This window comes from Barbus barbus, assembly GCF_936440315.1.
Source record: "Barbus barbus genome assembly, chromosome: 45".
In the NCBI taxonomy this organism is placed as follows: Eukaryota; Metazoa; Chordata; class Actinopteri; order Cypriniformes; family Cyprinidae; genus Barbus; species Barbus barbus.
Genome location: NC_136723.1, coordinates 5,882,464 through 6,004,359, shown reverse-complemented (window position 1 = coordinate 6,004,359; position 121,896 = coordinate 5,882,464). Strand labels below are relative to the sequence as shown.

The window sequence follows — 121,896 nt, the reverse complement described above, 5'->3', positions numbered from 1 at the left end:
AATAATACTGAATATAAAATGTAAGCAACTATTCACAAAAAATGCAAAACTCTCTTCTATAGGTACAGGTTAAACAATGTGACATTCAAAGACACAAGTTCACAGCGATCAGTACCAGTTTCATTGAGTGTCTTATTGAGAGTCCGTGTCCCAAAGCCAGTAAACTTGTACTTCAAGCCTTAGGATTCTACAGGATGCTCAGAATGTTGGGCCTACAGTTCCGCTGTTCAATGTTCACTGTTGAATAATCCCAGTATAAACATTTCATAATACATAATCGATTAATATTGTGTTTGTGGCTACAAAAGAGTAGCAGCAGCAAAAGTAGAATGGTTGTATGATTAAAACATTAAAATGTCCCATAACTCCTCAATTTCATGAATCTATTGTGTTCCGTAACAAAGGTGAGATCTAAAATGAATGCTCTATCATTTGATGTTCCCTTGGCTAAGAGAGAGCAGGGTTAAGTCACTCAGACATGGATGATGGAAAAATGCAACATGGAGTTGATGGAAAGTTTACAAACATAAACCAATGTGAAGTAAAAGGACAGAAAGAAAGACAGACAATAGCTTTGTTCCAAAACCTTGCAAGCTGCTTTTCTTTGTGTGGCTTAGTCAGCTGATTTCCATGTCAAGAATTAGTATGCTAACATGCGGTCCTGTTGAACATACTTAGCATGTGCTCTCGATTAGTTCTAGCAGTAACAGTATAGCACCACTTGTGACGACGTGGTCCAACACGTTTCATAACCCAACATGTAAACTTGAACTTAGCTAGAATTTGCATTTGTATGGTTGTAGAGTATATTTCAGGCCTAAAGCAGTATCGTAACGGGAATAGGACCTGTTGACTGACTGACTTGCAACACTATGTAGGCAACAACCTAGTCTCAGCCTCAGACATCACGCCCACGGAACGTTGGCTAAACGTCTAATGCATATGGCACACTTATCTGGAAACACTTCGGGAGTTTCGAAGTCGTCATCGGATTGGTTAGATTATACAGGATTTCCGGGAGATGTGTGTGTTGCGTTCTTTAACGTTCCGCCTGGAAACAAAAATGCCTTAAAAAGATGGTCTAGGTAGGGAGCTCCCTAGGATTTGGAACAGAGCTTAAGTATTCTTGGTTTTCTGTCAGACCGCATACCCAGAATGCATCAAGGTCTTATAGCACCATGGGGCCAGAAGAGCCGCCCACTCAAAAGATGAGCGGAAGAAGGGCAGTGGAACAAACAGATCTCCACTGAGGAAAGAAAAGCACCATTGAGTGTGGAGGGTTTAAGAGTGTGGGCTGGAAGCACTGTGATCTCAGGGAAGGAGGAAGAGGGGGTGTTTTGGAGGTAGTCTATGGCAGACCGGATCTGCGGGGTCTGGCAGGTTACCTAGGCACTGGCCCTTCACTTAACTTTACTAATGCATCAGCATCACAGACCTGGAGATCTCAAAGCAAATAAACCCTGTGCTGATGAATTGTCTGTGTATTCTGCTAATAATGTGGCGGAGTGTGGCTGCAGCACGCATTTTATGTGAAAATTATTGCGTCTGGAACACGCCGGTCCCCGGAATAGACGCATAGATGTCAGAACCCTAGAATTTAAAGCTGAATATGGATCCATAAAGCAGAATAACGTCAGAATCGCAATTAATGTCTCTCTGGTGTCCACAATAATTCTAGAGACACAATAGTAGAAACGTCCCTTTGGAACTGATCTGATTTTCAGGCCTTGTTCGAGTGTCAGACAATGGTGGAATTCTTTGGCCTGTGGTCATGTGATTCAGCTCAATAAAACAGGTGGCTAACTAAACTGAACATCTGGACTCTGAAGCTCTAATTGAGATTTCTTCTGCACAAATTCAGTACCAAAGTACCCAATCACACTACCTTACTTTCGAAAGTTATTGTCAAAACAACTTTAGTTTAGAAGTTAAGAAGTTCCTCAATTGGTAGAGCCTGACTCTAGCCATGCCAAGGTCAAGGGTTGTAAACTATGAATGCAATGGAAGTTGCTCTGGAAAAAAGCATTAGCCAAGTGAATAAATGTACATAGAAGTTCCAAGTTACAGATTTCAATTAGTACGATCTCCATCAGAACAACATTGACTAACCATCTAGGGGTGTCCAATCCTGCTACGGGAGGGCCACTGTCCTACACTGGCTGTGTGTTGTTTTTATGCCCTTCCCTTGCTAACCTCCATCAGTCTCACTGATTCGGATGTACGTCATTGATTATGTTGCACGAGTGCCCACTACTGGCAGAATCCTCGCAATGGGCTAAAATGGAACGTCCTAAAGCTTTGATCAATTGGAATCGTTGATTTGAGTTGATTTATTTACATTTTTCCCCCCTTACAAATTAGTTTCATGCAGCATATGTGTATAGGAATGCTTAGACTGTTTTTAATATTTAGAAAATAATTATTATATTAAAGTTGTGGGGGTAAATTAAACACGATCTGAGGTGACGTCCCAATCGTGTTGCATTCTGGTACATGGAGCTGCCTGAAGTGTACACCAAGCACCCTTAGTAAAAATCGAGGGGTTGAGGCTCTCTATAAACATCCCTTGTTGACTTAACGTAGAACGCACTTTAAAATGGCAGCGGGGATTCGCCTGAGGGGAAGTGCTTCGGGAAGTTTGACAAAGTGTTTGACTAAAAGTGAAGTGGGATGCAGCCCGAGTTCAGCTCCTATGCCAATTAAACCCGCCTGAACCAGCTAATCAGGATCTTCAGGATGACTAGAAACTTCCAGACGTGTGTTGGGGCAGGTAGGCACTAACCCTGTAGGATATTGACCCTTCCAGGAGAAGGATTGGACACGCCAGCGCTGTGTTTCCCAAAAGCATCGTAAGCCTAAGTACATTGTAGACCCATTGCCACCAATGGAGCTACGATCAATTTAGGCTTACGATGCTTTTGGGAAATGCAGCCCTGGTCTGTACTTTTAATCAAAAACTAAAAGTCAATTCAATCTATACCAACCCTGCTCATGGAGGGCTACCATCCTGCAGAGTTTAGTTAAAACAACAGGCAGGTGTGTTGGAGCAGGTTGGAACTGAAGTCTGCAGTTCTCCAGGAGCAGGATTGGTTACCCCTGATCTATGCTGCTTTGATTTTAGGAGTGAAAAATATAATTTGGGTGGAAAATTTGGATTGTTATTTTTACCTTAAACCTAATGCATGTTGCAGTCACCAAGTTTCAGTACTATCCATGCTTGGAAATGTTCCTATCAGACTGCTGTATCGGATGCCGGATCACATTGAATGACAGTGTCTGCACTCCGGTTGTTGGTTACGGTACCTTGTCACACCATCAACAGTCCCCAATTCAAATCCCCAACTATTATTGAAAACAAATTACTTCCAATCGATCCGATGCTGCCAGTGTGAGCAATCATTGTCAGTTTGAATGCTCCTGAATGCAGTGTTGCCAACAGAACCATGTTAGGAGTGTGTATGCAGGGTTATACCAATGTCCTGAACTCCCTTATGTGGGCGCCTTGAAGTAAACCTCTGCCGTGCTACTTCTGTGAGTGTTGTGTCCAGCACTTTGGATTATAACAACAGAAAGACATTGATAATAATAATAACCAATAGCAATTATTATTATTATTATAAAAATAACAACAATAATGATCATTTTATACATTCCCACTTCACAGAAGTGAAAATAAAACAGGTGTCAGCGCAGTGCTGAGCAGTGGTTTGGGTTCCACAGGGCTAAAAGCAGTTGTGTGTGTGTTGATTAGCGAGAGAGAGGCTTCCTTCTTCTGTGCCCAGCATTGACTTTTCTCTCTGCCAGTTTTCGCTCTCTTTCCTCGTTGCAGCATCTGTCTCTGCTTCTCTCCACGGGGTCAGTGTCCTTGGCACGTCTTGCAGCACATCTGTCTGAAGTACGCACGGCTGCAGAACTTGAACTTCAGCACCAATGGGCAATATGCCACCTTATTTACGTCTTTGCACTCTAGGGGAAGAGAAAAAAAGGTGGAATGAGAAAAGGATACGTGAAGGAGTGAATAAGTGGTTGATACTGGGGAACCACAAAGGGGAAACTTGAATGCTTGTTAAAGAGATAGTTCACCCTGAAATGAAAAGTCTGCCATCAGTTATTCACCCTCATATGACTTTTTTTGCTCTGGTGGAACAAAAGATTAATTTGTGTTGGGACCGTCAAGCTTCGAAATCAGAATAAAAGTATCATTAAACAAAAATGAGTTTAGAATGACACGAAGGCAAGTAAATCATGACAGACTTTTAATTTTGGTTGAACTATCCAATTATATGATAGGCAAGTCTGTGTGGAACAGTGACTCAGGACTTTGATCAGAACCCAGAGACTGCTGGATCTACAACTGGGCCCAGCTCTCTCTCTTAAATCTCTCATGAGCTCTTCATTGGAATAAACACCCATCTACTTTGAAACCAAACAAGCTTAAAGTAATTAAACTAGCCTTTTGAAACTAGTCTTTATAGATTTTCTATATTGACTACATTGAAGAAAGTTTTACTCATATCCCTCATCACTATTAATTAAAGCATGTTTGGAGGACCATCTTTTGGGATCTTAGAATGCGAGTCATATTTCAGATGTCTGTGTGAATCTAGGTGGTAGTCAGTGCAGGGGTGAGCGGCTCAAGTTTTCATATGCTAGTGAAAGGGAGCGGCAATGGAAAGACTTAAAATATGTCATCATCACGTGGATTATAATTAGCGGCCCATATAAATCTCACTGTCCTGTCATGCTTGTTTTACAACCTGGCCTGTGCTAATGTTTATTTCCTGTCTGTGCCAACCTCGTTACATGTTGTCCAAATCAGATGCAACACGACAAATTTCCACTAATAATTTTTGTTGTGTAAGATTCTATCCCTATTACAGTATCATCTTCTTGTTAATCCAGTTATTAGCCTTTCCAGTAATCCTTTTATAGCAGCGGTAGCTACAAATAAGCCACGTACACACTGCAAGTTTCAGGAGTGACAACCACATTTAAATGTGGGAATGAGTCCCGTAAATTATCGTTCCATGTGTGTACAGAACAGCACTCCTGCATTTGTAACCATAGCAAAATTCTGTCATCTTGTAGGAGTGAGTAAAAGTTTAGCCGTTTGTTATGTGCCATTTTTTGATTAAAGACTCTTTTTGTCCGTCGATTTTAACTAAACTACCACTGATAGACGTGCAGCGTTGTGTTTATGCTCAGGAGGCTGCTTTAGAGAGCGCTGTCTTGCAGTGTTGCCATGTTCTCATATTTGCAAGCGCTTTCAGGCATGTTGTTTGGTCTTAGCTCATAAAGATAGGCACTTTATGGAGTTAATAAAGTGATCTGTCGCGGATTTTTTTTCTATGAAGATTTGGCAACACTGACACATTACCGCAGGGCTCATGAGCGCAGTTAGCCCCGTGCTAACTGCTAAGTTAAGACTTCTTTCACTGTTATTTTCTTGCATCTCACATACAGACGAATACACTGATGCACGTTCAAATACGTCATTAACAACTACCTGTATTTGTCAGGAGTTAATGCGGTTGTCACTCCCGTATTTTAGTGAATTATGTGTGTACAGAAAGCGATTAAGGAGTAAAAGGTGAACTGACAACTGAATTTAGCTGCAGTGTGTATGTGGCAATAGTAAAATCGCACAAATAAGTAGTAATAGTGTAGTAAATTGCAGACAGGCTAAGCTAGAATGATAATTAGAATGATAAATAAAATAATAAAAACGGAAGTTAACCATGGTTTTACTACAAATAAAACTAAAAAAACATGGTTAATATAGTTAGATCATGATAACCACAAATTAGCCATGGTTTTGCTACACTAACAATAGTTTAACCATGATATTTATAGAAAAACAAACAAATTTTGTGAGGGAAGATCACAGGCTAGCTGGAGAGCTATTGGAGAGTCCCCCAGAACGTAATCAACGTAATCAGTGCACGCTGTCTACTAAACGTAAACAATGCTGAATACGCTGATTATGTTTTGGGGTACTCCCCAACGCGGCGGAAGACAGTAACTTGGGGAGAAGAATTGCTGATTAATTTATGTTATTATTGTTTTCTCGGAGCACAAAAAGTATTCTCGTAGCTTCGTAAAATTACGATTGAACCCCTGATGTCACATGGACTGTTTTACCGATCTCCTTGCTACATTTCTGTGCCTTGACCGTGGTAATATCCTTGCTGTCTATGGAGGGTCAGAGAGCTCTCAGATTCCATCAAAAATATCTTAATTTGTGTTACGAAGATGAACGAACGTTTTACGGGTTTGGAATGACATTAGAGGGTGAGTAATTAATGACAGAATTTTCATTTTTGGGTGAACTAGCCCTTTAAGTTTCTGTTTACTCAAAAGAAATGGCAAAATGCTCATGAAGTGACTGAGCAGTTTTAGAGATTATGTTCACGTGTTCATGTATTCATAAATTGAGGTGGCAGACACAGCGAGGGTCACGTTCGCTTCAGTATTTGTGTAGTAAATGAATGAATTCATTCACACAGACACAAGATGATTCTGTGGGATTTCTAAACAGGCACTGAATAGAGTACCAATTAAAAGTCATTTTCGGGTCCAAGGGGGATTCTGTAGGACAGGGACAGAATCTTGCATGACCCTGCAGCACTGGAAAGCTAATAGACTTCCATTGTGTCCAAGCCAAAACTCTGAGATCTCCTTCAAAAGAGGCCATGACTCAGGGCCTGGACACAAGCCTCTTATGATAATTACAGCATCTAAGCCTAAAAAGAGAGCGACCTGATTCACAGCGAGGGCAGACGGCCATCTGCATTAGTGTGGCAGTGTGCTGATCCTGCTAACTGGCCCTAACTCAATTAATATGTCTTCCTTATTAAACTGCCATGGCTGACGACAATGAAAGTAGACATTCTGTCACTGCTGTTGAATAGGATACAACTAATCCTATTAGGGTCCATTAGGAGAGATAATCTAAGGCTGCTTCGCCAGTGAAGGAATCTGAATAGGGATCCATCTCGCAAGGGTCATGGAAGTTTTATTGAATCCAGGATCGCCTAAATAGTGTCCCGTCTCGATTCCAAACTGAGGTAGTTAATAACAGGCAAGAACAGAACAATATAATCCTTTGTTAATTCAAAATTGAACGCAGAGGCCACAAACTTTGTAAATGTCAACACTGTGATCAAAGCCAGATGCAGCTCATACGAAACGCTCATAAGCCACGGGATTAGCGGAAGGGTGATTGACTTACCGTCGCCACCAGAGATGGGTGTAGCGTCACATTTGCTTTCACACTGCTGCATGGTGTTTGGCCGTAGTGACTCTGGACATTCGGTGGAGGGCTGTCCCGTATATGACAGACACTGAACCGTCCGCATCTGCTGCCCTAGTCCACAATGAGCAGAGCACTGCAAAAACACACGGCGAGCCTTTAGTACAGCCTCTAATCTAATACAGTACATATACGTCATAACCGGGGATGCAGAGAAATTACAACAGATGCTGATATTAACATTTTATTTTATTTTCTCTTTCTATTAATACAATAATACAATCAGTTGTTTTAAATTTGTACAACTGAATTTTAAGTACATTATAATGTACAATATGAAATTATATTATGTAAGGAAATCTAAATTATTAGTGTTTTTAAAGATGAAATTTATGTGGGTGTTAGAGGACTACAATGTAAAAAACTGATATCTGCTGACAACCGATATGACTATTCATAACTTTACTAGCAGTTTCTTCATCCTCTGGGAACTGCTGTTGATTTTAAATCAGGTTTTAACTTTCTTAAACTTTTCACTAAGCCTTCGACATTTATTTTACTACTTTGCAAATTACTTTTAACTACAGATTTGATTCTTTTACCCAGCCCCAGACGTTCAATTATAAACCTATCAATCTATTAGAAGAATATGAATTATTACATAGTTAAAACCATGACAATACTAAGACTAAAATAAAACATTTTAAGAATTATTTTATGAAAATAATATTTTTCAAAAATGATCAAACCACAGTTGTCATGTCACTTCCACCTCAACAAACACCTTTCCCCACAACGTGTATGAATAAAAAGCAAAACCAGGTTAATATCTTTTAAGCCGCTTTGCCACAATGAGTCAATTAAGTTAGACTTCAGTAACTGGCCCAAAATTATATAAATACAGTATATTCAACTCATTTGTCTACAAGCATGAAGTCTTGACCACTTTGCAACCTATTCTAGCCAGGAACCATTGACTTAAACAGGAAGAGGTTCATGTAAATGCATATAAGATGACCAACAATGGTTAGTTTGATTTACATAGGCAAGCAAATCTGAAATAAAAGGCAATTCTGAAACAAAGTGGAATATTAAGTTGTGCTCAAGGATATCTCTTTTACTTTCTACCAAGTATTGCAAACAAAACTCTCTCTTGAACTCTCAATGCCAGAACCACAGGGACATTTAAGCAACTGGTTATTTCTTATAATCATAAAAAACATGTTGCCTTCTATAAATGCACTCTATAGATGATTGCTTCCGCATTTAGTGGCACTCAGTGGTCACCGCAACTTCCGGTGCAGTGCAGTGTATGAAATTATGAGGACAAATATGCACAAAATTAAATCTTGTGGGAGGTACAAGACATATTGATGATCCACCTTCCTACTGAACATATTTAAAGCTTTTAGAACTCATTACTAAAATGTTATGCATTCTATAGTTGCTAATATATAGATCTAATATTAAACAAATATAATAAACTAAATAATATAATCAGTTATGATCAACAGTTATTAGAAATATGACAGAAAGTTTGCTACTACCACAGTTTGCTATGGGAGAATATTGTATTGGAAACACGTTCGGCCCTGAGACTGTAGTGTGCATAGAGTCCATTGTGTAGAAGCCAAGTCAATCAGACTGGTATAAGTGATTTTAGTCTGCTCTTGGCAAGTTTGTGTGCAGCGTGCATCAGGCGGTCTATGGCACGCTTGTGAATTCTGGTCCAAACTCAGTGCTTCAAAACTAAGGAGTGAGAGCTACTCGCGGAATGCCATTGTAATAGTTTAATTGAATCTCTGACTACTGTCAGCTGTTCTACATTAGAGGTCTCGACGTTGCTGGAGGGAGTAAATTGCGACTGTCTGAAGTGAAACTGAGATGTATTCCAGTAGTCTCCTATCATGATGTAGCTCAGTGATTCAATGGAAAAAGCAAAGAGTTGCCTAGCAACTCAATACAATACACAAATTTCGCTCATTAGTCACTCTGCTGTAGCGCCTAGCCTCAGAAACGCTGACGTCGCAAGACAAGGATCTGATGTGGATTTAGTCATAAACACGTGTAAGACCCACAGTGAAGGACCCCTCACTGGACTGGGAGTGCAGACATCTCAGATGAGTTTCCAGCAGCCTTCCCATTTCATCCCCTTTAAATTAAACAGACTTTATTAGAGCGCGAGCCCCTGACAGACGGGATATGTCAGTGAGGGCCTTAAGTGGGATTTGAACCAGTGACCTTTTGGCCCACGGCTCCCTTCAACAGCCTCTCCATTATGAGAGTCCCAGTTCACTGCAGGAATCATGGGATGGCAAAACTACAGGAGTTGTAGCTTCATTCAGGTAGATGGAAAAATCTGGACCTTTGTTAGTTTGATATATTTTTCAGATCATAAAATTGTTGATTTTGTAACCTTCATTATCACTTATAAGTGGTGTAGAATTTTACATGAAGCCAATATTGATGGTTTATATTATATTATATTATATACAACAGTTATTTCCGGTCCTCGAACCTGATTGGCTGAGAGGAGTGTGATATTCTAGTGATAACAGTACTCCAACCGTTTCACTGTTTGTATCACTCCGCTTGCAGTTTCTCACAGCGAGTGCCATGCCGAATACTCAAATACAGTATAATTTCATAAACAATACTGTTTTTGTGTCACAGAATGTAGTTAAGAGTTTTTTTTAGGTGAGAATGTATTTGTTTAGACTTCAAATACGCAGTTTGTTAAGCTCCAGGGCATCAGCCGCTATTCAGCGCTCATGAACCCACTGAGAGCAGATCTTCTGGAATTTGCTGCTCACTCTGATGCCTCTATGGTTTAACATGAGGTTTAATATGTGTGTTTTTGTGTGTTAGTGATTTTAGTAACATGTTATGCAATTTGATCTATATCAGCTCTATATCAGCATGGCTGTAATTGCCTGCGGCCTCATGCCTACGGCAGAATCTCAGTCATGCTGACATAGAGCGATATCACATGGATATATATATATATATATGACCCTGGACCACAAAAGCAGTCATAAGGGTCAATTTTTCTAAATTGAGATTTATACATCATCTGAAAGCTGAATAAATAAGCTTTCCAATGATATATGGTTTGTTATTGGTCAATATTTGGCTGAGATACAGCTATTTGAAAATCTGGAATCTGAGGGTGCAAAAAAAAAATCAAAATACTGATAAAATCACCTTTAAAGTTGTCCAAATGAAGTTCTTAGCAATGCATGTTACTAATCAAAAATTAAGTTTTGATACATTTACAGTAGAAAATTTACAAAATATCTTTATGGAACATGATCTTTATGTCCTAATGATTTTTGCCATAAATTTTGACCCATACAATGTATTTTTGGCTATTGCTACAAATATACCCTTGCTACTTATGACTGGTTTTGTGGTCCAGGGTCTCTCACACACACACACGCATATATATACTAAAATGTGTCATAAACATTTGTTTGGGCACAGATCTTATTTTCTGCACTGAATCAAAAAGCCAACAAAAAAAATCATTGTTTTTTGTATTTTTTGTTTTTGGCGAGGGAACCAAAGAAAAATGCAAAAATACATTCCTGAAGGATAAGCCCATATGCCCTACATTTTTTTCATTTTTGAATACTACCTGTCCATCTTTTGTTTGTGGCATTCTTAAAAAGATTTACTATTAGCCACCACAGTTATTCTGTTCGTAACATCATTTTAAAAAGATAAGCCACAGGATCTGTCTGCAAGTGATGTGTTTTGTCTTTTTTAAAACATATTCTTGGCATTGACAGAAAACCTTGTCTACTGCAGAGATAAACTTCAAACAATCTGGATGATATTACTACCACTTACACACTCTTGGGCTATTATACTCGCTGTCACTCACGGAAACACACGTCACTGGCTTTCCAGAGACACTAGTTTATCATGTGAGAGTAAATTCTGTTGACGTCAACTAAACGCATGGTCTTTTTCATGCTGTATTAAAATGATCTTTACTCAGCCTTTGCATTTTTGGACCAGGAAATGCTGTAAAGATAAAACTGTTTTCTTTATTTGTTCTAAATCATAATGACACCTGAAATATTTATATTCAAGCCTGAATTTGATTGCATTTTACAGTCAATTTGAAACTGAATTCACAACCAATTTTAAATGAAGCAATATTCAATCAGAGAAAAAAGTAGGATGGGACTTGCTTCTAAAGAGCGCAGCAGTTGGGTTCTGGAGGCTCGAACCCCCTCTGCCCCTTTAAGTGCTGATGCTAAAGTGCCCCTGGACCACGATTTCAACTGAGGGAGATTTTATATGTCCATGAGTAAATGAATGACTCGTCAATGTTTTTGGTCCAGTTTCCCAGAAAGCAAGACTGTATATAGATAAGACTCCTAGCATACAAGTGAACAGAAACAGACTAAAAGCAACCTGGAAACTTTTAGGCCATCTGCAAATTCTGATTCTATTAAACTATCCTCATCAGGATGAATAAAACTGTGGATGAGTAAACTTGTATTACCTGTCCCCATTCTCCAGGGATCCAGCGTGGCGGCGGACAGCGACCAAGGCTGCAGCGAATACGGACTGGAGGTTTGTTGAGGTCAGAACAGAGGGCTGGTGGGAAGGTTTTGGTCAGGTCGCTACTTTTACATAGAACTATGCGGTGCTTGAAGCCAGGGCCACACTTTGGGGTACACTATAAACAAAAACACAACAATATTAAAACAAGAAGATTACCAGGCATTCTAGAGGAAATACAGAAACATGAAGAACACAGTCACCTCAGACCAGTCCAGCGTCACCCATTGGGGCGGACAGGACTGATTGTTGCAGGACTCTTGTTCTATTGGCCGATGGGTCAGACAGTGGCTGTCCTCCAGGGTCTCCTCCTCGGCGGGTCCGATTTTACGGATACACAAAACAGTGCGTGTTCGGACGCCTCCGTCACAGGTCTTCCCACATTCTGACCAGTCACCGATAAACCACCTGAAACACAAATAAATGGGGTCCAAAATGTATTTTTGATGCAAAAATAATTATATATATAATTCCTAAATACCACAGAACTGTGTTCTGCATTATAAAATATATTTTGGTGAAATATGCATAGCATATAAAAAAAGTCAATAAGATTTTAGTTAAAGTAAAGTGTTCTTTTGATATTTTTCATCAAAGAATCCTGAAAAAAGTCATGGTTTCCACAAAAATATTAAAAATACTACCTATATTAGAATGATTTCTGAAGGATCATGTGACACTGAAGACTGGAGTAATGATGCTGAAAATACAGCTTTGATCACAGAAATAAACATTTTAAAATATATTACAATAGAAAACAGTTATTTTAAAATGTAATACTATTTCACAATATCACAATTTTACTGTATTTTTTTAATCAAATGAAGCATTGATGAGCGTGAGAGACAAAAACATTAAAACATCTTTCATACTAGAAGGAAATTCTCCATCCACAAATATTAATTACCAACCACAGAACTGTATATGTACTATTTCATCAAAATATATTGTGTTGCCCTAGTTACAAATAGTAATAAATAAATAGATTCTCCCTAGCAGTGACTGATGTGTCACTTCCAGCATCATATACAAACCTTGAATAAAACCATCAAGATCTTGATTTAGATTTTGATATATTATTTTTAGGGGATTAATGCAAATAATGTCTTGCCACATGGCAGTCTGGAATTACCGGGAAAACAAACTTCTAGCATAAATGGCCTGAAACGCCATTTTATTTACTCGCCAAAACCATATTTCGTTTTTGGACCCTGCAAATACACATTGTTAATGTTCAACGGCTTGTGAACTCCACACAATGGCAACAACAATTCCAAATTTGCGTTCAATTTGTCTTCAATTTGGCTAAATGAGTTCTACACTTTTAGCTGGGCCGTGGAATACAGGCATTTTTATATAAATGTCTGACTTTTTATCATTTGTTACGGTTGAATTAAGTTTTGTGCGGTTTGTTTGCATTCTCTTGGCGATGCTCTGATAAAGCAACGGACGATGTGTCTTATGAAACACTACAAGTAAAATAATATTAAAGTTGGACATAAATTATTAATGAAATAAAATCTGTCATTATCTGCAAGATCATTAGAAAGAAATTACCTCCCCAAAAACAACAGGGTGTTCTCGAATGACCATCATGACCCTTTCTGGGCCAGAGACTGCATTCCTCTGACATCATTCCCTGGGGTTCAGGTTCGATAAACCCTCCACTGGCAAGATGCAGGAGCGCAGAGGCCAAAACCATTTAATTCCTCCTTCCAATTTAAAATTTGCAGACACAAGTGAACTTTGCTCAGCTGCTCGCCCCATTGAAAATGAGCGCTAAGTGCGTCTGGCCACCGCACACACGCATACTCCACACGTTTATGGATATTGTCCCTTGAGGGTTCATGTACTCTGCTAGCCAGTACAATTAAACGCAGGTGATCACTCATACTTTTTTTGGGCGCCTTTAGGATTTTGGCACCAAAGTCCAAATGAAAATAGGCAACATATGAAGAAATAAATCATGTTGCTTAGTTTTTAAGTTGTCTTCAAAGAGGCTCTTTAAACATTACGGGTTGTGGCCCTTTGCGCTTTTTATTGCTGGGCAGCTATGTGCTATTTTGATAAGGCTCATCAAAACAAAATAAAATTTCTGTATTTTTTCATCCTAAGCTGGCAAAGAGAGCAAAACCTTGAGTATAAGCCACATGTTTAGGAAATAGATATATTTCACCTCAGTATTCAAGTAATTCAAAATTATTTGATTTGTTTTTATAACCATTAAGGTTTTTTTCTACACTGTGACAACTTCTTTAAATCCTATTTCTCAGTAGCATACTGTAACACAGTCTTGTGATATGATGCAATAAATCTTTTTCATTAAAATCTAAGTCTCGCAACGAGCTGTGACCATGACAAGTGACAAGAGACAGGACATTTTGATCGTTATTTGATTCCTTTTACTTTGGCGTCACGCTGGGTAGCCCTGCTTCTTGTGAAATATCATTTGTTCGTAATTACACTGCTCCTAACTGTACATCAAATATCTTCTGGTTGGTTGAAATTGTGTCATGTTGCGCAGTATTTTTCACTTTCAGTGTGGACAGAATTGCAAGGCACCACGCATGCGTGATCTACATCAGCAGCAGCATGCGCATACGTTGTGGTACTCCCAATAATGGTGGAGGACAGTGACGCGGAAGAGAAGAATTGTTGAATAAAGTCATTATTTGTGTTTTCTTTGCACACAAAAAGTATTCTTGTAGCTTCGAACCACTGATGTCATATGGACTATTTTAAAGATGTCCTTACTATGATTCTGGGAACATTTCAGTTGCATTGCTGTCTGTGGAGGGTCAGAAAGCTCTTGGATTTCATCAAAAATATCTTCATTTGTGTTCCAAAGGTGAACAATGGTCTTACTGGTTTGGAATGACATGAGGGTTAGTAATTAATGACATAATTATCATTTTTGGGTGAACTAAGTCTTTAAAGTATAATTTTAAGAAAGTATGATGATATTTTTAACTAAACTGAATTTAACTGATACTAGTATAATAATAAAAATGATCATCGTCCAGATTATTAATGAGAATGACTGAATGAGAATGAAAATTTAGATTTTTTTTTTTTCAAATTACAGTAATTTTTTAGTAGAAAATGTAAAAACTGTCATAAAAAAATGTCCCATTGCAAAAAATAAATTTTCTAATTTTAATCATATTTTTGTTTTGTTTTTCAGTAGTGGTAATGGTTATAAATAGGCTGCACTTTAATTCATTTAATATATAATTTTTGCCTTTTTCTTGATATGAATCACACATTTTCAGATTAAGATTCAAATTACACCTCAAATTTGCTGTACTCACTCCGGAGGACACGGCTCGGTGTTGCAAGGTCGCTGGTTCCCTGGCGGTTTGCCGTCCGGGTCGCAGTAGCTGTTTTGGACCACCGAACCGTCGTCCAGTCTTTTACACACCACCTCCTGCTTCTGCGAGCCTGCAAAAAGACAATAAAGCATCACTTCATTCGTTCCTCATGCTCTCAGATGGGAGATCATTTTCGACACTTCAGCAGCTCGCACGCAAGGCGATGTGTGGTCGGCATCGATCCCTGAGGTAAAACTACTACTCTGTCTCTTCTCTAGGGGTCCACTTGCTGACAGAGCACTCTGTGTGGATGGAGGCGATATTATTTTTCCCTCAGTATTATATCAAGGTGTGTAAATGCCTCGGTTGAAGTGAGTGTCTTAGTGAATGACTTTTACAGAGAAGCCAATCTTTTCTTTGGCTCTTGGTTGTGAAAAGTGAGCATTACCACAGTAATGGCAGAATGGTTATACGCTATATACTCAGCGCTAGGAGCCATTGGTGCAGGGGCTCTTTGGGGCCCATAAGGAAAGACATTAGCCTCCAGTTAAGCCGGTTTATGCCAAGCTTGGCTAATGTGCAAGGCCACCTTGTGTGGTGGATCTAATAGCTGCCAATACGGCATTCTTGACTGGGTAACCGAAATAATGAAATACTCCAGTGGGAGTGCGATGACCCCTTTTGAGAAAAGAGATTTGATTCGCTGAAAGCAAACTAGGGGGTACCTGTAAAATCTCATGATATCCATTTATGATGCAAGACCGTTATCAGTGTTGTTGCACATAACAATCAAAATAATAAGACGGCAACATTGAAATTTAATGGGAGTTTGTAGAAAAGCAGGAATCAAGTCCAAGCATCTGTAGCGGTGTGAATCACGAATCATTTTTAAAAGAATATTGCAGAATTTTTATGGCAGTTCACTTGGTGTTTAAACGTTCCATGTGTGGTTTGCCAACAGAACAGCCGTGAGTTATATTAATAACACAAAATTTCACAAATGACATAAGTGTTGCTCTGGGGTATTTCCATATAAACTAAAATGTGTTCAAATGAATTGAGCGACAAATGAGGTCGAGTTCATTGAGCCTGGAGAAAACCCTCTGTGGACCAGCCTGCGATGTTTGCATATTTTGGTGAAATATAACAAGTATTTTGAATGTTTTCAATGCCCACACTTTAAAAAAGCAGAGAGGAAAACTATTTATTGTTGTAAGAAATCCATTTATTTTGGGGCAGCCTGAACAGTCTGGTCATATTTGAGGTGAGGGCTCACATTTACATGTGGTTACAACATTCAGATGTTGAAATAAGAGGCAGGATTTCTGTTCACTGCATAACTTGTACATTAGAAGTACAAATTGATGGACCATATAGTCATATGTCAGAAAAAATACACATTTTATCATTCTGTTGGATTTTATTACTAATAAAAAAAGATGACGCGGCTGAAAACTCCAAAATGAAGTTCCAGTCCAATACGGTTCACAAAAAAAGAGACAAAACAAAATGGAGCTTTCTTGTTTCAAAAAGACAATAAAAGTACCATGAAAGTATTAAAGTAGCCCAAAACAAAATTTCAGTTGGTATTCGCTGAGCACTTCATAAAGAATAATCAATTCAAAATGGTTTTGTGAAGTGAATGAACTGATTCATTTAAAATATAATTTATTCAAGAATCAGACTTTGCTGCTTCTCTCATGAACTCTCCTTTTTCAAGCTCAAAAGCTCGGTTCAGAACCCCAGGATGCACATAAATTTAAAAAAAATGTGCATAAAACACTTGTGTTCAATTGAGTCTGATCATTGTTTATGATGCGAGTAAACTACAATGGGAACACATTTACTGAATAAAATCCTTGATGTGCATCAGAAAAGTCATGTGACTTTGCCTCAACAGATGATGTGATTTGATAACTGGATAACTAATCAAACACCATCTCAAATGTTATGCCATTAATCATTTTTAAACGCCTGAGCCAAGGTCTGTCATCAAAATGATTTGGTATAATCAACTCCCATAATAAGTCTCACAAGACTGCATTCCCAAACATCAGGCATCCTGATTTATTATGTAGTGAAAAAGAGCCACAGGATGCAGCAACCTTCAGTTTTATCATCAATACTTTGCACTTCTTTCCAAGGAAGTGACAATTTTGTTTTCTTGAACACATGGGATGGAAACTTTGCACACAAGTTAATTTCGCAACTTTGGATGGAAACATAGCTAATGATCAATAGGTACAACAAATTTTCTTAGTAAGGATGTGAATTATTGATTGGTTTACCTCCTGCGCATGTTGCTGAGCACTCAGACCAGGGCAGATGGTGCCAGGAGAAGCCCACTTCATTGTCCCCACTTCCTGTGCGCTGGATCGGCACATTGAACTTGTAGTGGATGCCCAAGTTCTGTTCCTGTAGTAACACCTGAAACATTAAAAATTGATTGTGGTTACTTTTCTGTTGCTAGTATACTGTCTTAATGAAGAATTCATGGTCTTCCTGGTTAGTTTTGTTCCCAAATTGTAGCAATTAGCACACTGAAGGTGTGAAAAAAGTTCAGTATTTTACAGAAGATGGAATTTTAGAGTTGCTCATATCAGGACGTTGCACATTCTTTGGTGGCATCAGCTAATCAGCAGTTATTTCCCTGCCTGACTGGCTCAAAGAAAAAAAATGTAATGTGTCAAATGTGAGCGGTATTGTGAGCAAAGATGGATGCAGGTTGAGTACGTCCGAGGCTGGATGCGCCAACTAAGTGTCACGGTGCACACACGAGGGAGGACACAGGAACACGCAGACGAGGATATAACTTCAAATAATAGTCTTTATTGATGACATCAAGGCAGGGCAAGACAAGGCAAGGCTGACACAGACAGGAACACCGGGGAGTAACGAGTAGACCAGACGAAATCTAACTTAACAGACAGGACTATAAATACACAGGTAAATCATAGATAACGAGATTAACACGGCTGGACAAGAATTAACTAATGATCACATTTAACAAGGACAGGAAACAAACCAAATATGGACACATGAGGCAGGAACAAATGGCACACACGACAGAGGACTGACATAACTCCCCCCTCCCGAAAGGCTCGTCCCGAGCCTTAACAGTTCCATCGGGGAGGGGGGGTGGGCGCTCTGGAGGCCCCTCAGGACAGACATGGACCGGAACACAGGACGGGGACCTCCAGAGTGAAACAGACAGACGGAGGCCAAGGCAGATGGTCTTCGGGGCCTTGGCCTCGGACCCCTCGGCCCGCCCCCTACAACCGGATCCCTTTTACCCCCCCCAAAAAAAATTTCCCTGGGGAAGTTAGGGGGTATCAGGAGCCCTCCGGGGCTAGACACACTGAACAGTACAAGACAGGACAGGAACAGGACTGGGACAGGACAACCCACAGGAATCCCTCCTGGGCTAGCTCAGAAGCTGAGGCTTCTCCTGGGCATGACAAGGAGTCAGGGGCCCTCACAGGGTCCCTCAGCAACCGCCTCCACTTCCGCGACAAGGGGGCAGCCGGCTGGAAATGGCCTCCACGGCCACTACAAGAAGCGCTGCCTGCCCCACACGAGTCTCCGTGGACAAGACCGACCGACATGACATGATTAAAACTGCTCCTGTGGAAACAACACAAACCGGCACTCCTGGCCAGAACTAGGAAACGGCGGCGGCCGGCGGGCATGAGTCAGCGGCGATCCGGAGGGCATGAGTCAGCGGCGATCCGGCGGGCTTGAGTCCCGCGAACGGCAGTGTCATCTCCCGCGAACGGCGGGCTGGAGGGCTCGCGGCCAGCGGGACGGACAGACACAGGAACAAAAAAAAAAAAAACGAGGTGAAGGGGCGCCGCTTACTGTATGGGTCTGGTCTTCTGTCACGGTGCACACACGAGGGAGGACACAGGAACACGCAGACGAGGATATAACTTCAAATAATAGTCTTTACTGATGACATCAAGGCAGGGCAAGACAAGGCAAGGCTGACACAGACAGGAACACCGGGGAGTAACGAGTAGACCAGACAAAATCTAACTCAACAGACAGGACTATAAATACACCGGTAAATCATAGATAACGAGATGAACACGGCTGGACAAGAATTAACTAATGATCACATTTAAGTTGTGGGAAGTTGTAGCCTAATGGTTAGAGAGTCGGACTCGTAATCCAAAGGTTGGGGGTTCGAGTCTCGTGCCGGCAGGGATTGTAGGTGGGGGGAGTGAATGTCCAGCGCTCTCTCCACCCTCAATACCACGACTGAGGTGCCCTTGAGCAAGGCACCGAACCCCCAACTGCTCCCCGGGTGCCGCAGCATAAATGGCTGCCCACTGCTCCGGGTGTGTGTTCACGGTGTGTGTGTGTTCACTGCTGTGTGTGTGCACGTTGGATGGGTTAAATGCAGAGCACGAATTCCGAGTATGGGTCACCATAATTGGCAGTATGTCACTTCACTCACTTCACTTTTTTTAACAAGGACAGGAAACAAACCAAATATGGACACATGACACACACGACAGAGGACTGACACTAAGCAACTGTCATTGAGATGAATGGGAATTTCTCCAGGCATTATAGACCTCCATGGTCTTTTGCCCCAAGGATTTTGGCAAAGGAAGTTGGTCTTGGATCGGTGACAGAAAGACAAATACTGAGGTCTTAAAAATGCATGAAACAGAGCAATCAAATCATTAACAATGGGAGATTTTTTGGATGAGCCCAACCTCAGTTCAGCTTGAACGAGCACATATTTAGCATATCACATTAGCTTTACTCCTGAATTACTTAGTCAGAGAGCTCTAATTGTGTGTGTGTTATAAATTGGAAAGCCATGTTAACCAGTGTGGGCCACAATGGAATGGCTTGTGGTGCACTGGCCACTTGTATGCTTTCCAGCGGCACTGCGACCAGGCCTGATATTTCCAGCACTTTTGTCCAGGCGAAAGCCACTGTGGTTGCCGAGACGGGGCTTTTCAGAATGAACACACACACGCGTGCTATAACATGCACATGAGCACTCTCATTTGGCCAGACAGAGGATTGTAGTGCAAACATATATAACGGTTAACTCTGAAACCGCTACCCAGAGTTCATGTGAGGTTGGTACACAGATGTGCACTTTATTTAGAATGAGCCAAGCAATTTCAAACTGCACATTCAGAACACAAGCCTCTACAGTATCACTACTATGATCTTAATATACTGTAAGACAACTTGACTATATGAGATTTTATAGTCGGACAATAATTCAAATGTAAGGCCTGAATTGTTGTGTAAAAGCCTACTCCAATTTGAAATTGTCTTTAACTATAGACTTCATTTAAAAGAAATATATACTTCTATGTTGCAGCTAGAATGTAAATTGTGTCCAATTATGTAAAACTTTTAATTAAATAAAAAAAAATTGGAATATAATTAAAAAACTGTCACACATATCATTGCATTCTGTACTTGTAAATGATGTTGTGTTTTAAAAATTTCCATAGCATGACAAATGCTTTATATAAAACTTTACAGAGACACAATCTAGATAATTTAACATACAAATGTTGTCATGTTACATGTTTGAAAATTGCATATGAAGCAACTCATAAAATGTGTTTTATGTAAACACTAACCATTACGTAAAAATACATTTTACAAAAAACTTTAGATAACTAATAAATAATAACTACAGTAATTAAACAGTGTCACACATACAAATGTATTATGTACTTTCTAACAACTTTGCATGTTTTAACAACAAATAACTGATTAATCAAACATGCTGGATATTTACATTATGTACTTTCAAATAACTTTGTGTTGTAAGACCAGCCGTAATGTAAAAAATACAATTTTACTAAAACATTAAAACTATAGATAACTAATAAGTACTAAAAGATTGTCAAATAACTGTATATACTTTCAAAAACGTTACATTTTAACATGTAAAAACTGATTAAACAAACAATTTTGCATAATTATGAACTTTCAAACAACTTTACATGTTTTATAACACTAGCCATTATATATGTTTTATAAAATGAAACATATATAATTTCGTGAGCCTTTCAAACTAGCTTTTTAACAAACAAGCAAAATTGTCATACAAATTCAGTAACTGTGCAATGAATGTAATGTTTGTAAAACACTAGCCATGACATAAAATGTATTTTACATGAAAATTTTATGAGGTCACTAATTACTTTTGTTACTTTTACTGAAACGAAAATGGAGAACTGACAGGAAAACAACAGGTAGAAGAGAGAAAGTGGACATAGTCAGATGCAAACTCAGGTTTCCTACATAGTGTTGAGCATGTGAACGTCTTGCCAGGCCACATATCCAACATATACTTCTAAAACACTAGCACTAAAACACTACTGTATCCTTCATAGTAAATTAAGTTTGACTCACCATAACCACCAAATTTTCAGTGGTGGCCCCTAAAGCTTCAAGCGACTCGGGTTCATCAGTCGGCCTCTTGTAGTGGAAGGCTGTTCCTGCAATGTCAAATTTGCGGGGCCAGTCGATGGTCCAGGCTCCATTGATGTAATAGTCATCCCCCTCTGATTTCAAAGCTGTGACAAGCGAGAGCTCCAGTTAATAACCCGACACGAGCGAGATGCTGCCAAGCATAGAGAGTGATGTCATCGCTGTCATTCATCAACATGATGAGGATCATCTTACAGAGGCGCTCAGGCTTCCTGATGCCACGGGCAATTTTCACTCTTGCTTTCAGACGCTGTGCAGCTTGTAGATCTAGCTTACCAAGTTCAGGTGAAAGTCTGCTTTCCTTACAAATACCGTAACTGCTCAGTTGTCAAAACAAAGATCTCATCTCAAAGCATAACACACCTCAAAATATTCACTCTTGTCTTGATTCAGATGGGGCCAAATTGTAGAAGAACAATCCAGATGTTTTTTACTCAGTCCAGCTCAAAAAGACACCATTTATTTTTCTTAAAGTTACACCACGTATCTTTCAAAATGGTACTTTTAATAAATCTTTCAAATGGAAATACTTACATTGAAGATAAGGATGCTTTATTACACATTGGGCAGCTCCAAATAGCCAAATATTATCTATGTACTAATATTTGGCTAAACTATAGCTAAAATAGCCAAATTGTAGCACACTATCATTTGTGAATTACATAAAATGAAAATGACGAGTATGAATTGCTTTTTCCCATGGAACAATAAAGAAGAAATTTGGCAGAATGTTTAAAGGGGTCATCAGATGCCCATTTTCCACAAGTTGATATGATTCTTTAGGGTCTTAATGAAACGTCTATAACATACTTTGGTTAAAATTTCTCAATGGTAGTGTAAAAACACCTTTTTTCCCTGTCAAAATCAAGCCATTCTAGTCCATGTTGCTTTAAATGCTAATGAGCTCTACTCGCCCCGCCCCTCTCTTACGTGGAGTGACGAGCAGACTGTAAACTTCAGCCCCAAAACTGGCTAACTAGCACATATTAGGAAAGGCGATTTGCAAAGATTAATAAAAAACCCTTATACTCACTTCTTCTGTAGATGAAGCTGGATCACGAATGATTCGTGCGAACATAGACGCATTTAGGCAAATCGGCGCATTCACTTCAAAACGAAAGTAACGTTAATCCTCTGCATCTTCAGCGGCTCAGATGTCAGGACTAAATGACGACTGCTATGTTCATTATTACATCCAACAACAAAACACCTCAATCGCTTAATTGGAGACATTTTGTCTTCCTCTCAGTTCACTCAGGGCGGGTCTAAGGTAAGACGGCCTTGTCAATCAACTCTCATGGGAGCGGCCTGGACAGAATTATGTCATTCTAACTGGAATTTCAGAACAGCTTGATTTGAGAAAGGGGATTTTAAAACAGGGATTTAAAAAAAAAACACTGGGTGGATTTTTATCATTATAGGATGGATGTGTACACACACTTCCGACACACATTTTTGTTCAAACTACATGTAAAGTGAATTTTGCATCCGATGACTCCTTTAACCTGATCTTTTCCATTCATGAAAGTAATGACTAGCTCTAAAAAGGACAAAAAAGCAACATAGTATGATTTGTACACGAGTGACTGAAAAGACAAATATAAGTCATTAATACCTAAAAAAGATTAACATTTTTAAACATAGCGTGTCAAGATGTGTCATAACAGGGTAAGATATAGATGATACCAAATGCCAATTGGTACTTGCAAGCCTTATAACTAAAAGTGACATGGCATGTTTTGATATGAATGCATAAGCATTCACCATACCTCAAAGAGTTCTTCAAAACCTCTTCTTTGAACTGAAATAACTGAAAATAATAGAATTGTATGCCCTCAAACTATCAGTTATATGACACGTTTGGCAAAACCAACCAAAGATAAGAAGACAGTTGTTTCAGGTAGAAATTAAAAGAACTGACTGATGTTAAACATCAAATGAACCAATTCTGCAAGCTTGCTTTCATTATTAGCCAAATATTTGTTTGACATTAAGGATCTCAAGGCCATTTCAAAAGATTCTCACTTTAAACAGGGCCATGTGTTTATATTTGACAAATGTGGCGTGCATGTGAACGTCTGAAGGAGACTAAATGTGTTTTACAATTTATACGTTGCTCGCAAGCTCTTTGGCGCTAACGTTGGCCACCGCTGTGCTAGAACATCAGACAACTTATCTTCCTTTCAAACGGCGAGAAAAAGCGCTACATCAACATGATAGACAACAAAACCCAACAAGCTGTCATACACACTAGCTTTATTTATGTTTGCACTCAAAACAACTTAATTGGACCCGCTTGTTTGATTGTTTTAATTAGTTACATGGCTGAGAACCATTATGGTTTTACTCAGCTTGCGGTTGGGATAAGACAAAAGGCAAAATCAAGACAATGAAGAAATATAAGACATGAGAGTGAGGATGGCTGTCAGACTGATCCAGATTTACACCCTCAACAAAGCCTAAAACAAACCATTTCACCACTTTAGTACCCAGTATGGCTTCATGAACAAAGCTTCAAGAAGATAAATACAAACACTCACCGATGTAGTTTTTTGACACGGCCACTTCCCTGATTTCAATATGAACCGATCCTTTTGGTATCTGGACAACCTCCATATAACCTACAAAACGCACAATTTGGTTTAGAAAATTAAGCGAAAGTTGAATTTCGCTCATATAACAGCACATTGTAGTTGTCTGTAAATGTACGTCTTGTTTTAGCAGCATGTTTTTAGCATCATGAGTGCCACAAACCACAATGCCATTATATTTGGGTCATGATGGTCACCTAATCAACTAGTCCGCCCAAGATATGTATTTAGTTGTTATATTTTTAGTGTCACTTAAATTAGCACGCTGTGCTCCAATTAGCATTAGCATTGTGTGAGAGTAAAGCACCAATAGTACAGCATGCACATTCAGACGGACTTCTTTGGCTGTTGTCACATTTTACACAGTTTTTTAAGTATCTATATTTGAAAAAAAAAAATATTTACGTTGTATAGTTTCCTAATCATAACTCTATAATTCCAAAACGAAAATCAAGAGTTTTGTTTGAAACATTTTCATGCATTTTTTAATTCTGAGAAAATGTATAACCTGTCTTTAAACCTTAATGGCTAATTCTTATTAGTTGCTTTCAGTGATTCTTGTGAACTATTCAGACAAAGAGAATTTGAACAGAATCCCAGCATGTTCAAAGAAAATCTAACTAACTTAGCAAATTCATTACAAGAGAAGAATCTACACCGTACCCTTAACTCCCCCTTAACGTTTCAGATGATTTACCAGCTATACCTTAAAAGGAGAAAACAGTCCCTTACAACAGAGAATATTCTGTATGCGGCCCGACAACGTGTGCAATATTACAAGTTTTATTGATTCTCTCACTGGATGATGCAATTAATACTTGTATTGTGTTACCACTTCTATTTTGACAACTTGTTTCTTGACCCAAAAACAAAAGCTTTATCATTGGTTGTCTGATGAAAAAAAAAAACCCACTGCATTTCCATGAAAAATGTCGAACTTGGCCAAAGCACCCGTTGGCCCCCTGACAGGAGCCACTGCCAAAAAGACAATGCGTTCCCCCGCTCGCTTGTGCTGTGCTTTCTTCAAGTGGGATTTCTCTAGTGGAAAGCAATTAAAAACTTGTCGCGTTTGGCAAGCGTGTGGCACGCTCTCTGGAATGGGATTCGGTCGTGGTGCTCCTTTTCTTTCATACAGGTCAGCAGTGGCTTGTGGATTTCGTCACATTATATTTTATGTTTTTGAGCAGCTTCAGAAATGACAAATTTCAACGTAATATGGACACTGACTGTATTGCCCTAGGCCTAGATATACGCTTGAAGCCCAGTGGTGACAGGACATCTTAAGATGTAATATGTTAATAATAGGCATGCTAATAACCAACTAGTAAATAGTGAGAATTGGTCCCTATACTAAAGTGTTACCGGGAAAGTTACTTTTAAAGGTAATGCATAACAATATACAAAACTCCATAAAAGTAACTAAATGCATTAGTTACTCTTTATAGAAAGTAATGCATTACGTTACTTTTTGTCAACTGGGCTGGGCTCGCTTATTTGTTTTTAAATAACCCAAAAGTTATATTTTTGGCAACTGTAAAGGCCATTTCACACCAAAAGTGAAATTAATTAGCTTCAGGCCAATGGAAGTGGCTCTACACCTAACTCACAATTTCTCTCTACAAAAAATGGGAAACTTAGTAACTTGCACTACTTATTTGAAAAAGTAACTCAGATATCCAGTTGTAAATTTAAAAGTAAAATGTTACTTTACTAGTTACTTGAATAAAGTAATCTGAATACGTAACTTGCGTTACTTATGCAAGTCTGTTCTGTGCAATTTGTGCTCAATCACAAAATAAACACACAACAAAAAAAACACAGCGCTGAGAAACAGCAGTTAAGAAAGCATCTGATCATTGTGATGAGGATGTTTGCACCAAGTCACATCACATTTATTTATATAGCACATTATATAATACATTGCTTTTAAGCGGCATGACCATATGTCGTTTTTTTCCCCAGACATGCCCTGGCCAGGATTTATAAATTACCTGAAATGTCCAGGGTTTTCAAATGTTTTCATACATGCAGAAAAGCAGTATGACTGATAGCGTGCAGACATTGTATTTAATCGACCAATTGTGGCATGCAAGAATGTGGGATCTACAGAGAATTGTCATACCAATGCAAATACATGTACACATAACGTTTGAGGACAGTAGATGAACAATGTCGAAAAAAAAGCACTGGCATTTCACGTCAAGGTGGATCACACCTATTGCGTAATTGCTACGGATCAATGGTAGTTCAAATGTGTTTACCAGCCGGAGTGAACTTTTTTGGAAAGTTTGCTTCGGCAAGCTGTTTCCAAGTACAAACTCCAAACGAACTTCATTTTGGCCTGATTTTGCTCAAATGACATCACACCAATTCATTCTTCGATTTCGCCTGAGGTATATGGGGGCCTTTAGTAACTCTCCAGTTCATGGTTCAATGTGGCCTGTGATCAAACCTTCCGATATTTGTGTTACACTACAGTACTTACCAACTCGATAGACCTAGTAAGTTGTCTAACACATTCTCATGGCAATGCGTATTAGCTCATACGTAATGGTGAAATGGTAAGATATTGAATATGCGTGTTATTGATGATAAGTGTACAGTTAGTGACCTCCTGACCTCCTCTGGGCAGCGAATCATTGAACAGTCCTTCGGTGACCTCACACGTACTGCCGTCCCCTCCGCACACACGGCATCTGTCCTCGTTGGCATCCGAGCCCAGGATGTTATCACAGCCAACATGCTGGAAAGACACACAGGCAGGGTATTTCAGTGCAGGGGAACAGTCGAGGCGTCTTAGACCATGACTATCTGATTCAAAGAAAAACATATTCACACAGCTGTATTGAGTCAGAATATGACATGAAAAGACGAATGGTTCTGGTTTTGCTTCAGGACCGTGATTTTACACTGGACATCAACACGGTAACAAAATTATTTACAGCACTGTACAAAATTAAATAAAAATGTCATTTCAATCAAACATTGAAATTTGTTGATATGACAGGCTGATTATGAAAATTGACATTTTTGTAAGTGCATAAACAATAGCAGAAGCATGAGTAACAGTATTTATATTTCTAGTGTTTTGTTTCTAAATGTCAATTGAATTTTGTTGGTTTTATGCTCTCGGCAGCCAATAATTCACCACACAAAACACATTGCGGTCGGCACAAACCATGTTTATTCATGTTACGTCAAATTTTCTTTCATCTTGCATGGTTTTGCTCATGAGGCCATGTCACGCAACCTGTCCATGTTGGCATTTGTCTAACTTGATTGGCTTCTACAAAATTACAGGTGAATTTGTGCCAAAATACCATTGAGGCTGACTGGACACACAACCTTTGATGTACAAAAATGGCAATATGCACTAAATTAGTAACATACTGGTTTGCCGCCGATATTGTGGATATCTATATGTATTTTAATTATTAGTACCAGCTGATATGGGATAATTAATTGTTCATGCTTGATTTTGGTTACTTTAATCCAATGCTTATTAAAAGAAATAAATAAATAAATACTGGTAATTTAATACTGTTAAATGCCATCTTTAGCAAATATCAATATGACATATCTTGAAATGCAAGATATTTAAAGTGAACCTGAAATATACTTGCAATAGTTCTACTTTAGCACAATCAAATATACTTCAGTATATCTTTAGTTGGACTTCAGCACTACTTCCACACAATTAAAGTGCATTAAGCAAAACATTTATTTTAGTATAGTTTTAGTATAGTTTAATATACTAAATGTACAAATGCAGGGTATTTTTAATAAGTACATATAACCCGAATTCCAGAAATGTCGGGATGTTTTTTAAATTTAAATAAAATGAAAACTAAAAAACTTTCAAATCACATGAGACAATATTTTATTTACAATAGAACATAGATAACATAACAAATGTGTAAACTGAGAAATTTTAAAAATGTATGCACAAAATGAGCTCATTTCAAATTTGATGCTTTTTTCACAGATTGGAGACCCTCTGCCCAGCTTTATTTCTGAGAGACTCTGCCTCTCTAAGACATCCCTTTTATAGCTAATCATGTTACAGACCTGATGTCAGTTAACTTAATTAGTTGCTAGATGTTCTCCCAGCTGAATCTTTTCAAAATGTCTTGCTTTTTCAGCCCTTTGTTGCCCCCGTGCCAACTTTTTTGAGACCTGTAGCAGGCATCAACTTTGAAATGAGCTCATTTAGTGGATAAAAGTGTTGTAAAATGTGGGTTGTAAATATGTGAATATATTTGTAGTATAATTAGCATGAAATAAATAAAATAAAATACATTTTACTATATTTATTTTCCACTAGGGTGGTTAGTTGCATTTTATTAACTGAATTTGACATTGTTTTCTCCCTGCTCAGAAAAGACAGGTGACCCATTTTGGGGTTTTGACTGACCAGCTGTGAATCACTGGACTAGACATACGATTGATTACTGTTTTGGATATTCCCTCTGCAACCCCTATGCATCCCTTTACTTGCATTATTATTAAACCGTAAGAGTCTCATCCAAAATGCAATGAGAGGTTGTTGGGTGCAGCATAGATCGATTCCTTTGAGCTTAAAAGAACATTGTGTGCATTTCAGATCAAATCAAAGAGGAAACCTTTGGGATCAATTAAAATAGTATCTTAAACCACATAAATCAACAATGTGTGAGACTAACAAATACTGAACTGTAGACAAAATCGTTTCTACACAGAGTTCAACATCCATTTTAACCCTAAAATAAACAAAGCGTAGCACTGTTACGTCAATTTGGTTTGTTATACAAATTATATCGTGAGTGCATTAAATATCACTCTCCAGCGGCTCATCCGCCTTTCTAACTAACTTGGGAAATCATAATTCGATTCCAAACTGTACTGTCCTGATAAGAGGTTCAGCCCCTTCAACACCAGCCTTTATTTAGGCTTCATTGTTCTGTGTTAGTGATTGGCTACGTTCTGTAGACTGTCCGTCTGAGACCGCTAGTGTCTGATAAACAAAGATAATGCAACATTGTAGACCACAAGGGCCACATAAAAACATAAATCTATTAAATATAGTAGAAACAAGCCACTCTGCACATGAATTTTACAGATGCTTTTATACCAAACAACTTACTGGGAATCAAACCCATGACACTGGCATTGGTAATGCCATGCTCTACTGTTTGAGTCACAAGAATGCTTATTTTTAGCTTCTAACAACCAACTATTTGATCGAACTGTCAAAAGTACTTTTTTCTTGCCACTTAAGCAAGTATTGACACAAAAATGTCATGTGACAACAATGTAGAGTACTACTTGAAATATTTATCTTGGCTATTTATCTTGGCAACACGTGTACTATTTCACATTCTATTTTAAGCACTATAGGTGAACATGGTGAATTGTTTTTTTAACTAAGAGATATTATCATACTTTTCCCAGTTTATTAATCACAGTACATAAAGACAACTGTTTTTGTATTAAAAAGTTTAAATATTCAAATCAGACATTAACTAATATCTAAAGATGCACTAATTTACATACATTTCCAGAATGAAAATCTCAATATTGGATTTGGATTCCTCTTTTTATCACACAGAAAATACAGTAAACAGCCAGAAAAGAAAGTACATTTTCACCATATTTTTTAGACATAAAATGTTATAAATCAGGCAAAAGAAAAATGAATTAAATCCCCTGAATAACCCTTCAGAATATAGATAAGTTTGGTGCTTGTAAGTGCTGCTGAAGAGAACATTTCTGGCTCAGTGCACAAGAAAATACTCATTTTAAGAAAATCACACACATAATTTTATTATGCAAATACATTGTAATAAAATCAATGCTTAAAAGCATATTTTAGATGATTTCTTTCCACATGTTATGGAAGCAAAAAACCCAAAATCTCAAAATAGACCTGTGCATGATAAAACAATGTTTTTGCCTGTAGTGTCCTGCCTTAAATAGTAGCATTCAGTGTATAATGCACAGTACGCAGTACACTAGTACTCCATTCTGAACTCAACCATAGTGTGTTGAAAATAGTATGCAAAAGGTGGCCTGATAATATAATACTTGTGGCAGGTCTTGCATGCTTTACCCACCATCCCTTGCATGACAATATAGTCTCCATTCTCCTTTGATTTTTTCAGTTGTTAAAAAAATGCTGAGGTGCAAAAGGCCACACCTACCACAAATTTCATTTTCAGGTTTTTAGGTAATGATATGGAAGAACTTTAGCTAGACGCTAATGCTAACATGCCAAACAGTATATAACAAGGGTGTTTAGGCAGGCTGGGCTCCAGAAATTAAATCACTGAAGGTGCTTATGAAATTAGTGAGGGTGCTAATTTAAATGTAATTAATTATATGCAGTCTATTGCTATGCTACGAAGAGCACTCCCTTCATAAACACTAAAAAGCTGTCACTCATCTTAGTTCATCTCACAAAGTTACGTTACAATCAATGAAATTGTATAAGCTGCACAACGAACCTCTTGCATCACATCTAACTTTACTATAATGAAATGTGACCCTGGACCACAAACCAGTCTTAAGTCGCTGGGGTATATTTGTAGCAATAGCCAACAATACACTGCATGGGTCAAAATTATCCATTTTTCTTTTATGCCAAAAATCATGTTAAGTAAAGATCATGTTCCATGAAGATATTTAGTAAATTTCTTACCGTAAATATATCAAAACTTCATTTTTGATTAGTAATATGCATTGCTAAGAACTTCATTTGGACAACTTTAAAGGCGATTTTCTCAATATTTAGATTTTTTTTTCACCCTCAGATTCCAGGTTTTCAAATAGTTGTATCTCGGCCAAATATTGTCCGATCCTAACAAACCATATATCAATGAATAGTTTACCGAATCTGCAATGAAATGTCATTATTATAGCTTTAACTGAGGGTGTATTGATTTCATTTGAGGGTGCTTAGCACCCCCGGTGCACCCCCATAGAACTGGGCCTGTGTTTAGGATATCAAGATGTATAAGATATTCACTCGTGTCTTGAGTAAGTTGAATGCAGTGGGAATTGGGATGTGGCTTTTAAGCACTATAAGATAGCATGGTACTTCCTACAGTACATTTTCAGTAAAAAATGATTTTCTTCAGGCACTGCAAGTGAGATTTGAGCTGTAGACTCACCTTGCACTCTCCATTGATGCATATGTCTAGCGAGTCGGCCTGGCAGCGCGTGCCATCGATGACAGCAGGTGAACGTTCAGTGTAGAAGTTGTAGCCCTCAGCCAGACAGTTCAACGCACACGGTTTTACTCCACCTGACAAACACAGCGGGTTTATCGTTAAACAGCTGATGTCACTCTCTCGAACACCACTGGGACCTTTTATCAGGTTATTGATGGGTCCCAAGGTCCTCAAGAACTCCTTCACGGCCCAGCAGTGTCAAAGAGGCGGCCACGATGTATGTCATTCGATAAACCGAAAATCTGTACGGAATAACAGTCAATCTCTCGCCTCACCAGTGCATTGATAAGTGATACGCAGACTGCTTTTCTTGTAACTGTCTCGAGCCAGGGCTCTCGGACGGGGCCCACGTTTTTCTTTTATGCCTTTGTTGATATTAACAATCCAGTCAAAGCACTCGAGCACAAGAGAGGCATTACTCATAGTGGAATCTGAACGTTTTGCCTGACATCATTACTGCAAAGACACGGGGAGAGATTAACAGAGCTGCCAACAAAAATCATGGAGACATCCACAAAGGTTATCGCAGACTTTACAAGCGAAGTTCACCTCCAAAATGAGTTTTAAGAGCCAAACAATTGGTAATGATCATGCTTATTACAGGGCAGCGAGATAAGGAGATGATTGAGTCGACTGTGAACTTCCTGTCAGAATGTTTTGGAAATGCCTCTCGATCTCTTGCAGTTTTTCTTTGTTTATTGGATTCGGGCCATTTTGTTGTAAACAAGAAATGCACCCTTCCCTCGGGCTTTCCGGCTGCACTGTTTTGTTAAAGCAGTCTGAAAACTCATCAGAAAAAGACTGAAACCACAAAGGGGTCAAATGTTGGGAGGTAGTGGTAGTGTTTGATTTTCACTCTTATTAATTTAATTTAATTATATGCTGATAAACTAAATGAATCACAATTATTTTTGGAGAAAAGTTCACAAGTGAAGATCATCTGTAAACATTACAGAGCAGATGAAAGCATTGAATAAACTATTTTAAAAAGTCATCCACTTATTGCTTGTTTTATTTTGCTATTAACTTAATATTACTATTTATATGAAATGAAATAAATATAAAAAGCAAATTATAAACATTCAAATAATCAATTATGCTGTTATACCATATATATGATATTAAAACAATATTACACTCTTGTTTGTGTTAAATTACTAATATAAAGTATCTAGTAATAAGTTGCAATAAATGATCATTCACACAAACCAGTGTGACTTTCTTTCTTCTTTTCTGTTTTGGTCCATACAGTGAAGTCAGTGCGGTCCAAAACAACATTAGACTCCACTGAATTTCACTGTATTGCCATAAATAAATAAATTCATACATAAAGTAAGTAAGTACCAAATAACACCTCAAATAAATATGTTTATTTTCCACAGAAGAACGTCATACAGGTTTGTTTGGAATGACATGACAGTGAGTAAATGATGACAGAATTGTTATTCTTGGGATGGACTGTTGCATTACATTGACAGGCCTAATTGTCACACTTTAATTTGCAGATCTGACCTCTCTGAGAAACCTGTGTACATACACAGTCATACACACACACACGTTGGTTTTTGTGGTTTATGGGGACTCTCCATAGACCTAATGGTTTTTATACTGAACAAACTGTGTGTGCTATTGCCCTACACCAACCCTACACCTAAACTTAGCCCTCACAGGAGACTTTGTGCATTTTTAGATTTTCAAAAAAACACCATTTAGTATGTTTTTTAAGCCTTTTGAATTACGGGGACATAGGCAGTGTCCTCATAAACCACCTTCATATAAACGATGATGAAAAAACGATGAAGTGACATACGGCCAAGTATAGTGACCCATACTCGGAATTCGTGCTCTGCATTTAACCCATCCAACGTGCACACACACAGCAGTGAACACACACACACCGTGAACACACACCCGGAGCAGTAGTATATTGTAATACCTCTGTCATACCCATGTCATTATACAAATTTGTGTCCTCATAAACCACATAAACATGCACACACACACACACACACACTCACTCACACAGACTAGCGATACATGGTGTTCTATCTGGAATCTGAAGCATTTTTAGCCCATCAAAGAGACTTTCACAGTGTTGGTGTTAGCAGGGTACACAAAGCATGGCAGTATGTATACTGTCATTGAAGCCCAGACTTTGGGAAGGCTGTGGGAGAGAGCGGCTCCCTCTGTAGCCCATCGCTCTGGGTGCTGAGCTGGGAACCTACCTCCAGTGTATGGCTTCCAGTTGTAGTACTTCCCACGGAAAGGCATGTTGTCAAAATCGGCACACTGCTTCTCCCTAAAGTCACGTGATCCTGCTGCACAAGCCTGCGATCAAACAATAAAATAATTGGCGGCGAATGAACCGTTGAGGCCTTGTAAAAACATTCAGATGGTACTCTCATTTATATTATATTAACTTACAGAGTATTTATAATACTTTCATTTTGTCCTACACTGAACAATATTAAATAGTGTCACAGATTCCCAGCCGTCAGATGAAACATTTTGGGTTCCACAAAGAACCTTTCAGTGAACAGTTCTTTAAAACCCTTTTTTCAACTCTAAAGAACCTTTTGTTAAATTTAAAGATTCCATGGATGTTAAAGGTTCTTCATGGAACCACAGATGCTGATTAGGAGTCTTTATTTTTAAGAGTGTAGGTAGTGTAGGTGATGTTTTTTTGAGGTGGCCAGTCTGAGTCAGACATTACATTTCATTTTGGCTAAAAACTCTGATGGTCTCATTTCACCACATGATCTTTTTCTCCATTGGTTGATATAATACTCTCTGGCAAACTCCAGAGATGGTTGCACAAGGATCATTTTAAGTAATGGTTATTTTTGTACCACAGTCCCACACAGGTCGATGTTGTGCAGAGCTCTTGATATGGTTGACCGGTGCACCTCTACTCCATTCTCAACTACACAACCCCTTCAAACTTCTCATTGTCTTCTGCGTGACGTCTCTCATGGGTTTTAATGAACAATATTTTCATGGCAGTTTCAGAATTTTTTTTGTGATAATAGAAACCAACTGTGCTCACTGAGGCATTCAAACACTTGGATATTCGTTACACTTGGATAACAAGTTTTTACATATATTTAATATTTTATTTAAAAATGTAATAAATGTTTAAAAATAAAATTTAAAATATATATTTGATTAAACAAAATATATTTTTGATTTCTTTTTTAAATAATATATATATATATATATATATATATATATATATATATATATATATATTTAGATTTTATTTAAAAAAGATAAGGAAAAAAACTTACTAGGGAATGGGTAATAAAAGTAAAAATATATATATTTAAAAAAAAACATATTTTGACGGAATTGACTCATTTGTGAATACAAATGGTCACTTTTGCCTCTTGTAATTACAAAATGAAAAAAAAAATCCATTCTCTGAAAAATTGATGTAAAACATGATGTGCATTGTGTAATGAACTCTCAATGTTATTTAAACATTTCTGCCCTAAATCCAATTAAACTTTAATATGCGATTCGACTTGGCCTCTTTCCATGGCAGCATTGTTATTAACCCTAGTCACCATGTAAACTGGCGGATCATGGAGTCAGCAGTGAGCGAAGGGGTGCGGATTAGCTCATTGTTTTGAGAAGTAAAACAAATGATAGCAGACCTTTGCTTGGTACTGAACAATGGCTGTGGCTGGAACCAGAGCCACAGGGGGGCTGTATCCTCAATGACTTAATAATTTCAAAGCCAGAGCCATAATAAATCCAGACGTTGGAATGCCCCACATAAACACGCCAGAGAGTGGTCCTCAACCCCTGGTTGTCCCCTTCAAAAGCTTCGTTTGGATTTCAAGAGGTCAAAGAAGTAATTGCATTATATCTGTGATGGGGTCGTTGTTTAATAAGCACCGAACCAGAGCCGGGCTGCTGTCAAAAGCCCCCAGAATCTGATCAGATGTCACCAATGGTGCATATCCACAACACGTTTGTGTTGGATAACACACGTTCATTTTCTGTGCTTGGGGGTGCTGTTTGTTTTCCAAAGTACACATTCTGCTTGTGCTTAACTGTTATTTTTAAGATTTGTGGTAGAAAGGCTGCCTAACATGCTCATTTTTCACCTTAAAGACCCCATAAAGTCCTGTGCTGATGTATTTCCTTTGAAACAGGAAGCCATGCGACACTGAACGATTAATAGCGATTAATCGCATCCAAAATAAAAGTTTTTGTTTACATAATACATGTGTGTATAAAGTGTATATTGTATATGTATATATAAATACAAACACGTGCATGTATATATTTCAGAAAAATAAGTTGTTTATATGTTCAATATATTTATATATAATATCAAATGTAAGAATATATATATGTAAATATTGTAAATGTAAATATTTTCTAAATATTTACTGTATGTGTGTGTATTTATATATACATAATAAATATGCACTGTACACATACATATATTATGTAAACAAAAACTTTTATTTTGGATGTGATTAATCGTTTGACAGCACTAACAGAAATATATATTCTATAGAAAACAGTTATTTTAATAAAGTGTAATCATATAAACAATCCTAGGTGCTTTAAAATGTTAAACAATAAATCTAAATAATTCTGCTGACAGAACTAAGAGCTGTAACTCACGTCAGTGTTACACGATCTGTAGCGCTTCCTCTCTCCGAGGCAGTACTTCCCTCCACCTGTTGGCCTGAAAGAGCAGGAATAAAAAAAGACTCATGAGGTACCATCATGAGAGAGAGGGAATCAAAGTAAAAATGCATCAACACGCCATTGCAGTCAACACCGGACAGCATCTGTACTGCATTTGCTTTAGCAGAGCAGGGCAAATGATCCAGTAAACTCAATCTCAACACGCACGTCACTCACACGCAAACACATACTTGCAGGTCGTCTGCAGAAGTTTAGTATTCAAATTCAAAAGATCAGATCAGTTCCTCTGATCACACAAATATAGCCATCTTTCATTGAATTGTGCCTTTTTTAGAAACTCTCGCCATTCTAAAAAAAGAAACAAGAAAAAAAAAATTTGTGAGATAAAAAGTCACAATTACCTTTCTTTTTTTTCTTTTTGATTGAAATGAAAAATCAAAAGGGCAGGGTCGGTAGAAGTTTTTGGGAAACTTGTTTGTAAACAATAATTCAATAAAAGGTCCTAAATTGCCACTGTACAATTATAATCAATTGCCATATGGAATTTCTCAAACATGTTTGTCAACTCCTAGGTTATTCAATTCACCCATTTGCCCATTTTGGATTTAATGTGTATTTTTTTTAAATCATGGGCTCTGAATTTCTAAATACTCCTCCAAGGGATTCATGTGATTTGCATTTAGTCAATAGCATGCTAAAACACTGAAGATGTTGAATTTAATACATTAATTATCATTGGAGATGCTGATATTTTGATATCTCATACAGTGTTACCTAGGGCTGTATACCTTGGAGAACCTGGCGATACGATACATACCTCGATACACAGGTCACGATTCGATACGTACCTCGATACAGAGCTGTCTCGATACGATTTGATACAATGTGACACAATTCGATACGATTCAATAAAAATACATGGGCCAGAGCCAATTAGTTAATGCTGAACACATTTACTCAACAAACAGAACTCTGCATTTTTCTTCAATTTAATGAAGACAAAAGTGCATTATAACAAAGTGCATTTTGCTTAAATATTTGCAACTTTAAGCGCTCTGATTAATTGTACACAAATTGTATTAATCTGGAAATTACCACAAGTCAACATTTAACTTTCCAAGGGTACAGTCTGAGCTCACACAAGCACAAAATCTTCTTATTATTCTTAACTTCTTATTAAATCTTCTTATAATTATTTTTTGTGACACCATGTACTGCCATAACATATTTCACTATGAAATCACTTAAATGCTACATCTTGCTTTAACATTTTCCATGAGTTTTTTTGAAACTCGCGGGTGCCGCTGCGCCCCCTAATGGCTGGGCGGAGTATCGATACTAAGGGCTAGAATATCGATACTGTATCTTTTTTTATTATATCGGTATGTATCTAAGAATCGATATTTTGAGCACACCCCTAGTGTTACCATGACAAGGGTATAAATTAAAACGGGAAACTGAAAGAGTCTCATCTCTTCTAAGTGCATTGTCTGATTTAGATAAAGTTGGGGTTCTACATGTGTTCATGGTGGCTGATCACATGAATGAGTAGGGGTGTGCTCAAAATATCGATTCTTAGATACATACCGATATAATAAAAAAAGATACAGTATCGATATTCTAGCCCTTAGTATCGATACTCCGCCCAGCCATTAGGGGGCGCAGCGGCGTCCGCGAGTTTCAAAAAACTCATGGAAAATGTTAAAGCAAGATGTAGCATTTAAGTGATTTCATAGTGAAATATGTTATGGCAGTACATGGTGTCACAAAAAATAATTATAAGAAGATTTAATAAGAAGTTAAGAATAATAAGAAGATTTTGTGCTTGTGTGAGCTCAGACTGTACCCTTGGAAAGTTAAATGTTGACTTGTGGTAATTTCCAGATTAATACAATTTGTGTACAATTAATCAGAGCACTTAAAGTTGCAAATATTTAAGCAAAATGCACTTTGTTATAATGCACTTTTGTCTTCATTAAATTGAAGAAAAATGCAGAGTTCTGTTTGTTGAGTAAATGTGTTCAGCATTAACTAATTGGCTCTGGCCCATGTATTTTTATTGAATCGTATCGAATCGTGTCACATTGTATCAAATCGTATCGAGACCGCTCTGTATCGAGGTACGTATCGAATCGTGACCTGTGTATCGAGGTATGTATCGTATCGCCAGGTTCTCCAAGGTATACAGCCCTATGAATGAGGCAATGGTGGTTTATGGTCATAGCGCCAACAGCTGCAATTCCGCTCTACGCCAGCAGGAGCACAACAAGCACATCACCTTTAAATATAAGTAATCCAGTCACTATCATTGAGAATCACTAAAAGTATCTTTCAGCTAAAATCAAACATATAAAAGTAATGTGTAATTTCAGCCTTACATGGAGTTCCATTGTTCGAGAGCAAGATGCCCCTAAGGCCAGTGATTTCCAATTCCAATCATAATTAATGACCGGGCCCCTAATAAGCCCCTTCAGTTACATAAATGGACATTCAGAAAACTCCTCAAGCCACAAGCAAATATGAAAAGCAGTTTCCATTTGTGTTCGTTTGACAGAGAGCTCCAGATCTCCAGTGTCTGTTCAGGTTATTATGACCAGCAGGGCAATATGCACTGTTTCTCATTGTCTTATAAATACTTGATGTATGCATCCAGGTCTCTCTCAGTGAACGGCTGCGCTGTTTGGCCACTTCTCCACAGGTTATTTTGACCAGCGTAATGAGGTTTGCCACGGCTTAGGTGATTCTGCCCCCCCCTCCTCCTCCTCGTGCCGTCTGGCACCGAGAGCGGCTGGTTGTGCTCTCAGGGCCCGCTCTTAATGAATGCTTTCCAGAGCAGCTTGGCTTGAAGTATTTGGGTTTCCTTTTTCTCGGGTAGCCAGGTTTTAAGGGCCGATCATCTTACACAGGTGTTACATATTACACCGGCCACACTCCCGCCACTGTCTGAGCGAGAGCGCGAGGATAGACATTTCCGCAACCACCGGGAATGAAACCTAAACTCCATCTACATCCAAACCTATTTTGAGCTCCTGCAGCTAGCTATGAAATCTTTGGAGAAACTGGCAAGATCAACAAATACTGTATCTATTATGCTGGCACGACAAACTTGAGTTTGGGTTTTCATACTAAAGGAATAGTGCACCCAAAAATGACACTTCTGTAATCATTTACTCACCCTCATGTTGTTCCAAACTTGTATGAGTTTCTTTCTTCTGTTGAACACAAAAGAAGATATTTTGAAGAATGTTGGCAACTAAACAGTTGCTGGTAGCCATTGACTGCCACAGTATGGAAAGAAATACCGTGGAAATCAAAGACTACCAGCAACTTCTTTTGTGTTCAATAGATGAAAGTAATTAATACTGTTTTGGAACAACATGAGGGTGAGTAAATGATGACAATTTTCATTTTTGGGTATCTACTGTACAATCATAAAACATTTTAATACAGTGCCTGGGATTGCTAAGACTTTGTGTTTTCTCATCATCTCAGCATTTAATATTTTAGTTCAAATATTGCAAATATTTTTAATGCAGTGCCTGTGAGTGCTATGTTTTTTCTGCAGTTAGAATACAGTCAAAAGTTTGGAATAATTAAGATTTTTTTTATGTTTTTGAAAGAAGTCTCTTATAAGTCTAAAAGTAATATTTTCAAATATTATTACAATTTAAAATAATTGTTTTGTATTTTAATTTTTTTTGTAAATATAATTCTGTGAAGGCAAAGCATAAGAGACTTCTTTCAGAAAAAATAAAGATCATAATTATTTCAAACTCTGACTGGTAGTGTACCTGAAACTGCAACACTTGGGTTGATGCATACTAATTTGCAAGTGAACCCTAACAATGAGGACACATTTGCAAAGGTTTGTGGATAAAAAAAGGTTAATTGTCTACTGTCAATAATGTAGTAATGCAGGAAGCAATTCACACAGAATTCACTTTCAAACCAAGCAGGTTTCTGTTGGCCAACAGCGAATTCACTTAACTAGAAGCCATTGCTAAATTGGGAAATATTTCACCCTCACAGAAAATTCCAGATTGCATGAATTCTTATTGAGATGACTGGACTGGAAAGTTGACAAACAAAATCGGTGAACACCAGTAAATGTGAACGCACCTTAATAGTATGTCCTAACTGATGTTGTATTATCAGTCCAGTCTTGATTTGTGCATACACTGTAAAAAAAAAAAAAAGTCGAGTCAACTTTTAAGGCAACCAGCTTCAGCAGATTTTTGAGTTTTCTCAACTTGTTGTTTTAAGTTTATACAACAAAAAGTTGAGAATCTCCTACAAAAATAAACAGAGAGAACTCAAAAATCTGCTGAAGGTGGTTGCCTTAAAATTTTAAGTTGGCTCAACTTTTATTTTTTATTTTTTTACAGTGTAGAAATGAGAAGTGTGAGTGTGAGCTGTAGTGAGATTGACTAAATAGGGACCTGTTCAGTTTTGTTCTGGCTTACTTTGCCTACTTACGGTGGGCTGTCACAGTGTCGCATGGAAGAGGAGACACCACCGCCGCAGGTACGACTGCACTCGCCCCAGGTGGTCCAAGGTCCCCAGCTTCCATCCACGCTCTGCGGCCACGTCCCAAACGCCACACATTCACCCTGATAGCACCACTGATACACAGATATAGAAAAATCACTGTTAAAGAAAATGTTCTTATAAAATCATAATTTCTGCTATAGGGTTTCATTTGCGTTTCTATATTAAAACTGGTACATCATGAATGCTATGGACAATTTTTTCCCAAATTTCCAGTGTTCTCAGTTGGGAAAACTTCTACAGTAGTAAATAAAAACTAAAAAACTAAAACAAAGATAATTTTTGTGTTCACATTTGCCCTATTTCCATTTCATTTTTCCAAAGGAGGAAAAAAATACATACATGTAGAGATTGATGTAGTGTTTACTAGTTTTCTGTATAATTTAATGGCAAAGCAATAAAACTATAAATGGACAATTAAATAAAAATAATAATAAATATATACACACATATATATATATATATATATATATATATATATATATATATATATATATATATATATATATATATATATATATATATATATATATATATTAAACACTGGCATTTGTAGTGATACCTATTGGTCGATTTCCTCTGAAATTATTCATCCATGACAGGAAATTTGGTAACACTTGAAGCTGTATATATAATACATTAAAAAAGGAATTTATAATGCATTATATCTGTTCAGAAATAATTGTAAAAAGCATTTCTTATTTTAATGATTCATTGTTACATGTGAATTTTGTTGTTCATCACGTGTTTTAATTGTACTTTCTACAGGTAAGTTTTAATGTTTTATAACTGTGGTTTGTGAGGTGCATAACAAGACAGTTGATGAATAAAATACTTTTATAATGCATTATATATACACAGGTGCTACAACTTTATTTTAAGGTGTCCATGTTACACGTTACATGTACTTACTAATATAGTAACAATTAATTATGCATAATTGCATGCAAGTAACCCTAAACCAAACCCTAATCCTAAACCTAACCATATAGTAAGTACATGTAATTAATTAATATTACTCAGTACTTAAATGTATAATTACACTGTATCAAGGACACCTTAAAACAAAGTGTAACCACACAGGCTTCAAGTAAAGTGTTACTGAACATTCCCTTGCTCATTATTACAATTAGGATTGCTGAACCTTATTGTAATCGGTATGTCCACCAAAGTAAAGTGCAGCTCTCATTTGAGAGATGTCTCCAGGATAAATATTGTTTTGTGTAAACAACGTCTTCACCTACTGTCCCTAATCTGAATCCACTCCAGAATAAAACAGACTCAAGGCTTTGTAATGCCTCAGGACCACATGGAATCTTTTCAAGGCAAGATCTCATAATCCATCCAGCCCAGGAGACACGAGGACAGGGATTGGAGACGCTGGAAACTGTCATCACTGTGCAACTGTGTCAGTAGGTCAAGTTCTGGCTCTTTCTCACTCTCTCCCTCTGTCTGGAGGGGTCTGGATGGTTTGTTCTTGTTCTCAGACTCTGTTTCTTTCTCTCATCCACAGACTGAGAACTTGGCAAGGGAAAGGCTGTGTCCTCAGCTACCAGTGTCTGAAATCAGGGTAGTGTGCTAAGACACTAGCAGGCCGGTCCAAAATAACCTCTTAAAGAATGTCTTATCTAACAGACGGCCTGTTGTAAAGCCTAGTGAGCGGCCTCCGTCAGCATCATTTTAAGCTAGTGTATCATCCATGCTTTGAAGGCTGTTTAAAAAAAAGGCAGCATGATTATGCTGCTCCCTAACAAACTGTACTTTGTTTTTTAAGAAAACTCAAAGGCAGTACCGCATACTGCATTGCGACATACTCAGTGAAAAGTTGACAATGAAAGTAAAACCAATTTAGTCCAAAAAGCAAGACATTTTGAAAAGATGCAGCTGAGAGAACATCTAGCAACTAATTAAGTTAACTGACATCAGGTCTAGCTATAAAAGGGATGTCTTAGAGAGGCAGAGTCTCTCAGAAGTAAAGATGGGCAGAGGCTCTCCAATCTGTGAAAAAGTGCGTAAAAAGATTGTGGAATACTTTAAAAACAACGTACCTCAACGTCAAATTGCAAAGACTTTGCAAATCTCATTATCTACAGTGCATAACATCATCAAAAGATTCAGAGAAACTGGAGAAATCTCTGTGTGTAAGGGACAAGGCCCTTGTTGGATGCCCGTGGTCTTCGGGCCCTCAGATGACACAGCATCACTCATCGGCATGATTCTGTCATTGACATTACTAAATGGGCCCAGGAATACTTCCAGAAACTACTTCCTTTCAGTAAACACAATCTGCTGTGCCATCTGCAGATGCCAACTATAGCTCTAACATGCAAAAAGGAAGCCATATGTGAACATGGTCCAGAAGCGCCATTGTGTCCTGTGGGCCAAGGCTCATTTAAAATGGACTGTTTCAAAGTGGAAAAGTGGTCAGACGAGTCCAAATTTGATATTCTTGTTGGAAATCACGGACGCCGTGTCCTCCAGGCTAAAGAGGAGGGAGACCTTCCAGTGTGTCATCAGCATTCCGTTCAAAAGCCAGCATCTCTGATGGTATGGGGGTGCATAAGTGAATACGGTATGGGCAGCTTGCATGTTTTGGAAGGTACTATGAATGCTAAAAGGTATATAAAGGTTTTAGAGCAACATATGCTCCCCTCCAGACGACGTGTATTTCAGCAGGGCAATGCAAAACAACATACTGCAGCTATTACAACAGCATTGCTTCGTAGTAGAAGAGTCCGGGTGCTGAATTGGCCTGCCTGCAGTCCAGATCTTTCACCTATAGAGAACATTTGGTGCATCATTAAACGAAATATACATCAAAGACGACCACGAACTCTTCAGCAGCTGGAAACCTATATCAGGCAATAATGGAACCAAATTCCAACACCAAAACTCCAGAAACTCATAACCTCGATGCCCAGACGTCTTCAAACTGTTTTGAAAAGAAGAGGAGATGCTACGCCATGGTAAACAGGCCCCTGTCCCAACTATTTTGAGACCTGTAGCAGGCATCAAATTTGAAATGAGCTTATTTTGTGCTCAAATTTTTACATTTCTCAGTTTAAACATTTGTTATGTTATCTATGTTCTATTGTGAATAAAAATATTGGCTCATGTGATTTGAAAGTCTTTTAGTTTTCATTTTATTCCAATTAAAAAAATGTCCCAACATTTCCGGAATTCGGGTTGTATCACTATTACTGTCACTATAATTATAAAACACTGATAAATCAGTGACTTTATTGAGAAAGTCAATAAAGTCAATTTTGATTTCATGTTGTCACATCACATTTAAACAAAGAGTGGAAGAATGTCTTCAGTGACAGATTAGGAATAATATCTGCCTTGAAATGGGCGGCTTTCTGGCATTGTGCTTCCTGGAGTGTTCGACAGTCATTCTTTACGATGTGACAAATTCCTTATCAGTGGCGTTGGTGGAAAGCATATTCAGTAGCATGTGTGGTCACCCCGTCTTTCCATTTCTCGTCTTTCTGGATCTGGCAGGGCCTCCACTCCATTACACGCTGGGTGAGAAATGGCTGACATTCGTATTCCTTTGATGCCGACCCAGCCAGTGGCAGACATAAGTACGCCACCCGCTAAAAAAAAACAGCGGCTCAACCTGGGGCTCGCTGCTTGTCCAAGACAACGCACAAGAGCTTGGCAGTTAATAGATCTAGTGAGCGAATGGTAACAAAGACCGACAGCTCGTGGTCCTCATCCATTCTTCCTCTTGAGCCATCCTACGAACGAGGACAATGGCCACTCTAATCTTTGTTAAAACTGTCTCTCTAACCTGTACCGGCAGAAATGTGAACTGATGACCTAAACGCTGTGTGCATGAGTGAACGCTGGGAATAGGCTTTCTTATTCCCATATCTGGTACAATGAGAGCAGGGACAAACGCCACACCCGGAGCCATTCTCTTCTCTAATCTGTCAGGAGTCCGTTTCCCACTACCTGCCATTTCATAACCTTTCCTTTTAAATAAATCTTTCCGTCATGGCACGCTGACTTACCCCCTTTTCAATGGTGCTGGTCTGGCACAGGGTTCCTTCTGCAGCAGGAATACTATTGGTGACACAGCGGTTACTTTTGCTAAGGCACCAGAGCTCTCTACACACTTCCTAGGAAAGAAGGCAAAAGCAAGTTGGTCAGAATATATCAATTCTCAAGGGGCAGAAAAAATAAACTCAAGACCAGCGTACTGTGGTGGACTGGTTTCCCCACCAGACATTTTACGAGACCGCATGAAATTGCTTTGTTTGGCATATTGAAAGGACCCACCGCCTTTTTAATAGCCAATAGGTTGTAGTTACACCATTGCTAATATGCAACTTGCTGGTCGGTGGCATATTTGATTGAACTTTTCCGAAAAAATGTTTGCAATTCATAATGTATCAACCGGTGAAGTATGGTGATATCTATTAGTTAAATTTTCAACACTATTTAATTTGAAATTAAATTTTTCAAAAAGCTACTCTCTAAAAAATGCTATAAAATACTTAAAATACTTTAACCCAATTGCTGGGACGAGATGTCAGTCAGCTGCGTCAGCAGCGGTCGCTTCGCATGATGGAAACGCCTTTTGACTTGCAAAACATAAACTGATTTTATTCATTATAATACTGAGTTTAACTTAATTTGATGTTAAAATATGTTCTCTAATCTCAGTACTGTTCGTTTATGGGCAGGTTATGGAGTCAGTCGCGGCATCTCTCAGCCATGAGTGAAATGCGAGGCAGCGGTCTGAGGTTCGTAAACAGCAGCCCTTCACCGGCTCAGATTTTGGTGACACACCGGCACGAGAATTAGCACTATTTCGGTAAAAAGCGATTACAGAGAATGGTTGATTACACTTAAATTAAAATGTTACTTTTAAATATAAAAATTTGTATGTCTCTGCTTGTTAAACGAGTTTAAATATATGTAATATTGTAAGCTATGCTGTATTCACCCAAATAAAAATAAAAAAATTCTTGTATTTTTCCATGTGTTCTTGCTTAATAATAAATGTTCATCTTTTGATTTTTGCTGTTGCCTATAGTAATTCTGTGTGTGATTTAATTTCCAGTCCATTTTAAGCCAGTAATATAATCATTTTTAAACAACAGTTGACTTAAATAAAACAACCCAGCATGTTGGGTAAAAACATATAACCCAACCAGCTGGGTCAAAATAATGCAGCATATGTTCTGTCCAATATTAACCAGCACTGAGTTGCCAAATAACCCAAGTTGGGTTGTTTTTAACCCAGCAATTCTTAGAGTGTAGCTAAAAGTTGTCCTAAAAGTGCTAGTGTATGCTATTTTAGGAGTATCATACATGAATTAAAATGCCGTAAACTCAAACTTGACATTTTATTTAATCAGTGTTTTATGCTAATCATCACAAAACTCCTTAAAAACTTCACCAATTCAACAAAACTATTGCTTCATTTGAAAACAATGGTGGTTATATTGCAACAGGCTATCTGGTAAAATGTATGTGCTAAGGTGAGGTCAGATTTACCTATGTACTGCTAAATTACACAAGAGAAATGCAGTCATTATAGGATTCCATGTGAGTGGGAATTTCAGATAAACAGATTTCACATGGATTCAAGTTTGTTGAACGTCTAACACAAACTCACTGTTTACCAATATGAAGCTGCTTGGTTTGGACGTGACCTTGCAAAATTTAGCCAAAGTTTCGCTAGTGTGACCACACCTTAAGTATCTAAGCTTTATTACATGACATTTTGTTGCTGATTCCCTAAAATTGACATCACTTCATAAGATCAGCATAGAAGTTGAAATTGTCAGTTGAAATTTTTTAGAACTGCCTTATAAGTATTTGACAAATGCACCAAAGAACTAACTTCCATATGCTCTAAAGGAACGATGGTGGGGTCTGAAGTTTGAGCATAGGCATAAGACATAAGGCTTTCCGTACATTACAAGTGTAGCTTTGTAGAACCCTGCATTAGATTTCCCATTAAAGTGCACCAGCTCCCTTTAAAGCCTGAACGTCACAGGATTTACAGGACAGAGAAGTGCCCCCATGAAAAAGACTTATGATAGGGAGCACCGCCGCTGACCCCAGGTCAGTAAATAAGACTCAGCTGCCCAGGCCATCCAGTTTAAATAAAGCGACAAACTGCCACTCTCAGGTTGCAAAAGCTCTACCTCTGCGGCTGGTTTTAATAAGGTTTCCTGCTGGCCCATTCAAGATGCCCATGCTGAGAAGGTCAGAGGGGTAGGCTTGACCAGCGAGACCCCACCACAGACGGCTTTAAGCTGGGAGTGCAGGTTTTAAAATGGGCCAAATTCACTAAGACCAAAGTAATTACTGCTATCGAACAGTTTTAACATTTTTGTTTTAAAGTTATGGGGCACTAAGTGGCTGGAATAAGAATTTCAATATGAAATAAGCATATAAAGGATCTTTAGATTTGTGGCTATCTGTGCTGAATTTTACAAAGTGTTCCATTTCAGTCATAGCTTTGGTCTTCTGATAGAAATATCCTTTAAATATATTCAATAAGTCTTTCTAACTATGTAACACTTTTGTTTCGTTTTTATCATGACCTAGTTTCTCTGTCTGTTTAATTACTCACCTACTCAACTTTCTGTTCACCTGTCATTTAGTTAATTATTTCATTAGTTCCAGTTTATTTAATCCCTTGTCTGGTATTTTCGTGTTGTGTTTTACACACTGTTTCGTTAGTGTTTCTTCTTTATTGGATTACCTGAGTCATTTTGATTAATCTAATAAATTTCTTTTGAATTATTTTGTCTAGCTTCGTTATTCTTTGACCTATACGTGACTGAATAAAGGACCCACTAATAAAGAGGAAGTTTGCCTCGATTAACTTTGGCCCGATGGGCAACCCCTTTGAGCCCAACGGGGCAAACGTATTTATTAAAAGTAAAAATTAAAAGTATAAAAAGTATTTTTCCAAGGAGGAAGGAACCCGGAGGCATATGTGGAGGAGTTTATCGTTGCCAGCCACCTCGTTGTCTGCAGCAACAATTAGTTTATAGAGGGATTTTGGGTTGGACTGGATGACAAGATCTGCCTGGTGATGCCTTGGGGAAACTCCTGCTTGACAATGGCCGAATACATTAACTTCATCCTGTGGGTCGTCGGATCTTTTTTTACTGTGGGCGATGTAGAGGAGGACCCCGCCGCCAGTATTCAACCCCACTTACCATCCGTCATCATCCCAGAGCCAGGACCCAGCGCCCACGTCCACAGTGGACAAAGAGCCAGAGCCCACCGCAGAGAGACCCTACTCATCCCTGCATAGAGATCTAGACTGAGATGGAGCCAGCAGCCACATTTTTCCATAGAGGAGGAGCCCGAGGTCCCGGCTGACCAGGTATGTGAACCGGCCGTATTGTGCGCACCAGTGGAGCTAGATGAGGAAAAATGGCTAATTGACCGAGGTAGTGCTTCCCACCCTGCCCACCACTGAACTGATGGTTCTTCATCACTACCAGCTCTGTCCATCACTGAGTTGACTCACTCGCCCTGTTTTCCACTCCTGCATGCTCCCCTGAAGCCAGCTATTCCCTATGCTCTGCCTCCGCTGGCGCCCCTCAGCTCCACCATCAGACCTGTCATGCAGCCCTGATCCACCTTAGGGATTCTGGTACCCAGTTATGCCCTGGCTTGAGGAGTCCCAGGCTCCGCCTTGTCTTTCGGAGCCCCTAGTTTTACCTCTGCCCATCGACCAATCGGCTCCATCCTGGCTCCTCGCTCCCTCGGCTCCACCATGGGCCGTCGCCCTGTTGGCTTCCACCTTGTTAGCCATCCATAGCTCATGCCTTCATAGCTCCTTCCGCCGTCTACTCCTCCTTGAACTCTTTTGTCTATCTATCTATCTATCTATCTATCTATCTATCTATCTATCTATCTATCTATCTATCTATCTATCTATCTATCTATCTATCTATCTATCTATCTATCTATCTATCTAGATGTCTCTATCTATTGAATTATAAATATTGTTTAGTTTTGCACTTTTGTCAAATACATTCTTATTTTCATTAATTAAATCATTTTGTGCAGATGCAAGAAAATGTTAAATGTTTATGTTGTGTATATATTTAATTAATCTTATATTTACGTATATGATGTGTTTGAGTGAGTTGATTAATGACCCAAGCTACAGTTTTAAAGATGTCAAATAAAGAGTTGAGTGAATTAACTACAAAAAAATTGAACAATTATTAAGTCTTCGAGTGAGTCTTAAGACATCATATGCAAAACATGGAAAAACTCAGCATAGAAGTCTGCTGTAAGTTCACTCATACGAATACCAATACCTTAATATCTGAAAAGTCCAGCCTCAAAATGAACCAGTCACAGTGAAATTGTTGAGACGACCTTACCATACTAGGTGCTCTCCACTGCCACTAAATATTTTAATTTATGATGTTCCCATGTTCCATGGTGATAATCTCCTCATATACACTGCTAATTAATTGGTGGTTTAATAAACAGCAGGATAAAGTGTAATGCCTCCTACATCCTCTCTAGTCACTAGATCTAAACACCACTGATCTGAAGCAGAATAGATTTAGAAATAGATTTCCACTGGCTTTGTCCTAAAGACCCCCAGGCTCAAGTTTTCTTGAAGAATGGGGTAAATTCCACCCCACACCATTCAGGAAATGTATAACAGCATTCCAGGAAGAATCAAAGGCAAAAGGTGGCCATACTCCTTATTAGGTCTTTGATATTAATATATTTTTAGGTTTCACATTTTTTATCCACCCCCCGAGTGTGTGTTTATCTCTCCGTAACAGTTTTTCCAAACCAAATTCAAACCTCTGGTCTGCTGCTGTGGTTATAATTCTCCAAAGGCATGTATTAAACAGATGGTTGGCAGAAAAAAATAAGATTTTCAGAATCCACTAACACTACACGCTGTATTAATCTTGAGCCAAGGGAATGCAAGACTTTTTTTCTTTACATGACCGTCTTCCATGCTGATCTATACCACAGTTATGAGCTTAAGAGAGAAATTACAGGGTTCTCTATTTGGCATGCGTTCATCCACTGTCGGATATATCTCTCAATGAAACAAAAGAACTCTGTAATCTCGGGTAATTTAATTCTTTTCTGGTGTAGAAAGCAAAGCCGCATATTTGTACTAAACAGAACACCATCTCCTATTGATCATTAATTTTCCTGGCTTCATTCAAGGCTTTTTTTCCTCCCTGTGTCAGTTTATTTGCTTAAGTTTGTTATTCTTTGGGTAAAATCATTATCATTTCCAAGAGTCTGGGGATTCGACAGGAAAAGAAACAAACCTCAAGTATGGGCTTTCTCTGAAAGATATGTGGCCCGACTTCAAACATGCTCGAAGAAGCTCGTTTCAGGTGCTGATAAAACAACGATCTTTAATTTCGACAACATTTATGGCATCATGTGACCTACTAAGAGAGTATCGACTTGGCAGCCTCACTTCTAGCCCTCAAAGGAAGTGAAAATAATCTTAGCTGATTGCTATCACCTGTGTTTCTCAACGCGTCCAAAAGTTCTCCACAATCAGGGCAAATGTTACAAAAACTTAAACTCAATATATTCTTTACAAGTCCAAATGAGACACCACAGCACACACTCACAGCACGTTTTTTCCCCCTCATTGCTCTGTACATCAGAGAGCTCCTGTAATGTTGCCTGCTGAACAAATCATGTCCTTTGGCTAGTCTCCTCTGGGTCAGTGTTAAAAATAACTGCTTGACCTCCGGCATCATGTCTCCTCAGAGTTCTTTAAGTAGCGGTCTTGCTCTCTATGTCCAAACCACCTTCTGAATCAAAATCAGCTCTTGGATTTTAGTACATATACAGCAGGTTTTAACGTCACAGGTATCAAGAATGTAGAAAATATCTGATCACACCTGATGTGTTCACAAAGTTTCTGGCATTTTCTTGCAAAGCATGATCGACTAGGGCCAACATTCGTATTTTCATTAAGGATTTCGTGATTTTTGCTTCATTGCATTGGTTGTTGTAAGGTAACATCTCGGTAACATTTTTTAAATGTTTTTCCTTAAGTAGACTCAAAATTTCAATTTAATATGTTTTTACAACAAAAACAAAACCAGACCAAAACCAGCTTTTAAAATAACAATTTGTACATTTGAATGAAGCATTTAAACGACAACCACTGTGTAGTTGGCCCATTGTAACCAGCACTGGCAACTTAGCGACTTTGTCGCTTGATTTAGTGACTTTTAAAACCCTTTTGGAACTTTTACATTTTTTTTACTTAGCAACAACTGTAGTCGCTAGGTGAGATTATACCAATATATACCGATAAAAATGATATACCTATATACCATCGCGTCTATAAAACTAGATATGGTTTATCCTAGTTTCCGAGACTCGCTGGTACAGTATATTGCCATCTAGTGTTATTTAGCGAGCAGACTTTAGCTATTTTCCATTTAAAGTAGTTGGCAACAGTGATTGTAACAACATTTCTGCAATGTTTAAAAATCCAACATCTACCATTTTTATGTTTTACGTTATTAACTTACTCATTACAGAATAGTTGTGCTTGTTGTGATGGAAGTTCATTTTTGCTTCTTGGTTTTATGTGAGGTTGTTTTGTGATTCTGACATAGCAACACCAATGGCATGAGTTCAGGAAACTTGTTTGACAACAGGTATTATTTTTGCTATACTGTTTGCTGACAATAGTAGCAAAGATATTACACAATTAACTTTTAAAGTTACTTGTAATTTTTACTTTTAATGAAAACTTTATGATACTTCTTTTTAAAAAAGATCATGGTTGAAGCAGAACTGTCCCATTCTCTCACACAAAAATGCCAAAAATATTTAGTGTCTGAGCCAACAAATGTCACAATGTGAGCATGACATTCCTAGAGCATGATAGTGTGTTGCAGCTTTCTTACCCCATATTTGCACTGCCGGGAGGAGGCACCGTACTGGAAACGACACTGCTCATCTGCATCGTACACCTGCCCTGGAGCCACAGTGGGGTACAGGAAATCTTGTTTCAGAGGCTCATTGTCCAGACATGTTCCCCGACCTGAGCTGTCAAAAAAACAAACCTTCAATGGGATTGGCTTCTCTACAGAGGTTTCATCTGTGTCCAACAAGAGAAAAAAGCCTTGTGACAAAATCTCACATGGAAGGGAAAGGAAAGGCATATTGTTAATGGGAATTAGCAAGCGAGAAACCTGGAAAATACAGAAGGCAAAATGAGGGAAGCATGAATGACAAACAGTGGCCATAAAACGCTGAGATTTGGACTTATATGGTACTGCGGTGAGCCTATGGAATCCTTTGAAGAGCCAATAAAATGACGAAAGAGACTGAATGAGCAAAAAAAAAACATAGACCGGAGGTCACACGTCCAGTCAAAGTTGTGTTTAGTCTGTTTAGTCAGCTAGAAATATGAACACTCCCAAGAAACCCTCAAAAAAGGGCCACAGCTCTGTCTGCAGCGAACAAAGTGAAAAATAGAGCCAAAGCAGAGGCCAGGCAGTGCATGTTTCATTGGACTGTGTTTATTCTGGGTTCAGAAGTGGATCTTGTTTTATTCTCGGCGTCCCCGTAACGGATGCTTTTCCCCCCTCCCTGGCGTGCGCAAGCGGCTGAGAGACGTGTCCGCCCCACGCCGCTGCTGTCCACCGGAATAAAACAGCCAATTATTATCCCGCTGGCTTTTCCAGCAGCATGTCGCGGAATACGCTCTCCTTCTCTCTGAGGGAATAGTGGGCTCGCTAACAACATAAACGCTAACATTTCATACTGCTGGAGAGCAGGCGGCTCTATTCTAGGCTCTGTCTGGCGTTCGCATGATTGCTGCAACTGAACGGGCAACCTAAAGCATGTTTACCAACCACCCCACCGTGCGCTGCTAAAAGCAACAGTGCCTCTAAAGAGAGCGAGTTTACATTGCATCAGCCAAGACACACTAACCCTCTGACAGTATGCCATTACGGTTTCAGACACTTTCTACAAGGAATATGTGTGTAACGCGCACATTTATTGGTCTTTAGATGGAAAAATAGGAAGGCGTAACTTTAAAACTTAAATGACAACTATTTGTTAATATATATTGGAGGCCGGAGATAGTTATCACTGGCGCTTTAACTTGTTGAAACCAAATAATTTGTTGTTTTATAATACTAAATCATTTGTTTTAGCCTTAAAACTAAAGTTCCAACATCATATTTTGCATTAAAAAATGTAAATATATATTATTTTATATACTATATTTAATATTGTAAAATATTTAACATGTTCACATAAAACACTGTCCTGGGGGGGGGGGGGGGGGTGTAATATTCACTAGAGTAAACAGTTTGACAATCCCCTAAATTAGCTAAATGCGGTTGATAAAATCTTACATTGAATTAACAAAAGGGTATTCAAAAATATATTTAGATGTCTAATAAAAAGCATCCTATGGATCTGGTTTCTGTAGTGCATTCAAAAGGAAGCATTAGGTGAAACAGGGATCTCTGGCTTCCCACCACAATACTGGGAGTCTAATCTAATTAAAAACTAAACCAAATACATTGGAAAGGAAAGAAACACATAAGCTCTAGCCTAGGGGGTAACCAAAGTCGTATTTGGTTTCATCCATTTAGTTTTCTATTTTTTCCCATGTGTTTTGGTAGAATAATCCCCTCGCCGAGGAGCAAGACGAATCTGAATATGCGCCCTTGTATTGGAATACACAAACAAAGACTGTTTATTTCTTTAGAGAAAGACAAAAATGATCACTTTAAAAATAGACATGCTTATTTGACATATCAACAAAACTTCCTTGAGTAAACTCATTACAGCGAGCAGATATGTCAGCAATGAAAGGAAACTTAGTTAACTATTTATAATATTTCAGCACAAAAACAAATAGTTAAATAGAAAATGACAGTTTGTCCATGGCAATCGTCTAACCTTGTGTTCAATCGATAGCAATTTTTATAGAACAGTTTTCATTTTCATATCTAATTAGACAAGCCATGTGCTGGTATTTAGCATAAAACACAGAGATGCTTGTATTGCTCAGTTTGACTGTGTTTTGTGTCACAACGCTTGATGCTGCTTTGCTTCATTTGGAATCATTTTCTTTGGTGGAGTAAAAATAGACAAAATAACCACCCATGTTGTGTCTATAATGTAAGTTAAGCTATATTAACTTGTCCCAAAACAAGGGGGCAGATGGTTGATATAACACTTATTTGACACCTTTTTATCACCCACTATGTTTATGGTTATTATAAACTTTGAAACTGACACAATTAATTGTCAATTGGTCAAAAGGCACATTTAATGGTCAATGTCGATCTTAAAATTTGCATGTATATCTGCCAATTAATTAGCCTGTCCAATGAGTTTCACAGTAATAATGACTGCTATAAACAGAAGCCTAAATTGCTCTTAGCCATTTTTCCAAAAGCTGCTTTCTTTAATGAAGATTCCTACTGTACCTGTACAAACAAGCACACTCAAATAAATCAAAATCTACAGCCAAACACCGGTTTCAGGCGCCATCCACACAGAATCTAGATGGGGATGTTGCGGTAATATATTTGCATTATCATAGCAGAGCTGTTTTATTGCCAAAGATTACATCAACCTGAGATTTCAGAGAAAGTCCATTATTGATGAATTGCCCGGCACTAAGCAAATCCAAAAAAGGAAGGTTAGTATTCAGCCTCAATCCGAAATGGTCACAGATGACACGGTGTGATTATACAACTGGGTGTTCATCCCAAACCAACAGAGCAGCGTTTCTTTGTGTTTGTGTGGGAAGTTGGCACACGATGATAAAGCTTCTGATGCCAGCGATGGCTGTGATGTTAATCTTCTTCCATGAGGTCATTCACCAGGAAAACTTTTTGACAGCCATGGCAACTGCTATTATTTTCTTTCGTCTTACGTTAGGCTAACAATTCACAGACTTGCCTATGACTGCCTACAACAGAACTTCCACACTCTCATCTAGCCATGAACAGACTCTTTTTCAAATCCAGCACATTTGTGTGGTTATAAAAATGAAGCTTAAATTAAGTGGTATTATGTATCAGTATTAAAATAGAGAGTAGAGCCATAAAAGTAATCCTCTAACTGCACATTAAAAATTTCATAAATTTAGCAATTTAGGTTTTAGAAGGGTGCTCACAGATGCCCTCTTTCTCAAAGTTCTAAGGGCCTCATTTGGGACAAGGCCAATCCATCTGGACTGCTGCTACACAACATTTTTGAGTCATGGTGCACAGGTTTTTATCAATCCATTTGGAAGAAAAGTTATATTTACAATGTGCTGGGACGCTACTATGAGTACTTTTGAGGAAAAATTAGCCACTATATTTGCCAATGTTTTGATAATCTTTGAATCTTTTATATTCAGAGTGCTAATGGACAGTTATAATCAAACTGCAGCAGGGTTTTGTGCAGTCGAGTTGCAGTCTTCAGTATTCATCTGCCAAGCAGCTTTCTGTTCATCAACACAGTGTACCCATGACCAAACAGAACCTGTTGCAAAATCTGCATTAGGAAATCTTTTGCCCAGCCGCAAAATTTCCAATTGTATACATTTCTAAAATAACTGTTAATAAATACAATTTTAATAAAATGTTGCCTGCAAAAATTAAGGTAAATGTGACCAAAACCAAAAGTTGTGATCAAATATTTGTCATGCCTCACCTCTATCTTTCAGAGACAAAAATAGAGCAGACACTGGACAAAGATTAAACTTTCTAGAGCACGTGTCGACCGCCTGCATTCACGCATGCTATCAAATGGACTCTGAAAGGCTACGCATTCGACTGCTAGCATACGTGTATAAAAACAAAGTATACTTTTGGGCTTCACTCTCATTAGAGTATTAATAAACTTGTTATGGTTAGAGATAGGGTTAGGGTTAGTAGAATAAGTTGACATGGACTTGAAAATTGACTTATAGTCAGTAGATTGTCTAAAGTGTTACCCATGGTGTTATTTTACAGGTTGCATCTAGTTGTTAAAACTTGTTCTGCAAAACTTTTGTAAGATTTGCATTTGGTTCTACCAACATTAAGAGTGGGCTTAAGAGTATGCAGTGTTTGCAATGCTTTTTGCAGAATGAGAGTTAGTATGCCTTAACGTTTTTAGACTAGATGCTAATAGTCAAAAGTCACCTGTGTCTGGTTGAAAAGTAGTGTAGTTTATCATAGCAAAGACAACATATCATATGAATTCCGTGAGCGGGGGATGGGAGAAATCTCTAGCATTAATTCTGATCATGTTTGACGTTCGTCGTAGGAGAAGTCACACTCCAAGACTGTGCACCAAATCTTCTGACACTGCAAGAACTTCGTCGGAGGTCAAATTTGATCGCAACGGCCATTAATTGGCTGTTGGTGAACATGTCAAACCAACAATCAAAGACTACAGATTTTAGCCTAGGAATATTCTAAATTTGTCTCAAACGACCAAATCGTGGCTAAAACTGCACAGTGTGAGCTGGGCTTTAGACCAGCAAATGAGATGGAATAATGGATTACATTATACTGTATATGATTGCATTAGGGCAAGCATTCTTCAAATGCTCTTTTCACTTACTCCAAAAAGCTGGTGATATAGTCCTTGCTGCAGGCTGACCAGGAGAAGGGGTTGGTGTTGGCTGTGATATGGGCCGCCATCAGCTTGGCTGTCTCGTGACCTTTGGTCCCGCAGGAGTTCCCGATCCCATCGTGGTTCATGCCGAAACTGTGAGACAAGCAGCAGATCATGAATTTTGATGGATCACGTCAATCACGTCGCCCACCCCGCACACAAGCAAACAAGCTCGGGCAGCTCTGAAAGCAGAGGACATCTCCTTCAGCTAAGCTGTAAAGACAGGCTCACTCTGGCTCGGTAACAGCTGTGAGAAGGGGACTGATGGGTCAAAGGCCAGAGGCTGTCTGGAGCTCTAAAGGAACGTGAAAGTTGTAATCACCACCCTGATCCAGGCCTGTCAATCAATAATTACACGTTTGAGCAGACCTCAATCAGGCAGTCATCTCTTAATGAACCTGGCCTGCCTTTCCCCCTTCCTCCAAGCTGCTTTCATCTGCTCACGGGCCATCGGTGTACAAGACTGCTGAAGCATTCAGCCACATTCCTTGCCGGCAACTCCACAAATACATCATTTGAGCCATGCAAATTTTGCTCCCTTACATATCTGTCTGGATATTGTATGAAAAAATCAGATCACCTTACGGCGAGTCCTCAAAGCTTTCGTTGTCGGCCGGGGTCTATCCAAAAGCAGAAATCAGCCTCTAATGTATATAACATACCCCCCACCACATCACACAATTCCTCTGTGTTTTTTTAAGGCGCACATTTATGACATTTCACTCTACTCTCAATATAAATCAGCACGGGAGAAACCTTCCCCACAAGAAGCAGGGGCTATTTTTACAACTGCTCCACAACAGAAGCAGACGCAAGACATAATAGAGGAAATTGCCATCTCGCTGAACTTAGCCGAAAAGCTACATAGACCAATAGATCATGGTTATTTTTCTAAGCTTTCGGGATAGGGTTCATTTGTCCAGACTGTCATTTGCATAAAGATGTGTGTGCAGGCAGTTCACGCTTTGCATTTTGGCTGGAGGATTATACATAGTAATGACCATAATAAAACCAATCCAGACACAAATACATTATGAGATGTGAAAGCGTCACATGTAGAATACTGAGCAATTTTTCAACCACAAGGGCTTTAATAAAGTCCTGACCATCTCATTACACATTCAGGGGTGAATTCACTGAACAGTTGCATTACTTTTATGTGCTGTATTTCACTTGCTACCCGCAATCCAGTTTAATTACTAAATTACTAAATGATACTAAATGCTCTAAAACAGGTGTCAAATAAGATCAAGAAAAGAAAAAAAATCAAAAAATTTCACTGGAAAATGTTCATAAAAAATGTAAGTTAAAACTTGAAAAGTTCTGGGAAAAGAACTTCATCATTTATTTAAAAAGAAAAAGTTTTTGAGGAGTTACACCACATGACTGTCAGAACCCTCTCGGGCACAAGGAGCGCGGAGACAAGGGGATTCCAAATAATAATCCTTTATTTAAATCCACATAGAGACGAGGAGCTTGGGGAGAGACGAACATGGATGACGTTCAGACCGGACACAGAGGCAGGGAAACACAGGGCTTATGAACACAGGGAAATCAACGAGGAAGAACAGAAACAGTTGTGGGGCAATTAAACGCAGGGCTGGGAACAAATTAACTCATGAGGACAGGGAACGAGGACAGGAACAGGAAGGCCAAATATGGACACGAGAGGAGGGGGAAACAAGACACAGGACTGACATAACGCCCCCCTCCGGAAGGCGTGTCCTCACGCCATACACTATCCAATGGGGAGGGGGGGTGGGCGCTCTGGAGGTCTCCAGGGACCAGGGGGCAGGGATACCAGCCTCCAGAGCGGGACCCGTTCCGGGAGCCACGGCGAGAGAGGAGACACAGGAGGCCAAGGCGGATCCAGGGACTCGGGAGGCCATGGCGGATCAGGAGACTCGGGAGGCCATGACGGATCCGGGGACTCGGGAGGCCATGGCGGGGCAGGGGACTCGGGAGGCCATGGCGGGACAGGGGACTCGGGAGGCCATGGCGGGACAGGGGACTCGGGAGGCCATGACGGATCCGGGGACTCGGGAGGCCATGGCGGGACAGGGCACTCGGGAGGCCATGGCGGGTCAGGAGACTCGGGAGGCCATGGCGGATCTAGGGACTCGGGAGGCCATGGCGGGACTGGAGACTCGGGGAGCCCGGCCTTATTTTTTCGGGTTCTGTGGCCTTGGCCCTCGGCCCGGCCACACAGGCCATGACCCTATAACCCCCCCCCAACTTGGGGGAGTTCCCCCCTGGGAGCCACAGAAGAAAGGGCTCTATGGGGAGCTCTGGGGGAGCGGGCTCTGTGGGGTGCTCTTGCAGCACGGGCTCTGTGGGGTGCTCTTGCAGCGCGGGCTCTGTGGGGTGCTCTCGCAGTGCGGACTCTGTGGGGCGCTCTGGCAGTGCGGACTCTGTGGGGCGCTCTGGCAGTGCGGACTCTGGGGGGGCGCTCTCGCAGCGCGGACTCTGGGGGGGCGCTCTCACAGCACGGACTCTGGGGGGCGCTCTCGCAGTGCGGACTCTGGGGGGGGGCGCCCTCGCAGCGCGGACTCTGGGGGGGCGCTCTCGCAGCGCGGACTCTGGGGGGCGCTCTTGCAGCGCGGAGCTAGACGGAATCAGCGGAGAGACGAGGAGCTTGGAGAGAGACGAACATGGATGACGTTCAGACCGGACACAGAGGCAGGGAAACACTGGGCTTATGAACACAGGGAAATCAACGAGGAAGAACAGAAACAGGTGCGGGGCAATTAAAAGCAGGGCTGGGAACAAATTAACTCATGAGGACAGGGAACGAGGACAGGAACAGGAAGGCCAAATATGGACACGAGAGGAGGGGGAAACAAGACACAGGACTGACAATGACAGCATGAACTAAACTTGTCTTATTATTAAAACGTTGAATTTTCTGATATTTTAACAATTTGAGTTGGTTGCACCACATAACACAACATTTGGCAGATAAAGGTTTTTAGAATTTACATTGAGTCATGGTGCTCATACATGAAAAATGAGTTCAACTCTGGCTTGCAACATTCTTTTCTCCAAAATATTTTCCAATAAAAGTGTCAGAAAGTGTATAAACTCACTGTAAACAAGACGCTTTAAAGGGACAATTCTCCAAAAATATGACAATTTCGTAATCATTTACTTTCTGACTTCATTAACATAGCCATTGACTTCCATAGCATTTATTTTTCTTTACATAATATGGACATCCATGGCTACGGTCAACTTTTTGTACCGTCAACTTTACCGTTACCGTTTGGTAACTCACATTCTTCAGAATCTTCTTTTGTGATCAGCAGAAGAAAGAAACACATCAGGTTGGAATAACATGAGGGTTGGTGAACAAAGACGCAATATTCATTTTTGTGTGTACTCAAAAAAAAAAGTTAAATAGCGATGCCTGCCTTAGCAAACACCACTAATTAACTGCAATTAACATATTACAATCTATATCCATACGACTGTTCACATTCATTCAGAAAGAAAGAAACACAAAGACAAATAGAGAGAGAAAATATACTTACTTGTGTCCGATCTCATGTGCAATAGTGAAGGCCGAACCAAGGCCTATATCTTCATTAATACTACAGCTCCTCTCTGGCTCACACATTCCGGCTACGGACGCCAAACCTGACCGCACACACACACACACAAAAGCACACACACGCACACACACACACACACACACACACATAAGGTCAGGTCAAGGTGTAGAAGTGCTGCACTGAGTCACCACCATAAAATGAGATTCTTCACATTAACCTCGACACCACTGAATTTGAAGCTGGTGAAAAGTTTATGCAAAAGTTTTTTAAATCACCAGGGGGTGGGTCAACACTGACGGCTAGACGATTAAATAAAAAAACAACTGATGTTGTAGCTGGAAAATGTCTAGACAAGGGGGTTAGATTTATAAATTCTACATCTGGTAACAAGGGACCACCTAGTAATTCAAGCCAGAGCTCGGAATTCAAGAAAACACATCATTTTGTGCCCCTAAAATATAGATGTTTTTATTATTCAAGGTTTCAGAGTTGCAAAAAGAGTGAAAGAAATCATTGTTTTCTTAATCCTGTTATGTTTGTTTTCTTCCAAATAAGATTTAGTTGACAATTTTGGGGTATTAACATAAAACCCACATAAGCTGAAATTTACTACTTTTGGTCCCTGGCCTACAGGGACTTGGCTTTCTGAGAGGTTTGTAGTTTTTTAAGCTTTATGTTGCACTGTCATTTTCCTTGCCATAAATAAACAGGCCTGTTATTTCATTGGTATGGAATGAAGGAAACATTAAATCTACTCTCTGTTTTTATGTAGCAACTTTTGTAGCAAGTCACCTCAGTGTGGCAGCACTGACATAGAGCGCTTGGATCTCACAAATCTTCCACAAATCTTTCTGTACACTGCCTACATAGGCAGCTTGATGACTGGAATATAACATAAGAACTGACTAATTTAGAACAACACATTCATCAACAGAAACAACGTCAGGCAAACAACACTCAACATTATGCAAAGTACAGTGAAGAATCGACTCACAATTGAGGTTTGGCTAGAGGTTGATAACCTAACAACATGCTACTCCAATAAGCATAAAAATTCACACAAGAAGCAAATTTTCTGGATAAAATTTAAGGTATATAAATTTGAATGAATTTGAGTTATTTAAAACAAAAAATCATAAGAGCTACCATTTAAAAAAAAATAGTAAAAAATGTTTTTTTTTCTGGGACTGCCTTCGCATTTTGGTTACATTAATGATTTGATACATTAAACTTTCTTCTGTGGAAGAAAAAAAATTAGGAATTGGTTGCTATTTTCCTTGCAATTGATAGTTTTCAGTCACGTGACCGTCTCGAAGACTGGAGGGCAAAACATCCATAGAACTGCTGCACAAGCGTGTCAATTTTTCATCTGTTTCCCAGCCAAATATTTAAATCACCTCTCAAAAGAATAAACAAAGGTATTTCTGAACAAAATGCAAGTTTTGGCCATCTGCAATCCATATTAAGCACCCACGGCAATATTTCAATCATAAACAGTGCGACAAAACACTTTGCCTTAATATATTTAAAACAGTAATATTAAAAGATCAAATTCAGTATTCACCACATTAATGATGCATAGTTTACACAGGCAAGCAGATGATGCCGGGAATATGAACGCAATCCGCTTAACGGTTCAGTGTTTTCCTTCTAATGGTCTACGGGAAGCAATTTAATGTGAAACTGCACATTGCGTTTATATTCTGGCTTCATCTTCTTGCCTGTACAAAATATACATCATCAATAAGGTGTTTACTGAATCTCGCCTTTTAATATCTGTGTTTTACTACATTATTACTTGATGCAATCTGTGTAAAAATAGCTGGCGGTCAGTGCAGCTAATCTTCATTTTGCCCGCCAGGTGGGCGTTCATATAAGAGTGTGACATCACGTGAAAACTATCAATTACAATAAATGGGGCTTTTAAGCATCAAAAAGGATGCATAAGGAGCACAAAAGTATCAGAACAGTAATCCATACACTGTAAAAGAAAGAAAGAAATAAAAAGAAAAATGTACTGATAATTAACTATTAATTTTATGGGCAATTCTATTAAGCATAAAACACAACGTAATGAAGTGCAAAATTCATAATACACCTGTAAAAAAAAATTATAAACACGAAAATCCCTTCATTTTAATAAAGTACATTGTGCGCTAATTTACAGGTTTTTGTGTTTGTTTTACAGTACACTTGTACACTATATTCCATGTTTTCTGAAGCAAAACGATAGCTAACAAACCATCATTTAACAACTTATGCTTTTAATTCCCCTAAAAATGATTAATTTCATGTCTTACAAAAATATCAGATGTTTCTTCTTGACAAAGAAGAAGATGGAGCATAGATTGAGTCTTCACAGTCTCAAAGCCAGCTGCTTCTGTTAAGGGGAGGGGGTTCCCTTGAACCTATGAAGTGGGGAAAAGGGCTTTTGCAAAATCCAGTCTCTTAGTTCTTTTTTCCCATCTATCCAGCCTGGGAGAGCAGAATAATTCTCACCGGATTACATCTGTTGGTGATTGGTGGGAGCAAAACACAAAACCCTAAAGCTAGATGCATGGAGGACCATTCAAGGTCCAAGAAGCCTGCTCTGGTCTCTGGTTGGATCAGACACATGGCGGGTAGTTTATCTTTGCAAACTCAAATGCACAAAGGAAACCTCAGCCTCTAATTTAATGTCCATAATTCAACAATTCAACAGTCCTGGATAATTTACCTGTTACCTTTAAAAATATTTTAAAGAATGTTTGTATTCACTGGTGTGTTACATTTAATTAAAAAACATGTAAGATCCAATGGACAGTTGGTTTTTATCAACATTAAACCTAGTGTAACGTGTCTTCACACAAGGTTGAAAATACACTTGCCATTTACAGAATTTGAGAGCTGACTCAGTATAAATACCACACGTTTTATGGCCTCAGTTCATTATACTCTTATGGTCCTTTTTGTGTCCTAAATTTTAAGAATATGTTTTCATTGTATATGGAAAACAACAGCTTGGTGATTTTTGGAAATATCTTATGATGTGTGGATCAATGAATTATTCATTAATAAATGTCATTAATGTTGTGGAGTTGCACCATCTGACATTTTAAAACTTGAACTAACCTTGCCTTAAATAATGAATTATAAAAAAGGTAAAACTGTCTGATATTTTAAGAGTCTGCAGGGGATGTTTTTTTATGTTATTGTTTTCTGCATGTTGGTTGCACCACATGACATACTTGATCACACCACACTGTGTTTTTCCAAATATAATAGGCAGTTTTTTTTCTGCCTATTATGTTTTGAAAATCATGTTTTGCGCGTCAGTATGCCCTTTAATAAATCACCGGAGAATGCAAGCTAAAATGAGAGTCCCACAACATTTGATGCAATGAAAGGTTGCCTATCATATTTCAAAATGTTGCACTCAACATATTTTAGTCTGCATTATAGTTTGGGAAAAGTTCAACAAGTGAGTGTGTACAAGTTTATGTCACAGTAACTCTAATAAAGTAAAAAAATAAATGACTCATTAGAATGAGATTAACCGCTGGATTAAACCGCGTTGACATCACAATTCAAAGCTTATTCCTCACAGTGCGTCTTCTTCCAAAAACAAAAAGTAGCCGAGATGAACTTGAATCTTTCTACAGAGGTGACGCGAGCGTTTACATGTTCGCGCGTCTCAAGCTTGGTTTCGCGTGGATGATTTATTGTATAGCGCGCGATGTGCGTGGCCATGATCACATTACAGTTTAGCTCAGAAGGGAAAGACGACCTCGCATTGGTTTCATACCGATTATTTTATCAGACCTATTCATTATTTTATCATTACCCTACTTGTTTATTTTATAAAATAAATAAAAAAATAAAAAGTTTTGTTGATATCGGGAGTGAATCAGGGTATACAAATAATAGGCCTACTTATGTATTTTTTTCAGTCAATGTGAAAAATGAAAGAACTGAGTTTCTCTTTTTTTTTTTTAGGTTTGACAACTTGAAAAGTAAACTTGTAAAGTAATTAGTAATCTGATTACTTTTTAAATGCAGTAATCAGTAATGTAATCAAATTACAATTTTAAAGAAGTAATTAGTAATTTGTAGTAGATTACTTTTTTTTTAGTAACTTACCAAACACTGGACAGAACAAACAAATAAACATAAGCATGTCACTGACCCGTGATCCACAGAAAGCACAGTAATACAGATTTGGAGTGCTACAAGGCTGAACTACTGCTTTAAAGTTGATAATATAACAAAAGAGTATTGGAGAAGTACAAACCTGACCTCCCTGTCGGCAAAATAATATTAAAGATATTGCAAAAGAATATGGAATACAGAGAGAAGCTTGTTTCTGCTTGGGAACCATCGCTCCAACAAAGCACTTCTGGTCTCTTTATCTTCCTTATCCAGAGGCCCAAACAAGAGCAGACATGCAAATCAAAGGCTAATAAGACACTGACTGGAGGCAAGAAGGGTAAAAAAGGAAAGAGATACAGGATGGAAAAGGGCTAGTGGGCCCAGGCTGAGTCGAAAGCTCATTTGTGGGGCTTGTTTTCCTAAGCCAAGGGTCGCGTTAGTATTATCCCCGCTCCGCGATTACCCGGTGACCCCCAGAGGGCAACACGTTGACCCGAGATCATGATGATGCCTCTGGGTGAGTGGGGGCTGTTGAAGTGGAGATGGAGGTGGAGAAAGAGGAGGGGGGCAGCAAGGAAGCAGAGCAGATGCCAGGGCAATTAAAGGGACCCGGGGAATGTGACGAATGCGGTCAATCTGTCAAACCACCCCTGGAGTCACAATATTACTTCTAAGATATACGGTTCAGCCCTGGAGGGGGCTGGTTCAGATAAGATGAGGCTTTGACACTGCCTGCAGACCATTTAAGGGGGGGAACACCAGTGTTTGCTTTCTCCTCAGTTATGCTGACTTCTTTAAACATATTAATTCTTCTTTTATCTGTTGTTCTCTGTTATATAATGTATAGTCTAATTTTCCTCACTCGTTTTCTTTTTTGGCTTGCCCAGGGGAGGGGTAAACACCTCCGTCCCGTAGCAGAAAGGAGTGGGAATGTTTGGAAATGAAACAAGAGACAGCGGCGGCTGTAGAGGCAGGCAGGCTTTCTCAATAATCTTACCAAATTATTTGTTTAACGAAGCATGTAGCATTTGCCTTTCAGTAACATACGTTTGAAAAGTTAGTTCACTCCAAAATGAAAATTCTGTCATCATTCACTCACCCTCGTGCCGTTCCAGAAGTTCCAGAAATGTGTTCATCTTCAGAAGACAAATGAAGATATTTTTAATCAAATCCAATTCAAATTTGATTATGGAAACTCAAGCATACTCGCTTGATGCGCAAGAGCCAATGAGGTTCATTCTTGTGTGTCACAACAGCAGGCTTCCACATGAACCAATGAGGTTTGTTCTCGCATGTCAAGCAAGTATGGTTGAACTTCTGTTTAAGTTTTCTGATCAATAATCCCTAGTAAAAACGTTATATATTTAAAATACATTTATTTCATTCTAAGTATGGTTAAAATCTATTAACATATTTAAGATTCAAGATTCTTATTTGTCACATACACAATTATACAGAGTATAACCAGCAGTGAAATGTAACATTTACTGACATATTGCTCAAGTACTACTTGTGCACAATGCACATTTCTTAATATTAAGCCTAAAATGTGTTTTAATGTCACTATTGATGAGGATTGTATGATCTTTGAATAATATCGCTCTTTAAATGCAAGATATTTAAAGTGTACATGAAGTATACTTGCAATAGTTCCACTTTAGCATGATCAAATATACATTTTAGTAGGCCTATATTTATTTTTCACAAGGGTTTATACAGTATGTGACTAAAAGCCTAAAATAAATCTGATTGTGACTCTTCAGAAAACTTGGATTAAACCACTCCATTCATATACATTACGATCTCTTTATGAATGTTTTGAAGCGTCAATATTTTGAGTGAATAGACTTTCAGTGGAGGTACAGAAACTTCTCAGATTTTGAATCTTCATTTGTGTTCCGAAGATGAACAAATATCCTATTTGTTCGGACCAACATGAGGTTGAATAAATGACAACAGAATTTTCATTTTGGGACTAACCCTTTAAATCAAAGTATATTTCGTCTTAGGATACATTTCATATACTACTTACCGAGAGTACCGCAGGGTTTGTTCTTATAGGTGCAGATGTCATACCTAAAAGAGAAAAGAAATCGAAAGTGAGGTCTTTGTATGACAGAAATTCATCAGAACTCCATGCGTTACTTATAAATAAAACGTGAATACCTTTGCTGTGCAAAACTCATTCGAATGTGGTTACTAATGTGTTCTGGGTGGCTGCTTAATGTCTGGAGTCAAAAAAGGGTAACACTTTATTTTTATAGTCCACTTTAGACATTCTGCTAACTTCACAACTACATGTCAACAAGCAGTCATTAGAATATTTGTAGACTGTCAGCTTAATATCTGCTAACACTTTATTTTGATGGTCCCCCAACAGATACTGTAATGACTACAAGTAAGTTTGCAAGTACATGTGAACTTATTCTACTAACCCCTTACCTAACAGTCTACTAATGCTATGAGAGTTAGTTGACATGTAGTTGCAGAGTTAGGCTACTTAGTAGTTAGTAAAATGTCTCAAGTGGACTATTGAAATATAGTTTAACCAAAAGGACCCATCTATGATACAGTATGGCTCACGTCCTTCCTTTTATCCAAGTCCACTCATTTTTTTTTTTCACCCATTTTATCAAACCGTAATTATTAGCAGAGTATTAGCATTAGTATGCAATTATGGTTCATGTCCTTAACAGATAATCTTACATTAACATGGTCCACATTTACATTTGATCTGTTCTTGCTTTCACCATGTTTGAGCTGCAAGAAAGTTACGTCAATAATTAAGTTTAATAATTATTATACTACTACTTTTACTTCTTTTAAGCAAGTTTAAAACGACAAACTAATGCAATGTAATCAAAATCTATGACCCACATTTTATTGACCGCATCCACTATAACTTACTGTCAGTTTGTGCTACTCGCGTCAGTATTCTTTTTTATTTTGTAACCCAAACTCTTTCTTTTTCCCCACTGGGACTTGTCGTCAGTCGGCGGACATTTTCGACGGCAGGCCTATATGAAAGAATGCCAAATATTTTCTTATTCCCCAAATGGGGCATTTAACACCTCCTGAAAAATATCACAAGCAGTTTGGACTGCTGAGTCTGGCCAAAGGCAGGCAGCCAGGCTTTGTTTGACATTGTCTTCAGCACAGAGGACAGACACAGCGCCTGATCTGAATCGTATTAAACTCTCTCAGAAGCTTTGTGTTTTGCGTCAGGGGCTTGAGGGGAACGGCGCAGACGTTATGCACGTATTCAGTCAGACCGGTAGTTGGAAAGTTCCTATCGGCCTTCTATTTTTCGAGTCGATCTGAAGATATCCATGCGCTCTGTTTACTGTGGCAGCTGAAAAGGGTCAAAAGAGCCAAAAGATCTTTGAATCTGGAAAATCCTACTGGAATATTGCAGCCAAAAAAATAAATAATCAAAACAAGGGTCTCTTTGTGCTCCTTTGCACAGTTTATAAGCACGTAAGACAATTTATACAAATGTGAAAAAATGTGAACTCATTGAGATTGCACTCATGTAAAACATTCTCATAGACAATGTGAGCAGTGCCTTCCCATGCAAATGAGTTGATATGCAATTAGTAGGGTGTTTTGTGCAGCTGTGCAGTTGCTAGGGCATTGCTAGGTGGTTAGTCAAAACAGCAGTTTCTATGGAATTATTTATTTTATCATCATAAGTTATTTAACTAGCCATGTGATTTGAGGTATTTATGTCCGTAGCACAAGTTTTCAGTCAAATTTTTAAATAATATTCAAGGTTCAATACCAGTTAAGCTCAATTATTATTATTATTATAATTTTTCTTTAAAACTGCAAAAATGTGTGAGGCACTGACAAAGGAAGTGAATGGAGCCAGCTGGTAAGTGTTAAGATACTCATTGCATCAACAGAATAGACACAATAAAACAATCTCTTATTAAAGGGGTCCTATTATGCCCGTTTATGAAGTCTTGATTTGGTTTTTGGGGTGTACTAGAATAGGCTTCCATGCTTGTTTGTTCCAAAAACTCATTGTTTTTCACGTATTTTACATAATTGCAGCACGTCCCTTACTAGTCTGTCACAAACACTTCCTTTTTCAGTGAAGCCCCTTCTTTTAAATATGAAATGTGCTCTGATTGGTTAGCTGGCCCAGTGCGCTGTGATTGGAGAACCGCTTAGAGTGTTCTGGAGATGCCACGCCCCTTACCGTAACCGTAAGCTTCATCTGCTCAGATATCAATATTAACAATTAAGACCCTGAGAATGTTTACAAACAAGAGGAAAGGTGAAAAGGTGTAATAGGACCCCTTTAAATCACTTATTAACGTTTAGATTTTATATCCAAATTATTGTATGGAACAATATGAAGGTGAGTAAATGATCCTTGGGTCAACTATCTCTTTTTGCATGACTGTAAAATTGACAGGATAAACTTTATAGCATAAATAATACACAAGTTTTAACAAAAGAATGAATGTAAATTAATTTATACAATAATAAGCTTTACATTTCTGCATTTAAACCCTCCATAAATTTAAACCCCCTTTACTTCCGTTGTAAGTGCCTCACTGTAAAATTAATTCTCAATTTTTAAAAAGAAAAGAAAACGGGTGATACGTTGAAATTAATTTCAGTGGTAACCAACGTTATGCCACAAATTCTGTTGACCAAGTTTGTACCAAACTGGAATTTTTTTTAAATCATTAGTTTAAGAGGCTTTGAAAAATATTATTAATAGTGCCTTAAGCAACTACAACTAATAATAACTACAAAATATTAGCATTTCATTAAGTTGCTAAATCTGGATGTATAACAAAATTACATATTAAACTTTAGAGTAAATTAGATGGAAGATCCAATATACATGTGTGTGTGTGTGTGTGTGTGTGTGTGTGACACTGACCCACTGTTTCACTTGATGTCTAATTGATGTATATACTGTACTGGTAATTCAATAATAATAATAAAAGAAAGGCATACACGCGGAATGATGAACAAGGACTCTGCCTTGAGGACGGGCTTTTAATGTATTAGAAAACCAAGGACAATGCAAATTCAATTTCAGTCACTCCCTCCTCGTCCCACGACTCCTCAAGCAGAGCAAACCCATCAGCATTAGGTACTGTCTCATGAACTTGTGTCGAGAAGCTGACCTCATTTGGACATCTATTTATTTTGATTTAGTTACTTTAATATCCCTTCGCTCTCACAATGGATCGTGTTCCAAACGAACAATATTGCATCCCCCCGTCATGCTCCGGCCAAAAGTCTAGGGCTGGAAAAACATTGCTGAAGAGGTCAGAATGGACCGTCCGTCAGAATGATATGTTTGCATCACGCAGTCTTTATCCCACTAATGTTTTATCTCTTGTACCAGCAGAGGTACTGCAGCAAATGAGCTTCTGTCTAAATATTTACATCTCTGAGCCACCCAATGAGAGGGACAGCTGCCCTCAGAAAACTGTCCATGTGACCTCTGCTGAAGTGAAAGTAATTTTAATGACCGATATATGGATATATAATCATTTCTACTGTGAAAGTGATGTCTTTTTTTCTGTTGCACCGTAAAATTTAAAATCACACAACTATATCTTTTTTAGTAAACTTAATAAACTGTAACAAGTACAAAGATCACAATTTTACAACATTTTGTAAATTACTGCAATTATTGCAATTTTAGTAAACTTTATACATAATATACATTTTTAAAATGAAAAGTTTTGGTCATTTAAGTAAACCACCCAAAATTTGTAAATTTCAAAAATTAAACACTTAAAACTTACACTTTTAGAAAACCTTTGTAGTAGATTTGATTAAAATTGTTGCAATTTCAACATTACTACAATTTAAAAAGTTGGAATAGTTCTCATAGAAGAAGTTTACTGCAAGCTTTGTGCATTCATTAAAATGTACTAAAAGTGTAAAGGTTATGGTAACATTTTAACAATAAACAGTTACTAAAATTGCAATAGTTGCGAAATTTACTTAAATTGCGATGATTTGGGTTGTTTCCATAATTAAATTTTATTTCAATGCATTATAGTAAACTTAATAAAAAGCATTGTAAACTACAGCAACTGTCACAATTTTAGTAACACTGTAAAATATTGCATCGTTTGATTTTGTAGTAAACACTGTACAGTAAATCGCAGCTATAATAAGTTCAGTAAAATTCTATATTTACTATAAAAAAAACTGTATTTACTTTGCAGCAAACTAGCGGCACTATGACAATTTTAGCCGTAACACTTTATTTTAAGGTGTCATAATACACAGTAATTACCTAATTAAGTACTTAAGTAGCTGTTGTACTTACATGAAATAAAATGTACTTACCATGTAACTAAGTTATGGAACAGCCTGTAATTACAGTTTGTAATTATGTAGATGCAATTGGCAGCTACTGTTACACATATGTAACAGACCGAGTCTGTTACACCGCTACTAGTACACTTAAGTACAATCTTGATACACTTTATTTTAAGTAGCTTATGCCTGTGTAATATTCTGTCATTTTTATGTAATTAGAAAGGTATTACATGTATTTTAGCTGTGTACTGGTGGGTTAAATCAAACTAAGGCACAGCTGGATAAGGTGTACAGTACTGAAACACGAAGTACACTTAAGTACAATCCAGATACACTTTATTTTAAGTAGCTTATGCCTGTGTAACATTCTGTAATTTTTATGTAATTAGAAAGGTATTACATGTATTTTAGCTGTGTACTGGTGGGTTAAATCAAACTAAGGCACAGCTGGATAAGGTGTACGGTATAGATACACGAAGTACACTTAAGTACAATCTAGATACACTTTATTTTAAGTAGCTTATTTCTGTGTACTTACATTTATAATTACGTTGTATAAAGTCTGCAACACATGTAACAATCTTTTGGTTGCATAAGTAGCTGTGTAACAGACTCGGTCTGTTACATATGTGTAACAGTAGCTGCCTATTACATCTACATAATTACAAACTGTAATTACAGGCTGTTCTATAACTTAGTTACATGGTAAGTAACTTTTGTTTCATGTAAGTACAACAGCTACTACTAAGTACTTAACTAGGTACTTACTCTGTATTATGGACTCCTTAAAATAAAGTGTTACCAGGTTAGTTGCATTTTAAATTATGTATATGTACATAACATAAGTTTTGTAACGTGAAACAAGGACACTGTAAAATAAAGTGTTACCAATTTTAGTAAAAGTCAATTTATGATGTCAAACAACAATCAAAAACCCCCAAAAAATCGAAAGCATGACTAATTAGCACTGATTTTCACCAAAATAAGCACATAATCATAATCAGCTAGAGAGCTAATAAGTAAAGATATTACGATGTATGGTATTCTGGCGAGTTAACTTGAACAGGCTTTCAAGGAAACATCACTCTGATTGTTAAGCTCTCCTTCAGGCTATCATTAGTCATATATGAAATCACCTCACATAAATGTCTCCAAATTAAGCACTGCTAGTATAAATGGTCATAAAATCGCAGCGCTCCAGGGGCACCTTCCTCCTGGAGTACTCAACAATACGCTAACCACACAAAGCTAATCAACATATTAGCCTTCATGTAAACAAGGCTTTGTTCATGCTGCACATGAATCAAATGTAATCCAGAACTGACTTACAACTGATGAAATCTGATCTGTTATCTGATCGTTAATACAGTGTAGCTGATGTATGTAAAATGACTTTCTCACAATGTGGAAAGAGAGGACAGAACATTTAAATATTGCCTTTGCTCATGTCTATGAGACATTTTGCTCAGAAGCATGAATATACTATACTCCTTTGTCCAAAATAACTGCCTCAGTGACTCATTCAGTATGTAAACAGTGTAAGTAAATGTCACATAAATGTCATAAAAGTAAATGTCACATACTCGACTGGATGAAGAATGAGTCCAGAGTGATGAGAAATACTTTAGATAGAATAAATGAATAAATACATTGAATTATTTCTTTCTTTAAAGAAATTCAATATGAACTTTTCAAACTGCAAGTTTTGATTTGGAGACGCCAAAAGATCTGCATGTCTCTAGATACAGGTTCCACACACCACCTTAAATCTAATGAACATTTTTGGCTTGGGATATAATAGCTATCCACCGTTTGACTATTGTTTGTTTCTTGAGTAAAGCCTCAAACAATCAGAACGGATCTCTTAAAATAACAGCTGTGGATCCAAAGAATACAATATGAGCTTTGGAGTCATTTATATTTAACTCAAATATGAAATGTCAATTCCTGCAACAAATTTAGCATTACACAAAGGTTTTCCTCTCTTTCTGAAAGGAAAATTCTCTGACTAAAGTTTAAAGCTGCACTTAATTCAGAATGAAATCCATTTATAGGGGTAAACTAGCGGGGTTTGTTTGCCAGACTCAAAATCAGTCTGCCAGAAATTAGCAGGACAACGGCTAGTTGTTTACCGCCTGGCTTACTTTGGCAGATTTGTGTCTGTTCTGAAGGAATAAACTTAAAATGACACTTTCTGTAGACTAGCATCAGACGCACCGCCCATTTCAGTCAATTCGAAAAGTTGTTTGGGCTCCACATGTTTAGCAAAAACATAAATTATATGTGTATAAACAGAAATATCCAATAACCTCTGCTCAAGGCGTGACGTCTACAGTATCGGCTGACGATGTCAAGGCTCGCACCTGTCCAAACCACACAGTCATGCATCACTGAACACCAATTAACAATGACATTAATAACCAGTTTAGTCTCAGTTGTAAACGACCCACCCAATATATGCTTCCAGTACAAACTGTCAAACTTAAATGCCAAAATGTCAACCAGCCCTAAAACAAGCCTTTCTTGAGCCAAATTGCGGAAGTTAGCTGTCCGCAGTTTAGCTGACCGATCGCCCACAAACTAATCACTGAAACAACTACTGTAAGACGTTTTTGAGCTCCTGGATAAATATAATGAATTAAGGCAGGGATTCCAGAAGGGTATGTATTTAACAAACACAGACTGACTCAAAGAAAAAAATAGCTTAGGAAATTAAAAAGGCAACCTCAAGTCAATAAAAACAATTTTCAACAAGACATACTGGGTTACGCAGTCAAAATATCAAAAATATCAAAGCAACTGTAACAATTCAAGGTGATGTTGGTAGTTTAAACAGAGGTTCTTAACTAGTTAACTAATGCTATAGTCAGACTGAATAGGAAATGTGACACTTTCCTCAAGTGAGGTGTGATAATGAAGTATTTGCAGACAGCTAACATGTAGTAGCTAACATTCTTTAGGTTGTGGAATGGTAACTATACTAAGTATTGAATATATATATACTTTATTTTAAGGTCCCATTCTCACTATTAACTAATATAAAATATGGTCATGCAGAATAAGGCATTAATATGTGCTTTATAAGTGTATAAATGTGGTTTATAAACCCAGTGCTAGTTAATATAGTATGAATTGGTCTTTAAAGTAAAGTTTAGTTGTCGTCAATCATGATTTTGAACAAATGAAGTGTTGGTGACCAAGTGGGATGTGTTCCTGAATCAACATCTTGGCCCTGAAACAACATTCCTTTCAAACAAACCCAATCCTAACCATATCCCCAACCTCAAATACGAAGTACTCCAGAAATCAGATGGAAATAATAGTAACCGACCTTGTAATGAGAACAGCATTGTCGTGATGGGCGATCCCATTCTCTGGGATACTGTTTCCATCTCCCTGATGAGAAAGAATGGATTTCTGCCATTTACAGAAGCTGTCTAGAGATTTGTCTGCATGGTGGTTTATCTCCAAGTTGGGCTGCAACATACAAAAAAAAACCGATGCAACGTATCAATCCAACAAAATCTGATCCACAGCAAGTTGACAAGTCACAATATGACAAAGGACGCTTCGACGTGTTAAGTGTATATATTTTATTTAATATATTATATTATTTGGCTGGTACAATGTGAATTGTAGCTCTTATGACATCATTTTAAAGCTAGTTGGATCTTTTGGTTGGTTTCCCAGTCTGGGAATAGTTATTTGACTGAAAAAAAAAACATAGACAAACGCCCTGGCTCTCTCATTAAAGACATTAACGTAAAATCTTTTACAAAGTTTCCCAGGGACAATGTCTAGGCATATCTGTTCGAATAACTTTTATCTTTAAAAGTGGTCAGACGATTCATGATTCCATCTGTCTTTTTCAGGGCAATAAAACAGCAGACTACTGTGAGGTGTGTTTCTAAGCTTCTAAAAATACTCTGCGCTCATTTAATGCTAATGCAGACAAAAGAAAAGAACGATGAATAGTGTGCATGTGCTTGAGACGAGGGAAAACTATCACACCAGTCTAGTCTTAAGAAGTACTACTGAAATACAATGACCTTTAGAAAAACCAAAATGCAGCTGTACACTATAAACTGTTTATTCTTGAAGTATTACACCATTAAAGGGATAGTCGACCCAAAAATGAAAACTCTTCATTGTTTACTTATCCTCATGTCATTCTAAATGTGTATGACTTTCTTTTTTCTATGGAACACAAAAATGAAGAGTCTCATTGTTTTTTGTCCTTACAAGAGAACATGAACATTCTTCAAAATATCTTCTTTTGTGTTTCAAAGAAAAGAGTAAGTCATACAGGTTTGGAACGACATGAGGTTGAGTAAGCAATGACAGAATTGTCATTTTTGGGCCAACAATCGACTTCTGCAACACTCACCTGATCTTCTGTCAGAACAATCAGTCGGGTTACAATAATGTTCACAACGTTTCCAAGACTGGCATCACGGTAAAGTTTGGCAACCTGACCTCCAGAAAAGAAGAAAAGACACAAAGTCAGCCAAATGCTGTTCGAGTTCTTCTCACGTACCCATAAAAAGGAATTAAACGCACATTGGAGACAAACAGGACCAAACTTACAATATTCATTACGGACAGGATGTAGTGCTCGATGTCTTTGCGACCGTGGTAGCCAACCATCATTTTGTCAGCCACCACCAGGGTCTCCACAAAGCGTTCAGAGCTGACAGACCGCCGCTGGCGGTGGCCACCCATCGAGCTGTCGCCGTCCGTGGCTGGGTAAGGTGTGTTTGCTTCAAGACTGGTCTCGTAGCTGGGTGTCCTGTTTATTGTGAGGTCTGGTGAAAACAAAAATGGTTCACATTTTCATCAAAAAGTGATTCATTAGCCGTTCAATTGATAGTAAAATGACGTTTAGATGAAGTAGATCTTAACTCAACGTTTATGCCGAAGCTGTTTGCAGAGACTTCCAGCCAAACCTGAACCACTGACCATCATTTCCTAAACTGCTATCTATAGCTGTTTATGTCACAATGTGGCCAAATGGAGGTTTACCAACCTGAAACACCACAGCTGAACCCCTCGCTTGGCTCTTGCAGAGAAGGAATGGAAGTCTTTTTATAAATAACATGTGGCTGTCCTTCGTGGTTGACATCACTGAAATTTCTGGATATATTTTTTAATGGCTCAATTAAATATTGCTCGTCCTCTGTGGTTATGACACCATGCTTGATAAGAAAAGAGAAAATGATAGGTTACACAAAAAGCACATAGGAAAAACAAGAAAATATGTTCATTGACAAGGTTTGAAATATTCCATCTGTAATGTCAAGGACAAGGTTGTAAATTCATGCATTTTAATGGCCCTCTCACATGCTTATCATCTCAACAAATATATGCATGCTGTTAAAATACATACCAGAATGCAGATAACTATTACTCATATTATTTCAAGTAATTCATATCATTCGGCGTTGCAAGCAAATGCAAAAACACACCACAATACAAATCAATGAGATAAATCACTCAAAAACCACCAATTACATAAAGAACAACACTGTAATTACTGGGAAAGGAACCAAAGCACACAGACCTGCGACCTTGAACACCCCCAATTTAACATAAATTCAAAAAGAGCCTCAGAAATGTGTTTATAGAAAAAGAAGAAGAAAAAAAAACACTGGCATGTTCTCCAAGTCTGTAAAACTCCACAATGAGACCAATTAAATCTTTACAAAGAAATAGTCAACGCTGCACACGCAAAACAAAAGCGCAGTTGATATAAGCCGTATGCTGCGTGATGCACGGCGAAAACTGCTGAGGCATTCAAAGGATTGTTTTTCCATTTTTGGTTTCAATAAAATGACTGAGGCAACGCAGAGATCTCAATTTATGAAGTATGGTGAGCCAGTACTTTTGGCCGCAACAAACATAATATAACATTTTAGCATCATTATAGCTGTCTCGTTCTTTATTCTGACTAAAGGAGGATTGTGGAGAAAAGCCTAATATTACAGACCTGATAAAGCAGAGCTGTTTGAAATTGAAATTTACTACAGCCTAAAGCTTTTGTGTTGGTTATCTGGTTGGTTTAATGGCAGAGGTGGAACATTACATTTGTAAAAGCATTGCTTTTACTTTCATTTGAGCCCAGCCATTGGGACAGATCAAACTTAGATGGTATCAGATAACAGACCCTACAAACAATTAACCATGGCTTAACTACAAATTGAGCCAAAAAAACATGATTACTATAGTTAAACCATGGTAACCACAAAGTAACCATGTTTTTTCTAAACTAAACATAGTTTGACAAGAGTATTTGTAGTAAAACTGTGGTTATACAAATGGTAATCAATATGGCAAAAAAATATTTAAAAACACGTTGTGCCCTAAAACATGTGAAATGATAAGATAGATGCCTTATGTGAGGTCTTAAAGCAATCTCAAGTAAGCTTTTTGGACAGCATTTGTGGCAGAAAGGAATTCATGCTTCACGTCCCTTAGTTTGTAAAACCTCACGATTCGTGTGGATGTTTTCGACCTTTACAGACAAAAGGAAAAGACCACCACAATAAAATGACATTTGAAAATTCCATAAATTCCAATTTTTGCTTGTTAGCCTACAGGTAGATGCTGTTAAGCAAAGAGCTTCCTTCTCAATATTTGTATTTTTTAATGTTGTGTTTCACGTGAGTTACCGTGAGTGTTTAGTTTACCCTGAGATGATAACTTATTATTTACAAAAACCCATTTTCTTTTTTTTGCATTTTCAGGCCACTAAAACACTGTTGTCATGTAAAATGGGAAAAATGCATAAAGTTTTATGGTTTTGGTTGAAAACGGTTTCATGTCCATGTAACTGCATAATAGTTACTAATAATTACAATTATTTATCCTCAAAAATTCTACCTGCAATTATGTGATTTGAGAAATTTCATCATAATTACTGCGCTTTCACCTATAAGCACAAATCACAAATTTACATTTCTGATATTTGACCATGAATCACAACGGAATTTTTGAAGTAATTAAAAAGATTTATTATACGAGACGAGAGAGCGCAGTGTAAATAATCTTTTTGAACTGATTTATTATATTATCAAGTCAAGTCAAGTCACCTTTATTTATAAAGCGCTTTTAACAATACAGATTGTGTCAAAGCACTTAACAGTATCAAATTGGAGGATAGAGTGTCAGTAATGTATAAAAATAAGATTAAACACTCAATTTTCAGTTAAGGCATTTCATTATTGAATTCAGAGATGTCATTGTCTAGCTCAGTTTAGTTTAAATAGTATCTGCTAAATCAAATTGAAGATAATCACTAGAAATTAAGTGTCCCCAAATGAGCAAGCCAGAGGCGACAGCGGCAAGGAACCAAAACTCCCTCTGTGACAGAGAAATTACCATATAAATTATAGAAATTATCATATAAATTACGTTCACCACATTCTGAAAACTGGCAAAATTCTAAAGCTTCTCGTGTTGAAACTTCTTGCAATATCCAACCGAGGTGTCAGGTAAAGATCTCTACAGGCTTGCTGTTTTCTGAACTCCTGAAACTATAGGTCTGCACGGCGGTTTAGAGGGAAGGTTTTCTGTTTGCACGCAGACACAGTGGCTGCAGGAAATACCTCAGGACCAGCAGAGCCACTCTAAATTCTCATAGATTTATACGAGAGTGCTGCTGATACCAGGGTGGAATCCAATATCGAGGCCTGTCCTCCCATATGAACACCCCAGTTTATGGTAATTGCACAGGGCCAGATCTCTTGGGAATTTTCCTCTCAGTCTCTCATCAAGTTAAAGACACAACATGCACGACTGCAGTCTAGCTTCCAGTGATGGAGATGCTACTTTAAAACTGAAGCCTGCCAAGATACAAGTTACTCATAGTTTAAAGTACTTAAACAACAGTCAAGCATTTGGAAGAGTAGTTAAATGTCACTACTCTAAAGCTATTTCAAGGAAATAGCTCACAATTTAATCACGTTGTTCCAAATGTATAAACGTTGTTTATATATATATATATATACACTCACCTAAAGGATTATTAGGAACACCTGTTCAATTTCTCATTAATGCAATTATCTAATCAACCAATCACATGGCAGTTGCTTCAATGCATTTAGGGGTGTGGTCCTGGTCAAGACAATCTCCTGAACTCCAAACTGAATGTCAGAATGGGAAAGAAAGGTGATTTAAGCAATTTTGAGCGTGGCATGGTTGTTGGTGCCAGACGGGCCGGTCTGAGTATTTCACAATCTGCTCAGTTACTGGGATTTTCACGCACAAGCATTTCTAGGGTTTACAAAGAATGGTGTGAAAAGGGAAAAACATCCAGTATGCGGCAGTCCTGTGGGCGAAAATGCCTTGTTGATGCTAGAGGTCAGAGGAGGATGGGCCGACTGATTCAAGCTGATAGAAGAGCAACTTTGACTGAAATAACCACTCGTTACAACCGAGGTATGCAGCAAAGCATTTGTGAAGCCACAACACGCACAACCTTGAGGCGGATGGGCTACAACAGCAGAAGACCCCACCGGGTACCACTCATCTCCACTACAAATAGGAAAAAGAGGCTACAATTTGCACGAGCTCACCAAAATTGGACGTTTGAAGACTGGAAAAATGTTGCCTGGTCTGATGAGTCTCGATTTCTGTTGAGACATTCAGATGGTAGAGTCAGAATTTGGCGTAAACAGAATGAGAACATGGATCCATCATGCCTTGTTACCACTGTGCAGGCTGGTGGTGGTGGTGTAATGGTGTGGGGGATGCTTTCTTGGCACACTTTAGGCCCCTTAGTGCCAATTGGGCATCGTTTAAATGCCACGGCCTACCTGAGCATTGTTTCTGACCATGTCCATCCCTTTATGACCACCATGTACCCATCCTCTGATGGCTACTTCCAGCAGGATAATGCACCATGTCACAAAGCTCGAATCATTTCAAATTGGTTTCTTGAACATGACAATGAGTTCACTGTACTAAAATGGCCCCCACAGTCACCAGATCTCAACCCAATAGAGCATCTTTGGGATGTGGTGGAACGGGAGCTTCGTGCCCTGGATGTGCATCCCACAAATCTCCATCAACTGCAAGATGCTATCCTATCAATATGGGCCAACATTTCTAAAGAATGCTTTCAGCACCTTGTTGAATCAATGCCACGTAGAATTAAGGCAGTTCTGAAGGCGAAAGGGGGTCAAACACAGTATTAGTATGGTGTTCCCAATAATCCTTTAGGTGAGTGTATATAAAATACATATCAGCGTTCATCAATAAATATGCTATATGTCATGCAAAACCTCAAAAAAATGAATTAATTCTTTCTGCAGTAAAGTTACAGAGGTGAGTTGTCAAGGCAATTTGCAGGGTCACACTAGTTTATACTAGCCAGAGCCGTGATCTAGCATTTCGATAATCGCATTGCATCACAGGAAGCCACGTTTCACAGCAACCGTGTGGAGTGGGGTTTATTTAAGCAACATCAAAGTCCCCACCAGATGAAATGCTCAGCATGAGATAGGAATCAGCTGGCAAAGGGCTTGCAGGTGCAGGAGGGATTCAAGCCCGATGCGGAGAGACAGCTAAGCTAATATTTTACTGTCACTCAGCAGGCACTTTAACAGTGAGCAGAAGCAGCCGTGTACACAGAGACAGGGACATAGATAAGAACTCTGGCAACAAAACAGACGAGGTGCTTTAAGCTCTCTCTCTCTTGTGTTAGTCACACAGGAGGCATAAGTTTCTTGAAGCTGCCTAAGCTTTATTAATGTGATGTAGACATGCTGACTCATTCTGGACGCTGGCCTGAAGCTCTGCTATTAAACTGCTGAGCAAGACATTGATATTGACACTTTTCATTGTTAAAATCTTTTCAACTATCTGAGCTTAAAATGCACAGACAACTGTAAGGACACCAACATTTAGTTGATTTTCCCAAAAAGTGTAAACAATTTGGTGTTATCAAAACATTGCTCTGCTTGTTTGAGCTTCCCAGCATAGCAATACTGATTCAACCAATAGCGTGAGATGGGGACAGGACTATCTGTTTGTCCAACCAATAGCAGAGTGTTCAGGACACCTGAACTTTTGTAATTCAATTTGGTGATGGTAGTGGTGCAGAACTTACACACCTCAGCTTTAACTAGATTTTTGCTATGCGTTTATTGATGTATTTTGCCATGTATTCTAAATAGTGCTGTCAAAATTATCACGTTAATGCAGGCGATTAATTTTTCCAGTTTAACGGCATTAAAAATATTTAATGCATTTAACGCAGGGGCGGAGCAAGGGTTGGCCACCCCTCTCACAACTGCTGCTTCTGTCTCTTTTTTCTTGACAAGAATTGTGTTTATTTAGGCGTAGAACGTCTTTGCTCCGGGTGCGTGTTCACTACTCACTGCTGTGTGTGTGCACTTGGATGGGTTAAATGCAGAGCACAAATTCCGAGTATGGGTCACCATACTTGGCCACAAGTCACCTCCTTTCCTTTCCTTTCCTTTACGACCACATCAAACAGGAGACTTTCAAATGCACTAGTCAAATGCGCGCAGAAATGGTACAGGTGAAGAGGAGCTTCAGTAGAACAACAGTGAACTGCAGTCAGATGAGATTTTGTCAGGCCATATATCAGTAAAAATTGATCTTCCTGTCCTGTCAACCGTTATACTGTGCTCGTAGCACGTGCTTTTCAATTGCATGCACAAATACGACGACGCACACTGTAGCCTGTATCATTTCATATTAAAGTGTGAATGAAACTACGAGCATGCGTGTCAGATTCACGACGTTCAGCAGCGGCAGCTCTTAAAGTAATAGCAGCCAAATAAACTAATATCCCAGCTGCTGTGATGTCTGTTAATCAAAGAACAAAAGAAAAAAGAGGATAGCTTTAAGGATTCATGCATTTACTTTAGAATTTATTGTTTGATAACTTTATTCAATTTCTATGTATTTCCTACTTGCTGAAGGGCACAGGCAAATATGACATTTATTACAATAGGTTTATGTGAGGATTGTTTTAAGTTTACGTAATTAGAAGTTGTTATTTTTTTAACTAATAAATGTTCAAATTAATAGCTAATATCTAATGTGTATAGTCAATGTATAGTCAATAGTTAAAAAATGATTTTTTTTTTAGTTTATTAACATCAGTAGTATTGGTCTCAGTGATACTCGCCTTTAGTCATAAAAAAGATGCCATTAAACAAACATTAAAAATATACTCTCTTTATGTTGTTTCTACGATAATTTGAAAGACTGAATGTGAAATTATTGCAATATAAAAGTATATTTAAAAACTTAAATGTTGGGTGGGATTTCAGAAACAAGTGTGATTTAATTAGTTGTTTTTTTTAACCGATTGACAGCACTAACACCACTGGGTGGTTGCTAGCTGGTTGCTCACTAGCCCAATTCAAAAGAGCCCACCCTATGATATTCTAGTCCATAGATACTGCTTGGGTCCCTTATTCACCTATTTCTTTGCCAGGTGAAGATTAAAAGTTTAATGGCTAAAAGTCATAGCACATCTCCGCAACAATGCACATGGTTTAGAAATAATCATCCAACAGCAAGGACAGCGTATTAGTCACATCAAGAAGGCTAAGTCAGCAAGTATGTGGCCCTTTGAGGAAGTAAACACTTCAGCTGAAGTTCTTTAGATATGTGGGCAATAAAATGCAATGCATATTCCACATGTCTTTGGCCAGCATACTTTCATATCCCAGCCTGAAAGTGCAATTTCCAATCTGTTCTTTTATGCAGAAAACAGTGTGCTTTTTCCTGAGGTATTTTGTAGAAAAACAGCTTGATACAAATATTACAAATTCCGGACAAATCAGAAGGCTCATCATGGTACATCTAAAGATAGCAAATGTTACTTACCCTCTCATACACCCAAAAGCATGAAGATTTTCAAAGATGGATGTACTCACCAAGCCTTTGCAGTTGCTCAATGCCACTTTTGTAGTGCTATATTGATCCAGTAGGTATCCAACATAGTGGCAGTTATCAACCACTGAATGCTGCCAGTCTAGTCCGTCTTTGCCCCAGTACTCTACCGTGAAGTGTTTAGAAACCAGGATGGGGTTGAGTGTCAGGTTCAGGTGAAAGTGCTTGCCGTAGGCTGACAGTTTGTAAAAAAGCCTGGTCTCAGTGTGGTCCAGCTCAGCCTGGTCAAGTCCACGTCGCCGCCGACCAGGCCTGTAATGCTTCACAGTGTAACTCATGAACTGGCCCCTCTCATTCACCCGCACTGGTACTGTTAGCTGATAGTGCTCCAGCGTGGACAGGAATTCCGCTTTGTATTTTGGGGAATAAAGTGAAGCAGATAACAGTGAGCAAAACAAAGGAGAGGGCAATCATGGGAAACCAAAAATCAGCAAGCAATTTCATCAGTGTAAGTGGCAGGTGTGCTCAGAGGAAAGATCAATTGCTCAGAGATTCCTCTTTCACAGCTTAGAAGAGTTTCAGTTACGTTTAATCCTGTAGAAACTTTGTTTCTGATGTTTCTCCTAAAAAATAAACACAAATGTGGAGAGGAAAGCTAAAATAATTTGCTCTTGGACTAATCTGAGGAGAAATCTTATTGCTATCTCTTTAATGTCTCCGTTGTTTCTCCTTCACAGCACTTACATTTAAAGGGAGCACATGAGACTTCTGTGTTACACTTCTGTTTCTCTCCCGGTCATTTCAAATCCTCTTGATGTTTCAGAGTAGATCAATAACAATGTCTCAAAATATGGACAGATTTGATGGTTAAAGTCAGCAGTCTTAAGGTTTCTCTTAAAGTGCCCCTATTATACAATTTTTAAGGTTGCTAATATTGTTTTATGAGTCTCCTAAAACAGGTTTACATGCATCCAAGGTAAAAAAAACACTTTAGTTTTCTCAAAAAATAGCTTTAATTTTACCTAATTTCTAAATGATTACTAAACGACTCGTGCCAAGCAGTTCAAAGAATCAGTCTCTCTAAACGCCTCCTTTCTGTGAGCCCTCGTTGCTGTGATTGGTCAGATGGTGCAGTCCTTTGTGATTGGTCTACCGCGTACAGCACGAATGACAGCCCATGGGCGGACAGTATGCAAATGTGTTCCTTTGTGACGTAACAGAATAAGATTCTAATTCCTGACAACTCGTTTAGGCGATTGCGAGCCGACTTTTTTTTTTTTTGATAGACAATAACTTTATATATCATGCACTTTCGCTTCACAAATTTGCAGAAAGTTTATGTTCACATGACACACTGCATGAAAGGTAATATTCAAAAAGGCATAAAAGGGGCACTTTAAGGTTTTTCAGGAGCAACAATGGTGATACTTAAAAGGAAGCATAACTGAGATCACCATCTTCTGCAAAAGCAATACATTTTTCCACTGGACTGGCAAACCTGAGCACAGTTTGAGACATTGTTGAGATCTCCTTTGGAATCCTCAAGGAGAAAAATCAGCAGAAGACACAAGCAGGAAGTCGTGGCCTAATGGTTAGGGAGTCGGACTCGTAATCCAAAGGTTGCGGGTTCGAGTCTCGGGCCGGCAGGGATTGTAGGTGGGGGAGTGAATGTCCAGCTCTCTCTCCACCCTCAATACCACGACTGAGGTGCCCTTGAGCAAGGCACCGAACCCCCAACTGCTCCCCGGGCGCCGCAGCATAAATGGCTGCCCACTGCTCCGGGTGTGTGTTCACGGTGTGTGTGTGTTCACTGCTGTGTGTGTGCACGTTGGACGGGTTAAATGCAGAGCACGAATTCCGAGTATGGGTCACCATACTTGGCCGTATGTCACTTCACTTCACTTCAAAAATCTAAATTTTCTCTCAATTTAGTCTCACTAATGTCTAGGAGAAACAATTGAGATGTTAAAGGGATCTTTTGTCGTCTTTTTTCTTTAGTAAAGATCTGTTTAATGTCTCAATTGTTTCTCCTAGTCGTAGACATCAGTAAGTATGCTGCTCTGATTTCTCTCCTATAGAGCGTTTCAGCGGAGATCTCAAAAACATCTCACACTGTGATCAAGTCTGCCAGAAAAAAGCCAGAGATCTCAAAATGAACTCAAGCGTTTCTCATCAATTTTTTCCAAGATCAACTCATCTGAGTTACGCTACCCACATTTATTTTATAGCTCTGTACTCTCTTACTGTATGTCAATAATTGTCTCATTTGTTCATCTGTTTATTTCTCCTAAGAAGAAGCATCTGAGATGAGCTTGACACTAACATGAAACATAACTGAACAATAAAAAGTTTCCTCTGGGCAGAGCTGAAAGTGTCGTAATCGCATCACTGTAAGCAGAAATGAATTATGGCTTGCTGCTGGTGAATTTTCAGACCTGCTATCACATCAGCTGTTAGCTAAAGTCATCACTATATGTTCTTGTCCACACGTTATTAAACCTACCTTGAGAGTTGTATGAAAGGATCTGAGCTTCAGCAGCGGCCAAGACCAGGCTAAATATCCAAGTCAGCGTCTTCCAAAAAATTTCCATAATTTAAGGAAGATCTGACATGGGGTGGGGTAGGGGGGTTGGGGGAGGCTACAAGTGGATTAAAGCGATATGATCAATCCAGCTTTGCACCATAACATATCCGTGACAAGCATCTTCGACACATTTGAATCTCAGTCCAAACTTAATCCCAGGTTTAAAGGTCTTCCTAAAGGTGACTTGATCCTGCACCTTTGTCAGCCATGAGCAGGGCAAGAATCCATATGAATTCTCTTCATGTTATTCCAAAACAGCAGATCTATATTAGCAGCTTGTCCCAAACGATCCATTTGTTTGCCTGAAAATGAATGAATAAAATGAATGGGGGGGGGGGGACTCGACAGTAGAAAATTGCCAGTTTGTAAACTTAAAATGGATTTTGACTGAACATAGCTCTTTAACTGCAAATACTAAACATGCTTTGTCTTATCAAACATCAGGAGCAGATTGCAATTCCTTAGCTGTAACATCTGGACTCGAACAGGTTTGATCACACACGCACACACATAACGGTGAGCTCATAGGTGTTGAGTCGGATGCCGTAACTTCAGGTTATCATTTTCACACCTGCACTTGACTATTAGCAGCCCTGCCTGTTTCCGACTCAAGGCATGAAACCATGCTGCAAAAACCTGTTGGAAATAACTTGACTGGTTCTGATCACTCTGACGCTTCACCAGCCATTTACAACCTTTCCAGATTCTTGGTGTGTGAATGGAATCAACAAGCATTTATTTAATGTACAAAGCATGAAATCAAGTGTCATTTGCATTCAAATACTACTGCAGTCGTCTCATCTCAGAACAAACATAACTTCTCTGAGCCATTTTTTTTTTTGCAGTTACAGCTTTGCATTTGCAGTTTTGCAGCTGGTCTCTAGATGGTTTTTGTTGGATGTGTGAAGTCAGTTCTCCTCAAGTTCACACAGGTGTCCTATCAGAGTAACACAAGTGCAGAACTTAATCCACTAACGTTTGACATCAAAATATTTTTGTCTTCATTTTGAACAGTATATTTCAATTGACTTATTGTTATATAAAAACACCCAAAATGACACTTCACACAAAACGGTTTGATATTACACGCTGCAATGCGTTCATACATTTTTAAGTGTGTATTAAATGGATAATTCACGCAAAAACAACACTTCTGCATCGTTTACTAACCAACCTGTATGCATTTCTCAAAAGAAGAAAACTGGTAACCACAGAGTTTTGGTGACAACTAACAAAAAATTGCATGGACAAAAAAAACAATGATACATTTTCCAAAACTTCAACTTTTACCTTCCACAGAAGAAAGTCATACAGTTTTGAAGCAACATGAGACTTATCTGTCTGTCTGTCTATCTATCTTAAATGCATATAGTGCCACAATAATAAGTGCAAGACTGTATCAATTCAAAAGCAAAAAAATCAATACAATGGACAGTCTTCATTCTGATCATTTACAAACTTTTGTCTATCTATCTATCTATCTATCTATCTATCTATCTATCTATCTATCTATCTATCTATCTATCTATCTATCTATCTATCTATCTGTCTATCTATCTATCTATCTATCTATCTATCTGTGAAGCAGGACTGAGTTACAGTACTGTTGCTAGACTCAATGTATAGAGCTCGTGACAGTAAAAGCAACTCTAGAAGTAACTCACCGGATGAACATCAAATGAAACGCCGGCTTTTCTCTAGAACAGCCAGCAGAGGAGTCCAGTTCCAACAGATATATCCTAAATGTCAGCTCCTTTCGCATGTGTTTCTTACTATCGCAGCAGAAGCTGAAGCCGTGACTGTGCAGACGAACATTCATGAGTTTAATAAAACGACTTCTTCCAGACAGCAGCTCGAGTCTAAAACGTGTCTGACCCAGACAGCTGGCGACTGCCCAACACTATTACACTGACCGCTGAAATAAAAACACACAAGACCGATGAGAAGACTACAAATGGGACTCTTTTTCTTTTTTTTTTTAATGTAGTATCTTTCATTAATGTTGTCGTCTGAGATAAAGCCCACACAAAGGATTCCTATTAAAAACAGACTCCGTTATATTGATATTGACATGCATTGATATCTTCTGTGCAAACTCCACTGGGAATGCTCTGTCTGAAAGACCGTAAGAAATGATAGTTACCGTCTTCATCTTTTATTGTAGAACACATGCAGACAGTAGAAATCTTCATTTGATTCCACTTCAGTGCATTCTTCAGCAAATCTCTCGTTTCGCTTCAAGCCATTCTCATGCCATCAGATGCAGTAGTGTCCTCGTACAGGAACAAAAAAAGCTCTTCATGAACTCACTTCAAAAGCAATGCATGGGGAAAAAACTCCAAAATAAGAAAAAGTTTTGTGTAACTCAGCTCGTGTTTAACTGTTCAGCGTGTGAGATGGCTTATTGTTTGGTCTCGTGCTCTTTGATTCACCAGAGAGGAATAATAACAGTAACGCGCATTGGACCGGTGCGCTTGCAGGACAGCAGAGCTGATCAGAGGCTTGAAGCCGGATTTGAGGCATCCACTCAAACTCAAACACCGCCGGGGAGGTGCGGCATGACGTCACTGCAGATGTGCCGGTGCGCGCGCGTCTGATCCTCAGGTGAAGCAGGTAACAAACGCTTAACAAACATTCAGATTGTCCGAAGCATGTAACAAGTTAAAGTCTTATTATGTGATTGAAAAGTGTCAGTTTTGTAAAGTCAAGCCTGATTTTTTTTTTCTTAATTTTTCTTCTTTTTTATATATCTTATGGTTTATTTTTTTAACCATATTTCTATATGATTAACTGAAGCGCAGGTGTTTTCTTTTTCTAGACATGCAATACAACAGTGGCACAGACAGTAAATCAACAACAGAATAGAAAATAAGAGTTTATCTATCCAAAAAAAAAAAATAATAATAGAACGTAGTATAACAATAAATATCGTCTAGTGTTATGAAATTGGTATTTCATATGCATTGAGCTCCACAGGATGTTTGTTCGCTGATTGAGGATTAGTGTGCAGCGACACCTTGAGGTGACTGTGTGACAGTGCACTGATTTACTGCGACAGATCCGAGCAACACAACACTGGAAAACACTTTAGGCTACTTATTATAATAATACATTATGCATAATTACTTGCAAGTAACCCTAAGCCAAACCCAAACCATATAGTAAGTACATGTAGTTAATTAATATTACTCAGTACTTAAATGTATAATTACACTGTAACAAGGACACCTTAAAATAAAGTGCACCCCCCTCAAAAAAAAAATTATATATATATATACATTCTCATAATCATTCTTTGCATGTTGATAGTTTATATGTTAATAAGTGAATAATTAATAATGCCTGCTCAGAGGTTCTGAACACCACTGCTCCTCTTAAACCCAAGAAGTCAAAACCTACAACAGATCCATGGCTCAATGATAACATCCGCTCTCTGAGGCAAGCTTGTAGAAGAGCTGAACGAAAATGGAAAAAGGACACATTGCAAATTTCATATGAAATGCTTAAAGACGGTCTTGCTTCTTTTCAGAAAGCAGTGAAATCTGCTAAGTCTAAGTATTTTTCAAATTTAATTGCAAAGAATCACCATAACTCTAAAGCTTTATTTTCTGTTATAAATTCTGTGTTAAATCCTCCTGTAAATGTGATTTCAAATCCCTCAGTGTCATTATGTGAAGGTTTCTCAAGGTTTTTCTGTGATAAGGTACTACTCTGAGATCTCAGCTACAACCTCTTGCTAATGTTTCACCTGAATGTTGTTACTCTTCAGCTATATGGAGTGATTTTGATCCAGTTGCTCTCCAGTCTCTCAAAGAAACCATCGACCATTTGAAACCGTCTTTTTGAGCTCTTGATGTTCTCCCTCCACGTATTTTAAATCAAATTTTCGACTCGATTGGTCCCAGTCTGGTGTCTTTTCTGAATAAATGTCTAATTTCAGGGACTACACCTGATAGCCTCAAAGAAGCTACTATGACACCTCTTCTTAAGAAATCTTCTCTTGATACTAGTAATTTTAATAATTTTCGACCCATCTCAAATCTTCCGTTTATTAAAAAAGCACTGGAGAAAACTGTGTTTTTTCAATTACAGTCTTTCCTTAGTGCAAATCATATTTTTGAAACCTTCCAGTCTGGTTTTAAGCTTTTGCATAGCACAGAGTCTGCTTTATTACAAGTCCTAAATGATATCTTATTGGCGACTGACTCTGATGACTCTGTTGTCCTAATTCTGTTAGACTTGACCTCGGCTTTTGATACAGTTGATCATAAAATTCTTTCATCTCGACTAGAATATTTTGTGGGCATCCAGGGAACTGTTCTTAGCTTGTTCAAATCATATTTAACAAAGAGAAGTTTCACTGTCAGAGTGGGTAATTTCTCTTCATTGCCTGCTAAACTTTCCTGTGGAGTGCCGCAGGGTTCTATTCTTGCACCAATTCTTTTTTCTTTGTATTTACTTCCTCTGGGCTCTATTTTCAGAAAGCATGGTATTGTTTCACTGCTATGCAGATGATACCCAAATTTATCTACCTCTGAAACTAAATAAACATGCTGCCCCGGAATCTCTTTTTGCCTGCCTGGATGAAGTGAAAACATGGTTTTCTCATAATTTTCTATTTCTGAATGAATCAAAGACAGAGGTTATAGTCTTAGTCCCTAGTGAAAATTCAGGGAGCAGAAGTGTTGATTTGGACTACCTTGCTCCTTTTACTTCTTCCTGTATTAAGAACCTAGGTGTTTTCTGGGATCTTAAATTTGATAATCAAATAAATGCGGTTATTAGTTCCTGTTTTTATCAGCTACGCCTTCTTTCTAAAATTAAATCGTTTCTTTCTGTGAAAATTTTAGAGATTGCTATGCATGCGCTCATTACATCTCGCCTGGATTACTGCAACTCTCTCTATCTCGGCATTTCTAAATCTTCCATCGCTCGTCTCCAATTAGTTCAAAACGCTGCTGATAAATTCCTCAAAGGACAACATAAATTTGATTCTGTTACTCCTATTCTGAAATCGTAACATTGGTTACCTGTGCATTTTAGAATTGAGTTCAAAATTCTCCATGTTTTTAAATCTATAAATAATCTGGCTCCGAGCTATTTATCTGACCAACTTTATCTTTACAACCCTAGTCGAAGTCTGAGGTCTGGTGATCAAAGACTTCTCTCTGTCCCCAGATCACGGTTAAAGCAGAGGGGATAGAGCCTTTGCGGTTGCTGGCCCTAGGTTGTGGAACAGCCTTCCAGCCTATATCAGATCGGCACAGTCTTTAAATCATCTCCTAAAACCTATCTTTTTTCTTTGGCTTTTAAGTCATTGTGAATTTGTGGGTTGTCTTGTGTTTTATGTCTTTGTTTGTGCAGCACTTTGGTCAGCTGTGCTTGCTTGCTGTATATAAATAAAACAAACCTGAAACTTGAATTATATCACACAAATAATAATAATGAAATTAATACTTTGCAAATGCAAAATAAAGCAATTTCACATTGCCAGGTGTGAATAAAATGTAAGAATGGATGAGTTGTGTGAGGCTAGCTGCAGAACAGCTGTATGCTCTGTAATTAATTGTGAAGCCTCACATGGAAAGTTGTTGAGGGTTATGAGTCCGGAAATAGTTGTAGATCCATTTCCAAGCTATTAAACTAGGGAGAGGGTTTCAGACCACCGACAATCTGTCTAAATATGTTTTAGTATTTTGAAATGTAAGAAATGTTATATTAATAAGCCATAATATATAAACATACAGCCATTGGGTAATCAAGTAAATATGTTAAGTGTATAATGTAGTATGCATTTAAAATTAAAGTTAATAATATAAATTATCATTAAAATGTTTGACCACTTGTCTACTTACATGCCATATTTCTTGCATTTGTCCTCAAGCCGGTGTGAAGACTGCATGTGTGTGTAGAGCTTTTGATCACCTGATGGGACACACTCAGGCATGCTGTAAGAGGTTACACATTTTCATTTTCAAATGTCAATACTTTGCACTTAACTTCTATAAGTGTGTTCATTTGTCAGCCTGTGTGTTGCTTCATGTTAACCCTTACAAAAACCTGCAGAACATAAATATACCACTCAACACATGAGCAGAGCTGAATATAACAGGATTAACAAAGCACTTTCTGTTGTACAGTATGACAAGAATTTGCCTTTATTACCGTAATGGAAGAAAATAATGTTAGGTGTGGCGTTTCGAGGGGAATGCTCTTTATTTTGGTAGAGTGCCTGCTATCTGAAGTTCACCTCCCGTCCTGTAGTCGGCGGTGTGGGGTCCGAGAGCCGTTGGTTACAAAACCACCATCGAAGAAGAAATATAAACTTTAGAAACAGTTGAACACGTGTTGATTCATTGCATAGAATACAACAGAGAAAGAATCAACTTTATAGAATCATTAAGATACATAGGTATTAATACACTGTCAGTAAATAGCATATTTCAAAACGCACAGAAAGAGACAAGGGTTTATAGTGCTCTAATGAGGTATCTAAGAGAAACAGAATTGCTTAACAGAATATAGTTTATGTATATAGATAGAGGTTTTTATATTTTATTTATTTATTTATTTTTATTTTTATTTTATTTTTTTTTAATATATATATAATTAGTTGACTTTTGCTTCACTCGGTTAACGCTTCACACTCCTGTCCAGTTGGTGGCGGTAAATGCACCATTTAGCTGGTTTGCCAACCGCCATAAAACTCCGAAAGAAGAAGAAGAAGAAATATAAACTTTAATTTGAAAATGGCGTCCGACGTGAGCCGTGATGTTTCTGAAAATAAACGCAAACTAGATGAAGATGAAGATGAATGGGTCGGGCCGCTGCCCAGTGAGGCCACACAAACAAAAAAGAAGAGAGGTACGTTAACTTTGTTTACGCTGCAAAACCCGGAAGAGTCTATGACTGTGTCTCTAAAGCTAGTGAGCTGCCTAACTAGAACCCTAGACAGCGTTTGTAGTCACTTATTAAAGACACAGATAGCCGTTTCTAGCAAATACTGCATGCCTTCTGTCTTCATAGCAAATAAAAGACCTCATTGTGCTGTTTGGTGTGTTTTATTTTGCTGCAGTTCTTGCTTATGAAAGATTATACCTGGACAATTTACCCTCCGCCTCCATGTATGAGAGAAGCTACATGCACAGGGATGTTATTACACACATTGTTTGCTCCAAGTAAGTTTGCCTCCTCATAATATTAATATATGAATATTGTTTTTATTGCACGCTTGGTCAGGCCAGTAGTTTTCGTTAACCACACCTCGAAAAAATACTCTCTCTCTGTCTATATATACATATAATTATTTATGCTGTAACACTACATTATTATAGCTTAAAATTATACGGTTATTGTAATTAAATGGGAGACCCCAAAATCATCATCAGCCAGCTAGATTGACAAGTTAAGAAATCTCACAAGCAGAGTTTACAACATTATGTAACAGAAACATACATGCATATGTTTGCAAATATATAAATATTAATATATATTACATAGATATCTTAAATGTGTGTGTATTTGTATATACATATAAATATAAACGTATGCATACATTCTAACACAAACTTTTATTTTGGAAGCGATTAATCGATTTTATCGTCCTAAGGCAAGTGCATTTGTTTGACTTGTCTTTTTTTACCATCCCAGAACAGATTTTATCATAACGGCGAGTCAAGATGGGCATGTGAAATTCTGGAAGAAGAAAGAGGATGAAGGAGTAGAGTTTGTCAAGCACTTGCGCTGCCATTTGGGTAGGTGTCCTGTTATTAGATCTGGTGAGCAAAACTTAGCAAACGCTTATACAGCCATCTTCTCAGCAGCTTGCAACAAGCCTAGATTCGTCCACTGGTAGTGGGTTTTTCTTTCAGAAAATATATCAAAACAGTATTTGTAAATAATTAGTCTGTTTGTTTCTGGCATGTAGGTGTGATCGCGTGCATCTCCGTCAGTGCGGAGGGAGCGCTTTTCTGCTCTGTGGGTGATGATCAGGCCATGAAAGTTTTTGATGTCGTTAACTTCGACATGATCAACATGCTCAAACTCGGGTAAAATCTTGCTCTTCTATGTTTTTTTTTTTTTTCATCCATGTTTTGCTTTATTTCAACCCTGTGATATTCCTAATTTTTAAATGACAATTAATGTACCCTTATTTATTTTTGTAATAAAATATATTCTTTAATATTCTTTATTAAATATTTATTGACCATAGACAATACTTCTAAATGATGCACCATTTATTTCAATATAAAATAATCAAAATATATATGTAAAAAACCCTTAATACAGTTTTTAAGCAAAAATATAGCAAATGTATTTAAAATGCAATGTTTTGAAGGCGGTTTGGTGTCATCTGGTTGAAGAAATAAAGAAATTTGTGTATTTTTTTATTTTATAAGTGTGACTTTTTTAAGACCGTTCCGCTTTTTATAATCATGTCCATTATTTTTGTGTGTGTTCATATAGCAAGTGCCACAAAAGTAACAACGTTTTATGCTATTGTGATAACGTAAAAAATTCAAACCATAAAATTGTTCAGTTTAAAGTGACCAAAGACCATCCGAGGATTAAGCAAGTTTCTTTTTTCCCAGCTTTCATCCAGGCCAGTGTGAATGGATCTATAATCCGGGAGACGCCATCTCCACCGTAGCCTGTTCCGAGAAATCGACTGGGAAGATTTTTGTGTACGACGGACGGGGAAGTAATCAGCCTCTGCACACGTTTGAAAAGATGCACACCGTGCCACTGTCTCAGATCCGCCTGAATCCAAAGTATCGCGTCATAGTGTCGGCTGATAAAGCAGGGATGTTGGAATACTGGACAGGGCTCCCGAGCGAATTCAAATTTCCACGGCAGGTGGAGTGGGAGTTCAAGACCGACACAGACTTGTATGAATTTGCCAAATGCAAAACGTATCCCACCAGCCTGGCGTTCTCCCAGGATGGCAAGAGAATGGCCACCATCGCCACTGACCGCAAAGTCAGGATTTTCCGTTTCCTCACTGGGAAGCTGATGAGAGTGTTTGATGAATCATTATCCGTAAGTTAGTGTCTTATAATTTTAATAATTATATATTTACTGATTTTAAAGTTTAACAAATGCACAATGGAAGAACTTCAAGTAATTTGTCGTCTCTATCAATGGCAGATGTTCACGGAGCTCCAGCAGATGAGGCAGCAGTTGCCTGATATGGAGTTTGGCCGCAGAATGGCGGTGGAGCGAGAGCTGGAGAAGGTGGATGGCATCCGACTGACCAACATCATCTTCGATGAGACAGGGCACTTTGTGCTTTATGGCACCATGCTGGGCATTAAAGTCATAAACGTGGAGACTAACAGGTAGAGAATACACGGCACACAATAAATACACCGCTTCTATGATTATTATAGCGTAATGTAGGGTGGTGGTGGCGCAGTGGATAAGACACATGCCTTTGGTGTGAGAGACCCGGGTTCGAATCCACTGTGAGACACCAATGTGTCCCTGAGCAAGACACTTAACCCCTAGTTGCTCCAGAGGCGTGCGACCTCTGACATATATAGCAATTGTAAGTCGCTTTGGATAAAAGCGTCAGCTAAATGAATAAATGTAAATATATAATGTAAAATCTGTCAAGGTGGCACAACTCTTCTAATAACATAATAAAGAAAAGCCTCATTTAAAAGAATGAAGATCTACACAAGAAGCTTAGTTTGTTTGGCATCACTATTAATAAATGCAACATACATTATTATTAATGTGTAAAATTGGAAAAATGTTATTAGTTTATGGTTACACCACACGAGCCATTACATTGAATCTTTTCAGCTGTTCTAAAATTGTCTCTTTTTTTTTGTTTCCTGTTTGTCTGAACTGTTTTTGCTGTACAGGTGTGTGCGGATCCTGGGCAAACAAGAGAACATCCGTGTGGTGCAGCTGAGTCTGTTTCAGGGAGTAGCCAAGGCCATGCAGGCCGCACCAACCATTGAGATGAAGGCCTCCGACAACCCAGCGCTGCAGAGCTCTGATCCAGACCCCACCATCTTCTGCACCGCCTTCAAGAAGAACCGCTTCTACATGGTGGGATTCCAGAAACTCACAGCATTTCCAGTGTTAAAGGGGTCATATGACGTTGCTAAAAAGAACATTGTTTTGTGTATTTGATCTAATGCAATGTGTTTACATGCTTTAAGGTTCAAAAAACACATTATTTTTATTGTTGCTCCTGCCCCACTTTTCTGAAACGTGACGATTTTTACAAAGCTCATCGTTCTGAAAAGCGTGGTGTGCTCTGATTGGCCAACTACCTCAAGCGTGTGATGGTTTCAACCCTTATCATATTTGGAAACACACAGCGTCTCCATGACATGGCGACAGTGGCAACAATACTACAGCAAGAATAAAAGTTTGCCGCCTTTCTTTGCGTAAACGTTGGGTGGTGTTATGCAAATCTTCTTTACAGCTTTACGGCATCATATATAAGATCATTTACGGATATTATATATTCACGAACAGCTTGTAACACTCCAAAGACAAAGGAAAACTTGAAATCACATCATACGACCCCTTTAAATTGAAACCTTGAATTATTTATTTATTTTTTCCTGTTAATATCAAGAAGAATGTGACACACTTTAGACTCTAAAGGGTGTAGCTGTTCACACTAAGGATGATAATGTTCTGTTGATTAAGTGTGAGCTGTATTATGTTGAAAAGTTTTTTTTTTTTTTTTTTCTTTTTTTTTTAAAGGAGCAGATCACCCAAAAACAATGCTAAAAACTTACTCTGCTTTAGGCCATCAAAGATGTAGATAAGTTTGTTCCTCCATTGGAACAGATTTGAGTAAATGTAGCTTTCCATCACTTGCTCATCAATGGAACCTCTGCAGTGAATGGGTGCCGTCAGAATGAGAGTCCAAACAATACAATAATTCACATTTTTATAAGAAACAAATCCAACATTTAAGTTGTTTTAAACCATAATTTCTAGCTAAAATTTGAATCCATAATAGCACTTCCTCAAGTGGAACCCCCCCCCCCCAAAAAATGTCCATCCCGCTGTCCTCACACATCAGAATCCACTTAGGCCTACATATTTGTTTAGAAATGTTTTGTCTTATAAATGGTGCTTGATCTTTGCAAAGCAACAGTTTGAAGTTAAAATGTCTTGATGGATTTCTTATAAACACACCGCTTTTCACTTCACAAGCCATTAATTAAGTGGAGTCTTGTGGATTATTGTGATGTCAGCTGTTTGGACTCTCATTCTGACGGCACCCATTCACTGCAGAGGATCCATTGCTGAGCAAGTGATGTAATGCTACATTTCTCCAAATCTGATGAAGAAACAAACTACTTTAAATTTTGCAGTTATTGTTCATGCTGTGAATGCACCTTAATAATATATTTTTTATTTTTAAAAGTTCACAAAGAGAGAGCCGGAGGACACCAAGAGTGCCGAATCTGACCGTGACATCTTTAATGAGAAGCCGTCTAAAGAGGAAGTGATGGCAGCCACACAGGCAGAAGGGCCAAAAAGAGTGTCAGACAGCGCCATCATTCACACCACAATGGGCGACATCCATATCAAGCTCTTTCCTGTGGAGTATGTTTTATATCATTTTATAGCAGTTTGGCCTGAGAAGCCAGTATGTTTGTTTATTTATTTATTTTTCTTCTTAGATGCCCCAAAACTGTGGAGAACTTCTGCGTCCACAGCAGGAACGGTTATTACAATGGGCACATATTTCATCGTGTCATCAAGGTACGAGCTCCTGTCGAGTGTTTAGACGTACCTCAGGATTTGTGGATGATTGCAGATGTGAGTTTAACAGGTGACTTCTCATGTGTAGGGCTTCATGATCCAGACCGGAGACCCCACGGGCACAGGGATGGGTGGAGAAAGCATCTGGGGGGGAGAGTTTGAGGACGAGTTTCATGCCACACTGAGGCACGACAGACCCTACACCCTCAGCATGGCCAACGCAGGCCCGGGAACCAACGGGTCACAGTTTTTCATCACTGTCGTCCCAACTGTAAGTCGCTCTAACTGCTTTGGTTTTTGTTTGTGGGCAGTAAGATTTATATATATATGCTAAACTAAATGCATAAATGTAAATATATATATACACTTTTTAAAAAAATTATTTCTTTCTTTCATGCAAAGCTTAATTTTCAGCATCATTACTCCAGTCTTCAGTGTCACTTGACCCTTCAGAAATCATTTTAATATTTTATCATTTTAATTTATAATGCTGATTTGATGCTTCTTAAGAAACATTTCAAAATTGTATCGGTGTTGAAAATAGTTGTGTGAATATATAGCATTTTTTCTTTTAATAGAAAGTTTAACATCAACAAATGTTTTCATTTTTGATCAATTTAATGCATCCCTGTTTAAAATTTCTTTAATAAATAAATAAACATCATACTGACCCCAAACTTTTGAATTGTACATGTATGAGAGAATGTGAATATTTTAGGTCATTTCTTTTTTGTTTCGTTAATAGGGATTGATATCAATTTCCTCAATTCATTTCTTAGTGATTTTAATTAAATCATTTGGATGTATTTCAGCTACAGTGTCCATTTTGCTAATGAAAAATTCATATTCACTCTGTTATTGCTGTAAATTATACAGAACAAAATTATGAAACTATGCCATTCTATTTTTATATACAGCATTTAACAGACACAAGAATCCACTAAGAATAATATGTTAACTGTTGTAACAATGTGTAAAATTATTACAGAATTAAACTCTTATGTACTTCTATGCTAATATACACTTTTTAATGTATTCTATTAGAATGTTCCATTGAGTAATATTAATTGATGCTGATTCTGTAACCGCTGTGATGGTTATGTTAATTTATTGAAGGATCCATCATACTGATTCATATGAGCTTGTGAATCTTTTTGAATGATTCGGTAAAGGGACCAGTTCGTTTGAACACTGAATATGCTGTATTTTTTGGGGGTTTGTGAATCAGACTAATCCTGCTGTATTGTGTGACCTATGATGGCTTTTGCTTATTGGGCTCTAGTTTCAGCAGCAGAGACGGGAAACACCAAATCAATAATAAAAATTTCCCTAATTACACAGTTAAGTCATTTAGTTAATGTGTAGTCATGTCACACCATTGTCACTTTGTGAATATTTTGTAGTTACCATGAATCTGGGAAAATCACCAAGTTATTAATTTTGGGCTAACAGCAAGTGAAGCAGAGTCAATTCAATTAACTTGATCTCATTTTCTCTCCAATTAGCCCTGGCTGGACAACAAGCACACTGTCTTTGGGAGGACCACTAAAGGTATGGAGGTGGTCCAGAGGATCTCCAACTTAAAAGTCAACCCCAAAACCGACAAACTGTACGAAGATATCAGCATCATAAACATCACCGTCAAATAGATGTGCCGTCTGAGCTGTTCGCTTCTGATTTTGTAAAATAAAGTTTTTAAATACTGAGTTTCATTAGTGATGCATCATTCAAAGTGTGTTTTCAGCTTGGTTTTTAATAGCATAACATTATGAATGGTTATACAAAAAGCCATCATCAAATCAACAACAAACGTGGATGTGCACTGTGCTTCTTGAGAGGCTTCCAAAACTCACATTAAAGCCTTTCACAACTTCAGATCCTCCTGTGACGGGACAAGAAAAGGCTTCACACATGCGTTTCACCTAAGTACAGTTAGTCAGCATTACATAATGAGGATCAATGTTTCAAACCCAAGGACAGTTCCTAAAACCAACTAATGCAGATAATGTCAAATAATGGAGCGTTTATATACAGCCACATTTGTGTTATAGCTGAAGTACACAGATGAACCGATATTCATATAATGTAACTGTTTGCTTTAGTTAAGATGCTAAGAAATACTTGTTCTAACAAATGAGAGAGTCAGATATTAATAAGCAGTGGACCGATGAACTGGAAGCGAGTTTATACATTTTTTGACAACTACAATCCTCCTTTAAAATATCAGTAACATTATTTTTTTGCCACAGACACATCCATCTCTCCATACATGGTGATAATACACCTACACCCATGCACCAGTCTTAAGACCACAATGTACATTTCAATAAATATTTATAGGCTCTTTTAAAGCCAAAAATTCACAATAGCCATAAAAAACAATAATGCTATGCCTTTGGGTGAATCTCACAAAAATGCACGTGGGTCACATTTCACCCCCCAAGTCAATTTTGCATAACCGAGAAAAGAAAGCTATACTAATTTTTCTAACATTACAAATGTTTAGCTTTGTCATTTTCATAATTAAGCACATTATACTCCATACAAATGTTGATATTCTTATTCCCAGTTATAAGTTTCATTACTGTACTATGATTTATTGTAATACAAATCCATAAAGGTAATACTACCATGTGTAGCATTTCACATTGAGATTTAGATTTTTTTTTTGTACATTACGGTAACGAGAATATGAGGGTAAAATGTGCTTGAATGTAATAAACTCGTAATGTTCTTAAAACAGGTTTCACTTTTTTAATGCAATTTGTTTTCTTTGATATTAAAGGAAAGCATGACCTATTCATGTTATTGGCAGTTTTTGTGAAATTCACCCCATTACTTACATGTAACTTTTGAACAATGGCAATGGATTTGATCACATGTCCTTTCTTACTATTTCAGTAGCTAATCTGACACATTAACAGGCACTTCACATTGCAGAAACCATGAATCTGGTGATTGATGCCTAGTTTTCTCCTTACCTTGCCTACGATTAAAACATTTAATAGATCTATTTAAACCTTGTGCTGTTTGCACACAACACTATTGGGATTTCATGAGGGTGTCTGTACAGAAATAACCAGTATATTTTGCTTAACCAAATTTACTATAGATGCGCAAAATATCTCCCGGCATTAGTTACTATTGCTACATGGGCAGGGTGACTGTGCAAATGGTATGGACCGGCTTGAGTTTTAAGTCTATTAAGTGTGGTTAAGCATCCCTCAGGCCACATCCAGAACTCCTGCGGCCACCAGCTGGCGTGAGAGCCAGTCTAACCCCTCGTGCAGACCTATGCCGCTGCGGGCGTCACAGCCCTGGATGTGCCAGCTGCGGCCGCAGCACAGTTTGTGTAAGCTCAGGAGCTCCGTCATCTCCTCCACAGACACCGCACCGGGAACGTCCTACAGAGGGACAAATCTTGTTTAGGAGTTCAAGGTCAAGGATTTGATTCACAAAGAACACACATATTGGCAAAATGCAATAATCTGCCAAACACATAATATATGTAACATAAAACAAATACATAATACACAAAAAGGTGTCCTTGTTACAGTGTAATTATACATTTAAGTACCGAGTTACCATTACTATATGGTTAGGGTTAGGATTAGGGTTACTTGCATGTAATTATGCAGAATTTATTGTTTTTAATAATAGTAAGTACATGCAACAAGGACACCTTAAAATTATTTTTTATGCCATATCAGCATCAAAATCAATGATCACAACCAAAATAACAATAATAAAAAAGAAACAAAAAGCATTCTTTCAGGTATATAATGTATAGAAAGTTAATAAATGATCAGTTCAAGCTAAATTAAGAAAGTTTAATTTTGGAAAATAATTATACTTCTAAAAAATGTTGACATTGCAGATGGTTTAATTTGAAATTACAAGCCCTGTACTCTGTTGTGAACCTGCAAGGCTCAAAGAGAATCTAATGTTGATATTTCTACAAATATCCACTTTTAATATTTTTGTTTTCAATACTAAATCATGGAAACAAGATTGACATTTTAGGATCTTCCACTACTGATAAATATAAACATAAGCTAAAGTGTTTTAAGATACTTTAAACTGAAGTACTCAATTCCTGAAAGCATAATGCCTTTCAACACTTATGCATTTATGGCATAACGTATGTTTATAACATGGTTGATGCTTTGAGGAGAGAAGAAAGTATTTTTAATACAACGTCAAGTAAAATCTAATATATAAACAGGATTATACATAAAATGCAAAATACTAGCTTTTATTGACGTTTTCATCAAAATATGCATATTTTCAAATAAGGTGAAGAGAAAATACCAACACAGGGGACAGACCAATTAATTAAAAAAATTTAAAGTCTAAACCAAAAATAATCAAAATAAAAGTTTCTGGATTATTTAAGAAAAAATATCTTTGTCATCAGCAATTGATTATTAAAATCTTTTTCTATACATATGCATTATAAGGCACATTAATGAGATGTGTTTTGTATGAATGTCCCCCCATTTGTCAAATCGCTCACCTGTTTGTTAGCGAAGATGAGCAGCAGAGCATCTCTGAGCTCTTTCTCTGTCAGCAGTTTGGCCAGTTCACTGTGAGACTCCATCAGCCGGTCTCTGTGACAGCTGTCAACCACAAACACCACCGCTGGGAGACAACAGATGGCCGGTTTCATTATGCAAGTAATGTGACTGTGAATTTCATCACCACAGTAAAGTGAACTGTTACCTTGTGTGTTCAGATAGTAGTGTTTCCACAGTGGGCGGAGTTTGTGTTTGCCACCAACATCCCAAATGGTGAATTTCAGGTTTTTGTACTCAACAGTTTCGACATTAAACCCTAAAACAGAAAGAAAACCTCTGATTATCAAAACAAAGAGGCATGTTTGGGTTTGTGTACATCATGCATTGCAGTTTCATATAGATACCTATGGTCGGTATGGGCTGCATAAACTCATCTTGCTTCAGTTTGAAGAGAATAGTAGTTTTGCCAGCTCCATCTAAGCCCAAAGTCACAACTCGGATCTCCATTTTTGGACCAATGTGAACACGGTTGTCCTGGGGAAAACATGGACTCATCAGTTTAATTAGGATGACCATATGTCCTCTATTTTTCCCAGACTGGGATTCATAAATTGCCTAAAATGGCTTTGTTTTTCTATTGGTATGCATTCGTCAAACTACTTTTCAGTTATTACCTTCAGCAAGTATGAAAATAATAGGAAAACAAACCAAAAAGAGTTTTTTTTATTATTATTATCATGAATTCCTGCACCACATAACATTTTACAAGCTGAACTAACCTTGCAATGACACAAAAAGGTCAAGTTACCTTTGTGAAAGTAACAGGGATGCCTGCATCCATTTGAATGTGGTCGGCCAGCTCTGTAAACTGCTGCTGCTGTTTCTGCAGTGTCTCCAGTAACCGGTTGATCTCCTGTTTCGCCAAAACCACCCTGCAATCATCCTAATGGAAAAACACAACAACAAACCAACTCAAGTGCCTGAACTGCTTATGATCCCACTGATTGTGTCAGGTGATCGAGTCTGTACCTGCTGCAGTGTTTTCTCGCAGTGCAGACAGGCAGTGGACACCTGTGACAGCAGTATGGTCATGTCCTCCTGCTGCTGTCGAAGCCAGATCAGCCTCTCTCGGACGTGTGCGTCCACCACGCTCAGAGCCATCTCCTCCTGACGGCACAGCGTCTCGTGTAGATCCGCAAAATAGGCACGCACGCAAGACCGGGCGCTCTCGGCGGTTCCTGGTACCTGAGCGGAAAAAAAGGAGATCAGTGGAGACTTATTCAGATGCAAATGCAATAGGCCATTATGAAAACCCAAAACACACTCATACATGTTCAGTATGAGCCATGCCCATGCTGTCCTCCACGATCTGCTCTCCTCCTTCAATCTGCTGCACGATGCCCACTAGTTTCCTGGAGTACTCTGACACTTCCTCTGTGAATGTACGGATGCAGTGTGCCATATCCAGGATAGATGCGCGGATCTGGTTGGCTTCAGCCTCTAGAACAGCATGCTGGTGAAATGTTTTCATGAAAAGAGATTGAAAATGTGAATCGGGCTGGGTACAAAATATCCTATTTGCAATAAAACAGAAATATGCGAATGTTTGATTGACATATGTGAACCTGGAGCACAAAACCAGTCTTAGGTCGCTGGGGTATATTTGTAGCAATAGCCAAAAATACATTGTATGGGTTAAAATTATAAATTTTCTTTTATGCCAAAAATCATTAGGACATTAAGTAAAGATCATGTTCCATGAAGATATTTAGTAAATTTCCTACTGTAAATATATCAAAACTTCATTTTTGTTTAGTAATGTGCATCGCTAAGAACTTCATTTGGACAACTTTAAAAGCGATTTTCTCAATATTTAGATGTTTTTGCACCCTCAGATTGCAGATTTTCAAATAGTTGTATCTCAGCCAAATATTGCCCGATCCTAACAAACCATACATCAATGGAAAGATTATTTATTCAGCTTTTAGATGATGTATAAATCTCAATTTCCCTTATGACTGGTTTCCCTTATGAAAAATTAACCCTTATGACTGGTTTTGTGGTTCAGGTTCACATATGTCATATATACCACACACACACATACATATATATGCATACATGTATACAAAACTTAAACTAAAATTAAAATAAAAACAGAAAATATAAAAATACAAACTAACGTATAAAATATTAATAAAAACTACAATAGTATTTCAATGATACTAAAATAATACTGCTTTGAATTCATTTTTTATATACAGTTTCCGCGTTTTAATTTAAGTTTAGTCATTTTGTTGTATTTGATTTTATATACACACACACACACATTATATATATATATATATATATATATATATATATATATATATATATATATATATATATATATATATATATCACACAGCTTTTATCAATCTTTATTTCAGTTTTAGTTTTGGTTATTTTATTACTTCAGGTTAAATCTAAATGAAAATAAGAAATAGCCTATTGCTTTGACAAGTAGCTGAAATAATGTTTTTAATATATTTTAATTAATGTTTATTTTTATTTCAAGTAAAACTAAAAATATTTTATTATAAGTAAGGTTTATTTTAAGTAAAACGTTTTATGGTTTTAGTTTATTTAATAATAATCCTATAATAATAACAATACTTCAGTGTTATTGCAACAGAAACAACATTATTTAAGCAATATTTCAGGATCTTTCTTAAGTACTTCAATGCACTTGCAAAGCAACTTTAAACAATGCATGTAAAGACCAACTGCATTGTTACATTCCTTAAATTTGAATGAAATCAGAAAATTTACCATAGGAATCAATTGAAACTGAATAAAAACTTTGTGAATGAGAATTAAACTGAATCAAGAAATCCAAGCCAATAACCTAAGCCTAAAGACTAACAAGTGTTCTTGAATTATGCTGCATTAAAGCTCTGCACCTTATGTCCTTGATGCTTCCCGTACTCCTTGCACACGCAGCACATGAGCGGCCCAGGGTGGCAGCCGTCTTCCAGGCAGACAAACTCAATGGCGTGCACCTGGTGCTGTGGACAGAGCATCTTCTCATGGGGCTTGTCTGCCAGCGGCACACGCCGGTGTTTGGCCAGTGTTCGGGTGGAGTGGGTGAGCTGGGAGCACTCGGCACACAGGTGTGTGGCACAAACCGTGCAGTACACGGAAGCAGTGTGAGTCTCATCCTCATCACAGCGGATTATGCACTAATGGAGACATGGGAAAAAAATCCTTAACCATATGATACAACAATGATATACACAACCTAATTCATTTGTGTCATAAAAGAACCCACAAAAGTGTGTGATACATATATATATATATAGTTCATATACAGTTTATAAAAGGAGCCACAGCAATATGATAACGGTTTAAAAAAATAAATATATATATAGTTCATATACAGTTTATAAAAGGAGCCACAGCAATATGATAACGGTTTAAAAAAATAAATGTACTTTATAATTAAATATAATAATAAGATATTATAAGAGTAAAAATTGGTATAATCATTTTGTGGTATGCTGATATATAATATATTATTATTATTAATGTTATTACTATTATCATCATAATTGTTATTATTATTAATTTTGAAATACCCATTTTAGAATAGAAAATGCACATCTCTAACCTCTCCCATCTCGCGAAGCACGTCCTCTGACATGCCTGACTGATTGCTGGCCCCATTCTGCAGCCGTTCAAGCAGTTCTAGCAGAGCAAAGTTCTTCTTCAGGCCCCATACACCCGAGTCTCCTGCAGAGCAAAATGAGACTGAGTGAGACATTTCTTTCCACTACGTACATAAATCCTAAATTTAGGATTATACTGTTACTATAAAGAAATAAAAAGGCAATGTTAAACTCACCCAGCTCCGTGGCCTGTCTGTCGAAGGGGCAGCGCACTGCCCTGCCGTGAAGAGGCAGACGGGTCAAGCAGTCGTGACACACCGTGTGTCCACACAGCAGCAGCCGCGGCACCTTGTCGCCTTGCAGTGAAAACACATCCTCACAAACACCGCACTCCAACACCTTGAGAACAACACACATATATGCAAATAAAAGCTTTTTATCAAATGTTTTGCTTTCTTTAAAATTACTCACATGGTTTGATATTTGTGATCTAATGCAATAATATTTACATACATTTACATGTGCCTTGGGAATTATAAAAATAATTAATATTACAATACTTCAGTAAATTACAATCATATCCAGTCCAATGTTATTATGCAGCAACACACCTCTGTTATACATGAATACGCCTTGAGCACAACTCATTCATCCATAATTTCTCAAATAAGTCTAATTTGGGCCTAAATTGGCATCTTAGGTTTTGGGACACAGCCAGTGCTCTGACCAGTTTATCATTTAGCTAACCAGCTCAGTGCCAATGCTGTCAAAGCTATATATTTATCAATACAACACAATATTTCATAACACATTGATGTTTAAAGTGTTATGATGAGTTTATAAATGCGTGTGTAACAGTGTTTCAGATAAAGAACACAATGACGGTTTTGAACGTTGCTATCATTAGCATGCTAACGCGGCTGCAGCAGCTCATTGAACTCCGGCAGGACAAAAAAATAACACCCACCACATGATTTTTATGAGCTACACCTCAAGTGTAGAGGTTATTTATGCGATATGCATCATACCTTCACCGCATTACCGGCTGTACCGCGGCCGTGTCTCACACACGGCTCCATCGACGCTGCGCTCGCCTGTTTATTTACACCGACAGCAGCGGCCATCCTCGGACTGAACCATCTGTTGACACGTCGGTGTGAACTTCACACACTTCTGTTGGACACGCTTAAGCTGTCAAATAGAAAATAAAAAATATCAGAAGGACAAGTTTATTTGTAAATGTTTCCTATTGTAAAGTGGTATCACGGATATGTATTGTATGACTGAATAAACTTATACCAATTGTTCTCAGAGTCACCCCTATAATGATAGTGGATCGATCCGTCAGCTGTTTCCGGTGATGCTGTGCAGATGCTCAACAAATGCGTTAAAAGTGATGACAGTTTCTTGCTTTTTATACAGCTTTTGATTCCATCGAGTTTCCTTTTATTTTCAAATCCTTCAATATTTTTGGTTTTGGCCCCAATTTTATTAATGCAGTTCAAACTTTGTATAATAATGCCAATTCTTCAATCACATGTTACTACACAGTACTATCCATAGGTTTAAAATAGGGGCCATTCCACGAAATCGGTACCAGAAGCAAAGAAAAATATATTATTGAGCTAATGCCTATATCATTCAGTGGCATATATCAGTTCTAATTAAACTACAGTATCTAGTAACGCTTGTGTCGGTAACAGTGGTTACAAAAACATCAAACATGAGGTAGAAAAACAGTCATAAAATAATAAATGACATAACCTGAGATGGCAGAATGCAGTTTCATCAAGTCTCTTTAGTCTTAGAAGATATTATTTTTTCCTCCTGCTTCTGATTTAAAAGACAAAACTCAGTATGCACCTTATTAATGTTTCAAACTAGATATACAAGCAGATGCCCAGAATATGAAAGCAACGCTCAAAGTTTTCACATTATGCAGTTTCCTCCAGAAAACCATTATAAAGAAAAGTTTAACATAAGTGGCTTTATTGAATGAAGACATTGATATGAAAAATAACTATTAAACCATAACTCGTTTATTATTGAAAGGATTTTAGTATGTTATGTACATACTGTATTTTCTGTGTTGCATACTGTAATATTTGTTTGTTATTATCGCAATGAAAAAAAATGATATGAAAAGGCCAAATTCGGTATAGTTTATAAAAATATATAGGCCTGCTCTATATGTACAGGTAAGCAGATGAACCCAGAACATGAATGCAACACGCTGTATTTCATTTTCTCTAATTGCAATATAAAAACATTTAATATGGTGCAATTAATGGAGGAAGACAGTGATAAAGACCAAATAAAGACTAAATTCGGTATACAGCGTAATAAAACATAATATGTTGCAATCAGCTAAGCCCAGAATATATTAGGGGGGCTCACAAATCATTAGTTTTAGAGGTGTTTCAAATCGGCTTATGTAAGACATGTATTTTACTCGTTTGCAATTTTTAATCATTATGTACAGGTGCATCTCAAAAAATTAGAATATCGTGAAAAAGTTCATTTTTTCTTGTAAGTTATTTCAAAAAGTGAAAATTTCATATATTCTAGATTCTTTACATGTAAAGTAAAACATTTCAAAAGTTTTTTTGTTTTAATTTAGATGATTAGAGCTTACAGCTCATGAAAGTCGAAAACCAGTATCTCAAAATATTAGAATATTTACATTTGAGTTTCAATTAATGACCATCTCTACAGTATAAATTCAGAGTATTTCTTGTTCTTTGAAACCACAATAATGGAGAAGACTGCTGACTTGGCAATGATCCAGAAGACGAACATTGACACCCTCCACAAAAAGGGTAAGTCACAGAGGGTCATTACTGAAAGGTGTGTGTCACAGAGTGCTGTATCAAAGCATATTAAATGCAAAGTTGACTGGAAGAAATTGGGTAGGAAAAGATGCACAAGCAACAGGGATGACCGCAAGCTTGAGAATACTGTCAAGCAAAGCTGATTCAAACACTTGGGAGAGCTTCACAAGGAGTGAACTGAAGCTGGAGTCAGTGCATCTTTCCTTGTCTGTTCATCTTTATGTGTGTGGATCCGTGAATGTCCACTGAAGCAGCAGTTTATTCTTATATTCAGCAACATGCATATATTAGCTTGTATTGTATTGTGTTCAATGTCTCCTGCTTTGTGGGGGGTTATTCATATGTTATATGTGCAGCAGCAGTATTTCCTACATGCTCACAGCAGCATGTTGTGGATGTATTGGCAGTAGCAAGTCTCGGTACTTGCTCTGCCGCATCAGCAGCAGCATAGCAGATCTATTCCGCCAAGACCAAATACATTAACATTGTCATGTACATTCTCCCTTCGAGAGTTGTCATGACAGAAATACAGAGTTCTGGCATGAAACTCTAAATTGGCGCAGGCCGACAGGTCCAACTCAATCTGACCTAATGACATCATTATCATATGGCTCAGCTGATTGGTTTTCTCCTGTATCAATAGCCAATGAGCCCACTGCTCAGTATTTAAATACCTGGCTTTCGTTTGCTGTAGCAGTTTGGCAGCGCGCTTCAGAAACCCTCCACCTTCCCCAGCTCCACCTGTAGAGATCTGCTACAGGGTGATTCAAGTATGCTATATGGGGTTATTCATATGTGTTATGTGCAGCAGCAGAATTTCTTACATGCTCACAGCAGCATGTTGTGGATGTATGGGCAGTAGCAAGTCTCTGTATTTGCTCTGCCGCTGCAGCGTAGCAGATCTATTCCACTAAGACCAAACACATTAAAATTTTCATGTACATTACTATGCCAATCCCTCTGAGAGTTGTCATGACAGAAATACTTTTATTCTCAGAAAACCAGACAGGTACAAAAAATATTTTTCAGTTAAATAGGATGTCAGAAATAGATTCATCCAGATTTTAACAATATTTTTCCTGTACATTTTTTTTTCTATGACAGAAAATATATCTGTCCACTAGTGGACGACATGCACCAAAGGGTATAATTCTGCCTATGGGCCTATATATAGGTTCTGCCTTATTTTGTATGTTTTATTAATATTATGATATAATTTACACTTGAATGGTTTTATTGAACAGAAATATTAAATAGTCTTCAGATTTGATCATTTATTTCAATGCCTACAGTTTTATAAGACATAATAAATAAATATAGGCTGTAAGCATGTATACATGTATACTGTATGAGTGCAGATATGTGTGTGTGTGTGTGTGTGCTGGGAGGGTGTGTGTGCTTGTATTTGTGCTCACATGTGTATGAATATCCCATCACCCCCACACTCCCCACACACCCCTGTCCCATATACATACACTCTTACTTTTGTTTGTTACACTTCACATTTCAGTGCCGTCATGACATAGATTGTTGTTATTGAATGTTCTTGCGTGTCTTCAAACCATTTTCACGCAGTAAATATTTTAAAAACGTGTTGTTTTTTTAAGACCACACATTTAGTTCTATTGATTCACTTTTTATACCTTTGATGCATGGTGTCCACTACATTGGACATATATCTAACTCCCTCACAATATAATATATTGACAAAAAAAAAAAAAGGCATGATTTTGCACTTGTTTAAAAGTAAAAACAAACAAGGAAAAAAAAAACTTTGTGATTTAATAATTCATGCATCAGAGGGTTAAGTCAATCATCAAATAATCTAAGAGGTTAAATACTGATCAATAACTTGATTAATAAACACACAAGAAATAATGAAGGATATTGTGAATATTGTGAAAGATATGGTAGATCGGCATCCACTCCTTCAATTCCACAAAATCATATATTTGTGCCACTATCACATATCTGCTCTTCTTGAAGGTGAATAGGAGAAGGAGAGTAGAACAGAGAGACCCAGTTCTCTCAGTGGGTGAGTTTTGGCTGAACTGTGGTGGATCTCGCTTTCATTCACACAGTGTCATTAAAGAAGCAATAACAAACTGAATGCTGCATGAATTAGTATCATGTATTAGCATAATAATCAGAATGCTGCAGTAGTTTGAATTATGTTGAATTTGATTTCATTATTTTCCATTTTTGCTGAATGCAAATAAAGTGTTGACTGTTTTTAATCACTTTATGAAATGCTGAAATAAAGGTAAAAGGTTATATATCATTGTGAAAGTGCACGCTCCTTTGGTTGTAATATTGTAGGACATACTTGATAACTTTAAACATTAAACGGATCCGGACCCAGAGGGAATTCAATCCGGACCCGCCTCCATTTCATATCTCAAGAGAGATTATATTTCCTACTTTAATAAACGCCTGTTAAACTTGTAAATCGTTTGTTTAGTTTCTTTTTTTTTTTTTTGTTAAATGTCTTTTTGTAGATGGTCCGAAATTAGATATTCAACTTAACTTTTTAACAATGAACTTTTCCTTTGTGACATTAGCTGTCATGACATCCAGTGAGCATATGTTTTATGTACGTTAATCGGGTGACATTTCACAGAGTGAGTTTTTTTATTTATTTTTATTTTTTTTAATGACATACGGCCATTTGACTTACAGCAGTGTCCAAGTGTTTCCCATAAATTGAGTTATTTGTGGTGGTCCGTCACTATATCAAAACTGACCGGCACAATAGATTTTCCAATAGGCTTATACTTCGTTGAATGCGCATTACGCGTTTCAAAACACAAATGCGGCGCAGGGGTTTTTAATATGAATGTATCTTTGAAAAGAGCCGACCGTTTTCTTTCCTGTAATGTAGCATTTGTGAGCTCAGTACTTATTTGATTACAGCCGTTACCAGGGAAACCATTATATCTCCTGCTCCAACAGCGCCTCCTGCTGGCAGCCAATCAATTTGCATTTGGAAGTCTGTGGGAAACACTGCTGTCTGTCAGCAAACAAACAAAAAGCTTGCCCTGCTGTAATGAGGGGTCAGAAGCGTGTGGATCCATTTGCAGATATCTTTAATAATCAAGATCAGGGTCAAACAGGCAGTGTTCAAAACAACAGTGGCAGGAATATCAGAGGCAGAGCAGAGACATAAACAATACCGGGCTTGAGTCAGGGCAGGCAGCAAAGCAGTCAGAGTCCCAGAAAGTAAGATCACAAGGGCAGGCGGCAGAGAATCAACCGTAGTCAAACAATACAAAGTCATACACAGAAGGGTCACAGACTCACAAGGTAACCGCTTAGCCAGGCCAAACAAGACTTCGCAATGAGAGTGAGAGTGAATGCTGTTTAAGTAGTGTGGATAATGGAGAACACCTGTGCAGGTGATTAGTCTCTGAACGGGGTGTTGGAGTCCGGGAAAATCAATACTCAGGAGAGGGTGCCCTCCGGTAGCCATCGGAGAGAGCCACAGAGGTCTGATTCATGACACCTGCAATAAACAATTAATCTACTCTCTTTTTTGAGATGAAGGGGGGACAAAAGAAAATAGGGCAAATATATCACCCCAAAAAATCTGCATCAAATATTGGCCATATAATAGGAATCTTCACATACAGAGAAAACAGAAGCCTGGGTTTTTTTCTTCTTCACAGTCATAAGGTAAGAATCTTTTTACATAAAACCGAAAAATTTACTTTAACTTTACACTTTTTAAAACTAACAATTAAAAAAGAATACAGTTCTAATTTTATGTCATTCACACAATTGATAGCAAGAAACGTGAAGAAACAAACAGAGAAAAAGAGCAATATGGAGATCAGAAAAGAAGAATCACTTTCCTCCAGACCACATCGGTCTAATATACTGCTAAAACAGGAGAGCATTGATAAAAGACCAAATTGTGAGTATATTAGGATGTTGTAATACAATACAACAATGCACACTATGATTTTTAATTGAAAAAAAACCCCCAAACTGTTCTATTTGATATACTGTTGGCAATGCAAAATATGACAGAGATGGCATGTTCATTCCTACTTACTTTCATGAGCTTCATGTACTTCAGTAGATGAGATTGATAACAATGTGACTTAGTATAAAGTTAGCAAAAATGTTGGTCCACCACATAGACGGTGTATAAAGAGAATGAAACGTATTGTTCCAGTTTCTCATGATTCAGAGCAGTGTCAGCCTGGCATATCTGAAGAGGGCCATGATAAGATGAGGTATAATGTGATGAGATCACTTATTATTGATTATGTCAGTTTTAGGTCCTGAGTATTGGATGTGGATGAATGTTTGTGGTACACTGTTTTCTCCTCAGAGAATGGGAACTTGACTGCAGTGTCGTCATCAGCCTGCTCACCACCACCTCCCAGTGGAGGCACATGGAGCTACCTGAAAAGTTTTTAATTTTATTTGATGATAAACCTGCTTGTGACTCTGAAATACCTGAGATGCCTCCAGAGTGACATTAAACTGAGTGACATTGTTTACTTTACAAACTAAATACTTCTCACAGAATGATTGCGAAAGACTCTTGCTCTTACAAAATCCAGGATTTCAGATGCATGTTTGATGTGAAGCCCATGAATCAGTTGTTTTAAAGCACCTCAGAGGATGATGCTTCACAGAGATAAACAACATCTCGAAACACAGAGTAAGCCTTTTCAGGAATCTCTCAGCAAATGCATTGCTTAACTCTACTGGACTGTAGGCTGTGATTTATTTGAATAAATATGATGATTTGTAGTTTTATATGAATTTCTGTTCATTTTACAATAGATAGATGATAAATGGGTAGTAATGCATTATATTTAATCAGATTACAAAAACTAGTAACTGTTATATTATAAATGCATCACTTAATATTTTACAACATGTTACCAAACACTGTTGATGTATGCAGTAGTCATTAGTGCTGTCAAATGATTAATCGCGATTATTCGCTTCCAAAATAAAAGTTTTTGTTTACATAATATAAGTGTGTGTACTTATATTGTATAGTGCTCTATCGGTGTCCTTCACACTACAATAAAGCTTTCCTGATCTGATGCAACACACTATATATATCAACTTTAATATTAAGCATCAGACATGCCTTAAGACATTTCCTCATGCATTGCCTCCCCCTCATCTGCTGTGCAGACAAAGCCCTGTACATTTAGACTCCCATTTAACTCATTTATAAATCTTATAATATATAAAAAAACATACAAATATTTCAGATCAGTAACATTTAAAATTATTGTTTTAATGTGTCGTTAACAGGATTAAATATATATTACATACAGTGTAAATAAGCATTGGACCTCATGTTAGACTGCAGTTTAAACACTAGGGGGCGTATTATTGGCACATATTGGACATACAGTACATGTGAACTAGTGGTGAAGCTCAACAGAAAAGCCAATTTGTCTGATCTTAAATTTTCCTTATTATGTGGCTACTGAGGCTTAAAAAACAAATGCAATTTCTGGTTGGCAGCTTTCCTCAATTTGTCAAAAACAAACCGTTTACCGATGCATGTTTTAATAATTAGTACAGTATAAACTCCGGGAGATAATATTATTAAAGCCAGATTTCGAAGAACTCTTTTAATGAAGTTATAATTAATTTGCCTAATAAACCTTTTTGTTTCCACTAGGTAAAAAAAGAGAAGTCATACAGATAAGAGACAAGCAAATAGTTTATTTTCAATAAAAGTTCTCAAGTCATTCAAATGTGACCAAGTCGAGTCACCTGAACCTCTGATCCCTCTCTCTGGAAATTCTTTTTATTGTGGGACTTTGCTTAATCTGTGCCTGGGAAACCAGCTCTCCTGGTGCATTTAAGGTCAAGGCATTTCAGGACGTTCATTTAGAGACAAGCACACATCAAGCACAGACTTGTTTCTTTTGGTGATATTTGTAGGTTCTGCAGAAGGGTTTTCCTTTGGCCTGTGAGAGTGTGTAGCTCTTTGTGCAGGGGCCACACTCCTGTTCCTGCTGAACTGAGCCAGTAAATCAATACAACTGATATCAGCTCAGAAGGCACCGGAGATCAGGTCCTGATCAGACACACAACTCTACACAGATTATCATTTCAATTCTTTCTTTAAATTACCAAATTAGAAAGCCAACTCTTACCTTTTCGGGATTGTAATTTCTTGGCACCATTTATTATATTATTACATGTTAATTTGCATCTTTAAAGCTGATGGTTAATGTTACTCTGAGTGGGGCGGGGCTATCTGTTTGTTTGACCAATGGTAGACAGTGGGTGTTTAGGAAACCTGTTTGAAAACAGTAGTATTTGTGCAATTCTATTTAGTGACACTAGTGGAGCTGAAATTACACGCTTTACCTTTAAGAATGATCATCTGGTTTGAATAAGAGATTTTCTCACACAAAGATAGCTTCAGCCACATGGGAGCCGTTTCAGCTTTGGCGCATTTCTCTGTTTTTAAGCAAGATTTATCATTACACATGTGTTTAATTAAGATATTGAACATTTATCATCTTCAATTTAGATATGTTTGTTACTCATTATGGTTGGCTGATGCTAATACCTTCCTTGTTATCATATTTAAAAACGGCCTGAGAAAGTTGTATCAGCAGTTTATCTAACCTTATATTGATTGACACCTGCATGACTTTCTTTGTACTGTGGGAAACAGAAGGGGAGACTTTTAATGAAGTTTAACGCTGCTCTTTTTCATACAGAGAAATATTTGAACCACAAATGATACAATATTCAGTTCTAATTGAGGAACAAGCTCATAATCTCATTTGATTCCTCATATTCAAACCACATGAATGCACGTCATTGCAAGTTTGCTTACTTCAGTGTACCAAACATTGATTTCGGATCTCTCATAACCTCTTAGCATAATGTGATATGCTAAGATTTAAAAGCGAATATTATATTTGAGTGTTACAGCAGACTGGAAGATTGATCAATTTTACTCTATTCATCACACAAAGCTATTATAGAGCTCCAAATGTTTTGGATTATAGTAGACTACATTTTAAGCACTTTTTATTTTATCATTTTTGGTCACCATATACTTCTCGAAAAGAGCAGCATGAACATTTTTGAAAGTATCTCCTTTTGCATTCCACACAAAGAAAGAAAGTCATACAGATTTCAAACAACACGAGAATGAGTAAGTGATGACAGAACTTTCATTTTTGGGTAAATATATTTATTTATAACTATAATTGGAAGACTACCCTTTTGAAAAAGATGTGCACTTAATTGTGTTGAATGTGTATTTGTGGTGTACTTCAAATTGTGATATTATAATATTAATTGACTATGACTATGTTTCTTAAGTACACTTTAAAAAATACATTTTAATAACTGCAATAGTTTTACATTTAAAATGTATGTACATTATACTTTAAGTATTATGTTTTAATCTTGAGTGCTTTAAAGAAGTATACTTATTATGTTTGTATTTATATCTACATATATTTGATATAATAAATATATATTTATTTTGAAATGTACTAACGAACATGCAAATGATCATTTTAACTGTAGTTCATTATTTCATATTGCATTTAAGGTTAATATTTTTTAAATGTACTAGATTGCAAATTTCAAATATTTAATTATAAATATATTTAAATACATGCACGTTTCAAAAGAGATTGCATTAATGTAGATTTTAGTTTACCATAATAAAGTAATTATGAAATTGCATATGAAGATACCTAAATAAAGCACTCTAAAGTTCAGCTAATTGTATTTCATTTAAATTTAAACAATAATACATTTTCATTTAATTGCAATAAACAATTGATTACATTACATGCAGTTCACATCTAAGTATATTATTCTAAATGATATCATTTCCATAATAAGTGACCTTTTTAAAAGTATGGTAAAGTGTACTTATTTTTCACCCAGGGTATATATATTATCAGTATCTTTGCCATGATGGCACATATACAGGACATAGACTTTCCAACAGAAAAAGCTGCAGTTTCTTTTCAGATGAAGAACTTAGCCACTGTGAACAAAAAAGTGAACCGTGCACGTTCACCAATCAGCTAAGCTCTGCACCTGCTCAGAACCACATCACAAATGCAGTTGTTTTGCTGTTCAAGTAACACCCTAATGGAGTTCCCCTTTCTCATTCTGCCATGTCAGGTGCCCTTTTTTTCCAAATTTCCACCAGTTTTTGTTATTTCCTCATGAACTGTTGGTAAGGCCATGGCAGTGTTGTAATCCCTGGCAATGTGATTTTTCACTACAGTCACAAATCAGCATGCCAGGAACCCACACAGCCACAACAAGCCGATAACCCCCGCCGTCCCACCCCAACTCCTGCTTCTCCCATGCTTGGCTTAACTCTAGGTATTTCCCTAATTATCTACTACACCCAGATAAGAAACTTGATGCAGTTTTCTCTCTAAAAAGTCAAGAAAGATAAGGGTTTTGAAATGAACAGTTAACATCATTTTTTGCATCCAATAAGATTAATTTGCGGTCTTTGTGAGGCAGATGAGAAAAAGATTTTAATCTAAAATGGTCTCTTTTTACACTGGGAAAAAGACTGTTGTCTGAAGTTGTGTATCTTTAAAAAAAAAAAAAAAGTGATGCTATGAGTATAGTGATGCTCTCTGATGGTAACACCATACCGACATAGAACCAAAAATGGTATTTGCATGGTACTTCAAGAATACCACAGAATTACCATGTCAGGAAAATCATAGCTATTTTGTAATAGTGGTGTAGCAGTATATGTGCAATTTGAATCGCTTCCATGTGCGCTGATTAGGTTTCACAGTTTAGCATGCAATCCTTCATTTATGCATTTACTTGCCACCCAAGTAGAGTGAACTTGATTAAGTCATTTTAAGAAATCATTAGTCATATGCATTCATGTGAAAATGTGTAAACGCCTTTGAAGGATATTTTAAGAAAACCCATTTCCTATGACGTCCTCCATTTGGCTTTTCTCTCTATCTGATGTTACTCATAGCGCTAATTTGCTTTACAATATGTGGGGAAGGAAGTTTAAAGGGTTGCTGCCACATGAAACAAGGATGGGTCAAACAGACTGCATCAAATTCTTGCAAAATAAAGTGCAGTCTGGTGTGATGTGGAATCCATAAACCTCACAAACTCCAAACAAGGACTGTAATTCTCCAGTCTTAATATTCCTTGCTCTTCAGAAATGTCCAGCGATCCATGTCGTGGCGAGGCTATTAGGCTACAAAACAAAACAAAACAAAATTATTAGAATTGAATGTCAAATTCAAATATATAAAAAAAAACAATATTAGTAATAATCAGTGCTGGGGGTAATGCATTACAAGTAATGTAAGTTACGTAATCAGATTACTTTTTCAAGTAACGTGTAAAGTAACAAATTACTTTTAAATTTTACAAGAAAATATCTGAGTTACTTTTTCAAATAAGTAATCCAAGTTACTCTGTTTCCCATTTCTTCACTGACAGCTCTCCTGTCTCTGTGTGGAGAGAAATCAGGTGTGAAAAGACCTTTACAATTACCAAAAATATAACTTTTTTGTTGTTATTAAAATAAATAAGCAAGGCCGGCTCAGATGACAAAAAGTAAACCAAGAGTAACATAATGCATTACTTTCCATAAAAAGTAACACAATTAGTGACTTTTTTATCGAGTAACACAATATTGTAATGCATTACTTTTAAAAGTAACTTTCCTCAACACTGGTATAATAACAATGATAATAAATACATATTTTATTTTTTTACAATGTTTAGTAGTGTCCTCTGCAGATTTACCCCTTTTTTTAAATGGAACAGTGAATAATATAAAATAAAATGGAAAAGTAAATAATCTCATTCCATTTTATCAATTTTTACAAAAATTGTAATTCTATCATAAAGCTAACTATGCAATGTGATAGCTTAATGTGCCTTATACATCTGCAACCTTGTTACTTACAGATTGGTGCTGAAGAAGACATTAATATTGCTATGCAGTTATGTTTTGCCAGATTGGTGGACATTTACATTTATGCATTTAGCAGATGCTTTTATCCAAAGCGACTTACATTGCATTCAAGTTACAGTTTTTACATTTGATCAGCTCTCGCTTTCCCTGGGAATCGAACCCATGACCTTGGCGTTGCTAGCGCCACGCTCTACTATTTGAGCTACAGGAAAGCCTGTTGGTGGACATTTATATGTACGATTATTTGTACGATTCATACACCACAGTGACAGTTAGGGGTTGACTCTTTTTTTTTTTCTTCTAAAAATCATATGTTTTCCTACATTTTACAAATTCAAACAAATGTACAAATTCAAACAAATTGTAAAATTTGTAAAACAAATGACATTTTCCCATGAAATTTGCCAAGCAAAAATCATTGAATTGCTTAGAAATGTATAATGTTCCCAATTCCAGCTGTGTTGTTACAAATTCTGGCATAATCTTTATAATAGGCGACACTTTTCATATATTAGCCAACACAATCTCATGATAATCGTAACTACTTTATGTGCAGCTAGCGAATAGGTTGCTAATTCATAGGAATCTGTATGATCTCATTCATACGTTTTCATTCAATCTGCTTATGCCCTGTTTAGAGATGAACCTTCATGCTTACTTTTTCTAAAAATCATATTTTTTGTACAATTCACATTGTACAAATTCATACTAAATCAGCACCTTGTAAGATAAATAGCTTCTCAGATGAGATTGGTTTGCTATTAGCCCTAGGAAAATGTTTATTGCTAAAAAGTGACAGGTCATACAATATATGTGTTTGACCTCCTGAGGCAGACAGCCAACATTTTTTTAATGTTAAGCACCTCTTTCACTGATACCGATCCTTATTCTCGTTCCAGCTGGGCTCTTTTATTTCTCAGCTCTTGACAGATATTGGGGTACTGTGCTTCATCTGTGTGGCTTTGAGTGCAGTCCAGATTGTCGTTTTGAGGACATGACCTGTGGGCTTTGTTTGATAAGAATCTGTAATACTGTAATAATGTCATTATTGTGTCTGGAGCAGCCCCTGATTACAGAGGCCAATCAAACGCTGCTTCCGTTCCACTTCGTGCAGAGTAATGTGGGTGTGAGGGAAGAAACGGCCTTCTGTCCTCAGCAGAATAGGAGGAATATTACATTACGTGATACTTTGTGCATGCGGCTGTATCCTGCTCTTCCGTAGCATTAGTAATATTATTACTGATTATAGCTTTCTGTATAGTAACTTCACTTGATACACATTTAGGCTATATTTAGAGGCGACTTTATGGGTATAAGATTCAAGACTAGAAGGGTTTTTCCAACACAAAATACTGGCAATTTGTTCACAAAATGGTGGCTAATATGTATGTTTTTGTATTTGCTTACACATATGTAATTGATATGTTTAGAGGAGGACCTTAACACTTATTTTTATATATATATATATATATATATTCCTCAACTATACTTTCATCCTCCAAGCAAAAATCTAAAATTACTTTGAGAACGAATGTCAAGCAAGACTAATAACTATGCTTGCAGTTGCAAATCTGAGCATAATGTCCCCAGTTCCAGCTGTGTTGTAACATTTTTATTTTTTTTCATTGGTCCTCATATTTTGTTTGGCTGTGCAATGTGATGCAAGAGAATTGCTTTAATGTGAGATGATTTATGAGCAATTGCATTACAGACAATTTTTACGGTTGTCAGTCACCATGAATTTATGAAACTATAAAGCCATGTGAAAGCTGTCTGCCAATTGAATTTTTTTCACTAACCACAAATTTGAACAGAAAGGTTTTGCTCAAATGTTGCTCAAGAGACAAACAGGAGTTCTCAGTTAAGTATCAGTTGTATCTAAAACAGCAACAAATAAAACAATTGTTGACATATACTAGAAGATTATAGATATCTAAAAAGATTTTTACATATTTGAGCTCACATTGAAAACTTCTGAAACCTTGCAGACTTAGTATTTTGCCAAATTTGTGCACAGTTCGAGACGTAGGGTCTTTTTAAGCAAATTTAAGAAATCTCATTGTGTTGAACAAAATTACATATTTAATTACAATAATTTAAGCCTTTTCCGCACACAAAACTATAAAAAAATAAATGGTGTATCATTTCCTTTGAAACAGTTTTCACTCAGAAATTGCTCATAAATTTCACAAATAATTACAACGAAAAGGCAATTAATACAATAAATTAACGCAAATTATGTATCAGAAAAACTGAGTAGTATTTTCTTGTAAAGTATTAATAAACCTCAATAAACTTTATATTCACAATTTTAAAAAATATATATATGTTGCATATCTTCAGAAGAATTGTAATATACTGACACTTTTCTGGGGGTTTTCCTTTTTTTAATTTATTTTTTATTTTTGGGGGGGGGGGGGGGGGGGGGGTCACTGCAAAACATTACAGGTCAAAGAGCCACATGAACATTTTTCAAAAATTCTAATTTTGTGTTCTATATAAAATAAAAATAAATAAATAAATAAAAAACACACAGAGAATAGCGAACAGAATGAAATACTTGAGGTAGTGAGTCTTCATCCAGGGTTTGCTATGCTTTTGGACATAAGAGACACAAACTGGGCCCCAAAACATCTCACTCATGACCTCCACACGTGATCCTTTGTTTCACTGCTGTTTTTCTGCCTTTCAGCGGCTCTCACTTCCCTCACCGAAGGTTTTTCTGATGGCCTGTCCTGGGAATTAATGACTGCTAATGAACAAGTGTCAGAGAACGACCAGGCTTTCCTCTCAACCAATTGCCACGATCCACGTCACCAGAGTTCTAATCACCCGCACCTGCACCTCATCAGCGAACAATCACCACACACTTAAAAGCACTCTCCTCAATCACAACAGGGTCCGATCTTGTTGTAACATACAAGGACCGACGCTCTCAAGACTCATAGCTGAGTATACTACCTGACGATACTTACCTGTTGAAACTTACCTCTTGTTCTGCTCCTCTTCATCTTCCCCATCCGCAGATCCAGACGCTCGACGACGGACACTGTTGTGGTTACCACTCACTGGACACGTATCACGGCACACAGAGCACTCCCCTGCACGCTGGAGGTTCCCGCTGTCATCATCCCTGTCAAAGACACAGTGACTGAGTTTATCCCGGCTCACGGGTCTCCTGTAACTCCATTGACTTCTACTCATCTCAAGAATACCAACCCCTCAGTTCTTCCGATTCCAGATTCACTATTAAACACCTTTGTTCTTTCACTAACCTGCTGTGTCTGACAAGTTCATTACAGAAGATCGGACCGACACAGAAGATGGGCGAGCTCGCGCAATTTTTTGAGCTGGCTCACGCCATCCAGGACCCCATCCACTATTTGATGGCATTTGCGCCTCTCGCCCTCGCCAGCTCACTCGAGGATGAGACCATCAAGATGCTGCTCCGGCTCGGGCTCACGCACCACCAGCAGCGAGAGCTCCCAGACACCTCCGACCTCACTTGGAGAGAAGCCATCATCCGGTGTCTGGAGAGTCTCCGACCCCGAGCCGGAGCCTTATCCCCGGCGAAGTATGTTCCGCCCGCGGCGACGTGGAAACCGCCGCAACAGGCGACGAACGTTGCGCCGTTTACGGCGATGATGGTCCCGTCCAGCCCCGCACCTCCCGTGCGCCCTCTAATGTCCGCGCTGCAAGAGCGTCCTCTAATGTCCGCGCGGCAAGCGCGCCCTATAATGTCTGCGCGGCAAGCGCGCCCTCTAATGTCCGCGCTACAAGAGCGCCCCTTTGAATCCGCGCTGCAAGAGCGCCCTCAAGAGTCCGTGCTGCAAGAGAGCCGTCCTGAGTTCCCGCTGGTTCCGTCCAGCCGTCCTGAGTTCCCGCTGGTTCCGTCCAGCCGTCCTGAGTTCCCGCTGGTTCCGTCCAGCCGTCCTGAGTTCCCGCTGGTTCCGTCCAGCCGTCCTGAGTTCCCGCTGGTTCCGTCCAGCCGTCCTGAGTTCCCGCTGGTCCCGTCCAGCCCACCTGAGTTCCCGCTGGTCCCGTCCAGCCCACCTGAGTTCCCGCTGGTCCCGTCCAGCCCACCTGAGTTCCCGCTGGTCCCGTCCAGCCCACCTGAGTTCCCGCTGGTCCCGTCCAGCCCACCTGAGTTCCCGCTGGTCCCGTCCAGCCCACCTGAGTTCCCGCTGGTCCCGTCCAGCCCACCTGAGTTCCCGCTGGTCCCGTCCAGCCCACCTGAGTTCCCGCTGGTCCCGTCCAGCCCCGCGCCGCAAGAGCGCCCTCAAGAGTCCGCGCCGCAAGAGCGCCCTCAAGAGTCCGCGCCGCAAGAGCGCCCTCAAGAGTCCGCGCCGCAAGAGCGCCCTCCAGCGTCTCCGCTGGTCCAGTCCAGCGCTCCTTCGTCTCCGCTGGTTCTATCCAGCTTCGCGCCTCCCGTGCGCCCTCAAGTGTCTGCGCTGCAAGAGCGCCCTCGGGGGTCCGCGCTGCGGGAGCGCCCTCCTGCGTCTACGCTGGT

At 38.1% G+C, this 121,896-nt stretch overlaps 3 protein-coding genes across 6 annotated transcripts; 1 reads left to right on the top strand and 2 right to left on the bottom strand.

Annotated features, from left to right (window-relative positions):
* Nucleotides 1-3,856: 3,856 nt before the first annotated feature.
* LOC306863847 (A disintegrin and metalloproteinase with thrombospondin motifs 6-like) lies at nucleotides 3,857-84,713 on the bottom strand (the record flags this gene model as incomplete). Of its 3 annotated transcripts, none has more annotated exons than XM_079407393.1 (24): nucleotides 3,857-3,966; nucleotides 7,232-7,388; nucleotides 11,769-11,945; nucleotides 12,031-12,235; nucleotides 15,139-15,268; nucleotides 17,427-17,565; nucleotides 21,538-21,701; nucleotides 24,156-24,236; nucleotides 26,826-26,949; nucleotides 31,355-31,488; nucleotides 33,640-33,742; nucleotides 36,056-36,119; nucleotides 40,559-40,704; nucleotides 44,650-44,757; nucleotides 51,547-51,688; nucleotides 56,213-56,359; nucleotides 59,797-59,902; nucleotides 65,978-66,021; nucleotides 73,583-73,728; nucleotides 74,639-74,722; nucleotides 74,839-75,040; nucleotides 75,274-75,446; nucleotides 82,167-82,531; nucleotides 84,626-84,713. In XM_079407393.1, 24 exons carry the CDS (start codon nucleotides 84,711-84,713, stop codon nucleotides 3,857-3,859), a joined length of 3,339 nt encoding a protein of 1,112 aa, XP_079263519.1. The 3 variants fall into 3 exon arrangements, with proteins under 3 accessions (XP_079263519.1, XP_079263520.1, XP_079263518.1); XM_079407394.1 differs by having other exon boundaries at nucleotides 74,839-75,031; XM_079407392.1 differs by having other exon boundaries at nucleotides 74,839-75,056; nucleotides 75,278-75,446.
* A 6,707-nt stretch (nucleotides 84,714-91,420) lies between these two features.
* Nucleotides 91,421-98,264, top strand: LOC306863850 (peptidylprolyl isomerase domain and WD repeat-containing protein 1-like). The gene is made up of 11 exons (XM_079407398.1): nucleotides 91,421-91,570; nucleotides 91,782-91,884; nucleotides 92,357-92,460; nucleotides 92,634-92,754; nucleotides 93,298-93,745; nucleotides 93,854-94,044; nucleotides 94,576-94,765; nucleotides 96,108-96,289; nucleotides 96,367-96,448; nucleotides 96,537-96,719; nucleotides 97,954-98,264. The coding sequence occupies exons 1-11, from the start codon at nucleotides 91,456-91,458 to the stop codon at nucleotides 98,095-98,097; spliced, it is 1,863 nt and encodes a 620-aa protein (XP_079263524.1). The 5' UTR covers nucleotides 91,421-91,455; the 3' UTR covers nucleotides 98,098-98,264.
* On the bottom strand, nucleotides 98,190-105,741 carry LOC306863851 (E3 ubiquitin-protein ligase TRIM23-like). 2 transcript variants are annotated; one of them, XM_079407399.1, is made up of 11 exons: nucleotides 105,638-105,741; nucleotides 104,846-105,008; nucleotides 104,612-104,733; nucleotides 103,905-104,183; nucleotides 102,296-102,478; nucleotides 101,995-102,210; nucleotides 101,774-101,908; nucleotides 101,370-101,499; nucleotides 101,171-101,281; nucleotides 100,965-101,089; nucleotides 98,190-99,852 (listed from the first exon to the last, which is right to left on the bottom strand). In XM_079407399.1, the coding sequence occupies exons 1-11, from the start codon at nucleotides 105,731-105,733 to the stop codon at nucleotides 99,673-99,675; spliced, it is 1,740 nt and encodes a 579-aa protein (XP_079263525.1). In that variant the 5' UTR covers nucleotides 105,734-105,741; the 3' UTR covers nucleotides 98,190-99,672. The 2 variants fall into 2 exon arrangements, with proteins under 2 accessions (XP_079263525.1, XP_079263526.1); XM_079407400.1 differs by lacking the exon at nucleotides 104,612-104,733 and having other exon boundaries at nucleotides 103,905-104,093; nucleotides 104,859-105,008; nucleotides 105,638-105,729.
* Nucleotides 105,742-121,896: the final 16,155 nt, after the last annotated feature.

Excerpts from the sequence above, each read along its gene's own strand:
- LOC306863850 (XM_079407398.1), top strand. The coding sequence starts at position 91,456 with ATGGCGTCCGACGTGAGCCGTGATGTTTCTGAAAATAAACGCAAACTA. Across the intron at positions 91,571-91,781 it reads ACAAACAAAAAAGAAGAGAG|TTCTTGCTTATGAAAGATTA; the intron begins GTACGTTAACTT and ends ATTTTGCTGCAG. Across the intron at positions 96,449-96,536 it reads TATTTCATCGTGTCATCAAG|GGCTTCATGATCCAGACCGG; the intron begins GTACGAGCTCCT and ends TCTCATGTGTAG.
- LOC306863851 (XM_079407399.1), bottom strand. The coding sequence starts at position 105,733 with ATGGCCGCTGCTGTCGGTGTAAATAAACAGGCGAGCGCAGCGTCGATG. Across the intron at positions 101,282-101,369 it reads GCAGCCCATACCGACCATAG|GGTTTAATGTCGAAACTGTT; the intron begins GTATCTATATGA and ends TTTCTGTTTTAG. Across the intron at positions 99,853-100,964 it reads TCATCTTCGCTAACAAACAG|GACGTTCCCGGTGCGGTGTC; the intron begins GTGAGCGATTTG and ends GTCCCTCTGTAG.